The following is a 122916-nucleotide window of genomic DNA, read 5'->3' as shown; positions in this document are numbered from 1 at the left end:
AGGAAAAAAAGGTATCGACCCCTTTTCCTGCTCCACTCTCTCTCATTAGACTATCTCTGGCACCTTTCAGACTCTGGTCTCCAGACTTCTTTGGTGAGGGTACACCTGAGTGCCATCTCAGCATACCACAAGGGAGTTGGAGATGCCCCGGTAACAGCGCAACCCCTTGTGAGTAGGTTTATGAGGGGTCTATTACAACTTAAGCCCCCTCTACGGCCACCAGTCATTGATTGGGATCTAAATGTAGTACTTAACAAGGCTCATGCACTCCCTGTTGCAGCCTTTGCACTCCTGCAATGTTAAATTTCTTACATGGAAAGTTCTCTTTCTAGTAGCCATTACATCCGCTCGAAGGGTTAGTAAGTTACAAGCACTTGTCACATACTCACCCTATACCAGGTTCCTATATGACAGAGTGGTCCTCCGTACTCACCCAAAATTCCTTCCCAAGGTGGTTACTGATTTCCACTTGAATCAATCTATAGTCTTGCCCACCTTTTTCCCAAGGCCTCACTCTCACCAAGGCGAGAGGGTTTTACACATCTTGGACTGTAAACGTGCACTTGCATTTTACCTAGACCGCACTGCAGTCCATAAGAAATCTACCAAATTCTTTTGTTTCTTTTGATAAAAACAAACCGGGAGTTGCAGTGGGCAAACAAACTCTCTCCAACTGGTTAGCAGATTGTATCGAATTCTGCTATGAAAAAGCAGGTCTTCCTCTCCCGGGACGAGTGAAGGCGCACTCAGTAAGAGCCATGGCAACCTCAGTAGCACACTATCGTTCAGTACCGATTGCTGAGATCTGTAAAGCTGCAACATGGAGCTCTCTTCACACATTTGCAGCACATTACTGCCTGGACAAGGAAGGACACCAAGACTCTGCCTTTGACCAATCCGTCTTGAAGAACTTAGTTCCAGTATAATCACAACTCCTTCCACATCCACCTGCTGTGATATTCAGACTGCCTCATTTTTCACAACAGTACACCAGTTGTTGTGCCTGTTGCACAAGTTGTACTCTGTCGGTCCAAAACAAATATGAGTCAGCCTGTAGCTTACTAATCACCCACATGTGAGGACTACCATCCTGATTGTCCTGGGAGAAAGCAGAGTTGCTTACCTGTAACAGGTGTTCTCCCAGGACAGCAGGATATAGTCCTCACGAAACCCACCCGCCACCCTGAAGATTTGGGTCCAAAACGTTTTGGGTTTTTTTTCGCTCGCACCTTTTGCTACAAACGAGACTGAAGGGAGACCCCTGTGGCTACAGGGATTATGGCATGCTGGGCATGCTCAGTGTGCCAGTCAAAAGTTCTAGAAACTTTGACAGAAAAGTTTTCCATAATAGAGCTCCGTCCAGTGATGTCACCCACATGTGAGGACTACAGCCTGCTGTCCTGGGAGAACACCTGTTACAGGTAAGCAACTCTGCTTTGGGAAATCTTGTAACAAAGCAGCAGAGAGAACTATGGGGAAAAGCACACTAGGCAAATGAACTCATTATGGCACAATGTTTTGAACAAGGAATGAATAGTATTGAAGAATGAGAGGACCTGGAATCTTTGGGTATTTGATATAGTACAATCCACACACAAAAAATAAGTACAGTGAACCCATCTCTAAGCCAGCAAATCAAATTTGAAAGACAGAAGCAAGCACTGTTCTCTAAACAGTGCATACACACAAGAAATCACGATATTTGCATTATACTGGCTCGTAGTGTACATATTTCAACTTGGCTTATAAAAAGTTGCACAAAAAGAAAATGTTTTGGATGCGGTCTTTAAAAATTTGAGGGAATATTGGAAGCAAGTGGCTTTCTTATCTTCTACCAGAGAATGTAGAATGCCCAACAGCTGCAACTAGTCAGAGAATATTCACTGTTTGTGCACCCTTGTAGGAGATCTTGTAGGGTGCCGGTCTCCCGTGCGGGCACGCTGACAGCTCCGGAGCAGGAAGGAAGGACCTGTTTCCAAGCATAACCTAAACTCTTGCCTGCCCAACCTAAAAGCCAACGCACCAGGAAAGCCACTCTTCAGATGGCGACTAATCCCATCACTGGAAGGATGAAAGATTTTTTTTAAGCGTCCCAGTTCCTCTCTCCGCTATATCAATGCATTTTCCTTTCCACTGCAATGCGAACAGTATTCTGAAAAATAACTTTCAAACCCAGGGTGGTGGAGCATTGTTGTGCTTGATAAAACCTGCACTCAACAGGATCGGGCAAACTTTCCCCCAGCCCCCACTCACCTGCCCTGGCCGTGTCCATGGGTGCCGGTCTCCGGAGCAGCCCCAGTCCTCTCTCCCCTCCTCCCGGGGGCAGCCGGTGGCGAGAGCGAGAGCGGCTTCAGCAGCCCGGGGCGGATCGGGCGCTCCCCATACGAGGCAGCTTCCAGCAGCCCCCGCCGGCGAGGGTGCATGAACGCTCGCCGTGATATGAGCGCCCGGCTGGACGTCAGAGGTCCTGTCATTTGAAATGACATTTGAAATGACAGGTACCAGCACACCCAGGATACTGTATAGGCGCTGTATAGCGCGCTATACAGTAAAATGGATTGCGCTTCATGGACGCTTCTTGGACGCTCTTTGGACGCAGCTTGCATTTGCATGCAATTTAAATACTGTATCGAGCAGTATGTGATCTGAACTGTGCGCGCGGCAAACGAGCGGGCGCCCGGCACTGCTGCACTCTTTCTTCCACGTCCTTACTGTATCGGCCTGTATGACCATTTAGAAAACATCCCCTTGACTGGCTTTGCATCCTCTCTTTCTGGTGATGTTCTATTTTCTACAGTTTTGGATGCCCTTTACTATGGCCCCCTTTCCTTTTCATAGCCTCCTGCCTCCCCACCCCGATTCATTGCTTCAGTTGTTCATACTGTAGTCATCCTTCACAGAGCGATGATGATCAGCACAGCGGTGACCTAATTTACTGAAATTTATCCTACCATTTAGGGGTGAAGCTCTCAACAACTTTAAATGCCAGTGCATCCTCAGAGACTAATTTAACAATCAAAATATTATTAGCACAGAGCCTATGACTAGGATTACCAGAAGGCTCCAGGTCAGCAGTTTTACCTCTAGTGCATACATCTTTAAGGGCTTCTAATGTTGGGGTTACCATGTTCCTAACTATTTTCCTATTAAACAATGCAAAGGGATAAACAGACAGCATAACCCCATTGTTGTGGGTTCTCTCACCATGAATCCCCCAATAGCACAGAACTGCCTTGGGGTCTCATTTCTTTCTAGTGCTTAACTCCTGATGCAGCTTAACACCGTAGCGCAGATTATAATGGCCGTAGCATGCAAGAGTGCTTGACTCAGTTAAAAAAAATAAAATAAAATTCCCATTTTGTGTCAGTGGGTATTTGGTTGAATAAGGCCCTAAGCATGTTTTGCCTGCAACACAGCCTAAATCTAAATACAAAACCCAACATAATTCGCCATGATATCAAGAGAATGAAAAAGAAGGGACCCAGATTACCTCAGTCCAATCATTACCCCAGGTATTCTATGCAGTTCACCTCATATCTGGCACAGGTTCAGTAGAGGAACTCCCTCTCTCTCACTAGGGGCTGTGATTCAAAGGTGAGCCAAAACAATTATGTACAGCTGTAAGTCTCTGCCTGACAAAGCCAAACATCCGCCCCTCAAACTGGCCTGAGTATCTCTCCGAGGTGTGAGGAAAAAAAAAAGAATTTGGAATCAAATATTCGGCCATTTCCGTGGCTCAGAAATATATGAACTTCAAACGGTGAAAGCTTTTCCTGGAAAAGAAAAAAAAGACTGACAATGGCGGGCAGCTACAACCCTAAACAAAAAGGCAAGGGGGTTAACCTGCACAGAGAGGTAGTCACAATCCTGAACAGCTTGCTGGGCAGACTGGATGGACCATTTGGTATTTCCTTGTCCTACTCCACCAGTCAAGAACATGTGGGTTTAGTCCCCTCATCCAGCAGTTGGAGGCAGAGCAGTTTTTGGGGGTTGTTTTTTTTAATGATATCACTTGCATGTATTTTATGCACAGAACCAAACTTTTTTTTTTAATTAAAGAGAATTTTTATGGCTATTTCATGGTTCTGATACAGCCCTTACACTATTTTTGCGTTAAAATTATCTTAATGGGCCAAATTCCTGCAAATTGTTCTCTGCAATGATCTGAGCCAGGACAGCAAAGTGGTTCACTACCCATCTTGATGGGGTTTGTTTTCTGTTGAAGAGCACTGCATATGTAGTTTGAGTTTTTCTAAAAATGACCATATGCTTACTGTCTGAGGTGAAATAATTGTGGAGGCCAAGCTCTTGCAATTGATAAGCCTTGAAGCAAAGCATGCCATTGGCAATTTGAAAGCTCACCACCTCTTGTCAGGACTCAAACAGGCTGATGCAATATTGGCGCGTAGAAACCAGGCGTTCAATGCTGAGTGCATGCTTTCCTAACGCGTGCCCAACCACTTTTTTTGGGCGCCCGAAATAATATTTAAATGATTTGCCATGCTAAAAAGGACGTGCTAGGGAAAATTGTGTGTCCCCAGCGCGTCCTTGGCAATGGACACACAGGAGACATGGCTAAGCATCCAGCAGCTGACCTGACCCTAAACTCCCTCCCCCCAAGGTCTGAATATTAAGTGCCCAACACTTAATATTTATTTACTCCTTCACTTACTGCTTTGTCCATTCACTGTCACATGTCAGTGAAAGGACTAATCACCTTTCAGAAGGCTGACCTAAAAGGGGATTTGTCTTTTCACTGATAAATGTCAGTGAAAAGGACCAATCAGGAACAACCCTGTCGGAGGAGGGTCTCTAGCAGGATTTCTTGGCTGGGAGGGAGGAGATTTGTAGTCTGGCAAGGGTGGCTTTATCATACGGACCTTGGATTCCCGATTTCAGGTATAGGACTCCCCAGACTCCCCTGAAATGAAGTTGCCGTAGAAGCAAAAACTCATAAAAATGTTTTCAAATATATCTGAAGCAAGAAACCTGTGAGCGAGTTGGTTGGACCATTAGATGACCAAGGAGTTAAAGGGCCTCTTAGGGAAGATAAGGCCATTGCAGAAGACTTCTTTGCTTCTGTGTTACTAATGAGGATGTTGGGGAGATACTGGTTCCAGAGATGGTTTTCAAGGGTGATGATTCAGATGAATTGAACAAAATCACTGTGAACCTGGAAGATGTAGTAGGCCAGATTGACAAGCTAAAGAGTAGCAAATCACCTGGACCGGATGGTATGACTATGCACCCCAGAGTTCTGAAGGAACTGAAAAATGAAATTTCAGATCTATTAGTTAAAAATTGTAACCTATCATTAAAAACATCCATTGCACCTGAAGACTAGAGGGTGGCCAATGTAATCCCAATATTTAAAAAGGGCTCCAGGGGCAATCCAGGAAACTATACACCAGTGATCCTGACTTCACTGCCGGGAAAAATAGTGGAAACTATTTTAAAGATCAAAATCACAGAGCATATAGAAAGACATGGTTTAATGGGACACAGTCAACATGGATTTACCCAAGACACATCTTGCCTCACATATCTGCTTCATTTTTTTGAAGGGGTTAATAAACATATGGATAAAGGTGAACCGGTAGATGTAGTGTATTTGGATTTTCAGAAGGTGTTTGACAAAGTCCCTCATGAGAGGCTTCTAAGGAAACTAAAAAATCATGAGGTAGGAGGCAATGTCCTTTCATGGATTAGAAACTGGTTAAAAGACAGGAAGTAGGATTAAATGGTCAATGTTCTCAGTGGAAAAAGGTAAACAGTTGGAGTGTCTCAGAGATCTGTACTTGGACCGGTGCTTTTCAATATATTTATAAATGATCTGGAAAGGAATACAATGAGTGAGGTAATCAAATTTGCAGATGATAGAAAATTATTCAGAGTAGTTAAATCACAGGTGGATTGTGAGAAATTGCAGGAGGACCTTGCAAGACTGGAAGACTGGGCATCCAAATGGCAGATGAAATTTAATGTGGACAAGTGAAGGTGTTGCATATAGGGAAAAATAACCCATGCTGTAGTTACACGATGTTAGGTTCCATTTTAGGAGCTACCACCCAGGAAAAAGATCTAGGCATCATAGTGATAATACATTGAAATTGTCAGCTTAGTGTGCTGCAGCAATCAAAAAAGCAAACAGAATGTTAGGAATTATTAGGAAGGAAATGGTTAATAAAACGGAAAATGTCATAATGCCTCTGTATCACTCCATGGTGAGACTGCACCTTGAGTACTATGTACAATTCTGGTCGCCGCATCTCAAAAAAGATGCAGTTGAGATGGAGAAGGTACAGAGAAGGGTGACCGAAATGATAAAGAGGATGGAACAGCTCCCATATGAGGAAAGACTAAAGAGGTTAGGACTGTTGTTCAGCTTGGAGAAGAGATGGCTGAAGGGGGATATGACAGATGTCTTTAAAATCATGAGAGGTCTAGAATGGGTAAATGTGAATTGGTTATTTACTCTTTTGGATAATAGAAGGACTAGAGGGCACTCCATGAAGTTAGCAAGTAGCACATTTAAAACTAATCAGAGAAAATTATTTCACTCAATGCACAATCAAGCTCTGGAATTTGTTGCCAGAGGATGTGGTTAGTGCAGTTAGTGTAGCTGGGTTTAGAAAAGATTTGGATAAGTTCATAGAGGAGAAGTCCATTACCTGCTATTAATCAAGTTGTCTTATAGATTAGTCCACTGCTATTACTGGCATCAGTAGCATGGGATCTACTTAGTGTTTGGGTATTTACCAGGTACTTGTAGCCTGGATTGGCCACTGTTGGAAACAGGATGCTGGGCTTGATGGACCCTTGGTCTGACCCAGTATGGCAATTTCTTATGTTCACTTTTTCAGGGTAAACATGTGCACGTCGTGCGCACGTTTTTGCATCGGGGGAAATAACTAATAGCCTCATCATGAATTTTGGGTGTGCTAACCCCCATTTTGCATCAGAGGGTTCTGGTTATGCGTCCAATCACATGTTGAGCTGTGAGCTGCAGCCAGCGCATGGTATTGCATCGGCCCCAAAGTAAGTCAAGGGATTCCATCCCAGCTCCCTTCCCTTGAATGTGGTAATAAGTTAAGCAGTAAAAGATAGTTGACAAGAGAAAAGTAACACTATTATTCAAATTGCCTTTAATCTTTTTCAAGGCAGAAAAAGAGCCAGAGCTTTCAGCTGGCTAAGCTAAGTCATACAGGTTATGATGTTTAAAAAGGAAAAGATACTTTCAGTTTGTATTGAGAATGGTTTTCTAAGGCTAGGAGAGTTTTTCTGAGGATTGCCATGTTCCAGTTCATATGTCTGAGTGCTGTGCTCTCTGTGCCCATTAAAATGAAGCAGTGTCTGACAGCATGTAGTGTTCAGCTTGCAAGTGCAATGATAAAACAACAGATTAAATCAAACAGAGCAAGTTTACAATCTGGGGTCTTACTACCCTGAACCTAGTGCACAAGTATATTTTAAATTCAGAGACATTCCCAGAGAGATTGCAGCTAAGGATTTCTCCTGTTGTGTCTGGAATGCTGTCATCTTGAGCAGTTACAGGCTCTGCACAGCCGCCTAAGATTAAAAACAAGGACCCTCTGCTGTTTAATTCTCCTAGTGCCGGGACAACGTGATTACTGCTAGCATCCCTGCCTCTGGGGTTTTTCCTCCTCCAAATCTTTAAGAATCCTAAACAAAGCTTTTCAGCCTTTAAAGAAAAAAGATAAATATATAATTAAATGGCATGTAATCTTCATGTCCTGTAGCACAAATATAGGAATCTAATAACAGGACATACTGAGAGGGTATAGTTATTTCCCTCAAACAATAGTCTCTCCCTCTCTGTAGATGAGGAAGTAGTTTAAAAAAAATATTAATTCTGAACAACAGGTGGTCTCAGTAATCAGTCTTTTTCACTAAGTTGAAATTTAGGTATAAAAAATTCTGCCGTCAGATTCAGTTCTGAGAAGGCCACAGAAGGCATCCAGAGCCATTCCACTTTATGTAGAACTGGAGAGGAAACTCCTTTCAGAATGGACCTTCCCCACAGGTAAAGTAACATCTTTTAAAAGAGACAGGTTGCTGCCAGATCTTCACCACTGAGTAGGAAATCTGATCCTTGTGGAAGGAGGTACTGCACATAAGGAATTATGCTTCACTTTTTTGTCCATCAACTATCTGTGAGGATGGCAACTGCATTAGTAGGGTGGAAAGGGCTCTAGTAAGCAGAAATCTGCAGCTTTTTGATGGAGAACAGACTGCACAGCTTGAATCCACAGCTGTCTATCATTTGTCAAGGTTAATGAATTGGTTAGTTCTTCAAGATCACTAGCGTGTTGGGAGCTAGAAGACCTTCTATGATGGTGCTTGCTCCAAACTGCATCTCTACAAATGCCTTGCAAAGAGACATAATTTGGTGAGATACTTGGAAGACTAATCTTGAGTCAAGATGAATCAAAACCACAGAGATTTCCTGAGGATAGGTCGAATATTCGATTTTACCAAATGTTTTTACAAAAAGTGGATCCACATTACCAGATATGCCTTAGAATTGTTTCCCCAACACATTCATGGTTTTTTTTCCTTGTATATCACCAAAGACAACTGCTATACTGGCAACACTAATCAAATTAATAAAGCGAATACTGTTTATGTCCTGCTCCATTTAAAAAGCAAGAGCAAGGATGTCAATCATTATACTTTGAAATTCCAAAAGAAATAAAATAAATAAATAAAGGGGATTGGCCCTTACAGACCAGTTCTGGATTTCATATGTATCTGAATTTGCTAGACCTCTCTGAGCAATAAATTAAAATATATTATAATATTGAATTTCCATTAAAAAATATGGGGTCAGCAATCTTATTTCACACTCCTAAATTCAGAATTGTGTTAGCATGTTTTGCCTTTGGTTGGAGTCACAAAGAAAACTGTTAAAGGCTAGTGGCTTGATGCTCAAAAGCATTTACATGTTTAATGCTGAGCTTTACGCATGTAAAAGCATTTTACTCATGGACTTTTGAAAATTGCTATAAATTATACCTTTGATTTGTCAGTAGTTTTTTGGCCGCATTAGTGGCGGAAAACTATTATGAAAGTATGCTATATTTGCATGCATAATTAAAAAAAAAATTCACCTGAAAATAATGGTAAGGTTTTTGTTGGTGGACATACTTCCTGAATGTTGCAGAGGAGAACTAGAGTACTTAGATTTGATATTAGGACAATAGATGCCTGTTTTAAAAGATTGGGTTGCCTTTTGCCAGGACTGTTTCGCTCAAGGTTGAGCAAACGTGATAAGAGTACAAAGATCAGTTAGAGTCAAGAGTTATACAGCTATCATTACTCCATTTTCAGTCATTAATTAGTTGAGGAGCAATAAGTGTACTATGCAACTAGGCAACAGCAGTAGCATACATAAATAAACAGAGAGTCAAAGAGTTTCAGAGGAAATGGAGCAACTATTTGCAAGGTAGGAGAAAAATCTGCTACAGCTCTCAGCTTTACACATTGCAGGTCAGGAGAATTGGCAAGCAGATTTTCTGAGCCAAAATACAAAGATCCAGGTGCCAAGCCACTGGGCACACAAGCAGAAAATTACAAAAATGGGGTGAACCATAGATGGTTGTAATAGCAACCCACCAGAACACAAAGGTAAGAAGGTTATTCAGCCAATGAAAGGATTATGAATGCACTCATACAAGAGTAGCCAAGGAGTGCTTTTTTCCCCACCTTGGCTGATAATAGGCCATGTAAGAAAGATGCTCAGGAAGAATTAGGTATAGGAGGTCTTAGTGGCACCAGACTGGCCACAAAGACTATAGTATGCTGATCTAAGCAAACCAATAGTGCATTGATCATTGCATTTTCCAGCGATCAGTAATAATAGGAAACCATCTCGTTCTCACTTATGGCATAGCTATTGAGAGGGCGAGATTAGCCAAGAAGGGATACAAGCAATCAGTTATTAGAACAAGGTTATGATTTAAAAAGAACTCCACAAAGAATGTTTATGTGAGGGTATGGGGAGTTTTTGCAATATATTGTAGACAGATTTAACTGTTTGCCATGATGTTACAAATAGGAGATATTCTGAATTCTTACAGAAAAGTTTCAACAAGGTCTTGGCCATGAATTCTTTAAAGGTATAGGTTGCAGTGATTTTTTGCATTAAGGGGAAAATTTAATGGGATAACTATATTGTTCACAAGGAGGTGTCATTTTTTCTTCTAGGACAAGCAGGTTAGAAGTCCTCAAACATGGGTGACATCATCAGAAACTTTGACTGGCACACTGAGCATGCCCAGCATGCCACTATCCACGCGTCCATGCAGGGTCCCTCTTCAGTCTCAAAACATAGAATTACAAAAAAATAAAAAATAAACTGTGGGGCAGATTTTAAAAGATTTACGTGCGTAGGGGGGTTACGCACGCCGGGCCTATATTCAAAAGGGCCCAGCGGCGCACATAAAGCCCCGGGACACGTGTAAGTCCTGGGGCTTGAAAAAATGGGTGGGGGCGTGGCCAGAGGCCTCTGAAGGGCCGCTGGGCCGGGAGATTGCGCGCGGCAGTTGGCCGGCAGGGGTAATTTCTGCAACAAAGGTACTGGGGGGGGGGGTTCTTTAGGGCTGGGGTGGTGGGACAGGTAGGGGAAGGGAGGGAAAGGTGGTGTGGGGGGGAGGGAATGGGGAAGCGCATGTTATACAATCGGGCGTACATTTGTGCGCGCCAGGTAGCGCACACAAATGTAGGCTGCGCGGGTAGGTTTTTAAATCTGCCCGTGCTCCCAGCACAGCAGCCATTTGCCGCTGTGCCGGGGATCACGCGCCAGCAGTTGGCCAGCGCTCGCAACTTACTTCAGCCCAGGGCTGAACTAAGTTTGGAAATAGAAGTAGAAAAAGGTAGGGGGGAAAGGGTGGGGGGAGGTAGGGGAAGGGAAGGTAGAGTGGGGGATAGGGAAGTTCCCTCTGAGGCCGCTCCGATTTCAGAGTGGCCTGGGAGGGTACGGGGGAAAGGCAGCACGGCCTGGTGCGGGCTCGGTGCGCGCAAGGTGCACCCCCCTTGTGTGCGCCGACCCCGATTTTATAACATGCGCACGCTTGCGCACGCATGTTATAAAATTGCATGTCTATGTGTATGCACCGGGTAGCGCACGCACATGGATGCGCTCGCGCAGGTTTAAAAATCTACCCCAGTGTGTGCATATTTACTACAGGGGCTGCAAATGCCGGAAGGCATGAGGGTCCATTTGACAAGAGCACAGCCTTCATCGTGGGAGTAAATCTGATTGATATGGGTAAAGCGGCACCTTGGACAACTCTAGGTCCATTTGCCAAGAATTATAGATTGGAAGTTCTTTTGAGATAAGATGCTAATTTTGGGACAGCTGTCTTAAAAGCAAGTTTGCAATTCACCCACCCAATGTAATGGGGCTTTGATACATCCCCCTCAGGTTCTTAACTGGTAGAGCAGAAGGACAAGGAAGGAGAAATTAAGACTTACCTGATAATTTCCTTTCCTTTCCCTTCTGCTACACCAGTCAAGAAGCCCTCCCTGGGATGTGCAAATTGGGTCACTTCTATGAGAGATAGATCTGATTGTTATAAATTGTAAAAAGAAAAAGATTAATAAAAAAGGAAAATGGTTTGAGGACATTTTTCATTCCTCCAAGGATTTTTAAGACTAGATTTCTTAGTTAAAGTGCTTCTCATAGTGTAAAAGTTGATAATTTATCACAAAGAGTATAGATTTGTGTGTTTTTTGTTGAGATTAGGTCAAAATTTTAGATTTCATGATTACATTTTTGTGTTGTTTGCTAGTTGCTATAATTTAAATTTAGCTTTGACAGACGTACATTGGCTTTATCTGTTCCATGCATGACATGCATACAGGTGATGATAAAAACAAAACCAAAAAACTCTGCCTCCAACTGCTGGATGAGGGGACTAAACCCACGTTCTTGACTGCTATAGCAGAAGTAAAGGAAAGGAAATTATCAGGTAAATCTTAATTTCTCCTTATCTGTCATTTACAGTTCTCGATGCTGGGCAGGTCAGTCACATTTGGATACGTAGCCTTCACTTCTCAAGTCTTCGTTTACATGGAAAAGTAACAAATAGCCACAAAGCATCTCTTCAAATCTGTGTTTAAAAAAAACCAAGATACAAATTGTAGATTTTGCATTTTATACCAAGTAGAGCAAAACTAATATAAGAACTTTTCCCTCATTAAAAAAATTTCTCTTTATGGTCCGAGACAATTTGAAATTAGAATATAGTCCTGGTTTCTTTTTTAAAAATTTGTCCCAGGCAATAGATTTTAAAAAACAAGAATTGAAAAATTCTGGAAGGGGTATGTGTGGGAGTTGGGGTGGCGGTCAGCGGAGGATTCTGGCTGGTGCTTGGTTGTGGCTAATAGGGGACGTGCTATCATTTTTACATGAGAGGGAAATCACATTTATTGTTTCATTTTGTCTCATTTCCCATCCAAAATAATACATGAAAAACAACAAAATGCTGTTTCATTTCTGTGTTGAGACTAGTGGCCCGTATGATTCCCTCCTGCTGACTGTTGGATTCCTGAGAGAAGGGGTCGAAGAACAGTAGAGGGAATGGCCTATATGGGTTCTGCCTGTAGCAGAGTGGTTGGGGGGCAATGGCAGAGGAAAAAGCGGTGCAGATGGGGAGTGAGGGGGAAAGAGGAGAAGCCTAGAAGTCATTGCTTCCTTACTCCAGTACCAGGAGAGAGCAGCTCAAGAGCACAAGGAGAGCAAGCCACAGAGCCATCCAGGCTGCCAACATGTCATAAGGAACAGATGAAAACCATCCCTAGCTTTTCCTGTATGCACAGATTGAGGAACTCAGTGGTTCAATCGAAATTACCAATCCCTGCATGCAGTGGGGCAAAACATCTTCCTTATAACATGGAGCCAGGAGGAAAACCTAGAGCCTTCAAACCCCTTAAATGTATGCTTGATTTTCTGGAAATGGTTTGAACAACTCTGTGCTGTAAAATATAAGGCAGTTTAACAATAGACAACGTGCAGAATCATTCCATAAAAAGTCTAAATATCCATAACTGATATGAATGACCTCACTGAATTTCCTCCAAATCATTTTTTTTTTTTTTTTTTTTTACAAATATGCAATAAAGAATCTATTTTATTCTTTTTCATTCTAATTGTATTTACCATAACTTCTTACTCACTCATTTGTCAAATATAACTTTCAAGATTCAGTAGCTATTAGCGCAATTGAATCCAGTTCACAAACTGAAGAACAACTAGCTGTGTTGTCAAATGGAGTAAAAAATCTGGAACCTAATCAGGCAAATACAATGAGTGTAATACCCCTCTGAATATAATACAATACAACAGCCCACTAAAGAGAGGTACAGCAGATAATCAACATAGAATTCTAACTGTTTTCAAGTATTTCAAATATACATATATTAAATTTACACAAAAGCAATAAAATCTACAATGGTCTATGTGACCAAACAACAACATATGTAATATATGAGGTGCACCCCAATTTTCTATATTCCTTGTTTTCTAAAATATCACAGATCTTAAACACAACATCCAATCATCCATACATCAATCACTCAATCATCCCACCTATCATACAATATGGTCATACTCCAACATTCATTAAAATCACTCTGTGCGGGAGCAAAGATGGCGGCGAAATAGCAGCACTGCTCTGAACGCTGTCCGTGTATCGCTTGTTTCTACTGATTTTTACCTCTTCTTCTTGCGAAATGCCTCCGAAGCGAAAAGGGAGAGTAAGGGTGTACCCCGCAGCCCCTTCTCTCCCCTCAGGACAGCGGACTATAACGGAACTGGCTGCAGGCTTTTCAAGGCAGGGGGAGCAGTTCTCCGCTGAAACGCTCGCGGGAGGAGCCATGAACGATCCTGGAGAGACCAGCTTAAGCCCCCCGGACTCTCGGATGCCTCCAGTGCCGATTCCCCAGAACTTCTCAAGCCTGGTGAGTGCAGAAGCGGCCCTGACGGGATTAGACGATGCAGCTGTGGGTGCCACCGTGGGAAGTGGGAGAAACGAACAAGGCCTGGAAGGGGAAAACTTGATGGATTTGCAGGCGACAAGCCTCATACCTGAGGCTGTGTTTTCATTAAATGCCTTAAATGGTGAAGCTGTGCAGTCTGAAGCTGCAAAAACCATGTTTCCCAAACCCTCGGTAGTTACCATGGACTCCTTATGGGGACTGATGGCCCAGATGGGGGTAGCATTACAAACAGTTTCCTTGCAGCAAAAACGTGTTTCATTACAACTAGAAACCGCTACCCAAGACTTTAACTCAAGGAGTGTGAATCAAATACAGAGGATCCCACAGTTGGAGGAACAAACTAAGAAGTTTCAAGATATCCAGGTGGCTTTAGTTTAAGACAGAGTTATCTTGAATAGGAAAATGGAGCAATTGGAAAATAAGACCAGAAACTTGAACCTTAGGTTTATTAATTTTCCTAAGGTTCTGGGAGAACAACCCAGGATAACCCTAAAGAAATATATGACTGAGATATTGAAAATTGCACCTGAAAATATACCAGTTTTCAACAAAGTATATTTCCTACCTCATGTAAAAACAAGAGAAGAAGAAGCGGCACCTACAATTGATATGGCAAATTTAACTGCCTTTCTAGAGACTTCTACGACTGAGATAATAGAGAGGGCTACCCTCCTAGTGTCTTTTATATACTCACAGGACCTCAGTTTAATTATGAGAAATTATTTCCAAAATATGAGAGTGGAATTTATGGGTAAGGTTGTACAAGTGTTCCCCGATCTGGCCAACGTTACCCAAGATAGGAGGAGAGGGTTCCTTGCCATGAGGCAAGAAGCTCGATCCATGGGAGCTGTATTTATGCTTAGATACCCGTGCCGTTGTATACTAAAAATGGATAATGTTACCTATGTTTTTTTTGTTCCTGAGCAACTGAAGGCACTATTGGATAATAAGAAAAAAGTGTTACCTAATCCCATAGTCCAGGAATTTACTACCAGTGAGTCATACAGAAAAGAAAACCCAAAACGCTAAGCTTGTACGTGCAGATAATTCATTATTTGTTTAATCTCCTCATTTATGGCATAAGCCCCCTTTGTTAGTTTTACTAGAGGTCAGATAAGAGAAATGTTTTCTTTATTATTGTTAAGCAGTATTTTACTGTGTTTTTGCATAAATATGTTTCTTTGTTTCTCTGCAAAGAGGATATTCTTTGTACAAATTGAATAAATCAATAAACAGAAAATTAAAAAAAAAAAAAAATCACTCTGTGCAAATAAATCTTCCCAAATTCAAACCTTCCCGATTCCGTCCTTGTTCCCAAATACAAAAAACATGGACTATTCAGCTTGCATTATGCACCAAGATCCCAATTCCTGATTGTGTCCCTTCCCAACAAGGTCCCTTGTTTCACCCGTTAGGGCTTCTTCAGGGGATACAGTCATAAAATAAGCTAATCAGAAAACGTTTTAATCTTCAAACGTTCCGGCTCCAATAGATATCATTCAAATGAGTAGGTGACCTAATGATTTATATCCTTTATCTAACTCAGAAATCGGTGGACATCTCATAATGCTTGGGTTTATCCATTATCCGCAGACCTTTTCATTAATCTCATTCACAGGAAGTCTTTTTAAATGTCCACCGATTTCTGAGTTAGATAAAGGATATAAATCGCTAGGTCACCTACTCATTTTAATGATATCTATTGGAGCCAGAACGTTTGAAGATTAAAAAGTTTTCTGATTAGCTTATTTTATGACTATATCCCCTGAAGAAGCCCTAATGGGTGAAACAAGGGACCTTGTTGGGAAGGGACAGAATCAGGAATTGGGAACTTGGTGCATAATGCAAGCCGAATAGTCCATGTTTTTTGTATTTGGGAACAAGGACGGAATCGGGAAGGTTTGAATTTGGGAAGATTTATTTGCACAGAGTGATTTTAATGAATGTTGGAGTATGACTGTATTGTATGATAGGTGGGATGAATGAGTGATTGATGTATGGATGATTGGATGTTGTGTTTAAGATCTGTGATATTTTAGAAAACAAGGAATATAGAAAATTAGGGTGCACCTCATGTATTACATATATTGTTGTTTGGTCACAGACCATTGTTGATTTTTATTGCTTTTGTGTAAATTGAATAAATGTATATTTAAAATACTTGAAAACAATTTGAATTATATATTGATTATGTGATGTACCTCTGTTTAGTGGATTGTTGTAAAACATCTGGAGACATTGGTGAAGTCGGGTCTTACAGCCTTGAGCAAGGAACTGGTTCAGAAATTAAGATGATTTTCTTAATCTGGCATGAATGATTAGTGACAGATAAGTGTCTTAACTTTTGTTAACGCAAGTGTCTGAGTGTTCACTTGTCCTGGCTTAAAAGCTCTGAGAGAATCCCCTGAGGAAGCCATTACTACATGGTCTCAATCAACATTGGATTTTAGAGCATAAAGGGTTCATACATTAAGGCAATTTTAGTGAGCAATATCTTTAAGCTGGGCTGTTTATGACATTTATTTTTTTAATTAATGAAGATAAAGTTTGGTTTAGGAGTGTTTTTTTGTTTGTTTTTTTTACTTAGTATCACTACAATTGAAAGTATCACTACAATTTGAACTTGCAATTCAAATGAAGTTTTTTTTTCACTCCAAAATTTTTATTTGACAAATGAGGTTGTACGAAGCTCAGGTAAATAAAATTTAAATAAAAATATAAAATAAAGATTTTTTTATATGCATCTTTGTTTAAGAAAAAAAGATTTCGGTGGAAATTCAGCAAGATCATTCATATCAATTGTGGACAGTTGGCCAATCTATTTCAGTTCAGATACAAATGGATGCCGCAACTACATTCAGCTGAACATAATAGGGTTCACGCTTCCCCCCTGCCTGTGGAAAATGAGGGCAAGATGAATTCCCTCAATTACTAACCCACAAGGTCTAAAACCCTTCCACAATCACTGCTGCTTCCACCTTCTGAATAAAGGGTCTGCAAATCGCCTTTATAGTGGAGAAGATAAATCAGCGACATGAAAAGTCTAGAAAAATAGTGCCATAGCTGAAGGACTATACAGTCTTTAAAAAATATATATATATACATTCAATTATTTTTATTTTAGTTTTATTTAGAAATTGCTTGCAGTTCAGCTCCTTCTCTCCTCCTGCTTTCTCAGCTTCATCTTGAAGTTCAGCATGGCTAAGTCTTCAGGCTGCCATTGAGTGCACAGCAGCAATTTCAGGCTCCCTCTGAATAGATATGGCAGACCCAATCACAAAACCATCACAGCAGGGGAGCAGAGGCTGAATGGGCCTCTAGTCTGCCCTCGCCATCTCATCTTATATTCTAGGTAAGGCATCTATTCCACAGGTAGGAAGCCACTGATCACCTTTTGGAATTTATCAACCATCTCCTTCCCAATTCTTGGTCTTCTACTTCTTCTTTACACTTCTGCTTTCTTCCTTTGCCAGTGAAGGGACTCGTTGAAAGAAAAATAACCCATGCACTTCCCTCCTTCCTTGATGGTGTCGGAAGTTTTCCTTCCAGAATTAACTTCTCCTCTGCCAGATTGCCATAGCAAACATCTTTGCTCTTATGCATGCAAAGATCGCCACAAGAGACATTTGGAAGAAAATCGGTTTATAAAACAAACAAGTGAATGTGCACATCACCTAAACAGTTCAGAGTATGCACGTCAAAGTCTGTCAGTTTCTTTGCTGCAACCGTGCATTTGGACATGAACCTCATACACAGATCCTGTAACATCACAGTCCTTACAATGCTATTACACTGGAAATAGGGACATACACTAGAAACTGTCCCCAAAAGAGACTGCAAGAAATGGAAGAGACTGCTTTGATCCTTTCTGTGGCTGCTGTACAGGTTTGATGGATCCCATGTTCACACATCCTTTTCTACAATTTTGTTATACATGAGATAAATGACTGTTTATTTGCTCTTTAGATACCTGTCTGGAGATGAATCTTTTTCTCTGGAAGACTAATCTAATCCTTTAGTCCCATAGATTACTAGGACATGAATTCTCAATTCTTGCACAATGCTGAGTCTAGGAAGATGAACTCTTTGTTCTTCGAGATGAATGTTGAGCTCACAGAAATGAGTCTTATGTCCAGGGGATGGGGGGCTCTTGGGAGATGGTAGTAATCTTGTCACTTGTTCAATTGCCACTGCCTGGTTACTAGAACAAACCGCAACCCCCTCTCCCCCCAACATCTATCACTCTATTCCTGCTGCTCGTTCATTTCCATGTCCGACACCAGGATGTTCTTTTCAGCCACCTCGCCAGGGCTGGAAGTGGTCCTGCTGTACCGTGCACCCTCAAAAGCACCCTGCCGCGAGATCTGCCGCCGCCTGTACAAGTAGATGGCAACTGCTATGAGCACACACAGTGCTACTGTGGAGAGGACCACCACAGCTATGGCCGTCGTGTTGTCCGGGAGAGCTGTGAAGGAAGGATAATGCAGGAGAGGTGAAGCAGAGACAGATATAATTGGGACAGCCATTTATTCCTTCAGCTCAATCACCACTCAAAAACCTATGCTTACAAGTATGCAGTTAACAACAAACACAGCAAGGTTCATTTTTAGCTTCTAGCCTGCTAGCAAAGTGTGTCAGATAAACTTATCCGGCTGACTTAGCCAGGATATACAGCACACGTGTGCACCATGGAATATATCCACATTTATCCACCTCACTTAGCCAGATAACTGGCCTCATCCTTGAACACCCCAGCCCCACCCCTATCTTATCCAGATACATTTTTAGCCAGATAAAAAGTCCGTCATCTAAATCTGTAGTGGTCAAATTGGTGGGATTGTAAGTCTGAGACCTAGCTGGACAACCTGTTTTCAATACTGACCTCATCATGCATCTCTCTACTTAAGTGGGTTGATTGTACAACACCCTCTCTCTCCTGGTCTGGAGGACCACAATCCCTTCCCACTAGTGATTGGTAATCACTTTGCTGCCCCTCAAACATTGGGACAACTGATTGACTTTGCCAGCAGAAATATGCCCTCTGCTCACCTGATCGGGAAAGGCTGCTTTCCTCAGCTGAAAAGAAAGACAGACGGATATATCAGGAGCCAGTAAATAGGTTTTCTGCTTTGTCACTTACATAAAAACACAGAAAAATGTTAGCAGAAAGAGAACACTTGGTCCCCCCCAATTGTACCTGCCTGCTGTGCTGCCACAAGTCTGCCTTGATCTGTGATCTTCTCCCTGCCTCCACCACTAGGTCCCCATTCATGTTTTTCTCCAGTCACCACCAGTGGAAGACCAGTCTTTTCTCACTTCAGTTTCATATGATAGCTCCTTGGCCTTTCCATTCTGTGCTTCATTGAAGCCTGCTAGATATTTGAATGTTTGTATCATCTCTCCCCTTTCCCTACACCTTTATTTATTTAAAGAAAAATTTAGCCCACATATAACACTTCAGGTAAGCTAAGCGGGTTACAATACAATCAAATATTCACATTAAAACCATGGACATCTTTATAAACTAACACATGACAAAACCTGAATCATGTTTACAATATAATGCTCTCAGCACTGGCAGTTAATTACCTTTTACATCCCAAAGGCTTCCTGAAACAGTCAAGCCGTTACCTTCTCTCTAAAAACTTTTATATCAGAAACAGCATGCAAGGGTGCAGGCAAATTGTTCCAAATCAAAGGCCTAGTTACAGAAAACACGCTACTCCTAGTTTCCTTTAATAGACGGGGCCTCTGAGTAACCCAGGGTTTGGGAGCAGAGGGTCCTACCAGGTACATAAGGTCATGAAAGCTTAGACCAATAATGAGGAACCCCTATTTGTACTGATTTAAATATTAACACCAACACACCTTGAACTGGATGCGCTGAAGAGGAGGCAGCCAATGCAACTCAGGTAACATTGGTTTGATATGATCCCAAGAGGTCTCACACAATATTAATCTGGCAGCAGGATTCTGTAACACCCTAAGGGCTTGAATACTAGAAATTGGGAGACCCTTCAGTTCCTCTGTGTGTAACTTCCAGTGCAGTCCATGCACCATTCTGCTGGCCCTCCTTTCAACTGCACCTACCTTGTTCACTACCAGCTTTAACAGAAAACCTGTACGGAGAGGCAGTCACTGCCAAAAGCTATTTGCTGGGCAGACTGGATGGAGCTTTGCTCTTTAACATAGTAACATAGTAAATGACGGCAGATAAAGAAGGCTTTTTCTGTTATGGGTCCTGAGGTAAGGAATGCAGTACCAATCGAAATTTGAGCAAGTCTGATTATTTCTGTTTTTGTAACTTGACAACTGAATTTATGTGATTTTATTCTCTGCTTTATTTTAAGTTTTATTTGTATGTTTTATTCTGTGCTTTTGAATGATTATGAATGGATGGTGCCCTCCGCAGTGAGTATTGCTGAGCTGAGAACTACAAGAACTATTAAATAAAATGTACATGTAAAATAACAGGTGATGTACCATTTTGGTGGCCCTTCTTTGAAAAGCCTCTGCCTTGTCAATGTGGGCTCCGGAACTGACTCCACTTTGAGTATTTGTGTAGCTCTGGAGACCATATCTACAAAAGGACATTCTTCTGTATAAACCATATACAGATACGTCTGCTGACATTTGCTTGCCCCAGATCCATGCACAGCACATATAAAATTTAACAAGTGCTGTGGGAACTGCCTCTTAATGTAAACAGATGGCAGCCTAAGAGCAGCAGCTAATCAAAGGCCTTCAGTGTCCGATGTGGAAGATCCTCACTTCCATGTCAATGCAGCAACACCGTGGAGAGGGCGACCATCTCTCTGAAATTCTCCAAAAGAGAAACCTTTTTATCTCCGTTTAATTTGCTACCACCTGATTAAGTACACCTTTGGGAGGGGTTAGCCTTTTTAAATGAAAACAAGAAAGATTTTCAATCACATTTTAAGGTGACTGTTGGTTTACAGTAGTGGGTGCAGTGGCAAAGACTTAAATCATATCATTCCTGCTGTACCAGGGCTGTAAGCCTATAGAACCAAATTCCAAATTCTCATATTACCAGCCTTAGAAGGACCCCTTTGATGTGCATTCATGGCACTCACATAATAATATGCTCTGCTCTAGCAGTAAGAGAAGAAAGATGTCAGCCTTTCTAGGAGGATTTCAATTTTAAACCAATGAAAGCTGACAGCCTGGCTGACTGTCGTCATCATGCCGGTCCCAGAACCACCTGGATTCTTTGTGAGTTGTGAACGCTCTCTACAAGAGCATCTACAAGTAAGCCTTAGATCAGTGCAATAAAAAGATGTCACTGCCCTACAAATGACACCACTCCCTAACATTTTAGTAGCAGGAGAAAGCCCCAGACACCTCACCTCGTGGAAGTTTGCAAATGACTCCCATTGTGATATTGGTGCAGGAGCCAAGCTGCCACACTCCGTTGATGCCCTGGATCCAATAACAGGAGTTGGGGCTGAGCATGCTCGGCCCTGTGTCATGCTGACCCCAGTTGGAGTAGTTCACCGCCGTGTTGTCATGCCAAACCAGCATGCTACCTGCAGCACAAGCAAACAAAGAGGGCCATTACCAATGTGCCATGCTGCAGAGTCATGCAATTAGCATCCTTCCATGTGGAGGACACTGGGAGCAACACACCTGACTGCACCCTCCTTTTCATTACCTTTAGGGTTGAAGCTCATTCCCAGCCAGGCCCCTTTGGATTGGCTTTCGTAAGCTTGCAAATGCTCCCACACAAATATGTTCTCAGTCTCGTCCACGATGGATAAAACCATGGCACCAGCTGACAAGACACACAGACATTAACAGAACGGTTAGAGCAGGGGTCAGGAACCTTTTTGGCTGAGAGAGCCATAAACGCCACATATTTTAAAATGTAATTCCATGAGAGCCATACAATATGTTTAAAACTAAATACAAGTAAATGTGTGCATTTTATGTAAGATCACACTTTTAAAGTACAATAAGTCTCTGAAAATATTACACCAGGCCTTAAGACACCAATACATCTCCTATTAGGAAAATGGACCAAGTCAGGCTGCTATAGAGTCCTACACAGAAACTACACGCCAGCAGAAAACCTCACCTGAATCACGTGCTGTCCCTCACCTAACATAGAGTAAAGAGACCAAAACGCATAACAAGAAGCATGCAGAAAAAACTGAATTGGAAACTGCAACAAGCCAGAGTCTCTGTATGCAGTGTAACAAAGGAAAAAAGAAACATCACCCATCCTTATAAAACAAATCAAGAAATATAAAATCATCAGCAGTAAAACTGTACTAACAAAAGAACATTTCGAAACAGCTGATGAGTGGAATATCCAATAATTAAAAACTCATATAAAACATTTCCAGATACCAACAAAATATTTCAAAATAGCAGACACAAAGACTCAGTAATGAAAAATAATAAGGATACAAAAATGTTTTTGCTCTGCATACCTGGGAACGTTTGATATCCAGGTGTTCTGAGATTGTTCTGAATTAGCAGGAGGTGGGGTGGTTTGCTTGGAACTTTCTCCTCTCTCAGTCACATACCAGCGCTCTCTCTCACACTGGCTCTCAATGACACACCTATACACACATGCTCTCAGTACTCACATATACACATGTTTTTTCTCTCTCACTTATATAGGCTCTTAATTACACATTTACACACATGCTGTCTATCTTTTCACGCTTACACACACTTACAGGCTTTCAATCACATAAATACATCTGTCTTTTTCTCTCATACACAGACTCTCATTCACATGCTTACAAACATGTCCTCTCTTTCGCTCATTTACACACAGGCTCTCAATCACATACTCACATGCTCCCTCACCTAAATCAGCTCTCAATCACACACAGACACACATGGTCTCTCTCTCTCATTTAAACACAGGCTCTCAATCACATACTCACATGCTCCATCACCTAAACCAGCTCTCAATCACACACAGACACACATGATCTCTCTCTTACTTATACACACAGGCTCTTAATCATACATACACATGATTTCTCTCACACACAAAGGATCTCAATCATACACACATACTCTTTCACACAAACAGGTTTTCAATCACAAACTTACACATACAGGTTCCCAATGGTAAACTTACATTCATGCTCTCTCTCTCACAGGCAGGCTCTCAATCACAGACATACTCTCTTTCACATATACAGGCTCTCAATCATTCACATACATGCAATCTCTCACTCACACACACAGGATCTCAAACACACATGCTTGCTTGCTCATTCACTCTCTCTCTCTCCCACCCCGGGAACTCGCGGCAGCAGCAGCCTCCTCCCAACGCTAACCTCCTTCATTTTCAGCCCTCGCGGAGACTGAGTCCCATCGGCCGCGGTTGAAGCTCTTCATTTTTCTCCGAGCCGCGCTGCAGTCTTCTTTTCGTCGGACACTAGCGTGGCCTCTTCTTGCCGCGCACGCTCCCGATACTCTCCACTTCCTCTTCCAGGCCGCGGGGGGGGGGGGGGGGGCGGGAAGAAGAGAGCACGCCGGTGCCGCTGACTCCAGCTGTCCTGCCGCGTTCCGCCCGGGCTGACAGCATTTTAAGCCCGGGCGGAGGAGGACCAGGGGGCAGCTGGGTCAGCGGGGGACTGGAAAGTGTGGCGACACTTGTCTGCGAGCCAGATGCAGCCCTCAAAAGAGCCATATCTGGCTCGCGAGCCATGGGTTCCCGACCCCTGGGTTAGAGGAAGGAGCCCAAACAGAAGCAGGTACCAGCTTAGCACAGATGTCATGTGAATGTCCTTAACTAGTTTGGCATTGTTAATATTTGGTAGACCAGCCTGGTAGGTGTAAGATTCCAGGACAAATCTACTATCATCCATCAAGGTTAATTTAATTTATTCATTTCTATTCTACATTCATCAAAAAATCCCAACATATCTTGTTTGTAGTTGGGTTCACAATGCACCAAAGTCTCAAAGGGATAAAATGGGGAATGGGGTTGTTCTATTGAAGGGGTGACCTCCAACAAGTCAAGGAGGAATACTGATGGGTTCATCCTAGGAGGAGGCTCCAGCCAACAAAGGAACCTGAACCCTGAGGTAGCATGGAGGTAGAAAGAGCAAGAATTAAAAAAAAAAACAAAAAAAAAGAAAAGGGAAACCATTGCCATTCAAAAGATGAAATACTTCACACCTTTCTGACATCTCTTGGCAGCATCCTTCTGGCTGACAGTGACCTCCATGTGGAAGGTGTAACAGAACTCCCGGAAGGGGATCCAGGTAGAGTCCTCCAACGACTTGGGACAGCTTCCAGCTGAGCTCCACTTGTGTGGCCGCACTGACACTGGAAAGAGAGAGAAGAGGGAAGTGGGACAGGTTCAGGGCAAGACAGAGAAACAGGAGATGATAAAGCAAGGGTGGAAAAGAGCATTTTCAGAGTCTGGGGTTTCCAGCTTTCATGCCAGGTGATAGCCTGCTTTGGACGCACCTGTCTTGGCTTTGCAGATGGCACCTGAGAGCTTGCTGTTGCAACTTGCAGTCCTCCACAAGCCATCCACATCCACGTAGGCACAGCCACTGAGCTGCTGGGGCTCGCCGTCTTGCCAGCTGACGTAACTGAGGCTATCCTCTGTAAGCCACGAGTAGCTTCGGGCTCCCTGGAAAGCAACAGAAAGAGAGACCTGAGCTCTCTTCCACCAGACACATTTGAGTGTGCCACCCAAGAAAAATGCCAAGAGGCACTGGCTCTACCTCTTCATTGGTGAGGCCGATCCAGAGCGGTGCTCGCAGACTGCTGATGGCCAGGGTGAGGTAGGCCTGCTGATAGGGATCGGGCACACTGGTAAGGACTGCATCGCGGGTCTCGCACAGCAGCATGGCCTCTTGCCAGGTCAATGGTTTCTGCAGCAAGAAGTAGCTGATGTTGCGATAAGTCAGTGGCGAGTTGGGGGCCAGAGGGAAGACATCCAGAGGAGGGTTCAGCGATGCCACTGAGGGGGCGAAAGCAGCAAAAACTAAGAGCTCCTGGATCTCTTGAGCTCACACATCAAGCAAGAACCACACATGGTATCAGCAGGAAAGTAACTAGAACGGCACACAAATCACCATCAGAGGAATGAGAATCCAGTGACCTAGGTACACCTTATTTATAAGCACAATAAATAAACAATTCACCCATTAATGTTTGCTCTAACAATCTAACCCTTCCACAAGGGTCCAGGTCAATTATGATATGATAGAGATGTTTAAAATTATGAGCGGTCTAGAACGGGTAGATGTGAATCGGTTATTTACTCTTTCGGATAATAGAAAGACTAGGGGGCACTCCATGAAGTTAGCATGGGGCACATTTAAAACTAATCGGAGAAAGTTCTTTTTTACCCAACGCACAATAAAGCTCTGGAATTTGTTGCCAGAGGATGTGGTTAGTGCCGTTAGTATAGCTGTGTTTAAAAAAGGATTGGATAAATTCTTGGAGGAGAAGTCCATTACCTGCTATTAAGTTCACTTAGAGAATAGCCACTGCCATTAGCAATGGTAACATGGAATAGACTTAGTTTTTGGGTACTTGCCAGGTACTTGTAGCCTGAATTGGCCACTGTTGGAAACAGAATGCTGGGCTTGGTGGACCCTTGGTCTGACCCAGTATGGCATTTTCTTATGTTCTTAAAATACAGGTGGGTGAGTTGTTAATTTATAAACAGAAAATTATTTTTACACCTAGTCTGATTTATTCTTCTTTAATTATGAGGATTTTTCCACTGTGAAATATTTGGTTACATTGCATTGTTTTGGGTTTTTTTTATTTTTTTAGGAGTGCTATCCATAATTATGACCTATAATTGTGTTCACATTAAAGGATTGTATAAAATCTTGAGAACAGATAATACTTTCAGTTGCTTAGCTGCACTGCTTTTGCCTTCCACAACCCACATGATCAATTGGTGCGATCCTTTTAAAAGAGAAATGCAACATGGATGAGGATCAGCAGCATGCCTGAAGAATGAGGTCCCAGCAAGGTGCAGACATCCTTGCCACAGATGAGTCAGGAATCCCCTTTCTAGGGATTCTGCCAGCAGAGGCTGGTTATTGCTTCATTGTGGTATGTCACACACCGGGTGGTGATGCAGAGCTGGACATGAGCAGCAGCCTGCAATGCTCCTACCTTTGCTGATCTGGCAGATAAAGCCATGTTTCTCCTCCTGGCAGTTCCTGTCATCCCAGCGGCCCGTGAAGTGTGGCGGGGAGCCATGCCAGAGCACTGCGCAGTTGATCTGTAGAGGACAATGCATGAGTCATACATAAAGTACAGAGCTGTTTGCAGGAGAGGAGCATGATACTTCAAGCTTGTGGTATACGATCTGCCTAACAGACAGGGATTTGCCAAGCAGTGCCCTAAAAACAAGGTGCTAATTATGGCCTTACTGAACAGGCCTGAGGTGCAGATTCTGACTGGGTTGCTGGCATGGCAGTGGGTGTTTGATGAAAAAGACCATATAGCTATATACCTGCCCTAATTACATACTCATCTGGAAACTGCACAGTTTCTATCATCTTCTATCTGTTCACAGACATTGGCCCAGGTACCCATTTAGACTATAAACTGCCTGGGGCAGGTGCTCATTGTCCCTCTGTGTAATTTACTGTAATATAAATGTCCTAAGAATGACATTCTCTCAGACACCTACTGTGTTGCCCAGAGATGAACTGGAGTACAGCACACCATATACAGAATAGCGCGCAGCACTCACCGGCTTCTCACTGCTGCTGGTGGTGCCATAGCCAGAAGGCTCCCCCGGAGCCCAATTCACGTATTTCAGAGGCTCGTTCCCCACCCACTGAAATTCTCGCTGGGCATCATGGAGACCGATCCACAGGTCCAGAGTTACGTTGGGGAGAATGGATGTTATAAAAGCTGAGAAGAAACAAAAGTTGAGAGGGGAGGGCAGGAGAGAAAATCTGAGTCCACGGCACTCATTAAACTCTGGTGCTGCCCACCATAACCTGCAGCGGTACAGTAATAACCTGCCTTAGATGGCTGATGGAATGTAAGTAGCACTTTCTGGATGCATCACTAGGGGGAGCCATACTGTTCCCCTGCAGCGCAACTGATGCTGCATTGGCCCACAATTGCTTTTTTTTTTTCACCCTTCCAGAGCTACATGCGCCATCTCCTCCCTCACTATCAGGCCGATACAGTAAAAAGTCGCGAAGAGCAGGCGAACGCCCGCTCTCCCGGTGCGTGCACAGGTCACTCTCCTGTGTGCGCGATTCAGTAAAAAAATAAATATTCAAATTGGGGCCCACGGTAAAAAGAGGCACTAGGGACACTAGCGCGTCCCTAGTGCCTCTTTTTTGACAAGAAGCGGCGGCTGTCAGCAAATTTGACAGCCGCTATTCAATTTTGCTGGTGTCGGTTCTCAAACCCGCTGACAGCCACGGGTTCGGAAACTGGACGCCGGAAAAATTGAGTGTCCGGTTTTCAACCAGCAAGCTGCGGGCCAATTTAAACTTTTTTTTTAAATTTTTAATTATTTTTAACTTTTGGGACCTCCGACTTAATATCACCATGATATTAAGTCGGAGGGTGCACAGAAAAGCACTTTCCCGGTGCCTGCAGAAATTAACGCCAGCCTTTGGGCAGTTGATAATTTCTGAAAGTAAAATGTGCGGCTTGGCTGCACATTTTGCTTTCTGAATCGCGTGGGAATAACTAATCGGGCCATCAACATGCATTTGCATGTTGCGGGCGCTATTAGGTTCGGGGGGGGGGGGGGGTTGTCGTGCGTTTTCGACGCGCTATTACCCCTTACTGAATAAGGGATAGAGCCTAGTGCGTCGAAAACGCGCGTCCAAACGCGGGGTAACAGTGCTCTCCACCGGAGCGCACTGTACTGTATCGGCCTGAAAGGGGGGGCAGCGCCTCAATGGGAACAGTGTTGTTCTCCTCGCTGCATCCTGTATACAGACTCAAATATCAGACGGCCACAATGCCTGCTCCTCTTTGGAAGCTCACTAGATTGAGAATCAGGAATCCCTACAGTTTCTTCCCCAGCATATGTTGGGGGTGGGGGGTGAATCCCCTCTGCAGTCCATGCTACGGAGCTCGGATGTTTCACTCTTCCTTAGAGTAGCCCCTTCCTATAAATAAACTCTGTACACCGACAGCCTGATTCACTCAGCTGTTTCCCCGCAGAGAGAAAAGCCTTAGTAAATCAGGACCTTAGCGAGTTAAAGTCATTTGTAGTGACTAGAAGGCTGGTAGGGTGGGGTGGGGAAGGAACATTAGAAAAGATATTCAGAGCCTTCCCCCACATTTTTAAATAGCATCAGGAAAGCATAAAAACATTCCCTCCAAGTACAACAGTTCTTACTGTGGCTGGTCCTGAGCCAGGTTCCCAGCTGGAAGCTGCTTCAGTCTCCTGCTGCTGCAAACCCGATCTCTCTCACAAACAGAGCTAGCAGCACTGAGATTTCATAAATCAAACGGACCCATTAAGCCCCACAATCCTTCTCACATGCCCAAGGATTTAGGGAATGCCCTCCTATTTGGCTCTTGCCAGCTTTATGAGTCTTCATGTGGGATGCAACTGCCTAGGCACATGTTACCCTGCTCCAAGTGGTTGCCGAGTGTAGCCAGGTCGCCCCCGAGGAGCCTGCATGCGTTTTGTGCTTCCTGCCAGCTCTTCTGCTCTGCTTTAAAGTCAGCTCGCACCCCGAAGCACTGCAAGAAGAGAAGAATCAGACAACGCTTTCAGGATCGGGAGCCAGCTTTGCACACTGGGAGCAATCTGTGAAGTGCATGATGATACCTTGTATGAGAAGATATCATCACTTTTAGAAAAAAATCCGCCAGAGGATTATTTGGATCATTGGAAGAAATCTTTGCCACACTTGTTAAAGGATTCTCTGAGGTCCTTATTGAAAGGCTGTGGCCAGGGAACTTTTGGAGTTGGCTGGACAAATACCAAAATATGAAAAGCTCCCCCGCCCCCCCCCCCCCCTCCCCTTCCTGCTGACTGGCTACATTTTATCTAACTCATTACCTGCATGACGTTAGTCAGATTAAGAGGTGGCTCGGGAGGTTTTCTGGAGGTGTGATTACATTTTAGCCAGTTAGCACAGATATTCTGCACGACTCAGCTAAAGTCAGCCAGGTAGGTCTGGTTGAAAAACAGCAATGCTAAACTTAAACGGATTATTTCACCTGGGTAACTAACTGGGTATATTCAGCAGAACACTTACACAGCTACATTTTGCTGAATATCTTGGTTAAGGTACCTTGGTAATTCTCCATATCAGTCTGTCTGTGTTTTTGGCAGCATACAGTTAAAGTTACTACTCATTGAATGTCTTGAAATGAACACAAGGTGTGCAGGTCACACAGTGGGATAAACACCATACAAATCCATATTAGAATGAATATGGCAATGTAATTGTATTTGTTCACATCTTTTGTTAAGTTTACATAAAGGGTGGTTGCCTTTTGTTAAATTTCAAATTGTACTGCAGTTTTGTCTGCTATGCATGTTAATAAAAGACTTGCCCCTAACCCTTGTCCACTTTCAGGATGCATTACAAGAGATGTACTGCATGAATGGGAGAAATCAGGAGAGCGTTATGGTGGAATTTTGCTAGGCATGGATATATATATTTTTCATCTTATAACTTTTTATTGAAGACGCTTTACAATTTTATATGAAAAACAGTAAAATTGGCAGACTAAATACAAAACTAAAACAATATATAGGTTTAACCAAGAAAAAGAACTAAGCAGAGTTGCTTACCTGCAACAGGTGTTCTCCCAGGACAGCAGGATGGTAATCCTCACATATGGGTGACATCATCGATGGAGCCCTATCACGGAACACTTTTGTCAAAGTTTCTAGAACTTTGACTGGCACACTGAGCATGCCTAGCATGCCACTAACACTGCATCCAGCAGGGGTCCCCCTTCAGTCTCATTTGTAGCAAAACGTACGAGCGAAAAATAAAATAATAAAATGTAAGCGAACCCAACTCCGCGGGGTGGCAGGCGGGTTTTGTGAGGACTAACATCCTGCTGTCCTGGGAGAACACCTGTTACAGGTAAGCAACTCTGCTTTCTCCCAGGACAAGCAGGATGGTAGTCCTCACATATGGGTGAATAGCGAGCTACAGGATACCCGAATAGAGTGAACCAAAAGGAGCCAACGATGAGCAACAGGCACAACAACAGGGGTGCGGTTGGTTGTGAGGGCAGCCTGAATTTCACAGTGGGTCACAGGAAGGAAGTTGGGTTATTAAACTGGAAACAAGTTACGTAGGACAGATTGTCCAAAGATGGAATCTTGCCTGCCAGCCTTGTTGAGACAATAATGAGCTGCGAAGGTATGGAGAGAGCTCCATGTGGCAGCCCTGCATATGTCTGCATGAGGCAGAGAAAGGAGGTGTGCTACTGACGTTGCCATGGCTCTTACTGAATGCGCTTTCATGCGTCCCTGTAGAGGAAGGCCTGCTTGTTAGTAGCAGAAGGTAAAACAGTCCCGCCAGCCAGGTGGAAAGGTTCTGCTTGCCCACCGGAACTCCCAATTTGGTCTTATCAAAGGAGATAAAAAGTTGAGTGGACTTCCTATGGGCTGTAGTGCGGTCCAAATAAAAAGCTAGCACACGTTTACAGTCCAAGGAATGCAGGGTGTGAGTGAGGTTTTGGAAAAAATGTGGGTAGTATTATGGATTGATTTAAGTGGAAATCAGACACTACCTTTGGCAAAATTTTAGGGTGAATGCAGAGTTCCACACGATCGTTGAGAAATTTTGTATAAGGTGGGTATGTTACCAGCACCTGTAGCTCACTGACTCTGCGAGCCGATGTCAAAGCAAGTAGAAAGAGCACTTTCCAAGTGAGATGACGTAGCTCGCAGGAGTGCAGGAGCTCGAATGGAGGTCGCATGAGCCATGCTAGCACAACATTGAGGTCCCTTGCTGGAATCGGAGGACGCAGTGGAGGTTTCAGTTGTAATAAACCTTTCATAAATCGCCCTACAAGGGGTTGCGCCGAGATTGGGGCATCTCCTATACCTTTGTGGTAAGTGGCTATGGTGCTGACATACACTCGGATGGAGGAAGTTTGTAGGCCAGACTCAGAGAGGTACCAGAGGCAGTCCAGGAACCTTGTTGTGGGGCAGGGAAAGGGATCTATTTCCTTTGTCGTGCACCACAAGGAGAATCTTTTCCATTTGGAATGATAAGATTTTCTAGTAGAAGGCTTTCGTGAAGCTACGAGGACCTGGGACATATTGTCAGAAAGGTTAAGGGATTGTAGTATCAACCTTTCTGCTGTCAGAGACAGGGAGTGGAGGTTCAGATGACGCAACAGTCCGTTGTTCTGCGTTATTAGAGTTGGACCTGTGCCCAGGCGAACTGGTTGCTGTACTGAGAGGTCGCGCAGGATGGGAAACCAAACCTGCCGCAGCCAGTGAGGGGCTATGAGGATCATTGTGCCCCGGACATGCCGCAACTTCACGAGAGTCTTGCTGATGAGTGGAAGTGCAGGGTAGGCATATAGAAGACCCGTTATCCATGAGTGGGCGAAGGCATCCCTTGGTGGTGTCTTGTGGCTGTGGTGTAGAGAGTAGAAATTGTCCACTTTGCGATTGTGAATTGACCAAAGAGTTAAGTGTGGGTGGCCCCACTGGTGGAAAATTCGATTCTCTACAGTGGGATCTAGGGACCTTTTGTGGGGATGAAAGGCCCGGCTGAGATTGTCCGCCATCACATTGTCCACGCCAGCCAAGTAGGTTGCTCTCAGTAACTTGGAATGGGAGAGAGCCCAGGCCCAGATCTGCGCCGCCTACTGGCAGAGCCTGTGCCCCCTTGCTTGTTGAGGTACCACATGGCCACCTGGCTGTCTGTTTGTATTAGGATTACCTTGTTGGACAGGCAATCCTGAAAAGTGAATAGGGCATATCGTATCGCCCGGAGCTCCAGAAAATGTATCTGGTGCTCTGCTTCCGCTGTGGTCCAGGTTCCTTGGGTTTGCAGGTTGTTGACATGGACTCCCCAACCCAGAATGGAGGCATCTGTGGTTAATGTAATTTGAGGATACGGGGCTTGAAAAGGTAATCCTGTTTGTAGATTGGACTGCTGTATCCACCAAGCTAGTGAGAGATGTAGTTGGTTGGTGTCGGTAACGTGGACAATGTGGGAGAAAGGTTGGTGTGTTTGGGACCAATGGGACTTTAAAGTCCATTGTGTTACTCTCATGGCTAACCGAGCCATTGGGGTCACATAAACTGTGGATGCCATGTGATCTAGTAAGGTTAGCAGGTGACAGGCTGTGGTGGTTCGGCGAGTCTGTACTGCTTTGGCCAAGGTTGCCAATGTGCGTGCTTGGTCCTTTAGGAGGGACGCTTTGGCATGGATGGTATTTAGATCTGCTCTGATGAACGAGAGGGTGCAAGGAGGAGTCAGATTTGACTTGGGATAGTTGATGAGAAACCCCAAGGATTGTAGTAGGCTGATGGTAAAATGGAGGAATTGAAGTACTACCTCCTTGGATGGACCTCTGAGTAGCCAATCGTCTAGATACGTGGATACTGCATTGTCACAAGTAAGCTGCTACTACTGCCAGGCATTTGGTAAACACATGGGTTGCTGACGCTAGGCCGAACGGCAGCACTCGGTATTGGAAATGACTGTGGCCTACTATGAATCTGAAGTATGTACGATGAGGAGGGTATATGGCTATGTGGGCATATGGCTATGTGGGCATACACCTCCTGAAGATCTAGAGAGCAGAGCCAATCTCCGTTTTGTAGGAGAGGGAGCATGGTGCCCAAGGTAACCATCCTAAACTTTTCCTTACGGAGATGTTTGTTTAGGGCACGGAGGTCCAGAATAGGATGTATGCCGCCTGACCTTTTTGGAATCAGAAAATATCGAGAGTAGAACCCTTTGCCTCTTTGCAGTTGGGGAACCGGTTCCACGGCATTGGAGCGCAGGAGGATCGAGAGTTCTGCCTTGAGAAGTGGAGTATGGTCGGCTAGACTCCATCCTGGACGTGGTGGAGAGTCCGGTGGTAGTGCAAGGAAGTTTAGATGGTAACCATGGGCAACCCCAAAAGGACCCATTGGTCGGTGGTGATTGTGTGCCATGTGCTGGCAAAGCGGCACAGCCGGCCCCCCACAGGAAAGGGTGTTGGAGGCGGGGGTTGACTGCTGCTCTCTAGAAGGGAGTCAAAACCCAGACACCAGACCAGTCTGTGAAGCTGGTTGGGCTTGGGATGGAGGAGGGTAATACCTACGTGGTTTATAGGATAGCCTCCTGTAAGTTGGCTTACTTTAAAGTCCCATTGGTCCCAACCAAGCTACACTTATTGAAAAAGCTAAAACCTCTCCTCCACTTTCAGGACTTTAGAACAGTCCTCCAAACTATTCTATTTTCAAAAATTGACTATTGCAACTCTCTGCTAATTGGCCTCCCAGCTATCACCACTAAACCATTACAAATGCTGCAGAACTCGGCTGCCAGGATCCTAACCAACTCTAGTAGAGGAGAACACGTCACACCTATTCTAAAGAACCTTCACTGGCTCCCTATTAAATTTAGAATCATATTCAAAGTACTAACCATAACCCACAAGACCATTCATTCCCAAACTTCGCTAAATCTAAGTGACCCACTTCGTCCCCACGCATCATCGAGACCAATCAGATCCAGCTACTTAGGCACCTTATATGCACCTCCAGCCAAGTCATCGCTCAAGAAACGTGCATTCTCGACCGCCAGTCCCTCTCACTGGAATGCCCTTCCAACAGACCTTCGGCTAGAAACTTGTAGTCGGACGTTCAGAAAGAAGCTCAAAACTTGGCTTTTCACAAAAGCCTTCACTTAAAGGTCTCTCCCTCAGGGTCAGATTCACGATGATGCGAGATGTCCGACGCCGTAACCATTTAATCTCATTTCCCCGCAAGCTGTATGTTATAATGCATTCATGCTTTTCATGTCTGCTGTAAATCCAAGTTTGTTGAATGTTTATGTTTATTTATATTTTGTATTTTTATACTTATATTTATAATAATTTTATTTTATTTTAAGTCGTTCGCTGCTTTATCTATAAGTTCATACAAAGTTAGCCCTGTTATCTGTACCCTCTTGTTTGATGTAATTTCCAACTTTGGTTCTATGTAAACCGACGTGATATGTACTAGTACAGGAACATCGGTATATAAAAGCCTTAAATAAATAAAATAAATAAATAAATCACACCATCCTTTGTCCCACATTGTCCACATCACCGACACCAACTACATCTCTCACTAGCTTGGTGGATACAGCAGTCCAATGGTTCTGTGAGGGTCTTTTGCTAGGTTCCCATCTAAATGACCTCTTGGCAGTAGATGAGAAGTCCGAGGGAATAGTGGACAGCTGGCGCAAGGTCTCAAGGTGATCTTTGATTTGCGCCACTGTCTCTTGAAACTTCTCGCCAAACAAGTTGTCCCCTGTGCATGGAAGGTCTGCCAACCTTTCCTGGACTTCCTGGCGTAGGTTAGAAGATTTGAGCCATGCCCAGCGTCTGGCGCTTATTCCCATCGCTGAGACTCTGGAGGCAGTCTCAAAGATATCGTACGCTGCCTTGACCTCTTGCTTTCCAGCATCAAGTCCTTTTTGGAGGATTGTAGAGAGTCCACCCTGAAATTCTTCTGGCAGGGTCTCTGAGAAGTCCTGGACTTGTTTCCAGAGATTCCTTATGGCACGTATAGCTGGTAGGCTGCTATACGTGCCATAAGCATAGATCCCTGGAACACTCTTCGGCCAAAGGCATCCAAGGTCTTTTGCTCTTTACCTGGAGGGGCAGAAGAATGAGGCCGGGATCTCTTTGCCTTCTTCTGGGCAGACTCAACCACCACAGAGTGGTGGGGCAGCTGGCTTTTCTTAAACCCTGGAGCTGACTGAACCAGGTACGTGGCATCAGTTTTCTTGTTAACTGGTGGAACTGTACCAGGGTGTTCCCAGGTACGATGTAACAAGTCGAGGAGCACTTCGTGTACTGAAACTGCCATCACTTCTTTGGGGGCATCCACAAACTGAAGTACCTCCAGCATTTTATGCCTGGCATTCTCCTCCGTTAGTAGTTTAAAAGGGATGGTTTCAGACATCTATTTTATGAAGTTGGCAAATGTGAGGTCTTCAGGAGGGGAGCAGCAGCATTCTTCTGGGGGTGAAGGCTCTGATAGAAGAGAGTCAGAGGAATCATCATCCCAGGGATAGTATGGTGGATCCCCTTCACCCTGAGGGCCTTCAGATGGAGGCAGAGATCCAAATCCATCCGGATCTGGAGGTGGCACCGATGGGAAGGCTGGAGGCACCGAAAGAGGATGATGTGGCATTGAGGATGGAGGTGGCACCGATGGCATCTGCGTTTTCGATGGTCATCAGGGTGGTAGTAGACCTGATGGTCCTGGAATCTGCTCCGGCATCAGTAAATTCTCTTCCTCATCCGAAGACAGGGGAATAGGGATCAGTGTCGGTGGAGGAACCAGTGGCTTCGGAGGTGCTGCTGGTCCCGAAGGAACGGGCACCGATGGAAGTACACCGATCAGGGTATCCAATCGCTCGAGGAGTGAAGCCAGCATGGTAAGCACCGGATCAGGTGTCAGCATGGGAGTTGGCACCAGTGGTGATTGGAATCCACGAAGTGCCTGAAGTACTGCCTTTTGGACCATCCGGTCCAATTCCTCTCGGAAGGCTGGTGTTGGTAACACAGCAGCCAGGGTTGGAGGCTCAGTGGGCGTTGCCGGAGGGTCCATATGAATCTGTGGAGTCTCGGTTCCCGGCACCGGTGCAGGTGGGGAACGCCTCAGTGTCCTGGGTCCAGAGGAGGATGGGGCTCATCTCCCCAGGACTTTTTGGCCGGTGGTTCAGTTGATGTCGATGCCAAAGGTTTGTCGGTGCCAGCATCGGAAGGCGGCTCACGTCGATGTTTTTCTTGATGCTTGGTCCGGTCCTTCTCCGGCACAGAGGACGAAGATGTCGATGCCTTTGAGCGTGAAGATGCCGGTGACTGCCGGTCACCGGTGTCTCGATGGTGTTGAGACGTCGATGGTGACGGAGGCAATGAAGAAGAGGGTTTTTGACTTGGTGTACTCTTGGCCGGAGTAGACTGAGACACGTGCTTAGATTTGAATAGGTGTTCCATCTTATCTAAGCGGGCCCGGTGGCCTTTTGGAGTCATCTGGGCACAGCTAGTGCACCGTTGGACGTCGTGGGAAGGCCCCAAGCATAAGACGCAAATGTCATGAGGGTCCGTTATGAACATAGTCCTCAGGGCACTTTCGAAAACCGGTTGCCATTTTTCAAAAAATAAGGGCAGTGCACAGTCGGTGGTCTTCGGGCACCAATGGATGCACTGCCGGGAACAGACCACAAAGAACGAGGTAAAAACTTAACGGCGTCAGCAGAGATTGGTAGTTGATAGGGAACCCTGAGCTGGGGAAAAAAGTTTGAAAGTTTAAGAAAACATTCTGTGAGGAAATTGTGAGGAATTCTCACAGAGCTTCTGAGAACCGCGAGGCAACTGCTGCGCAGAAAAAAAAAGAGACTGAAGAGGGACCCCTGCTAGATGCAGGGTTAGTGGCATGCTGGGCATCTCAGTGTGCCAGTCAAAGTTCTAGAAACTTTGACAAAAGTGTTCCATGATAGGGCTCCATCGATGATGTCACCCATATGTGAGGACTACCATCCTGTTTGTCCTGGGAGAACAAATTTTAATGCAGTCTAAGTCTCAATGTAGAGATGAGCTCCAGAATGTGGAATTTAAAAGCAGATACTTTATACAATACCTTATCCTAGCCCAATTATTCCACTGTTATTAATAGTTGAGTTATTTTGGAGTGAAATGGCTTCCATTTCTTGGGCACATTAAGATATAGATCCCATAACTGATAGGTTATGAACTCCATTGTATATCCCTGCCAAGGCAGGCGTAAGCACGAGGAAAGGTGTCCAGACATCTTCCTTAGCTTCTTTCAGAAAGTATCTATTTCCTGAATTGTCCACACTCTTTAAATTTCCTCAAAGAAGATGGACCAAGGTCTTTTCATCTAGCAAGAATGGTACATTACCCTGCTCTACCAGACCAATATGATCTTGTTTACTCTCTGCATCCGCACGGATATTTTATTTGCACACAGGACAGGTAAACGGTACCAGAACACCAGGCATCACACGCCATGAGTCACGCACCGAAGGGGCACAACAAAGGGGCCACTCCCCTTTGTGCACCCCTTCATGCAACCCGTAGTGTTAACCATCTCCAAGTTCTTTTTATACCCCTTGTTAACAATTTCCATATTATAAATGTTCAATGTATTAGACAAAGGAATCGCCTGGTTTCCTGCATTTTTGTTTGAATGTAAACCGATGTGATATGTAAAATCGAACACGGTATATAAAAATAAATAAATAAATAAAATGTGCTTGTACAGACCTTGCTGCTGAATGGCAGCCAGCCACGTGGGCAGCCCCCCTTGGCAGGCAAAGGTGGTGGGGGCAGGGAGGGCTTCACAGCGGTGCTGTTGCTCCGTTTACAGATGTAGGGTAGAGCGGTGAGGCACTTCTGGTCCCCCCAATCCTCTGTGGAGAGGAGAGAGGAAGAGAGCAAGAGAATGAGAGGCGACTGCACCACGCCAGGGCAGGCACATCATGCAGAAGCTAGAATTCTACTTTCCCCCACCCCACCCCCAAAGACAGACACACCCCTGGCAGGATTAGGGAACTTTAGCACCTACGGCAATGCAAGCACACACAGATGGATTTTGACAACCTGAACCTTGAAGGTTTGAAAAGCAAAGTTCAGTGGAGCTGGTTTTAATCTGGAATTGCGCAAGGGGAGTGCTATTTTTAAAGGAATTCCAGAGTGTACAAAGCATTGTACCCTGGAAATGGGATCTTTGAAAACTACCTGGCATGCATGTGGCCCAAAACAAGCACGGAGTTCCACAACCCAGGCACATTAACCCATATTGCAGTGGAAGTGTTTCTGGCGGTGAGGGGTTAGGTCAGAGTAGAAGGCCATGCACCTAACTTTGGAAAAAGGCACACACAGAAAAAGGATATGAAGTCTCTGTGGCTGCTTTCCCTTTGAAGACTGGAGCAAAGCCCCTGGGTAAAAAAGAGTACCTATGGATTTTACAGCTATGCAGGTAATGTGGAAATTACACATTCCTCCTCTCCCTGTTATAAGTAATTACTGTTGGAATAAACTCACCTAACAGGTTATGAACTCCTTGGACTAAGATCCCACCCTCTGTCCCCGTGCCCCTGCTGACCATCCCCTGCACCCCTTACAGGGACTTCTCTGGGTATCTTATTGCACACACCACCAGCAGCATAGGGAAGGAAATACTACAGAGCAGTAAAGACCCTGCTGTACCTCTGCTTGCTGTCATGTACACACATTTCTTATCTTTGGTGATCGGCCGAGGTTTGCCGGGAGCCCAGGCGACAAAGTTCAGCACTGTCCCATCCGACCACCTGAAGACACACAGACACATTACATGCACACACAAGGAGCCCAGCCAGCATTAAACAGGCCCTCACAAAGCTTACAGATTATAGCATCTTTGCACAATTTTTACATTGGTCAAATTAAAGGTGTTATGACTCTCAAAGACTCCATTTTAATCCTGGACCAATGCGACTGCTAGAACTTGCATTGCACAGTTGTAATTGGCAAATTATTTCGAGTCTGATGGGAGAAACTGAGTGCCACACACTCTGTTTCCACCATTATGATATTGTGGCGCAAGGGGGACAAGAATAGAAATTTTCCCCCAGGTGAAAAGGGGAGGTACAAAAGGAGGTCATCTCTCAGACAAGAGGTACCTGAACCGTCCATCGTTCTCATAGGTATGTAATCCAATCCACCAGTGCTGCTCCTGCCCACGAGAGAACTACAAGGAAAGAAGGAATGGGTCAGAGACAGAGAGCACCCCACTCCCAGCCCAGGACTGCTACAGAGAGAAGGAATGGGTCAGAGGCAGAGACCACCCCCACTCCCAGCCCAGGAATGGGTCAGAGATGCGACCACCCCCACTCCCAGCCCAGGACTGCTAGAGAGAGAGAGAAGGAATGGGTCAGAGACAGAGACCACCCCCACTCCCAGCCCAGGACCGCTAGAGAGAGAGAGAAGGAATGGGTCAGAGACAGAGACCACCCCCACTCCCAGCCCAGACCTGGCTGCAGGCTCTGATGTTTAATCCAAACCTCTATCCATGCAGCGCATCCAATGTGTAAACCATTTGCACATAAACTGGGAAAACATGATTTACTGAACACATCCAAATACAGGATGGAAATCCTAGCTGTCTGCACTAAGAGAATGAGTAACTTAGACCCTGGATATTAAGGCCATAATTAATAAGCCCAGCAATATCCTTCCACATATCATCACCCACTGACTGAGGACACATTTCTTCTGAGTGCCATTTAGCTGGTTCTGTTGGTGCCACCAGTTCATTGCACTGGCCCACCTTCTTACCTTCTGCAGGCTCTGTCCCAGGAAGTCTAGATCAGCTTGGTTGTGGATAGACACTAACTCTGCCTGGAACCAGGTGCAGATGCGCTGGGACTGCATCCAGGTGGAGTGATGTTCAAAAAACCTGTACTCTGCATCACGGTACCGCAGCCATTCCCCACTCCCTGCAAGAAACAGTGAACCTTGTAAGAAAGCAGCAGTGGGAAACATACAAGCTGGAGATCCATCCTTTGCCAAGCAGTATTGCACTCGCAGTATGTGGGGCTCAGCACTGGAACAGTAGGGAGCAGCAAGGGGCGCATTTGTGTGTGTTTGGGGGGTGTCAGCAATGCAATAACAGGGGGGGTGTAGGCATGAGGTGCATTGGCAGAGCTGCATATGTGGATCTCACTACTGGAACAGCAGTAATGTAATGGGGTTGCAAGGCTTTTTTTTTTTTAAATAACCACCGAGAGGGATGTATTCTTCTGAGAGGGAATTATTCTTATTTGCGCCAATATGGTAGGATGCTTTTATTTAATATCCTGCTTTCACTTGCAATTCTGCAGTGGTTTATAAGCCAGCTTCCTCGACCTCCCTAATATGGCATGGCTTCTTTTAATTTGTTATCCCTTAGTGTTAAGGGATTTAATACGTATCATAAAAGGCGGCTATTTTTTTTTTCAGATTTACAATCTCAGCAGGTTGCTACTGCATTAGTGCAGGAAACGCATTTAAAAAGAAGACACGAATACCTACTTCACTCTGCCACATACTCTTGTCAGTACTGGGCAGCCTGAACCAAAGAGGCGAAATATTCAGGGGTGGGTGTTCTTTTTCGTAAGGATTTTTTAAATGTATTATTTCATGTTTAAAAGATCCACTAGGGAGATATATCATCTTGATAATATCAGTGGGAGGAGTGAAGCACAAACTAGTCAATCTTTATGCTCCTAATACTAAACAAGGTTTATCTCTTAAGAACTTGGGAGAGATTTTGGCTAGGAGGGCTGAGGGTTATCTAATAATAGGGAGAGATTTTAATCTGTTAAACCAATTTTAGATAACTCCCCAGGACTTAGTTTGGCTCAAGGGAAAGATCGTAGGCTTCTAAAAGCATTTTTATCTAGATTTGACTTACTAAATGTGTGGAGGTCTCATTATCCTAAGTCCAGAAGCTATACATACTTTACCCATCCACATAATTCATACTCCCGAATACACCTGATCCTGGCTGATAAGGGATATGTCAACAATATTTCCAAGGTGACTACTGAACCCATAACATGGTCTGGACCATGCACCTCTTTGTATGACTCTAGACTTCTCTAATTATGACAGGGGACAATTATTCTGGAAGCTTAATAATAGTCTCCTGGAAGATGAGGAGTTTTTTAGACAACTTCAGGTAGACATCCGGGAGTATTTAAAATGTAATGATATTGGGATTATGTCCCCTGTTGTGCTTTGGGACTGCTTAAAAGCTGTGCTTAGAGGGAAATTGATTGCCAGAGCGTCATATGTTAAACAGTTGAAAGAAGGGACAGGAAGGCACTGATAATACAAATTGCTCTTTTTAGAGAGGCTTCGTCAATTTTAACTTTTGCAGACAAACTGTCTGATTTGGACTTAGCTACCATAGCACATCATCTAGACTGCTGCCTACATCAGGTTTATTTTGAGGGTGGGACTAAGGCAGGCAAATTATTAGCCAATAAAATAAAAACAAAGCAGATTCAAAATAATATGGTTAAAATCAAGGACAAGCAGGGCAATATATTAACTGTGAACAAAGATATCTGGTAGCAGTTTTTGCGTTTTTTTCTGCTCTATATAATGCAGACCCTAATCAGGGAAGTATAATTGATTTTCTTCAAAGTATCTCTTTATACGAATTATCAAATGCACACCAGGAGAGTTTAGATAAAGAAATCACACATATGGAAGTATCGTGGGTGATAAAGCATTTGAAACCCAGAACATCCCCTGGTTTGGATGGTTTCACTGTTAGATTTTATCAGAAATTTTCGAATCTGCTTGTACCTCCTCTGACAAAGATGTTTAATTCTCTTCAAGGGGATTTCTCTTTATTGCAGAATTCCAATATGGCGGATATTGCCAATATAGCTAAGCAAGGTTGCAATACCACGACTTGCTGTTCCTATCGCCCAGTATCACTTATTAATATAGATTTGCAGTTGCTAGCCAAGATCCTGGCTAACAGGCTGAATGGTATCATTGCTGATATTGTTCATCCTGACCAATCAGGATTTATTCCAGGCAAATGGCTTCCGATAATGTTCGTAAGACGATGGATTCTATTTGGTGGGCCCGACAAAGGAATATCCCCTTTTTGTTACTCTCTATTGATGCCGAGAAGACTTTTGATCTTGTTCACTGGCCTTTTCTTTTCCTCACTCTAGAGAAAATGCAATTTGGCAATTTTTTTTCTTTGCTGAGTCCATAAATTAAATTCCACTACCACAGTATGCATAAAGGTAAATGGGAGATTTTCAGATTCTTTTCCTGTAAGCAGGGGTATAAGGCAGGATTGCCCCTTGTCCCCATTGCTCTTCAGTATTTTTCTGGAGCCCTTTGCCATTCATATCCGGAATAACCCTGGGATTTCGGGTATCCTGTTAGGGGATTATTCTTCTAAATTATCACTATTTGCAGATGATATCTTATTTACAGTTTTGGATCCATTTACTTCTCTTCCGAAAATAATTACGAAGATCTCAGCTTTCAGCACTGTTTCTGGATTTAAGATAAACTGGGAAAATCGGAAATACTCAATTTCCCTGTCTCAGGGTCAGTGGAGCAGGAGATGCAGGCGGCGTTCCCATTCAAATGGATGACCAGAAAAATTAAATATCTTGGGGTATATATAGGTAACACAAAGGATATGCTTCAATTGAACTATTTCCCACTTCTAACCCGAATCTATAAAGATATGGAAGAATGGAACAGGTATCGTATCTCATGGTTAGGAAGAATTACAATAGTAAAAATGAATGTTTTACCCAGAATTAGTTACCTCTTTCAAACTATCCCTTTTGCTGTTCCATCTACTTTGCTGGCCCACTGGCAGAGACGTATATTGCAGATCATATGGAAAGGGAGGCCTCCCCAGATGGCTAGAAGGATCCTTTACTTATCTAAATTACAGAGGGGATTCAGTGTCCCTAATTTACATTGGAGGAAACTATCCACAATGCCTGTCTCTTTAGTTCATACTTTGAGTGTTTGGGCCCGTTGGAAGAGGCAATTGGTAGGAGAAAGGGATTTTTGCTTTAGCACTTTGCTATTTCATAATGTATCCTTTACATTTCAAAATGGATTAATTCCCTTTTCCATTTACGATTGAACTCTCACCGGTTCAAGCTCTTTTGAATGTTCCTTTTGCATCAGGGAATAAATACTAACAAAAGCTGGTTAAGCAAATATTACTACCGTAGCTGCTCGATGTGAATGAGCTCAAAAGTGGAGAGATTCAAATGTTCCCTCCATCCAGGCCGTCTATGCTAGAGTGGATGTACTTTATCGGTTGGGAAGGATTATGGCCTACAAGAATAAAACCAGCTCTCAATTCAATAAGGTCTGGTCACCTTATGTTAAGTGGAGGTCACTTTATTGAAATTTCTCTTTGCTTGTTTTCTTTTTCTTTCTTTGTTCTTCTTACAATCCCACAAATTTACATTGTTAGCTATCATTTTGTAAGGTTGCTTACTAGATAATGGTTACTAACTGCCTTGTTGGATTTTATTGAGCACTGGGTTCAGGTTGGGGCGCGGCAGGGTCAGGATTGGAAGGAGGGGTAGGGATGAGGTGTTATGTTAAAAATTATGGAGACCATCTGGAATGAAAGTACATTTTGCAAGTTATCTCTAGCTTGCTTTGGTCACTTTATTCCGTTTTTGTTTTAGGCAGATGTTTATGTCTAGGCCTCTTATTTTGATATAATGTAAAGCTTTTATTTGATACATCATGGCGTAAGTACCTTTAGTAATCTGTTTGTACTTGTATTGATGTGGTTTCCAATAAAACTATTTAAATTAAAAAAAAACAAAACTGAGTGTGGGGGTCTCAGGACTGAGATAGTAGAGGGTGCTGCAGGGCAGGATTGAGGTGCATTGGGAAAGGGGTAGGTATGACAGCGTGTGCACATATGCGTGGTGGATATTTTCATTGTGTTTACAGCTTCATTATGCTTCACTTTCACTGAACACTATTCAGATAAGTTAGCGGAGTAAAGTTATGCATGAAATGTTATCTGGATATTCGGTGGGAATTACCTGGATAAAGTTAGGACTGCTGTTGTTCCAAGCAGACATCTGCATAACTTTAGCCAGAGTGCGCTCAGAATCTATACTGGCTGGCTAAAGTTTAGAGACTCCTCTTTTTGTCCTGATAAATTATGTGTGCAGAAAATGTATCTAGTCGGTTGGGGGAAATATTCAAAAACTGGGCTTTTTGTGCAGTTAACTCCAAAAAATTAACCACTCAAAGCTTTTCAACATCAGCTTCTAAAGTTCTTCCCAATTCACCTAAATGCCTACAGAAGAGTGAAAGTCAGACCCAGAACATCCTTACCCTCAGCAGTAGGTGAAGGAACTTCAAACTAACCTTGCGTGACCTCTGGTTCCTTGACATCGCTTCCTGAAAAAGAGAAATGTTCTGACATAAGCTAGAAGAATAAACTCCCCCTCCCTTGCTGCATGCATGGATGCTGCATTCAAGGGCCACTGGAGCATTTAAACCTGCAGCCATGGCAAGTGAGCACAACAGGTAAGAGGAGAGAATCATTAGCTGACACCAGAGAGGGAAAAAGTGGCTCACTTTTAATGGCTAGGAAAGTCAAAACAATTCTCTGTGGCCAACGTTTAAACATTTGCTCCTTTAAGCTTTTGCTGAGTTCCCACACTTATACCAGGATTTTTTTAAATTCGGAGATAGAGAAGGAGTCCAGGGCAAGCACTGCTCATTTGGAATCGTTGGTAGCCTCGGAGAGTCCCAGTGTCCTGCCCCCACGGGCCCTCTGTGAACACCGCGTTACATGGTATGGGTGAATGACCGCCACTTTACATCCTGACCCATAGAAAGTGGATGCCCAGTTACCACCCCCACTCGTTATGCCAGGCCACTCGGGGGGGGGGGGGGGTCCTCGCTGTGCCAGTAGTCCGATGCCACCTCCCCTCCCTCCCCAGCCTCCTACCTTTGGGCAGCTTGCAAATCCAGTCCAGCTGCGTCTCACACTGCAGCGCCATCCACTGCAGGGACGCCAGGTCCAGCACCACACAGCTGCGGATGTCATCGTCATCATGGCTACTACGGTCAAAGTTGTTGTAGGCATACTGCAAGGAGGGAGGCAGGTGGCATGAAACCGTGAAGGGAGAGGCAAGGAGCAGCAGGGCAATGTCTGGCATGTGTAATCAGACTTATTCTAGTCCTAGCAGCAGCCCCTTGCACAGCAGTCTAGCAACATATCTTGTTAATGACCTCTTGTTAAATGGTTGTTAATGTTAACCCCCAGGTTCCTTGTAAACCGATTTGATATGATCCTTGTCATGAAGGTCGGTATATAAAAGAATTAAATAAATAAATAAATATCATTGAGGACTACCCCTAGCATCTGCTGCCAGGCCTTTTAATAAGTTATTATTGTGTAGCAGGGCAATACCAAGTATTGTCATTAAAAACAGAAAAACACCACACACCTTTGCAGCAGATTTTTAAAAAGTGCTAAAAGTTCTATTGCGCCCAGATGACTCTCAATCCCAGTCGCTGCTTCCCATTTCCCTCTGGCGCTCCTAGGAAAGCCGAGATTGGCAGCCACCCTGGGGACCGTGGAGCTTTAGCTTTAAAGATGTTTTGACAGGATTTATAAGTTATTGTTGGCTTGCTTCTGGTTCTAGAAAGAAGACTCATGAAAGCAGGGTCATGATCTGTTCTGGAGGGTAAGGTTCAGGACTGACCTATCAAATGAAATTATGGAAGCATTTTTTCCATAGAAAGTGTGTTAGGCGCATAGAGCAGCCTCCCAGTGGAATTAGCACGTTGCCTAAGGAAGAGCTCTGTAGTACTCCCAAAAGATTGCAGCTTTAATCATTTGTTAGCTCTACAAGGGCATCATCTCTCCCCAGAGGCTTTGTTGGATTCCTTTTAACTAATTTGATTTGCTATTTTACAGACTCAGCTAGTTAGGAGGAGGAGTGATGGGAGGGAAGGAATATTCCTGTATCTGGGGCACTTCAAAGCAGGCGCTGGTGACATATTTTCTTCTTCCTCCCTTCTCATCAGACTCTCCTATCCTTACAGTGCTGCAAGCCCAGGGTGACAGCCATGTCATTTCCCACAGCAATGACACACCATCACCACTCACCCCAAGGCCATCACTCCACGTCCAGCTTCTGTCTCCTCCAGGGTTTCGTCTGTTCAGGCCAATCCAGAACCAGTGCTGCTCGTGTATCTCGGACTCCGATTCGCTGGTCAAATACAAGTCAAAGGACAGGAAGTCAGCGCCCAGGCTATAGGTAATCCTATCCCTTTTGCCAGCACTGTTCACTACTCTGTGAAGTCACAATGCAGCGCTTGTAACATTGCACAGTTCCCCACCCTAGAAACGGCTGTGACATCACAGCATGAAGAGTTCAAAGGGAACATGTTTATGATACAGGGGAGGATGTGTGACCAACTCCAGTCACCTGTGTGATGGGAATGTATATTACACAGCTCCACACGCATCCAGCACACATGCACATATGGCATTAAATTGACCTTCATGCATGCACATGTGATCCCTTCTCTGCATCTCACCCAAAATTCTTGTTGAGCAGATGGGCTACAAAATGCTCCTCGTTCACACTGCCCACACTGAGGAGTTGGGCCCCCAGTTCCCGGCAGTACAGCTGTGCCTGCATCCACGACTTCTTCTCCTGAAGTTTCTCAGAGTGAAACACCTGATGCGGCAAAGAGGAACAACTCCTATGAACACACACCCAGTCACCAGCATATGCATGCAAACTTATATGCATGCCTAGTCACTACCATACACATACAATCAGCTGCTGATATGCACACCCTCGATGTTCAGTACGCATCCAACAATACATTTACTGTTCTCTGCACCAACAAGCAACTGGTCACTAGCCCAAAAGCACACTTAACTAGTCCCAGGCTGCAGGACCTATAACTGCAGCCACAATGTGAGCCCTGGACAATACTACTTTCTCTTCTGTCTGTTTGCCTGGGACACTGCACACTCTCACCTTGTAACAATGGCGGAGATTTGATCCGGAGCTCCACCCCTGGGGACAGGTCCCTGTCAGGCTGGGAGTAGGGTATGGCACTGGCAGCTCCGGGGCCATTGGAGTGCCTAAAGATTGCCGACAGATGTATCTGGCTCTGAAGCTGGTGCAGTCCTTAACTTCCCATAGTCCCATGGATCGGCCTGTAGCTAGCACCACACAGCCGCCTCTGTCATAACCTGCAAAGAGACAGCACACAGTCACCCATCATTCTCTTGCAAAGAGACGTCACACTGCCATCTGCGACAGTGAGGTCCACAAATAATAAACTGCTGAGCAGATAAGTGACCTGGAGAAAGCTGTTCAGATGTTCAGCAGAACTTACCCAGAGGAGGTTATCCAAGTAAAGTTACCCCGACAACTTTAGACCTGCTATTTGTGTCAACTGACTTGTCCTCAAAAAATTTAGTTGGATATCACCATACATCACTGCACCTGCAGCTCTGCCTCCTTTTTGTCCAAACAAACAATTTTCTGCAGAAAACGTTCCCTGGACAAAGGAGGGATTTTTTAAAGGACTAGATTTATGCAGATAAAAGCTGATTTCACCCTCATAAATCTTTTGAATATGGACCCCAGGCTGTAAAGAGAGCACACTACCACCTTCATAACCTGTAAAGAGAGGGAGGGAATGAGACAAAAAGGACAATGAGAGAAGGAGATGGAGAGCAAGAGACTGAAGGACAAGGAAGGACCATGAAGGAGAAAATAGGGAAAGAGATGATACTGAAGACCTCCCCGTTGCAGTGCCTCCCACCACCCTGCACAATGCACCTGGCTGGTCACGGTTCCAGTGTGTGAACATGACAATGTCACCGCTCAGCCAGCGAAAGATCCCGGTCTGATTTGCATCCTGCAGCGCTGTCCAGAAATAATCGCCATCCGCACCATACAGCAGGCTGCTGATGTACGCCTGCTCAAACCTGCGTGACAGCAAGGAGAGAAAGGTTTAAGAACTACACTGTTCTCAGACAGACATACACAACTCATTAATGCCCAAGACTATTCATAAATCCAAACAAAGTCAAAACGGAACTGAGCAGGCCCAATGACTTGGAAGCACTGCCATGTTGAAGGACCTGGGTTTGATTTCAGTACCAAGGATGCTGCAGAGGTAGTGTTCACAGACCCTAAGGGGAAGGGGAGCATGGGAGCCTCTGCATCACTCAACAGCAACACCTACTGGCCAGACTTGGGGGGCACGCACACTGGGTTCTGGAGAGAGCCACAGTCTGGTGGTCACTGGCTGAGGACTCTCGCTGCAATGGCCGGACTAGGCAGGGGACTGTACAAATAGAGGCTCGTTCTGATTGAGATGGATGGCAAAAGAAGCTGGGCCATAAAAATAATTATAAACAAAAAGAACAAGGAGAAATCTGAAGAATCTTATTTTACTTATCAGTCATCTAATAATTGTATTTGACTAGGCTGCTACGCATTATTATAACATGAACTGATATCTTCTTAAACACTTTGCCCTAATCCCAGCAAGGCCTCAAAGAAACCCCAGTACAACTCACCTCCTTTATGGCACCTCGATCATTAGCCTCTGCTTTGCTTATCTCTTCTCAGCTATAAAAAAGACAATTGCACTCTTCTTCCCTCCCCAAGAAAGCCTGCAGGGCAGATCCTGCACTGGCCAAGCATGATGCCTTCACCTGATGACCAGAAAATGAGTTTGTAGAGCTGTATCAGCTCTCACAGGTGAGCAACAGCAAGAGGGCAAAAAAGGAATTGGGGGGGGGGGGGGGGGGTGTCTTTAAATTGATGGCTCATCTCCATTGGACAAGATTAGCAACAGAACAAGACACCCAAGTACCTCCTATAGAGGCCCCTCTACGGCTAGCAAGTGGGAAATAACAGTCTGAGTTTATATGAAAGAGGCCACTACCAGTCCCAACTAATGTTCTTCCTTAGCCTTAGCAGCAAAGCCAGAGGTGCCCGCAGGGGCCCGTTCCTTTCTGTGTCTATGACATCAGGCCCTAGGGTCTACCTGTTGGTGATGGTGACAAGGCTGGCACCATAGTCCGAGCAGATCTTTCGAGCCTCACTGTAAATCACGCGCTCCTGTCCCAGCCAATAGCATGATGGACTGTGCCACTTCCAACCCTGCACAGAGAGAAGATCAACAAGAGAGATCAATAACTTAAGTACACTGCAGAGCAAAATCTCAACTCCCCCAATGCAGGCTCAGCACCTGCTCAGAGCTTTTGCTTCAGAAGCAAAATAAAGTTGTTCAGCTGCAATCTGAGCAGAGCAGGAGGAGACAGGCAGATGTAGTGAAGGTGGGGCAGGACATGTTGGAGAGGTAAGAAGCTGACTTTTACCATTTATAGATGCTGCTAAGTGAATACGCCTCAGACCTTTAGGAATACAGTGGCACACTCAGTGATAGAGGTAGGACGCCCCCCTACACACCTCTAACATTGTACCTTACGTTTGCCCTGCAGTACCTCCTGCTATTCCAGTACCGAGACCCCCTTTCCTTCCCAAACACAGCTGTCAAATGCACCTCATTCCTACCCTGCTAAACCTGAAAATGCCAATCCCATTAAAATTGTCTAATTATTATTATTATTTATTTAATGGCTTTTATATACCGACGAACGTTGGGAACATCTCATCGGTTTACAGATAACAAAAATTTAGCAACAGGCTTTACAATTATTGCATGATTATATGAGGAACAGTTAAACCATTAGTTTTTACATATAACAAATTAGTCTTTACAAGTAACAAATATCTAATGAGGGCTACTTTTTTTTTTTTTTAATTATTGACTCTTTACTAGGGATTGAATTGACACCAAATGCATCCCTAAAGTTAGATTTGTACCTGGTCCTATGGGGATAAAAGATTGATGCTTTAAACACAAATCCATCAGCTAAAGAAACTCCTAAGCTATCCAGCAGCAGAGACTATGTGAACACTGGCGCACAGCCACGTCTGAGATGAAGAGGTCAGGGCTGATACTATGCAGTCTCCAGGACCTCTGGCCTGCTGCCACTCCTACTGAGCAGATTAGTGCCTGGAGAAGAGCCCAACACCACAACCAGCTGAGAAGCAGCTGGAGATGCCCCTTTGGGACCAAGGGAAATGCCTGTTTGAAAGCTCATTCTGTCATCTTGCCAGAGTTAATTCTCCTCCAAAATTATTTAGATCTTTATTGGTTTCTTCAGTTCAACACACCCGTGCAGCCTGACCTTTGACTCTGCCTGTTTCACAGGACAAGATCTAGCTTGGCCAGATTCAGTGCCTTGTACCACAACAAGGATGGTGAAACAGATTGAGAAATGCTAACAGATTGGACAGGCTCCTAAACTGCGAAAAGCAATAATAATGGGAGATTTCAATGACTAATATTTCCTGGGTGAATAACTCATCAGGGCATGTCAGGGAGGTTAAACTGACTGCCGCATAGAACAAACTGGGGGCACTACTTTAGATCTGGCTTTCACTGGAATCTAGGATCTGCTGCAAGGGGTAATGGTGGTGGAGCTGCTTGGCAACAGCAATCATAACGCAATAAAATCTCAGAAACTCACTAAAAAGAAAATGCAAAAGGACACTGGCAAGATAGGGGAACTGGACATGTAAGTGGCAGACAAAATTTAGTGTGGATTATTTTCCTATGTGCAAAGTGATGCACATAGGGAAAAATAATCCCAACAACAGGTACTGGATGATGGGTTATGTATTAGGAATCACCACCCAGGAAAAGGCTCTTGGAATCATTGTAGACAACATGTTGAAATCTTCAGCTCAGTGGGGGTGGAATCATTCGGAAAGGAATGGAGAATATCATATTGCCTGTGTATAGTCCTACACAGTATTGTGTGCAGGTCTGGTCGTCCCATCTCAAGAAAGGTACAGCGGAACTAGAAAAAGATGACAAGCAAAGCGGCCAGAATGGTAAAGGGGATGGAATGGGTTCCATATGAAGAAAGGCTAAAGAGGTTAGGGTTCTTCAGTTTGAAGAAGTTTATAAAATCATAAGTGGGGTGCAACAGATCAAAAGGGGACAGTTATTTACCCTTTCAAATAGTAGAAGGACTAGGGAACACTCCATGAAACTAGCTTGTAGCATTAAAATCAGAGAAAATATTTTTCACAATGCACAACCAAGCTGTGAAATTTGTTGCCAGAGAGTGTGGTCAAGGCGACTAGAATAAGATGGGTTTAAAAGGGGTTTGGACAAGATGCTGAAAGAAAAGTCCATAAATCTTTATTAAGCCAGGTAAACTTGGGGAAAGCCATTCTTATCCCTGGGAGCGAGCAGCAAAGAATAGGTTACTCTTTGGAATCTGCCAGGTATTTTAAGACGTCTGAAACCTTTGTTAGATTTAATGATTTTAGAACCGTATTACAATCTTTACTCTTTTCCACAGTAGACTTATGCCCTTATGCTAGGTTTGCCAAAAGCCCATATTAGGCTACTGCAACTGCTTCAGAACTCCGCTGCTAGAGTGCTTTGTGGAGAAAAAAAATACGAACACATTACTCCGACACTGACAGACCTCCATTGGCTTCCGATTAAACAAAGGACTGAATATAAAATATTATGTATATTATTTAAATCCATGAATTGCGAACATACTGAATGGCTAAATGCTTCATTACGTTTACATACACCACACAGAAATCTTCGATCTGCGAATAAAGGTCTACTTGTAATTCCATCTATTAAATCTGCCCATCTTTCAGAAGTAAGAGAACGTGCAATTTCCATAGCAGGGGCGAAGTTATGGAATCCCTTGCCTACCGAACTTAGAATACAGAAAGACATAAAAATATTCAAGAAAAGTCTCAAAACAATACTGTTCCAAAAGGCCTATGATTTAAATAACACTCAACCATGATTTAATACCCATGTTACAATAACATATTTTACTCTCAGACTATTAAAAACAGGGTTGCAGTAAAGGCAGATTAAATGTTTGTCTGTTACGTTTATGTTATGTTTATTTTATGTTGTTCATTATATTAAATTTGTAATTTTAAAGTTAATATTTGAATTATACTATAACTGTTTTATATGCCTAATTTTGTTATCTTATTTACGGTCATTTTAATTTTAGCGATGTATTTTATTATAGTTATAGAAACATGTTAAATTTTAAAATGGTTATTAGATTGATTTTTCGATTAACACTATACGACCACAATGTACACCGTCTTGATTGATTGTCAGATAGACGGTATATAAAAATAAACAAATAAATAAAATAAAATACTTGTGACCTGGATTGGCCACTGTCAGAGATAGGACACTGGGCTCAGTGGACCTATGATCTGACCCAGCAAGGCACTTATGTTCTTAGTAGTGTTGTAGAAATTATGAATAGCAGGGAAGATGCAACCAGGGCCTGATTTCAGAGTTACCAGCACATGCAAACCATCATTTCCACAAGCATTTCATGGATATTTCTCTTGGGCAGCCTGAATGTCAGACCTGCTTTTCTCTTTCGAGTTGGCTAGTCCAAACTTAAAATGTTTTATTTCCTCAGGAACCCTCACAGAGTAATAGATCTCCTAGAGTCTACCTGAAACATGATTGTCACAGAGTCTAAATTATGGAATGGGTGAAGGAATTTTGGACAGGGTGTGTAAATTAATTACTGTCACTATCTTGGTTTCATCGCTATCCTCTTGTGCCTCTCTAGGTCATCTAAAGTAGTAATTGTGCTTGCCTGCTGCAGAGAATGGAGAAATTACTTACCTGATAATTTCATTTTCCTTGGTGTAGACAGATGGACTCAGGACCAGTGGGTTATGTGCTCCCTTGCTATCAGATGGAGACGGAGTCAGGTTTCAAAGCCAACGTCACCTTAAATATACCCCTGCCATGACCTTAGCCATTCAGTATTCTCTTGGACATACTAATGAAAAAATTTGATTTAAAATATGATTAAAAACAGATAACTAACTGTATTTAACCAATCATAAACACTGAACCCCAGTAAGAATATAGATACCCTGTTCTAGGGACTGGATGATGGCTTACACGTAATTTCTTGGAATCGATATCCACTCCACGGACGAATCCTTGGCATCATTCTTGGGCAGCCGTCGGTGGGATGCTGAAACCATCTGTCAGTGTCTACACTAAGTAAAATGAAATTATCAGATAAGTAATTTGTCCATTTTGCTAGCATGTAGCCAGAAGGAATAAGGACCAATGGGATTTACAAAAGCTACTCCCGAATGGGGCAGGAGGCTGCCCGCCCTTGCAAAGGCTGAATCCTCTTGGGCCTATATGTCCAGGCAATAGAACTTGGAGAAGGTGTGCAAGCAGCACCACATCGCCACTCGACAGATATCGCCAGGAGACAGCAGTCTAGCTTCCGCCCATGAGAATGCCTGAACCCTAGTTGAATGAGCTTTAACAGAAACCTGAGAAGGTAATGGCTTTCCTGCTTCCACATAGGCTTCCGTGACCACCTCCTTAATCCAGCAAGCTATGGTAGCCCGCGAAGCTGGTTTGCCCTGCTTCCTTCCACCGTAAAGGACAAAAGGCGGATCCTGTCTTTTGGACCGGTTCTGAAACTTCCAGATACTGCACCAAAAGTCTACTGACATTCAAAAGATGGAGGAGGCACTATTCTTCTATATCCTTGTGTTTATCTAGGGTTGGCAATGAAATGGACTGATTCAAATGAAACTCCAAGATTACCTGGGCAAGAAGGATGGAACAGTACGAAACTGTAATGCTTCTGGAATCATTCAGCAGAATGGTTCCCAACATGACAATGCCCATAGTTCAGAGATACAACGTGCCGAGCATATAGCCACCAGGAACACAGTTTTCAAGGTTAATAAATGCAAAGAAAGACTGTGCAGTGGCTTAAAGGAGGGCCCTGCCAAAAACTCCAATACTAGATTAAGATTGCACAAGGGAACCAGCCACCAAAGGGGATAGCCGGAGGTACTTCACCCCTTTCAGAAAACAGGCCACATCCAGATGAGCTGACAGGCAGGTTCTGTTCAGCTCGCCCCAAAACAGGAGAGAGCCACTACCTGGACCTTCAAGGAGCTAATTGTCAAACCTTTATTCAAGCTATCATGCAAAAATTCCAGAATTAGTGGGATTTTGGCCACCTATGGGGGGACACCACGTTCCTCACACCAGGCCTCAAATACTCTCCAGACCTGCATACATGCTAGGGATGCAGAGAACTTCTGAGCGGGGAGTAAGGTGGCAAATACTGCCACAGAATATCCTCACTTCATCAGGCGAGCCCTCTCAAGGACCAGACTGTAAGACAGAATTGAGTCAGATCCTCGTGAAGGACTGGTCCCTGATGTAGCAGGTCCCTGTGCGGTGGGAGGCACAGGGGGGGTCTTCATAAGGAGTCTCCGATTGTCCACATACCATGGATGCCTGGGCCAATCTGGAGCTGCTAGTAGGACTAATCCCCTGTGGTGCTCAATTTTGTGAATGACCCTGCCTAGCAGGGGCCATGGAGGGGAAGGCAACTCTTCTTCTGGCCAGGTCTGAACGAGAGCATTGATCTCCAGGGACCACTGATCTCTTCTGCAACTGAAGAATTGGGGAACCTTCACATTGTCAGATGCGGCCAGCAGGTCGATGAATGGGAGACCCCAGCGATCTATCATCATCTGAAAGGCTTTGGCTGACAATGCCCACTTTCCTGCTTAGAAAGTCTCCTCTGAAGTTGTCTTTTCCTGCGATGGGGAAGGCTGAAATCATCCTTAGATGTATTTCTGCCCATTCCATACGGCTCTTGGTTCCACCCTGGCAGATGATGTAAGTTACTGTCATTGTGCTGTCCGACATTACATGGACCGCTTTGACCCTGGAGTCTGTGGCTGAATTGTAGACATGCCAATCTGACTGCCTGGGCTTCCAGGCAGTTGGTGTTCCAGGGGACCTCTTCTTCGTTCCAAATTCCCTGGGCTATCAGCTCCTGATAGCTCCTGATTCGGCCTCTGTAAATACTGCAAAATTCCGCTGCCAGAGTTTTGACAGGCAAAAAAAAGAGTGACCATATTACAGGAACACTTGCTGAACTCCACTGGCTTCCAATTGAACAAAGATTACAATATAAAGCACTTTGTATAATCCATAAACTAATCCACGATGATAAAGTCGACTGGCTTAACACGGCACTGCGCGTGCATGTACCCCAAAGAAACCTGAGATCTGCAAATAAAGCTCTACTAACTGTCCCCTCTGTCAAATCAGCACATCTCACGCAAGTAAGGGAAAGAGCACTGTCACTGGCTGGTCCTGTACTCTGGAATACCATGCCACTCGAAATAAGACTACAGACAAATATGAAATTATTCAAAACTAATCTGAAAACCTGGCTTTTTAAACAAGCATTTTATAAAGATAAAGAAAAGGAGAAAAATAGTTGAGTGATAAGGATGCACCAAGCTAGAAGTTTTTAGTAACCTACATAAGCATATTAATGTTAAAATCAAACTGCCTAATTTGTTCCTAACAATCAGGTTTAATTTACACAGCTCCCCTATGAGGAAAGGCTGAAGAGGTTAGGGCTGTTCAGCTTGGAGAAGAGACTGCTGAGGGGGGATATGATAGAGGTCTTTAAGATCATGAGAGGTCTTGAACGAGTAGATGTGACTCGGTTATTTACACTTTCGAATAATAGAAGGACTAGGGGGCATTCCATGAAGTTAGCAAGTAACACATTTAAGACTAATCGGAGAAAATTCTTTTTCACTCAACGCACAATAAAGCTCTGGAATTTGTTGCCAGAGAAGGTAGTTAGTGCAGTTAGTGTAGCTGGGTTCAAAAAAGGTTTGGATAAGTTCTTGGAGGAGAAGTCCATTAATGGCTATTAATCAATTATACTTAGGGAATAGCCACTGCTATTAATTGCATCAGTAGCATGGGTTCTTCTTAGTGTTTGGGTAATTGCCAGGTTCTTGTTGCCTGGTTTTTGGCCTCTGTTGGAAACAGGATGCTGGGCTTGATGGACCCTTGGTCTGTCCCAGCATGGCAATTTCTTATGTTCTTATGTTCTTATTATTTTACATTGTTACCATACTATGATGGCACACGAGTAATTTGTAATCTATACCACCCATATTTCTCTTTATCGTGCCCTTCTGTAAACCGTTGTTGTGATGGTATTTAACTTAACGACGGCATAGAACATTTTTTAAATAAATAAATAAATAAATAAATGATATTGAGCTCCCCAGCCCCAGAGGCTTGCATCTGTTGTGAGGTCCAGTCAGTTCAGAGAGGACAGGGGCACACCCCTGCTCAGATGAGCTTCCTATAGTCACCACTGGAACCGAGAGTATATTACCATAAGTAAGTGGAGGCGAATCGAATAGTCTTGAGACTGTGAGTTCCAATGTGACAGTAGTGAGCGTTGAAGTGGTCGCATGTGTGCCCTCGCCCACGGCACTACCTCCAGGGTTGCCACCATCAAACAGAGAACTTGAAGATAGCTCCACACTGTCGAGCGTATCATGCTCATCACACACTTGGGATATAAACTTCTTATCCACATGATCAGAAGGAAGACCTTGCCCTGCTTGGTGTCAAACTGGACTCCCAGATATTCCAAGGCCTGGAAGGACTTGAGACTGCTTTTGTCCAGGTTTAAGACCCAACCGAGTTCCTGAAGCAAGGAGGTCACCCTGCTGGTTAGCCGGAGACTCTCTTCCACGGATTTGGCCTGGATCAACCAGTCATCCAAGTACGGATGCACCAGGATCCCTCTTTTCTCAATGCTGCCACTATGACCATCATAATCTTGGAGTATGTTCTGGGGGTGGGGGCTAGGCCAAAGGGCAGTGTCCGGAACTGATAATGGTTACCCAGTACCGGCAAAGCATAGGAAATGTTGGTGTTCTTGATGGACTGAAATATGTATATAGGCCTCAGATAGGTCCAGGGAGGTTAAGAACGCTCCCAATTGTACGGTTATTATCATGGAACGTAAGGTTTCCATATGGAAATGATTTACTCGTAGATGTCACTTGACATTCTTGAGGTCCAGGATGGGGTTCGAGCCTTCCTTCTTGGGTACGATGAAATAGATGGAATAATGCCCTGTATTTTCCTGGGGCCTTAAAAGAGTAGTCTTCACTGCCAGCTTCTTGTGCTAGGAGTGCCAAGGAGACATCATGAATATGTCTCTAGGTGTACTGTAATATTCCAGCGCATATCTTTCTCGTATGACCTCTAGTACCCATTTGTCCAAAGTGATCTTGACCCACCTCTGGTAGAAGAGGGACAGTCGACCCACTAACTCCTCATTTTGTGGGGAGGGGGGGGCGGCAAATTTTCATTGGGGGGGTTCGGGATGAACCTGAACCCGAGCCTGCCCCTCTCTTGGGCTGTCGACTATGAAAGGACTGATCTCCCAAAGGGCAGAGACCTCTGAAATGTCGAGTCTCTGTAGGAGCGAAAACGTTGGGAGTCCATGGATTGACCCCTCATAGGCAAGGGGCACTGTAACTGCTTTCTCTTATCTTCTGGTAGCCAGGGAACTAGAGATTCGCCCCATTTACTGGCCAACTTTTCCAATTTGCTTCCGAAAAGGAGTGATCCTTTAAAGGGCATCTTTGTAAGATTTGCCTTGGAGGTTGTGTCTGCTGACCAATTCCGCAGCCATGGCTTTCTTCTGGCCACCACCACTGAGGCCACTCCTCTGGCTGAAGTACGGACTAGATCTGAGCCCGTGTCATTTAAAAAGGCGGTGGTGGGTTCCATAACCACTCTGGAATTCACCCCCGAGTCAACCACCTCCTGAGAGAAGAGTAGGCATGAATGCGCTACCAGGGCCCAACAAGAAAGGAAAATTGGTTCTTACCTGCTAATTTTTGTTCCTGTAATACTTCAGATCAGTCCAGACAAGTGGGTTTATTCATCCCTACCAGCAGATGGAGGCAGAGGACAAAATGTTGGGCACTGCTACTTATCCGAGACTGCCACCTGCAGTCCCCTCAGATTTGACCTGTACCCAAGCCAAGATAAGAATATAAGAACATGCCAAACTGGGTCAGACCAAGAGTCCATCAAGCCCAGCATCCTGTTTCCAACAGAGGCCAATTCAGGCCATAAGAACCTGGCAAGAACCCAAAAACTAAGTCTATTCCATGCTACTGTTGCTAGTAATAGCAGTGGCTATTTTATAATTTAATTTAACAACAGTGCAAACTAAATCCCCTGGGATGGATACCCTAAACCGGATAGCCACCAACCAAAGGAAACACCACCTCCAATAAAACTTTGAAACTTTCAGAAAAAAGTGAACAATCTTAACAGATTTTAAAACATTTTCTTATGAGCACACAGGCCCAGCAGCAAAACAAGCAGTCTTTCAGCATAACAGCAAGGGTGGGCTTCTGGACTGATCTGTGGGATTGCAGGAACAAAAATTAGCAGGTAAGAACCAATTTTCCTTTCCTGAACATACCCAGATCAGTCCAGACAAGTGGTATGCATCAAAGCCCCGGGCAGGAACCCGAAAGACACGTTCTCAGCACACTCTCAAAGGATGTCGCCTCTAGTGCTCACATATCCAAACGGAAATGCTTAGTGAAAGTGTGAAGTGAGGACCAAACAGCGGTCCTACATATCTCCTGAGGAGACAACAGCTGACATTCGGCCCACGACGACGCCTGAGTGGAATGAGCTTTAACTGCGCGGCCTTTAGCAACATAGGTCGAGGTAATAGTCTACTTCAACCAGCGAGCCAACGAAGCTTTGGATGCTTTCTCTTCCTTCTTAGCTCCACCGAACAAAACAAACAAATGATCAGATCGTCTGAAAGAATTGGTAACCTTCAAATAGCGCAACAGGGCGTGCCGCACTTCCAAGAGATGGAGATCCCTACCCATAGAGGGATCATGAGACCAGTCCAGAAACCCCGGCAACTCCACTGTCTGAGTCACATGAAAGGCAGAGACCACCTTAGGAAGGAATGAAGGCACTGTACTTAAAGAAACCTTGTTGGCAGAAAGGATCGCGGCAAGAAAGGGCTTGTAATTCTGAGATTCGCCTGGCTGAGCAAATGGCAACCAAAAAGACAGCCTTCGAGGAAAGGACCTTTAAAGATGCGCAACTCAAAGGTTCAAAGGAAGCCTCACAGAGCTCGCAACACCAAATTGAGATTCCACTCTGGGCACACGTTCCGTAGAGGAGGATGCAGATGTTTAACGCCCTTCAGAAAATACACAACATCAGGATGAGGGGCCAAAGGCTTGCCCCACACCTTCCTTCTGAGGCAACCCAGGGCTGAGACTTGGATTCTGAGCGAGCTATAAGCCAACCCCTTAGACAAGCCCTACTGTAAAAAGGACAAAATGTGTGGAACAGAAGCCAGCAGCAGATCCACATTCTGCTGACCATGCCAGGACTCAAAAACCTTCCACACCCTAGAATAAGCAATGGAAGTAGCCGGGCATCAAGCCTGAAGGAGGGTAGCAATAACTGGCTCTGAATACCCCTTCAGATGCATGCGTCGCCTCTCAAAAGCCAGGCCACGAGACAGAAGCGATCTGCCCAATCCGAAAATATGGGACCTTGATGGAGTAGACCCTGCAAATGAGCCAGCCGCAATGGTTCGTCCACTACCAGATGTACCAGATCAGCGAACCACAGATGTCACGGCCACTCCGGTGCTCCCAGAACCATCAAACCTGGATGCGCTTCTATCCATCTGAGCACTCGCGCTATGATTGGCCATGGAGGGAAAGCGTAGAGGAGAAGCCCTGTCGGCCACGGGCATACTAGAGTGTCAAAGCCCACCGCTCTGGCTTCTTGCCTGCGACTTAAAAACCTTTCCGTCTTGGCATTGGCCCACGTCGCCATAAGGTCCAGCTGAGGAGTTCCTCAATGGGCACAAATGTGATTCCAGGCTTCCGTGGTGGAGAATTCTCACTCCCCTGGATCCAACTGTTGCTGGCTGAGATAATCCACTTGAACGTTGTCAACTCCTGCGAAGCGAGGAGCCAAGAAAAGGCCCCAAAGAGAGGGTACTTCCCTGACTCAGCCAAGCAGACAGGAGGGGACTTCGGGTTCCACTGAGTGAATCAGCGCCCTGGTTATCAGTGGACCTGGGGGTCTCGGGCTGCAACTGCCAGGGGTATTCCAGTCTGGCTCGACCCGGGGGCTGGCCCTCAACAGGAACCTGGCACTTCGGGGAGCACTAATCCTCTGATCACTCAAGATTGCAGATTTACACCTTCTGCTGGAAGCAGAGAAATACTGAGGGACTGTAGATGGCACTCTCATAAGTAAGTAATGCCCAAAGTTTTGTCCTCTGCCTCCATCTGCTGGTAGGGATGAATAAACCCATTTGTCTGGACCGATCTGGGTATGCTCAGGAAGCAGTCTGTAAGGTCATTGCTACTGCATCAAAGGCCTGTTTAAGGATGACTCCATCCGTCTATCGTGTGCATTCTTTAAAGTCACTCCTCCTTTCACTGGGATTGTTGTTTGTTTAGAGACGGCACAGACCAGTGCATCCACTTTAGGGAAATGCAAACATACTCTCACTGCCAGATCCAGTGGGTATAGAGCTTCTAACGCTCAACCCCCTTTAAAACTTGCTTCTGGGGCATCCCACTCCAGGTCAGTCAACTCCTGGATGGCTTCCAGTACTGAAAAGTAGCAAGAGGCTTTCAATAGTGAAACCAGAATAGGGTTCTTCTTTGGTTCCGTCAAAGAGTCTGTCCCAGAAACTCCCAGCATCTTAGGGTCTGGGAAACCAGGGCTGGCAATTCATTTCTATGGAAAAACTATAGCATGGTCCGATAGAGTTCTAAACCAGGAGGAATTTCCCCATCTTCCAAGGAATCTGTATTCTCCTCTTCATCCTTGCCCTCTGGATCCCTGCCAGAGATACCCTTGGTGAGGCGAGGATTGCCTCGAGGCCTGCCGATAGGACTGGGAGAGGGAGGGCTTACTGGTTGAGGTTCTGTCCAGACAGGGGCAAGTGAGGTAGTAGACTGCGCCTGTACGAAGGCCCTGGAAAAATTCCACCCAAGAGAAGGCGGCCGGGTCCATGCCTAACCCAGGAGGTAGAGGGGTAGGTGTTTATTTATTTTTATTTATTTATTAGGTTTTATATACCGTCACTAGGACAAGCCATTGTAACGGATCACAACATAGTAAAACACAAAAGGAATAATTGCTGAATTTCCCTCTCCCATGGATGAGCCATTCCGGGGGGGTACTCAGATCCAGGGTATTTCCAGTTAAGGCTGTGGCTGATCCATCCTCTGAATGGGAGGAGCTGGGCTTAGCAAAGTCCGGGGAGGCCAACTCTCCCTGGGCTTCCTCACAGTGCTGACATAAGCAAGAATCCAGGTCAGACCTTGAAGTCCTAATATGACAAGCAGCGCAGAGAGAAAGGTGCTTATGTTTCTTGGCTGCCGGAGCTATTGGCAGCAGTAACTGTGTGTACTGTTGGCTCGCGCTTAAAATTTTATGTGATCAGATTTCGGGCGTCTAGGCAGGATGCAGCGAGGCGCCATATAACCCGTGCGCCCGGCTTCACCTGTATTCTGCACTTAGTAAGGTGTGTATGTACGTGTGCAACGTTATGCGCCCTGCGCATACGGATGTTCTATGAAGGGCAATACTGCATGCACAAGGACGCACAAAATGGCGCCACCGCAGCCTACCACGTGGTGTGCCAACCAAGCCTAAAGCAGGGCCTAGCACACTGGAGGGCCACTCAACCTGCTCGGAAGCTCACTTCTCTGTACCCCAACAGGATCGGGAATGACGTTGGTACAGCACGCCGAGCAAGGAGACTGGAGGATGTCTTACCGAAACCTCTCCAATGTCTGAATTGGAAGGTAAATCTTCTGTCATTTTTTTTTTTTTTTACCTACCTGGACTCAGTGCTTACCGGCTGAGTACAGAGACGGACTCTGGCTGCAGGGGGAAGAGGGCTTTGGCCTTTACTGCTGGGCTCGGCTTCCTGCATAAGCAGCAAAGGCCATGCTGGGAACCAGCTACTGGACCAAGGCAAACCTCCGAGGGATCTCAGAAATCACCTCAGAAATTCTCAACTGGGGGAAGGACCTTTAGGTATCACCGCAGGAGAGCGGGGCTCAATTTTTTCTCCAATTTAATTGTAGAATTTCTCCTTCCAAAAGGTTCAGCAATCCCCGTAGGGAGAGGTGCAGAGACAGAGAAATACTGAAGGGCTGAGGTTACTGCAGGGGTGTATCTAGAGTGATGTCAGCTTTGAAGTCTGACTTTGTCTCCATCTGCTGGCAGGTCCTGATTCCATCTGGCTACACGCTAGGAAACCAGAAATAAGCAAGGAGAGACGAGAGGATATGAGAACAGGGAGCCTCACAGAGAAGGCTGAACAATTCTAAGGATGGAGGTGGGGAATAAAAATGGAAAAAATACTTGGGACATAAAAAGGAGGGTTAACATAGAAAGAAAAACCAAGCAATCCACCTTCAGGAGCACGTTCTATTGTTGACTTGGTGCTGGATGTCACCTGACCTCTCACCTTTCTGCAGCCGTGCTCTTCCTCGTCTGTCTCAAAGACTTTGGCCTGTCCAGACTTCTTACAGATGGATGGCAGTGTCTGGTTGCAGGGACTGTCATTCCACCTCCCATCCTGCAGACCAGCAGAGACAACAGTGTCATCAATGAGAGGAGAGCAGTCCAAGAGAGCAGGGCAGAGAGCAGAGGTAAGGATGAGAAAGGACCTGAGGCTTTGCGGGCATTATATTTCAGCTCCCTTTCATATATACTGGGTCCCAACACACTATACATTCATAGAAATATGCATGCCTCCAATCATGCACGCTTGTTTCTGGATTATGTTTACTTCATGAGTGGAAAAAAAAACATGGTGGTGCTATGTAAAGAACAGAGTATCATCATAATCATCAGCCAGTTATAGCTAGAAGATAACATGATGTGCTTAAGATCATACACAGATGCCAGACCTAGAGTTTTGTCCGTCGGCGCTCAGCACTAGCTAGGCTAATCAGCTGCTCAGAAGTGATGTAGCTACCTCCAAGCTTCTGCTGTGAATGCTTCAAAGTGCTCTCTATCTGCAGGAGTTGCGCTAAAGCTTTTGCTGCCCACAAGAGCTAAAATTGTTGCCTCTCACCGGTCCCCAGATGGTGACACAGTCCTCCAAACTATCCCAGAAGTTGTTGGGCTCAAATGGGTGCCAGTAAGTGAACCTGACTGGGGTCATATCCGACCACTCAAAGTTCATCTGTAGCTTGAGGTCATTCAGGCCGATCCAGAGCTCTTCTACATCTGTCACAAAGAGAGAGAAACAGACAGATGTATCTATTCCCTTTTCCTATTGGTCGTGCCTTTCTCTAAGCATGGCAAGATAATGTGTTTTCTTATCAAATAGCAAGACAATATTCTCTTCTTATGATCCATACTGCATAAGCAGGAAATATTTGACTTATGGCAGGCTATTACATGAATGCTGTTTTTGTTTGAATTATTTTGTCTTGTACTGCTCTGTTATTAAATTTTCAATGTGTGTGTTTAACTGTAATCCCCTATGAACTACTGGAAGTATGCGGAGAAGAAACTGATTTTATATAAATAAATAAAACAAATACCGATTCAGTGTCCTCTCATCAGCACAAACAGGGTGCTGTTCCCTTACTGTCAATATCTGCTCTTCCCTTATTGTCAACACAGGTACAAGGTGTGAGATGGAGTGTGAGGCAGCAAGCAGCCAATGGTCTCTTACCTTGCTTTACCCATTTGGTTACAAACTCCAATTCTGGCAGTGTGTGGATGCTCGCCAGGTCCCCTCCACCTTGCTGGCACATCTTCTTTGCCTCCAGCCAGTTTTTTTTGTCACCGGTAAGCCGGTAGCAGTTGTACTGGAATCCCTGCCAGCCAGGCTCACAGTCCACTTTCACGTTCGCCCAGGATTCTGCAGGGCAACACAGAAAGGCAAGTTACAGGGTCACAGTCCCGCCTCAAGACTGGTTACAGAGCTCCTGGCCCCCTCAAAAGCAGTCACTATCTTTGTAGCACTATATCTTATGCATTTGCTGGCTCCCATTTTAATGGAAAGATCACTCAACTTACTAAATGGAGGAATGGCCTAATAGGTAAGCATTGACTACAATTCCAAAGAAAACCTCAGAGGAGCGGTCTAATGCTACCAGATCATCCACTCAAGAGATGGTGGCACAGGGGCGGTTCTATGAGGCAGGGTGAGGCGGCCGCGTCAGGTGGCAGAATTTTGAGGCGGCAAAAAAATGGCCTTCTCAGAACGCTGCTGTGGTGTCTGCCTCACCCTGCCTCAGTGGCATACCATGGGGGGGGGGGGGGCAGCGCACAGCAGGAAGATCAGCAGGACTCTGGTGCCATCACGGCCCGAAGAAAAATTTACCTCCAGCTGGCTCCTCCTCCCTCTTGCCTGCGCGGCCCCAGAAAAAAAAAACTTTGCTGGAGCCACACAGGCAGGAAGGAGGAGGAACATCCACCACATCCAGAAGAGGAGCTGTATGCTGCATTTGTGGCACGGCCGCTGCAGATCCCATCTTGCGGCGGCTGGTAGTAGGACTATTGCGCATGCAGGCTCGTAGTGGCCTGAGAGGAGGAGGCCCGGAAGCAGGGCTGCTGCGTATCCCACCTTGCGGCGGCCTGAGAAGATCAGGGCCGCCGCGGAGCCCATCCCGTGGCAACCCACAAAGAGGAGGCCCAGAGGTGAGAAAGAGGCTGAGGCCCTGTAGAGTGTGTGTGTGTGTATGTGAGTTAGACCCTGTATGTTCGGTGAGACAGCATATGAGAGCCTGTGCCTGTGTGTATGTGTAAGAAAGAGAGCCAGAGAGTGAGTGTGTGTGTGTAAGAGAGAGAGACAGCATGTTAGAATGAGAGCCTGAGTGTGTGTGAGCGAGTGAGACAGCATGTGAGAATGAGAGCCTGAGTGTGTGTGAGCGAGTGAGACAGCATGTGAGAATGAGAGCCTGAGTGTGTGTTTGAGGGAAGGAGGGAAGATGACAGGTGGGGAGAAAAAAAACAGAAAAAAAAAGAGTCTCTGTAAAAGGAATTGTCAAAAGACCAAGAAAGGGAAGATGGGGAAAAAAAGCCTATGACCAACCGATTAGACAGCAAAGGTTAAAAAATAATAATAATGTTTGAATTTTTAGTGATTGGCTTGTTATCTTTGGGAATGTGCAAGAGTAGCACTTTCTCTATGCCGATCTTGCAATGTACGAGATCAGCATGGAGGAACTGGAAGCCCCACAAATTTTTATACTGCGGGGCCTGCACAGAGGAGGCAGCAGAATGGGCTTCAGTGTCAGTAGCAGCGATTGCCGCCTCCCCAATAGCCATGCGGCAGCAGTGACAGCGGCAGCAGAGGAATGAGAGAGGCTCCGAAGTTGCTGAATAAAGAGAGAGAGGGGGTCTGTCTTTGGGTGTGTGTGTGTGAATGAATGGGTGCCTGCCTGGGGTCTGTGTGTATGTGAGAATGAATTGGTGCCTTCCTGGGGTGTGTGTGTGTGTGTGTTTGTGAGAGAGAGAATGAATGTGTGCATGCCTGGGGGGTGGGGGGGAGCAGTGTGAGAATAAATGGGAGCTTGCATGGGGGTGTGTGTATGTGAGGGAGCCAGTGAGAGTGAAGGCGTGTGTGTGTATGAGAGAATCCGGGGGAGTAAGAGCTTGTGTGTGTGTGTGGGGGGGGGGGGGGAGGGTCTTAGAGCCTGAGTGTGTCAATGTCTGTGAGACACAGAGGTTGTGAGTGTGTATAAGAGTATGTATGTGTGTGTATGTGACAGTGTATGTGTAAGAGAGAATGGACATGCGTGTATGTTTGTGAGAGAGAGGATAAAGTTTGTACGCCCGCCCACCCAATCCACAAGAATTTTAGGGTGACTGGAAATCAAAAAAGATATCAGGTATGGAGAGCGGGGAATTTTGATGTGTCTTGTTTTGAAATTTTTATTTTTTTTTGAGAACATTTAAACAAATTTTTTATGTCCTATTCATCAGCCATTTTGAAATATTTATTTTATTGATATAGTTTTACTATTATAATTAATGTTATATTTCTTGATTTATTAGTTTTATGAGGAATGAAGGTGTTTCTATTTTTCCATTGTTGCACTGCATACAGGTCTGGCTTCATGCAGTTTCCAGTTCAGTTTTTGTCTGCACATTTCTGTTTATATTTTATTCTATATTTGGTGTCGATCTGTCTGTGTTCTACATGTGTGATCAAAGGGACATAAAACTGCAAATAAATAAAATAATAAATGTAGTTTCTGTGTAGGGATATAGCAGCCTGACTTATTTTGCTTTCCTAATAGGAGGTGTATTGGTGTTTTAGAACCTGGTGTCATATTTGTAGTGTTGTCTTTTCAAAGGTAGGGTTATTACTGCTTGAGTGCTAGCATTTAGTGCTGTTTTGGTATGGGAGGTTTATTTATTTAAAATATTTATAGGCCGCTTATAGCAAACATATTGTACTAAGCAGATTACAATGTAAACATAAAATGCATCATAACAGGTTTACTATATTATCATTGTTATTCAGTTTACTCATGGCTTTCTGAGGGCTAAGCCCACATCAAATGCATTTTACAATAGGCCTAACAACAAATGTCTATTTTGCAGAGTTTTCTGGTTGGCACCAATGCAGTGCATGTGAAAATAATATACATGTTGCTGTGATAGTTTTACCTTGGAAGACTATGAATATCTTTTCTGTTATTATAAATGCAGAGCTTTTAATTGTGTGTGGTGAGAGTTAGTGTGTCAAGTTTGCCTAGTGCACCTGATATCCTTGCACTGACCTGAAGAGAGTGTGCTACATACTGACCCCCCCCCCCCCCCCCCACACACACACACACTATTCGCCCATTTCCCACTTCTCCAGGAGGCAAATGCTGCAGAAATGTGGGAGGCAGGTTGTAGTGTTCCTGCGCGTGTAGCAGGGCTGCCAGCTTCCAAGAAATATCACCAGCGATACACGGACTGCCATTTCTTTGGGAATTTCTTTGGCACCATCTCAATCCTCGCCTCAGGCAGCAGATTGCCTTGAGCCGCCCCTGGGTGGCAGCATGTTTGAAGCACAAATAATTGCAAAGCACATTGCTATGCTGTTTGGATGAAAAGCCCTTTATAAGCTATCATTAGGATTATTGGACCTCACCTGTGGAGAATGGGTCATCGGTCCTGGTTTTCTTCTTGCACACATAGGGAAGAGCCATCCCACAATCCCGGGTTTGCCATTTCCCTGAGGACTCAGTCCGGACCACTGCACAGTTTTCTTCGTTGGAATTACTGGGCTGATCTAAAAGGAGAGAGAGGAAAGGTGGGTACAGTGTTCAAACAGGATAACAGCGCAATGGGTGAGATAAATGCAGACTGGGAGCTATAGCACTGTTTCTGTCATCTTTACATGAGGACAGACATTTTATAAAACTTCAAGCCAGGAGATGCATCTGTGAAATCAGAGTATCACCAGGGAATAGTGATCTGCAGTGTGTACACTAGCAGAGTTTTGGGCTTGCTGGAGCTTCAATACTATTTAAACCCACAGAGGTGAATTTTCAAACATTACATGCGTAAAAATTAGCATTTGTGTGCATAAAATAGCACATACTCAAATGCATGCTATTTTCAAAACTACAACTTACCCGCAAAAATCAGAGTCAGTGAGTATCTTTGCACGCGTAAGAAAGGGGCGTGGCAGGGGTATTCTGGGGTGGGGCCAACATTTATGCACCTAATTCACTATTTTACAGCCTATCAAAATGAAGTGTGTATATTTACTTCTGCTCAATATCTGGTGTAAGTGATCATAGACATCATTAAATTGGAAAAAAAAAAAAAAAAGATTGGATAGAGGGTCTGGGTACAATGGAGGAACATTATGCTGAAGAGCCAGGACAGTCTTCATGAGCTGCAGATGGACTGGGTGAAATGGTAAAATGGGTTAGTTCATTGCCGCATGAATGTTATAAAATACCCCTGATTTAGGAGTGTAAAAGCTGGGGGGCTAAAAGCTTCAAATTAACGCAATAAAAGTCTACATGTGTATCCTTGTAAAAATGGAAGTACAAATACACTGGTATGTGAGTTGCACACACTTATCGCCTAATTTCTAACTTATTTGGGTAGGTAGCTCCTTTCCTGCTAGATGGACAATTTTGAACTTATTCAGATAAGTTGTGGCACTTACCCAGTTGTATTCCAATTTATCTGGCTAAGTAGTAGCAGGTTACACAGACGGATAAGTCTGAAAAGCACTACTTGTCCATCTAAGTATTGCTTTTCAGACTTGTCCAGTTACGTGCTGCTACATAGCCGGATAAGTCCGAACTTGTGCAACTTGTGGTTTTTATATATGCAAGCATTTGTATGTACATATGTACTCATTTTATAATCTTTCCACGCTGGTTATAAAATACAGTAGCAACTTTGTGTGCACCCACATACACAAATAAATGGGCGGACGCAAGCGGTTTTAAAAGTAATCCTCACAGTTTGCCTAAGATTGATCTAGAACAGGCGCATAGATCCCAGAGTCAGTCTCGAGGAAACACACCAAGAGATACTGTGGCGTGTTTTCATAAATGTGCCATTAAATAAAGGTCCTCATCCAGGCCAGGAAAATGGATCAGATAGTGTGGAGGGGATGCCACCTTGAAATTTTTCAGGATCTCTTGCCTACAATGATACGGAAGAGGAGAGAATTCAGAGAGAGAATATTTTGAGAAAACAAAATCCAGGTGGCTTTTCCCTTTTAGACTATGCTTTACTATCAACGGGGTATCCTGTTGGATCAAAACAGTGGAACAGGAAGTAAAGCTATTGAGAGCTGCGGGACTATCGACTTTGCAGCTGGGTCAAGGCTGTGAATCCTGTGCTACAATATCTAAAGACAGCCCCCCTAAGTGGCAACAGATCCCTAGTGGAGGCAGGAAACTGCAAAGGCAAGCGGGTGGCTCCTCATTGCTAAGGAGTTTATCTAAGGGATTACCAGGTTGTTGAGATGGGCAAACATTTCTCAGAAGTCCAGCCTCTCTAAGGTGTTGATGATCCCATGGTTCTGCAGAGTATAAACATAGTAGGATGTTCAGTAGAGGATTATTATATTGACTCTTAGCTATATAACTGTAATATGGAGTTCTGTTCAACTTAACTGAAGGAATTTGGTATGATGACGTCATTCCTCAAGAAGAAGTGTTGTGCCAATTGGCGAGAAGGATGATAGATGATGAAGGGGGGAGGGGGAGGGGCAGGGGCAGGAAGAGTGTTGCTTACTCAACAGTAATAGGGGATACTGGAAGGATTATATCATGTTATTGGAAATAACTGACAATCTGGGGGAGATGTAGGGGGAGGTGGTTATATTATGATTCTCCAACAATCATATAGTATATAATTGTTGAATGAGTGGACCCTTGGACCGAGACAAGGTTGACGTTACCTGCAGAGAGGAACCCTGCAGGTCCTCGGCGGCGGCGGCAGGCAGTATTGGTTGGTGCGGAAACCCAATAGGACCTTCACCACTACCATCCCATGTTCCCCACAGGCTGAGCCCTTGGGTGCCGGGGCCAGCTGGACTTAGGTGCAGGTCTCCGGCGACGAAGATTCCCACAACGGAAGGCCGACAAAAGGAGAGTCAAGACGTTCCAAGGGTCACGGAAGGCAGCTAGCAACTGAATTCAGCAGGTGGCTCAAGGGTTGAGACAGGCGGCAATCAAGCAAGTCCAGGAAACGTACCAAGATCGGGGCAGGTAGCGATCAAGCAAGTCCAGGAGAAGTCTGAGGTCAGAATCAAGAGTCAATCCAAGGATAGACAAGACAAAGGGTCAGAGTACAAGGTCAGGAGCACGGAGTCACACAACCAGCTACTCACATAGAGTTCGACCTGTTGCAGAGACCAGGAGCAAGGGCAGGGCCTGGCCTTAAGTAGCTGGCGTCATCAGGGAGGACAGAGGAGGTTTTCCCGCCGCGGACCCTTTAAGAGGGGGAGAAAGGCATTTGCGCACACCTAAGGGAATGCCGACGGGTGCAGGAAGTTGCCGGTGGCAGCTCCAAGTCGTGAAGAAGAGGTGGAGTGGCAGCAACAGTTGAGGGGCCGGCTGAATGTGCTGTAGGTTGGTGGCAGCTCCCGAGTTGTGCGGGGGGAACACGGTGTTGAAAGGTGAGTGTGGCCGCTGCAGAGTCCCATGGCCGGCACGCGCAACAGTACACCCTCCTCTATAATCCCCCCCCCCCCCCCCCACCCAGGGCTTAGTTTTCTTGGGATGAGAGGTGTGGAACCATTTGAGCAGGCTCTTGTCTAGAATGATGGTAGCAGGTTCCCAAGTATTTTCTTCGGGACCATATCCCTCCCAGGATATCAAGTATTCCCACTTCTTGTTACACTGGTGAACATCCAAATCCTCTCTTGAATTAATTGGTCTTCTTCTGAGGTGATTTCTGGGAGTTCCGGGATCATTTGGGTAGCTCACACAGTGCTAAGGGCTTGAGAAGGGAGCCATGGAACACATTATGGATCCTTAGGGCCCTAGGTAGGCGTAATTGATATGTGACTGGCTCTATCTGCTGGATAACAGAGAAGGGTCCTATGTAGCGAGGTGTTAGCCGCATGGAGGGTATGCTAAGATGAATATGACAGGTAGTTAACCAGACCTTGTCTCCGGGCTTGAATTGTGGGGCTATATGTTGGAACGCATTCGTTGTTTCTTTGGCTTTGAGGGCAGCTTTCTGTAACATAGCCTTGGTCCGGGGTCCATAGCTCCTGGAATTTGCGGGCAGTCAGTTGAGCTGCTGGTGAAGCAACTGATAACGGGATAGGTAATGGGGGAACCGGTTGACATTCATAGACAATCAGGAACAGAGAGGCCCTGGTAGAGGTGCTGGTGTGAAAGTTGTGGGAGAATTCAGTCCACAGTACAAGGATAACCCAGTTGTCCTGATGCTCGTTGATACAGGACCTCAGGAAAGTCTTGAGTGTACAGTTCATGCATTCTGTCTGTCCATTAGCTTGGGGGTGATAAGCCGAAGTGAAGTCAAAATTGATATTGAACTTCTGGCAAAGAAAGCGCCAATACTTCACTATGAACTGGGCACCTCAATCCGAAAGAATGTGCTGGGGTAATCCATGTAGCCAGAAGATGTGAGTGGTAAGCAATTTTGCCAGTTCTGGTGCAGAAGGGAGACCAGGGAGAGCCACAAAATGGAAAACGGTCGAAAGAAAAATGGTCGATAACGACTCAGATAACACAGCAGCCGTTAGAGGGGGAGGTCCACCACAAAATCGGTGGATGTGGGTCCAAGGTGCCTCAGGGGCTGGCAATGGCTGTAACAGTCCCCAAGGTCATCCCACCATAGGCTTTTGTTGGGCGTAGGTAGGACAGGAGTCCACATAGGCCTTGATGATGCTCCGCATCAGCAGTTACCAGTAAAACTGCTGGAGTAGTGCAAGAGTCCAGGCCCAACCACGATGTCCTGCGACGTGAGAATCATGAGACCATTCCAAATCTTTCTGACAGAGACGAAGGGGTACGACCATCTTTTCTGGGGAGACGGTCATGGAAGCAGCTAGGAGAAACCCTGCTGGGTCAATGATATGACCCAGGGATTCAGGAGTATCTCCTACTTCAAAAGACCGGGAGGAGAGAGTGTCTGCTCGCAGGTTCTTGGCAGCTAGCCTGTATCTTACCTCAAAATACAAAGCGGAAGCCGATCCAATATTGCTGAGTAGCGATCTTTTTTGTTTCTTCGCTACTCAGCTATATCTTACCTCAAAATTGAAGCGGGCGAAGAACAGGAATCATTGGGCTTGACGAGCGTTCAAGCTTTGAGTATGGCGGAGGTGTTCTAGGTTTTTGGGGTCGGTATATACCGTGATACGGTGTTGTGCCCCCTCCAAACATTGTTGCCACTCCTCTAAGGCCAGTTTTATTGCTAGCAATTCTCTCTCTCAGATGCCATAGTTTCGTTCCGCCTGAGAGAACCTCCGGGAGAAGGTCGAAGAACTCCCTTGTCAGAGAGTTGGCTTAAAACCGCCCCTACCCCCACAGAGGAGGTGCTGACCTCTAGAATGAAGGGTCATGTGGGGTCAGGGTGGCTGAGGCATGGTTCCTGGAGGAAAGCTCGCTTGAGTTTAAGAAAGGTGGTGTCTGCCTCTGAGGTCAGTCCTTGGTGTTTGCTCCCTTCCTGGTAAGAGCTGTAAGGGGCACCGCAATCTGCAAGTAGTTGGGAATAAAGTATCTGTAGAAATTTGCGAACCCCAAAAACCTTTGTAAGGGATGGAGACCGGAGGGTTGCAGCCAGTTCAGGATACAATTTACTTTTTCGAGGTCCATGCAGAAGCCACTGCTTGAAATTATGTATCCCAGGAAGGGTAAGTTCTCCTTTTTGAACATGCATTTGTCCAACTTGGCGAACAGCTTATGGGCCCTTTGTCTTTGGAGAACCTGGTGGACATTGCAACGGTGGGAAAGGAGGTCTTTGGAGAAGATGAGAATGTCATCTAGATAGACCACCACATATTTGTATAGCAGGTCCCTGAAGATCTCATTCATCATGCCTTAGAATACGGTGGGAGATTTGCATAAGCCGAAGGACATGACCAGGTATTCGTAGTGTCCTTCTCACTTGTTAAACGTGGTCTTCCATGCGTCACCTTGCTTGATCCGAATGAGGTTGTAGGCCCCACGCAGATCCAGATTTGTGAATATCCTGGCCCCCTTGCAGTTGATCTAGTAGTTCCAGAATAAATGGCAGAGGATATCGGTTCTTCTTGGTGATAGCGTTTAGCCCCCTGTAGTCAATACAGGGGCGTATCGTCCCATCCTTCTTGGTTATGAAGAAGAACCCCGCACCCGCTGGAGATGTGGAGGGCCGGATGAATCCCTTGTCGAGGTTCTCTTGGATGTACTAGGACATGGCTTTGGTCTCCAGAAGGAATAGGGGATACACCCTACCTCTTGGCAGGGTAGTTCCAGGCATCAGATTAGTAGCACAGTCAAAGGGACGGTACTCAGGCAAGATCTCCACAAAGTCAGCAAACTGTGGAGGCAGTCCCAGTGAGGTCAAGGCTAGTGGAACTGAGGGAGGAGGTGTGATAGGAAGAAGGCAAGCAAAGTGGCAATGAGGGCTCCACCTTGTCAGCTGGAAGGATCCCCAGTCAAACTGAGGAAAGGGCAGTTGTAACCAGGGTAGACTCAGCACAATCGGGTGTACAGCCTTTTCGATGATATGGAAAGTTATCTCTTCCCAATGTAATATGCCAGTGAGCAGCAGCGGTGCTGTCATCTCAGTGATCTGCTCAGGCAGAGGTTCTCTAGAAATGGAAGAGATGATGAGCAGAGGGTCCCGGGGGACTGTCCGTAGGTTCAGGTGGTCCACTAGAGCCTTCATGATGAAATTTCCCCCCGCACCAGAAACCAACAGCGCAAGATGGGCCCATGACTCTCACTGCAGGGCACCTGAGAAGAGTCCGTACGTTGGACTTATTACAATACTACTGGTGGCTGCATGTGGTGCGAGACATTAAGGCTTACGTTGATTGCTGCCCAACTTGTGCTAGGCAGAAACCCCTGGCAGGACGTCCTTGGGATCTATTACAGCCTTTACCAGCCCCCAAGGAATCAAGGAACGGACTTTGTGGTAGAGCTGCCTCCTTTGAATGGTCATCCGTCATCTGGGTGGTTGTCAATAGGTTCTCGAAAATGATACACTTTACCTCCCTTCCTAAACTCCCCTTGGCTCCTGAACTAGGAGCCAAGGGGAGTTTAGGAAAATTAGTTTTCATCCGTTGTTATCGTTACAGGAAACATAAGTTGAGGAGCAGGCAGTGTGTAGCCTAGGGTCATTTCCCCACTGACTCCTAGGCTCAGGCATTTCCCTGCCTTTCAGAGCATTGGGCCAGCAGGTATCTCTTTCCGGCACAGTAAAAGCAGAGCCCCTGGGTACGGTGATGTTGCTTCTCTTCTGGCAAGAGGTGGCTCTGCCCGAGCTGCATCGGTTCTGTTGGAAAGGTGGACCCTTGAGCCGAGACAAGGTTGTTGCTACCGCCAGGGGGAGGCCCCTGTTGTTCCTCGTCATCAGGATGCGGTTCAGGGAGAGAAGACCCAACTGGACCTTCACCTATACCAGCCCACGTTCCCCCGAAGGTTGAGCCCTTGGGTACTGGGGCCGGCAGGACTTAGGCATGGGTCTCTTAAGGCAAAGAACCAGAAGACAGAAAGTTGAAGCAAGGATGTACCACGGGTCGAGGCAGGCAGTGGTCAAGCAGAGGCAAAGAACCTGTCAGAATGTCAGGACAGGCAGCGGACAAGCAGAATCGGTCAGCCAGGCAAAAGGTCAAGGCAGGCAGCGGTCAGGCGGCGTCCAGGAACAAGCAGGGTCAGAACCAGGAGAGCAATCAGAGGAAGCAGGGAAGGGACTGGAGAAGAGGATCAGGAGTACTGGAATCAGGAGTCAGGCACTGGAGCTGAAGCTGGAGCAGGAGCAGGAATCAGGATCACAGGAAACAAGGCAGAAATCAGGAACACAAACAACTCACACTCAAGAAGAGCAGGACCCATTGCTGAGGCGAGGAGGAAGTGGCAAGGCAGGGTATTTATACCTGCCTTGCCTGACGTCATCTTCCTGGGCCACAGGAAACTCTAGCCACTGGCCCTTTAAATCCTGGCGAGCGGCATATGCGTGCACATAGAGGGCCCACAGAGAGCTTCAGCATCATCTGCGTCGGGCAGGCCGCAGTGGCGGCAGCCGCCATAAACGGCAGGGAGCAGTGAAGGGGGGAGCAGGAACGGACCAGTTGCGGCCTCACGCAGCCGGGGCACCTAACAGTACCCCCTCCTCTATGCCCCCTCCTAGAAGGCCCGGGTTTTTCAGGATGGGAAATGTGGAATTGCTGGAGTAGTGTCTTATCTAATATGTTGGAGGCAGGCTCCCAAATGTTTTCGTTGGGACCAAAGCCCTCCCAAGCGATTAAGTACTCCCATTTCTTGTGACGGCACCTCACATCCAGAATCTCCTTTCCTTGGTATATTTGTTCTTACTCTGCTGCTTCCTCCTGGGCCAGGATAAAACCAGAGGTTTAAGGAGGGATACATGGAACAAATTGTGTATCTTCAAGGACGAAAGTAGTCTCAGGTGGTAGGTAACTGGTCATATTCGCTCTGTGATTGAAAAGGGACCAACCTCATTGAAGGTACTCTGAGGCGAATGTGACAAGTGCTTAGCCAAACTCGTTCCCCAGGATTGAAGAGGGGTGCAGGTCGCCAGTGCCTCTTTGCTTCCTCAGCTGCCTCCCGGACGTTATTCTGCGTGCGGGTCCAAAGAGCAAGCAGTTGCTGGGCAGTAAGCTGAGCCGCTGGAGAAGGCACCGAGAGGGATGTGGGAAGTGGCTGTACCAGTTGTCTCCTGTACACATCTAAGAGATGGCTGAGGAGGGATATGATAGAGGTCTTTAAAATAATGAGAGGTCTTGAACGAGTAGGTGTGAATCGGTTATTTACACTTTTGGATAATAGAAGGACTAGGGGGCACTCCATGAAGTTAGCAAGTAGCACATTTAAGACTAATCAGAGAAAATTATTTTTCACTCAACACAAAATTAAGCTCTGGAATTTGTTGCCAGAGGATGTGGTTAGTGCAGTTAGTGTAGCTGGGTTTAAAAAAGGTTTGGATAAGTTCTTGGAGGAGAAGTTCATTAACTGCTATTAATCAAGTTGACTTAGGGAATGGCCTCTGCTATTACTGGCATCAGTAGCATGGGATCTTCTTAATGTTTGGGTACTTGCCAGATTCTTGTGGCCTGGTTTGGCCACTGTTGGAAACAGGATGCTGGGCTTGATGGACCCTTGGTCTGACCCAGCATGGCAATTTCTTATGTTCTTATGGGGAAGAACCGGTTGCAGAGAAGGTGTGAGAAAACTTCGCCCAGGGGAGAAAGGAGGCCCAGTCGTCTTGTCTGTCGTTCACGAAAGAACAGAGGAATGCTTTCAGAGCTTGATTGGTGCGCTCAGCCTAGCCGTTGCCCTGAGGGTGGTAGTCCATGGTGAAGTCAAGTTGGATGCCAAACGTTTTTCACAGTGATTGCCAGTAGTTAGCTGTGAATTGGACCCCTTGATCAGAGTCAATGTGCTGTGGGAGCCCATGAAGATGGAAAATATGTTGGGTGAAGAGTTTGGCTAGTTCAGGAGCCAAGGGGAGTTTAGGAAGGGAGGTAAAGTGTATCATTTTCGAGAACCTATTGACGACCACCCAGATGACGGGATGACCATTCAAAGGAGGCAGCTCTACCACAAAGTCTGTTCCTTGATTCCTTGGGGGCTGGTAAAGGCTGTAATAGACTCCAAGGATGTCCTGCCAGGGGTTTCTGCCTAGCACAAATTGGGCAGCAATCAACGTAAGCCTTAATGTCTCGCGCCACATGCAGCCACCAGTAGTATTGTAATAAGTCCAACGTATGGACTCTTCTCAGGTGCCCTGCAGTGAGAGTCATGGGCCCATCTTAGGACCTTCTGCCTGAGCCAGAGGGGAACCACAGTTTTCCCAGGCGGGGAAGTCTGGGTGGCGGCCAGGAGAACCTTTGCTGGGTCAATAATGTAGTTGGGCACCTCAGGAGCATCCTACATCTCAAAGGCCCTGGAAAGTGCATCAGCACACATGCTCTTCATGGCCGGTCTATAGCGAAGAGTAAAGTTGAACCGGCTGAAGAATAGAGACTAGTGAGCCTGGCAAGGATTAAATCGCTGAGTGCAGCTGAGATATTCAAGGTTTTTGTGGTCAGTGAAAATGGTGATAGAGTTCTGCGCACCCTAAAGCCATTGCCGCCATTCCTCGAACGCCATCTTGATGGCAAGGAGTTATATGTCCCCAATGTTTTAATTCCTTTCGGCTGGTGTGACTCTGCATGAGAAGTAGGAGCATGGTAGTAGGGCCCCTTTCTCTGAATGCTGACTCAGTACTGCTCACATGGCCATGTCGGAGGCATCCACCTCCAGGATGAAAGGGAGTGAGAGGTCTGGGTGGCAAAGACAAGTGTCTTGCAGGAAGGCGTGCTTCAACTCGTTGGAGGCTGCAATTGCTTCGGATGGCCAGTGTTTGGGGTTGACCCCCTTCCTCGTGAGTGCAGTAAGCGGCGCTACTATCCGGGAGTATTGTGGAATAAAGTGCCGGTAGAAGTTGGCATACCCTAAAAAACGTTGTAGGGCCTAGAGTCCAGAGGCTTGTGGCCAGTTCTGGATGCTGGCAACCTTTTCAGGGTCCATGTGGAATCCTGTGGTGGAGACAACGAAGCCCAAGAAGAGGAGAGGTTCCTGCTCGAATAGACATTTTTCGAGCTTAGAAAATAACGTATGGTCCCCCATAGGCGCTGAAGCATTCACCTAACCTCCTGGCGATGGGATGAAAGATCCCTGGAGTAGATCAACACATCATCAAGATAGACAATGAAGCTTGAGTAAAGCATGTCGCGAAGGATCTCGTTCATTAAGTGTTGGAAGACCGCTGGGGCATTGCAAAGGCCAAAAGGCATCACTAAATACTGATAGTGGCCATCCCCGGTATTAAAGGCGGTCTTCCACTCATTTCCTGGCCTTATCTGCATGATGTTATAAGCCCCTCGAAGGTCTAATTTTGTAAACTGCTTGGCCCCTTGAGGCCGGTCCAACAATTTCGGGATTAGTGGTAACAGATATCGGTCTCTTCTGGTGATGGCGTTCAATCCACTGTAATAATCAATGCAGGGCTGCAGCGACCCATCCTTCTTTGCTACAAAAAAGAAGCTGGCGAGGTGGAGGGCCGGATAAACCCTCTTTCCAAGTTTTCCTTGATATATTCAGACATGGCCTTGGTTTCGGGTAGTGACAAGGGGTATACTCTCCCTCGAGGAGGCATGGTGCCAGGGAGAAAGTCAATTGCGCAGTCAAATGGGCGATGCTCGGGAAGTGTCTCAGCTTTTTGCTTGGAGAAGACATCCGCACACTCAGCATATTGTGGTGTCAGGGCTAGCGGAGTGGTTGCCACGGTAAGGCTTGGCCGTGGTACATCACGCAGACAAGTGGTGTGGCAATGAGGACCCCAGGATGCTATCTGCAAGGTCTCCCAATCAATGTGAGGAGAGTACTCCTGGAGCCATGGCAGGCCCAGTACTACCAGGTGTATCACCTTCTCAAGGACAAAGAAGGAGAGCTCTTCTTCATGAAGAATTCTGGTGAGCAACTTCATCCGAGTGGTCACCCGGGTAATCCGTCCGGGCATGGGATCCCCATGGATGGAGGAGATCATCAGTGGTGGCTCTCTAGGCAAGGTGGATAAGCCTAGCTGCCTGACCAGATCTGTTAGAATGAAGTTTCCCCCGGCGCCAGAATCGATCAGGGCCAAGGTGGAGAAGGCACCGTGGGGATGATGGATAGTCACGGAAGCTGTGCATTGGGAAGCAGGATTAGCGTAGCCCAGGGTCATCTCCCCACTGGTGCCTAGGCACTGGCGTTTCCTGGCCTCTCAGGACACTGAGCCAACATGTATGGCCCTTACCGGTGCAATAGAGGCATAACCCCAATGTACACCGTCGCTACTTCTCTTCTGGGGTACGTCGACTCTGGCCAAGCTGCATAGGCTCCTCAACCTGAGGCGGCCTGAGTTAGACAGAAGGTGGTGCCAAGGGCCAGGAGAAGGAAGGAGCCAGTACCACTGACCTGCGGGGAGATCTGAGCTCACGGAGGCACTGCTGCAGACACCAGTCAATCCAGCCAAAAGATCAATGAGGACCTCCAGATCCTCTGGTAGTTCTCGAGCAGCCAGCTCATCCTTGATTCTCGAGGATAACACCCCCTGGAAAATACTTCTGAGGCTGTCCTCTCACCATCCTAGCTCTGATACTAGGGTGTGAACTCCACCGCATATTCTGCCAATGAGCGCGAACCCTGGTGTAAGTAGAGGAGATCGGAAGCTCCAGTGGTCTGCCGCCCAGGTTCATCGAAGACTTGCTTGAATGTTTGTACAAAGCATGGGAGGGTCTGAAGCAGGGTTCTCCACACTCCCAAATAGGAGAGGCCCAAGCCAGAGCTTTGCCATCTAGGATCAACAGGATAAAAGTCTTCTTAATACTGTCGTTGGCAAACTGGGCTGGCTGTAAAGAGAAGTGCATAAAGCAGTGGTTTAGGAAACCACAGCACTGTCGGGGGGTTTCCAGCATAGCGAGGTGGTGCTGGTAGATGAAGGACTGCGGTGGATGTGGAAGGCGCTGGAGTCGGGGAAGTATGGGCGCTGGATAATGGGGTGGCATCCAGACGGTTTTACCAGGCATTCCACCATAGTTGCCAGCAAGTCCAGGCATTGCTGCTGTAAACTCTGGGCCAGTCCAGGAATGGCCTGTAGACTGGTCAGGTTCGCCGGGTCCATGGCCTCAGCAAACTGTTGGAAAGGTGGACACTTGAGCCAAGACAAGGTTGTTGATTCCACCAGGGGGAGGCCCCCGTCGGTCCTCGTCGTCGGGAAGCGGTTAAGGGAGAGAAGACCCAACTGGACCTTCACCTATACCAGCCCACGTTCCCTGCAGGTTGAGCCCTTGGATACTGGGGCCAGCAGGACTTAGGCACGGGTCTCTCAAGGTGAAGAACCAGAAGACAGAAGGCTGAAGCAACGTTGGATGTACCCACAGGTCGAGGCAGGCGGTAGTCATGCAGAGGCAGAGAACCGGTCAGAAGGTCAGGATGGGCAGCAAACAAGCAGAATCGGTGAGCCAGGCAGAAGGTCAGGGCAGGCAGCGGTCAGGTGGAGTCCAGGAACAAGCAGAGTCAGAACCAGGAGAGCAATCCGAGAAATCAGAGAAGGGATTGGAGAAGAGGATCAGGAGTACCAGAATCAAGAGTCAGGAACTGGAGCAGGAATCAGGATTGTAGGAGACAAGGCAGGAATCAGGAACGCAGACAACTTGCACTCAAGAACAGCAGGATCTGTTGCTGAGGTGAGGAGGAAGTGGCAAGACAGGGTATTTTTTACCTGCCTTGCCTGACGTAATTTTCCCGGGCCACAGGGAACTTTCCCACCACTGACCTTTTAAATTCTGGCAAGCGGCATGCATACCTAGAGGGCCCGCAGAGAGCCTCAGTGGCGTGAGGGAACGCTGCGAGAGCAGGCAGCAGAGGCAGCAGCTGGCATTGATGGCAGGGAGCAGCGAAATGGGGAGCAGGAATGGGCCTCCTGCCCGCCAAGGTGAGGGGGACCAGTCGCAGTCTCATGTGGCCGGGGCACCTAACAGGTTCTTCTTGACATCCAGAGGCGGGGTTCACCATGGGTAAAAGGAGCGAGGGGACTTGAAAATGACAGCGCAATTTGCATGTCTAAGCAGAACTCTTAATTCACACGCTCTTTGCTGGAGGCGCCCATCGATCCTCCCGGCCAGATCAATGAGGCATCCAGCGATTTCTGGCAGTTTCCGGGCTGCCAGCTCATCTTTCATTCGGAGGAAAGATACTGTGGAGGCTGCCCTCTCTCCAATTTAACTCTGTAGCCAAGGTACGAAATTCGATGGCATAGTCTGTTAGGGTCCTGGTACCCTGTCGTAAATGCAGCAGATCTGACCCCAGTGCATCCAGACGGCTGAGCTTGTTGAAGACCTGCTTAAAAACCTTGACAAACTGAGGCAGGTCTTGAAGCAGTGCATCTCCCCACTCCCATAGGGGGGCGGCCCACACCAACGACTTTCCATCGAGGTGAGAGAGGATGAAGGTCGTTTTGATAGAGTTGCTTGAGAACTGCATGGGTTGCAGCGAGAAATACATAAAGCACTGGTTTAAGAAACCTCAGCACAGCTTGGCGTCCCCTGACTACCTAGGGGGTACCGGGTGATGGATAGTAGGTGCTACCAGTATAGATGCAGGAGCCACTGCCGCCAAGGTGCTTGTCATGGTGGTGGTAGCATCAAGATGGGCGCTGAGGTGCTCCATGGTGCCTGCCAGGGCCTCCAGAAATTGCTGCTGCTACTGGATCTTTTCTGTGCCAGGCCCAGAATGGCCTGGAGGCCTGAGAGATCCACTGGGTCCATGGCCTCTGCAAACCGTTGAATAAGTAGACTCTTGGACTGAAATGACGTTGACACTACCTGCAGAGAAGAGCCCTGCAGGTCCTTGGCGGCAGCAGGCGTTATTGGTTGGTGCGGAGACCCAACAAGACCGTCACCACTACCAGCCCATGTTCCCTGCAGGTTGAGCTTTTGGGTGCCTTGGCCAGCTAGACTTAGCCGCAGGTCTCCGGTGACAAAGGTTCCCATGATGGGCGGCTGACAAAAAGAGAGTCAAGACGCTGCAAGGGTCAGGGCAGGCAGCTAGCAACAGAATTCAGCAGGTGGGTCAAGGGTCGAGGTAGGCGGCAATCAAGCGAGTTCAAAAAACATACCAAGGTTGGGGCAGGTGGCAATCAAGCAAGTCCAGGAAGTCGTCCGAGGTCAGAGCTAAGACTCAATCCAAGGGAAGAGGAGACAAAGGGTCAGAGTACAAGGTCAGGAGCACAGAGTCAGGAACATGGAGTCACGCAACCAGCTACTCACATGGAGTTCAACCTGTTGCAGAGGCCAGGAGCAAGGGCAGCGCCTGGCCTTAAGTAGCTTGGGAGTGCTGGCATCATCAGGGAAGTTCATGGAGGTTTTCCTGCCGCGGCCCCTTTAATAGGGGGAGAGAGGCGTGCACCCGCGCCAAAGGGAATGCTGGCAGGTATAGGAAGTCGGTAGCAGTGGCTCCAAGCCACATAGAAGAGGTGGAACAGCGGTGGCGACTGCATGTGCCGTGGGTCAACGGCGGCAACTCCCAAGTGATGTGGGGGGGGGGAGATCACGGCGTTAAAAGGCGAGCGCAGCTGGCCACAGTGTCCTGTGACCGGCAAATGTAACAATCTTTGATATGATGGATCAACTGAAAATTGTCTCACTGACTGTTAAAGGGCTGAATTTTCCTAGTAAAAGGAAGTTAATATAGAAACATAGAAATGACGGCAGAAGAGGACCAAACGGCCCATCCAGTCTGCCCAGCAAGCTTCACACATTTGAGAATTGGGCTTAGTTGAAGGCAGATGTATTTTTCTGTCAAGAAATTCACTTGTGCAAAAGACATTAGAGGTTGTTATTTTCAAAGCATTTTCCATAACAATGTTATGCTTCTTCTACAATCAAAAATAAAAATTATGTGGCTGGCATTTTATTTTCTAGAAATCTTTTAGTGGATGTTAGGTCTGTCATCAGCGATCAAGAGTGGCATTATATTATAGTTAAAATAAGGTTGAACAGGGACCTATTTACACTGCTAAATATTTATCTGCTGAATGTAGCACAGGGACATTTTTTTGAATTAATTTTCAAATGTCCTTTCGGAATGGGTGGAAAGGCACATTGAGGGTGGGGATTTTAATTTAACGAAATACCCCTAATCTAGATAACGCTAGTGGGTTGAGAGGAGTATCACATCAGCATAGGCTCCGCTTGAAAGCTCTGATGGCAGATTGGGGGGATGGTTGATATTTGGAGATTACGGAATCCAACGCTTCACAACTGCACTTTCTTTTCTAAAGTACATTCTACTTATTACAGAATTGATTACTTTCTGGTTGACAAATCTTTACTACCCCATGTCAGTTATGTAGATATAAGTCAGATAACACAGTCAGACCCCTCTCCTATATGGGTTATATCTTTGTGGGGCAAACAGAAAAGCAGCTCTGGAAATTTAATGAGAGTCTATTGAATGACAGAGCTTTTTGTGACCAGTTGAGACTCGATATCCAAGACTACTTACATATTAATGACACAGGAGAAATTTCCCCTATGATATTTTGGGATTGTTTAAAGGAAGTTGTACAGGAAAAACTTATTTCACAAGCTGCCTATGTTATAAAGGAGAAGGAGAAAACTAAGGTTCATTTACTATCAAAAATAGAGAAGTTAGAACTGAGTCATAAGAGAACGCCGCCCTCATGAGTACTTTTACAATTAGATTCCCTGAAGAAGGAATGGAATTCCCTGGATTTAACAGAGTTTTTTTCAAGATGGATATGGTGAAACAAGAGTATTTTGAGTTAGCAAACAAGGCAATTAGGTTATTGGCTAGAAAGCTGAAGGAGAGATTAAATCAAAACTAAATTCTTAAAATTAAAGATAGATGGGGAAAGCTGATGTGTGATACCCAGGCATGGGGGTGGTTTGCTGGAATGGTGGCTTCTACCTGGTGATTACTACCCTTACTCAATAAGCCTTCACATGGTTAATGCAACTCTAACATTGCTTTCTGCTTCAACGGCAAGGGGAAATGTGGAAAAGAGGATTTGCATTCAGACAACAACCAACAAGGTCTGAACTACACAGTCTGGGTAAACAAATAAGAGTGGGGGTAGCTTACTTATTGCAGTGGTTATTACCCTAAACCAATTAAGCCTGATACTTCACTTTGAATGCATATCCAGCGTTGTTCTCGGCTTCAATGGCAGGGGAAAATGTGGAAAAGAGGATTTACATTCAGACAGCATCCAACAAAACATTGATCTGTGCAGGCTGGGTAAACAAGCATTGGGGTAACTTGCTTGATGCAGCGGTTACCACCCTTAACCATTAAGCCTTATGCTTCACTTTTGATGCAACTCCAACATTACTCTCTGCATCAATGGCAGGAAATTCAAATCAAACAGTTACCAACAAGGGCCCTGAACTTAGTGGTTGGTGAAACAGATAAGTACGGGAAAATGCTGGGCAGACTGGATGGGCCATTTGGTCTTTTTCTGCCGTCATTTCTATGTATTGACAAATGTTTTACTCAGTTCTATAGAGCAGTGGTTCTCAACCTTTTTTTGGCCGGGACACACCTGACAAATGGTTCTCATATGCGTGACACACTGAACATGTGACCATCACGGGGCTAAGTGTAAAAATGCACTCTGCATCCACAGGAATTTCCTCAACCCTCAGCAATGAGTGCAGAGCAGATCTAGGGCATAACCCGTACAACTCACCATACAAAAAAAAGATATTCTGGTTCTGATGACATCTCAGTAAAAGCAAAACAAACTCCCTTTACTACCAGGCACAATAGCCTTCCTTATGAAAAGACAGTAATTTACCACTAATGCATATCCTATTGAGAAAACACATCAAATAAGATTGATACAAATGCCTACATGCTAGTAAAATACCTCACCTCGGTCACACACCCAGAACTGACCTTCACCAAGTACAGAAAAAACACAAATTATAAATATGGAGACAGAAACTGGAACGGAAAACCAAAAAAGCCACTCTGCATACAGTGCGAACCTGGAGAAATGGAAAGAGAAATATAGCACCTAACAGACTCAGGATTTGCAATAATGCACACAAACTAACCTGCACAAAGTTACACCTGTATTACGGAACACACGCAAACAGTAACAACCCTATCTAAGAAATACAACTATTAAACCAGGCCCTAAACACTAAAACATTTCCTATTGGGAAAACAGAATAAGCCAAGCTGCTACAGAGCCCCACACTGAAATCATTGTAAAGTTATACCAAAAATGTTACAAAGCAGCTGCTGAACAAAATAATATTCAATTAAATACTCATAAAAATTATTAAAACATGTCCAAATATCAATAAAATATTTCAAAACAGCAGACATCGCATAATACCCAATAATTAAAATGGCAGTCAATCAAGAAAAATAAATTTAAAAAGCCACCTTTACTTACCTTCTCCAGCCAGGCCAATAGCACTAACCAGAAGCAGCAAGGGCTGCTGAAGCTCTGTCCTCAATCTTCTTCCTTAGCACCCACAACCAGTCACTCACAACACACACACCCCCAATTAGACCCCACGACCAGTCTCGGTCTCTTTCACACCAGTCATCTTCCTGACCAGTTTCTCTCTCTCACACAGAAACACATCACCTCCCTGACCAGTCTCGCTCTCTCAATCACACTCATGTTCTCTTATATACAAGCTCTCAATCACACACAAAAGCTCTTACACCCATTCACACCAGCTCTCACCCAGGCTTCCATTCACACCCCTACACACAAGCTCTCACCCAAGCACCCATTCACACCCAATGACACAAGCTCTCACCCAGGTACCCATTCACACCCACAGACACAAGCTCTCCCCCAGGCACCCATTCACACCCTCAGACACACCAGCTCTCACCCAGGCATCCATTCACACCCTCAGACACAAGCTCTCACCCAGGCATCCATTCACACCCTCAGACACAAGCTCTCACCCAGGCATCCATTCACACCCACAGACACAAGCTCTCACCCAGGCATCCATTCACACCCACAGACACAAGCTCTCACCCAGACATCCATTCACACCCACAGACACAAGCTCTCACCTAGACATCCATTCACACCCACAGACACAAGCTCTCACCCAGACATCCATTCACACCCACAGACACAAGCTCTCACCCAGACATCCATTCACACACAAGCTCTCACCCAGACATCCATTCACACACAAGCTCTCACCCAGGCCCCCATTCACACACAAGCTCTCACCCAGGCCCCCATTCACACACAGACACACAAGCTCTCACCAAAAATAACTTTTTCCTTCATTGCAGGGATGGGCTCCGGTTCCGCCGTTGCTTTAATCCGGCGGGCCTTCTTTTTTCGGCGCCACAGGGATGGGCGCCTCAGTCAGAGGTCGGGTTTTCCTCTTCACCGCTACGGGGATGGGCTCCCGTAGCGGCCTTGCACCGTCGGGGTCGGGTTTTCTCTTCACCGCTACGGGGCTGGGCTCCCGTAGCGGCCTTGCACCGTCGGGGTCGGGTTTTCCTCTTCACCGCTACGGGGCTGGGCTCCCGTAGCGGCCTTGCACCGTCGGGGTCGGGTTTTCTCTTCACCGCTACGGGGCTGGGCTCCCGTAGCGGCCCTTGCACCGTCGGGGTCGGGTTTTCTCTTCACCGCTACGGGTTTGGGCTCCCGTAGCGGCCTTGCACCGTCGGGGTCGGGTTTTTTCTTCACCGCTACGGGGCTGGGCTCCCGTAGCGGCCTTGCACCGTCGGGGTCGGGTTTTCCTCTTCACCGCTACGGGGCTGGGCTCCCGTAGCGGCCTTGCACCGTCGGGGTCGGGTTTTCTCTTCACCGCTACGGGGCTGGGCTCCCGTAGCGGCCTTGCACCGTCGGGGTCGGGTTTTTTCTTCACCGCTACGGGGTTGGGCTCCCGTAGCGGCCTTGCACCGTCTGAGTCGGGTTTTCCTCTTCACCGCTACGGGGTTGGGCTCCCGTAGTGGCCTTGCACCGTCGGGGTCGGGTTTTCTCTTCACCGCTACGGGTTTGGGCTCCCGTAGCGGCCTTGCACCATCGGGGTCGGGTTTTCTCTTCACCGCTACGGGGCTGGGCTCCCGTAGCGGCCTTGCACCGTCGGGGTCGGGTTTTCCTCTTCACCGCTACGGGGCTGGGCTCCCGTAGCGGCCTTGCACCGTCGGGGTCGGGTTTTCTCTTCACCGCTACGGGGCTGGGCTCCCGTAGCGGCCTTGCACCGTCGGGGTCGGGTTTTTTCTTCACCGCTACGGGGTTGGGCTCCCGTAGCGGCCTTGCACCGTCGGAGTCGGGTTTTCCTCTTCACCGCTACGGGGTTGGGCTCCCGTAGCGGCCTTGCACCGTCTGGGTCGGGTTTTCTCTTCACCGCTACGGGTTTGGGCTCCCGTAGCGGCCTTGCACCGTCGGGGTCGGGTTTTCTCTTCACCGCTACGGGGATGGGCTCCCGTAGCGGCCTTGCTTCGTCGGGGTCCTACACTGCTATTCCTCCCACCCCACTCCCGGGCAGTGCCATGCCTGCCTCACCGGCCAAAGGCTTCCTCCCTTCTTCCTACTCCCACTGGCAGGTGGCAGGGAGGAGGCTTCCGATTGGCCTGCGCGGGGGAAGGCAATATGAAGGAGGCTTCCCATTGGGCAGTGGGGGTAGGAAGAAAGGAGGCTTTCAATTGGACCGCGGGGGCTGGAAAAAGGGAGAAGGAAAGTACAATGGGGCAGTGGGACACCGGGAGACGCGACACACCTGCCGGTGTTTGGCGACACACTAGTGTGTCGCGACACACCGGTTGAGAAGCCCTGCTATAGAGAATTGTATGTCTCTGATGAAGTTATTAAGGGTGAAGCTATAGACACTTATCTAATGCTTTTTCAAGCTGCAGGTACTAAGAAAACTTAAACCACTCCTACACTTCCGAGACTTCCGCCTGGTGCATCCAAACTATCAACTCCCTCCTTCTGGGCCTCCCCGCTAACACCATCAAGCCTCTACAGATGGTCCAGAACGCGGTGGCCAGGATCCTCACCAGTGCTAAAAAAAAGAGAACACATCACCCCCATCCTTCAGAACCTCCACTGGTTACCTATCAAATACAGGATTCTCTTTAAAGCTTTCATGTTGATCCACAAGGCCTTGCATAATATCTCCCCCCTCAAGCTAAGCTTCCAACTATGGCCCCATATTTCGAACAGACCTATCAGAAACGCATACAAAGACACTTTGTATACCCCACCCTCTAAAACCTCATTAAGGAAGTGTGCCCTGTCCACAGCTGGTCCTCCCCTGTGGAATTCGCTCTCCCCGGACCTGCGACAAGAACCCTGCCCTCTGGTTTTCAAAAAGAAACTCAAAACATGGCTTTTCAGCCAGGCCTTTTCGGAGAGATAATCACTCTCAGAGGTCCTCTGGTCCCTCCTAAGGATTACACTAAACTTCTCTGCACACCCCTCTAGTCCTATCTCAGCTTCCCCACAATTATTGCGTTCACCAAAAAGGTATCTGAAGTGATATCATGTATAGCCCCATGTTTTTTGATTTACTTTATTATAATTTATTGTATTACATGTTCCTTTATTTGAAGTAATTTCATGTATAGCCCTACGTTTATTATACAATATCATAATGTTTTTGTATTACATGTTCCTTGTACTTGCCCCAAGGTGACAGTTCAGTTCCTATGTAAACCGGTGTGATATGTATCCTATACAGGAACATCGGTATATAAAAGTTAAAAATAAATAAATAAATAAAGGAGGTGAAGACTCTGGTTCTTGATAAGAAGGGACAAGATATGTTGAATAGGGAGATTATAGCCATAGAAGCTGATCAGATGATCAAAGATCTGAAGCAGGGAAAAGCACCGGAGACTGACTGGTTCTTGGCAAAATTTTATAAAGTATTTGGCCCTAACATTATTAAACCATTAGTTTCCATGTTTAACTCACTTTTATCAGATAAACAAATAGCCATGGATTCCAACAGGGCAGGTATAACAGTCCTGGCAAAACGAGGATGAGATGCCACCCTATGCGGCTTATACAGACCAATAAAATTTAAGATACTTACAATAGTATTTAAACTGTTGAATGGTCCAAAATACTTGAAATCTCTTTTGATTCCATATCTTTGGTAAATAAATCTTCGTACTTGTAATAACTTGCTATGTGTTCCTACAGTTAAGACAGCATACCTTAGTAGCATGAGGAGCCGAGCCTTTGCTCTTGCTGGGCCAGTATGCTAGAATGCCCTGCCAAATTATATAAGGGACTTAATGATATGATGGACTTTAGGAAGTAGCTAAAAGCCATTCTTTATAATGAAGCTTTTAAGTAAAGAAGATGATGGTAATAGTATAGGTGTTTTTTTTTATTTACGCTTGTTTTTTTATTTCATTTTGATATTATTTTAACTGCATTTTAGTGATGTTTTAATGATGGTTTTGATTGTTCTGTTTTACATATTGCTATTCGCCTAGCACAATTTTGTTATAGGCAGATGATAAATATTTAAATAAATAAATCTCTTATTATTGTAGATTTGCAAATTTTGGCTAAAGTTTTGGCTTTCAAATTGGGAAGGGTAGTGCCATTTTTGATCCACAATAACCAATCCAAGTTCGTTCCTGGGAGGCTGGCCTCTCAATGTTTGTAGGGTTTTGAATCTAATCTAGTGGGCTCAACATATGACAATACCCTACTTGTGGTGGATGCTGAAAAAGCATTCAACAGGGTACACTGGGCCTTCCTTTTTAAGGTGCTTCAGAAAATGGGTATGGGAGAGACTTTTTGACTTGGATTAAAAAATTGGACGATACATGCTGAGAGACTGGCAAGATAAATGGGGGGCATTCCATTCCTTTTCTAGTAAGCAAAGGCACTTGGCAAGAGTGTCCATTATCACTGCTTCTTTTTGCTCTTTCTTTGGAATCCTTTGCAGAGATAATTAGGGGCCTCTCAGAGATCCAGGAAATAAAAGTGTGAGAGAATGAATATAAGTTGTCCCTTTTTGCTGATGACTTACTCTTTACACCATCAGAACCTGTGGCGTTATTACAATCGCTATTGTCGGAACTGGAGAGGTTTAGCAGGGTTCAAAGATTAATGAAGATAAATTAATTTTGATCATATCCGTGCCAGATGCACAGTTGGATGTAATTAAGAGTAAATTTCCAATTAAGTGGTGAAAGAGGGGGTACGGTATCATGGAGTCCAAACTGGAGCACAATTGGATGAGCTATTTAAACTCAACTATGATGCCCTAGTGAGAGAGGTTTCTCAGAATCTAAATAGATGGGACAAATTTAACTTTACATGGTTAGGAAGGATCGAGATAATTAAGATGAATGCGCTTCCACGCTTCTGTTATCTCTTCCAAACCTTACCAATTCCCATATCGGATGCAACCCTTCATTCTTGGCAGAAAAAAAAATATTTAGTTTCATAAGGAGAAGGAATCCTCTCAGAGTTGCAAGAAGTGTTATGTATCAACCAAAACGTAGGGGGGGTGTTGGTGCTCCCCATCTCCAATGGTATTATCTCACTGCTCAACTACAAGTGGTGATTGAGTGGTGCAAAAGAGTTGAAGTTATAAGATATCTAAACTATGATGCCCTATGATAAAGTTAGAGGGTGCTTTGATGAGGGGTGATCCATTGGAAGTGATGGCCTGGCTGCCTAAAGCAGATAGATATTCTATAAAAATGAAGTTGCCCATCTCTACCTTAACTGTAGAGGTGTAGGACAAATGGGAACATTTTTTCCCAGGGGATAGGTCCTATTGTTTTTGATCCTCTTTTCATTACAACAGGCAGGCCCGGCGACACCAGGTGTGCAAACCGTGCAATTGCACAGGGTGGCACACCGGTGGGACGGCATTGAGAGCAGAAAGAGGCCTGTATTGCTGCTGGTGAACCCGATCCTACTGGCAGCAGAAGAAGTGGAGGCCTGTGGTGGGGCCGGTGGACCCAATTCTACCAGCAGCAGAAGCAGCAGGCAGCCTGTGGTATCGCCAGTGGACCCAATCCCAATGTCAGCAGAAGAAGCAGGAGGCCACAGCAGAAGAGGAAGCCCAGCCGGCAACTCCGCCTCATGTGCTGGCACCATGGTATTCAACACTCGCGGTGCTAGCACTTCCTGTATTCTCATCTCGCGATGCATGGGAGCCTTCCTGGGACAGGCAGAGGGTGTGTGTGAGAATGGGAGCCTGCCTGGGGTGTGTGGGTGTAAATAGGAGCCTGCCAGGGATGTGTGAGAGAGAGAGAATGGGTGCTGCAGGTGGATTCCAACCTGCCAGCAACTGAAATGAAGATGAGGGCCTGACGTTGCTGGTAGATCCCAACCAAAGGAGAGCTGGAGATGTCTGCGGGTTTATCTGATAGGGAGCATATGCGTGTATGAGCTTGTATGTGTGAGTGTATATAAGAAAGAGGAAACGTTTGTGTATCCCTCTCCCACTAATTCATGACAATCTCAGGGTGACTGGAAATCAAATGTTTCCAGGTATGGAGGAGAGCATGAATTTTTAAAAATCCTTTATAGTTATTTGATGTGTCTGCTGTTTTGAAATATTTTATTGGTGTTTGGGACATTTAAAAAAAACTTGTATGAGTTTTTAATTATTTGATCTTTTATTCATCAGCTTTTTTTGAAATATTATATGTTTTTAGTATTATAATTATGTATGTATTTTATTTCTTGATTTTCTTTGATGTTTGAGGAATGGTGATGGTTCTGTTTTTTTCATTGTTGCACTGCATAGTGTGTCTGGCTTCTTGTGGTTTCCAGTTCAGTTTTTGTCTGCGCGTTTGTATTTCTGCTTTATTGTTGCTCTATTCCGTGTTTGGGGAGGGTCTGTTTATGTTCTGCATGTGTGACTGAGGTGAGGCGTTCTCCTAATAGGAAGTGTATTCAGGCTTTCAGAGGGTCAAACCCACACCCAACACACAATAGGCCCAATACATATCGGTTCCAAGTGTCTTTGCAGGGATTTCTGGTTGGCATCACAGCAGTGCATGTAAATATAATGTAAGGGATATTTTTACCTCAGAATACTGTACTTTGATATGTTTCATGTAAAACTAAATGCATAGCTCTTAACTGTGTGTGTGGAAGGGGGGGGGGGCGTTGGGCAAGGCCATAAGGTTCGCCTAGGGCACCTAATACCCTTACACCAGCCATGGGTTCGGGGGGGTGGGGGGTATCAGTTTTTAAATTTTGTATCACTGAAGGGAGCTGGGCTTTTTTTTGTGGGTCCGGGACAGAGAATAAATGAATGCGGGGGGGGTCACCACAGTAATTATTCCCACAGGGCAGCAAAAAACCTAGCCCCGGCCCTGACAACAGGGTCCTCTCCAGGCTGCACCACCAGTGCCCTTCTAAAGTAGAAGTATTAGGGATTCGCTAGGTTGGAGCAGGTGTGGGATGATAAGGAAATGACATCTTTTGTTAATTTACAATGGAAGTTTTTGCTTCTTGATAAGGATATGTATCCATATTTACAGCTTGCACATTTCACGAAACAGAAAGAGATCAAGCATGATCTATTGCAAGGCGAATCATTATTTGAGGACTATCATGAAAGTGTAGATCAGATCACCCACTCCATTTCTACGATTTATGCTTTATTAAGTGAAGAGTTACAAACCAGCACATCTGGTAAGATGGGAAAGAGATCTGGGACATCCGTTGGAAGAGACAATTTGGGATCTTTGCTTCCAAAAGATGGGGAGAAGTTCTGTTTCCTCTATAATAGTTGCAAATAGTTATAAAATATTATATCATTGGTATCTGATGCCTGAACGATTATATAAATTCTTCCCTGTGGCAGATGATAAATGCTGGTGCAGATGGGGAAAGATTGGCTCTTTTTCCCATATATGGTGGGAGTTCCTGGAGGGGGTAGTGTATTGAGATAAGATATTAAATTTGATGTTACAGATCACAGTTACTATCATATCTAGAGATCCTAAATGTTTACTACTGAATATCCCATTACCAAATATTGAATCACATCTGATGTCTCTGCTGGGCCAAATAGCGATTTCAGCCAGATGTGAGTAGGCCTGTTGGTGAAGAAAGACCTCCACCCCCATCTGAGAAGCAGCTGTGTGCTTGAACAGAAAGAGCGTATTATCTGGGAAAGCTCACAGCATACAAACAAGATTCTGTACAAAAAATTGAAAAGATCTGGAACCCTTTTGTAAAACGGAAACAAAAAAAAAAAAACCCCAAGTAATCCTTAAGATATGGTAAATTCATACCTACAGTATTCCTGGTATTTAGTGATACTGAAAGAAGGGGTGGAGCAGAGAGGGTGGAATTGTGTTTAGAAGTGTGCATCAACGTTTGAGAAGAACATTATTCTCTCCGCCACATGCATTCCAATACATAGCTCTGGTTACTGTAACGTGATGTCCTTTACGAGGGTTACAACGTGTTGCTGAGAATTGTGGCTGTAGAATATTCATTGCGTTGTCACAGTTTCTATATTTGAGCGGGGCAGATGGTCCGGGAGGTGTGGCCGAGGACTCCGGCACAGCAGCCGGGGGATCGTGCACCAGCACAGCACTCGGCAGGCATAACTTCTAAAACAAAGGTACAGGTTTGGGTTTTTTTCGGGCTGGGGGAGCGGGACAGGTAGGGGAATGGAGGGGATGGGTGGGGGGGGGGGAAGGTACGGAGAAAGCCAGCTGGTCTCCCCGAGGGCTCAGCGCACTAATGTGCAACCCCCTTGCGCGCGCCAACCCCTGATTTTATAACATGCGTGCGGCTGCGGGGAGGGGGAATGGCTCTCCTGTCTAAGGTTTCCACCAACATCATCTATGTACATTTGAAGTTCAGGGCTTCAGATCCCAGGACTTAGCTACTCAACCTTCCATCTTTCTGAAGTAGAAAAGATGAGGACAGTGAATGTGTAGAATATATGTAAATTTCTCTGAGGTTAACATTGTTGTTTCTAAGATACTTGCATATACAAAAGGTTGAGAGTCTCTAGGGCATCATTATTCCTGATCTCGCACTCACTTTCCAGCTGACTACTGCCTGTATATTGTACAAGACGCCACTACAGACCAAGTGATATCTTTCATTTCACAACTGGTTGGGTCTTGTCCAAACCATGGAGGGAATGAAGTTGATTTACACCTCCCCCCTTCTAACACACAAGATGCCTAGGGTCTGGGTTTGGCTTACTTCTTTCCCAATTCAGGTATTTCAGAGGAGAGCTGTCTGACCACTGCCAACCACCGTTGATGTCCAAGTCATTGAGTCCAATCCAGAGGGTGGAGCTGTATCCGGTCAGCAGTCCTAGGAGGGGTTGAGAGAATATCCCCGATAGACACACAAAGAGTCAGAAGGAGAAAAGCATGGATTAATGGAGAGGAGGACCAAAGCAGAAAGAACACTAAAGCAGTGGTACCCAACCCTGTCTTGGGGGACCCCCAGCAAGTCACATTTTCAGGCTCTCTGCAATTAATATATATGAGATAAATTTGCATGCGATGGAGGCAGTGCATGTAAGTCTGTGCCATGCATATTCATTGTAGATATCTTGAAAACCTGACTGGCTGGGAGGGGGCCCCAGGAAAGTTTTGGAAACTACTGCACTAAAGCATTGTGGACAAGCACTTCCATACCTGAACACCTACATTTATTTATTTATTTACTTATTTATTTATTTTTAAGCATATAGAACATCTAAAAATGTCACATTTGAAAGTAGTTTTGTAAGCTACCTATAAACACTAGGAGTTGTCAAAAAGGAAGAAGCCAGAAAAACCAAGAACAACAAGAAATGCATGCATTATCATGATCAGAGAGCTCCAGGTCATCAGTAAGACTGATCTGGTCCTGGTTTCACTCCCAGTCCATCCATGGACCTGCACAGCAGCGAATTCACGATGTCAGACCGGCCAGGGTATTCGCCGCCCAGGCCGGCCCAGGACACATCACATGGTCTGCCGAGCACGGCTCTGTCACGCCCGCTCATGGCAGACCACGTGACTGGAGCGATCGGCCCACCGGGGGATGCCCGATCCCCCGATAGGCCAATCCGCCCCTGGACCTGCAATTCCACTTTCTCTATAGATGCAGTGGGTCAAATTCAGGACTGGCTCAGCCCGTCTCTTAATGACATGGAGCTCTCTGGTTGCCCCACACCAGTTTATATCTGGAAAGTGCAAAGGAACAGATTTGCACATTCAAGCTGTGGTCCCATCTCTTACCATTTATGTAAGCCTGCTCAGACAGCTCGTTGATGCTCAGCAGGCTGGCTCCCTGCTGGTTGCAGCTCACCCACGCCTCGCTCCAGGACAGGGCAGACTGGAAGTTAAACTGGTAGCAGCTGCCAGTGAGCTGGTCCTTGTCCCAGAAGGTCTCACAGCTGCTGCCTGCAGGCCAGTAGAGAGCAAATGGTTAAAAGAAAGATGGGGAAGAGGGCCCATAAAATCCCATGTCCGGGCTGAAAGATTCCCCGCAGCCTCCAAGCACTCTTGTGCTTTTGAAATGTGGCTCACCAAGATGACTGTCAACCCCCTATTTTTTATTTTTTATTTATTGAATTTTATTTCAATTACAATTGAAACATTTACATAAGAAAAAGGAGAAACAATAAGAAAAAGAGATTTTAGGAAAAAATTTCCAGATATTCATTCTAGATTATTACTAGACATAAATTGTTTCCCTAGTTATAAGCAAATGGGGAGATCCAATATATTAGAGCGGTTTTAAGGAAAAAAAGATTATGGACAATCTTATAAGATAACACCACAAGGTTATTTGCAGATATTTTCATTCAAATCGCCTGCCCTTCTGTTCCTAACCGGAGTGAGAGTCCAGGTATGTGCGTAATTGATCTAACTCAGTAAATATATACCTATTATTATTGTAAACCAATATACATCGACATGGGTATTTCAAATTAAACTTAGCCCCCCTAGATACAGCTTCACTTCTCAAATTCAAAAAAGCTTTTCTTTTTTCCTTGAGTTCTTTTTGTGATATCTGGGAATACTCTTACTTGAAAACCATAAAATAATGCAGAATGATTTTTAAAGGATCTTCTCAGTACTTCGTCTCTGTCAGATATTTGTTGAAAAGACAGAAAGACTGTTGCTCGCTCCTCAATCTTAGCTTCAAATGATTTTTCAATAAAATCTGTCAAATTGTCAGGGGAATTATCTTTATCCATCGACTCTTGTTCCTGTGGTGCTCTATCTACACCTTTCTTTCCTGGGGTATAATAAACCCTCGTCAATATAGGCAATTTTTCCTCCGAATATATCAAGATATTTATAAAGTAGCTCTTAATTAAATCCTTTAAAGGCATCCATTTTGTTTTCGGGAAGTTGAGAATCCTCAAATTATATCTCCGCATCTGGTTTTCTAAGAAGTCCAACTTGCCATTCACTAATGATTCAGACTTTATGAAATTAACCTGAACTTCTTTCATATTACTAATCTCTTTATCCAGGTTCGCAACTTTAGTTTTCATTATCTGGGTTCTCTTATCCAAGCCATTAGATTTCTCTAAGCTCAGTTTTACTGCATTTGTTAAGTCCACGATAGCTTTATTCATTACTGTTAGAGCTTTCCATATTTCTTCGGAGGTTACCTCATCTGGAACACTCAGTGGGTGTTTCAGCGTTACGCAGATCCCTTCTTCTTCACCTCCTTGGTTCAGATGGCCCTCCTCATCTCGCTCCACACACTCCGCTCCAAACTCACTTCCCCCGGAGCCCGTACTTCCCAGGCTTACTGAAGTCGGCATACAATCTGCGCCGCTTCTCTGGGGATCAGTTGTTCCCGTGAGTTGGTCCGGCGAGGTTCCCTGCTGTTGACCCAAAACCCCTTGCATCGGGGGTTTGCAGGAGAGAGAGGGGGTTACAGGCTCGCCGGGACTAAGAGAGATCTCATCAGCCAGGGCGTGTGGCGTCCGCTCCACGCCATCAGCGCCAACGGCTCCCCTCACCGGCTCAAACTGCAAACCAGGGAACGAGTCTTCGATCCGCGTTTGCCGTAGTAATGGTTCTGGCGTCGAGGCCGAAACCTCTCTTATCCTAGCCTTGCGTTTAGTATGCGACATTAGAACGAAGAAAATTATCTCGGGGAGAATTTTTTGCAAGGTAAGAAAATCCAAAACGCGGAGCTAGCTCGTTTCCGTGTTCACCTTGTGGTGGCCATCTTGGATCTCTTTTTTTTTTTTTTTTAGAACAACAGAACTGCAACATGAATTAACCCTTTAATTAGGGCTTAAAATCCCAGCAAAGGGTGCTTTAACTGACAGCTGTACAAAGATGCTTATTGTGAGAGGCAGAGTAAAGAATAACAAAACGTCATAGCAGAGCTTTTACCCATCATTAAATCTCAGGTATGACCTCATAAAAGGCAACTGCTACAGCCAATCAGACTCTGGCAGAATCAGTACCAGTGTTGCCAGTTGGACGGTTTTCTCGCCCAATTGGGCTACTTTTTGTGATCGGCTGCCAGAAATCTTTTTCATTTTTGGATTGTGGATTTTTGGGCTAGTTTAAGGGCGTGTGTGATTTATTGGGGGGGCATCTTCCACCTGGTCTCCAGAAGCGCTTTTGCTGCTGCGTCACCTGCTACTGTCCATCTTTATAGCTGGCTCTAGAGAACAAGAAAGGTTTGCATCTTGAAACAATGTTGTACTCAGATGAAATCATTTTGAGGTGGTAATTTTCAAGCGTCTTTATTGCTGATACTATTAGTATTTTGTATTTCAGGACTATGCTGTGCCATGCTGACTGAATGCTACTGGGAAGAAATGGGGCAGTTAAGAGGCTGGTAGATGGTGGTGAAACTCCGTTTGCCGTTGATGATGGAATGAAGGCATTTATGTAACTAATGGGAGTGTGAAGCACCAGCCTGCCATTGTGCCTGTAGTCACTGAAGGTTAGGTGTAAGTGGGAGGTGGGAGTGCCCCTACCACCAAATGCTCTAGAAGCTGAATCAGCTTTCCCCCCCCCCCCATGCTCTCCCTACCCGGTGGGCCCCCTCCCCCAGCTAAGCAATCAGAGTACACTTATGCATCTAAACTTACTCAGATCTTGTGCACTGTCAGTGACGCTGCTTTTACTTGCTAAAATTCAATAATATTTTAGTTTGTGTAATATTACAAAAGGTCCATAGGTCACAAGGTGTGGAGATAGGCCCATGCATTTGAAAGGCAGAATAATAATGGTATTGGAGATTTGAAGCAAAGAAAACGTTTTTAAAGTGCAGTTATAGCTTGATTATTGGACGTATGGAGAGATTGCTTTGTGTGTAAGATGATATCTTCCCACCAGTGGCATAGCCACGGGTGAGCCTGGGTGAGCAGTTGCCCATCCAATTTGGACCCAGGCCCACCCAACTGGAACCGGAAGTGGAGTACCGGAACTGCAAGGCCATCGCAGGATCCCATCCCCGCGACAGTGAAGAGGAGGACCCAGGCCCTGTGCAATCGGAAATGCCATTCCATGCATTTGCACGGCCATGGAGCGGCACACATGGGGAAGTAGCAGGCGTGGTCTCTCCTGTGGCCAAATGGCCCACCGATCTTCCTGTTTGGGGGGGAGGGAGCAGAAGTGCTGCACACAGCTTCCGCTTCCCCCCCCCCCCACCCCAAGCAGGAAGATCGGTCGGCTGTATGGCCCAAAGATAACAGGAGGCCGGTGGCAGTAGGAGAAGACAACTGATCTTCCTGCTTTGGGGGAGGAGCAGAAGCTGTGTGCGGGCTTGAATGTGTATGTGTGGCAGTGTGGGTGAGAACAGAAGCCTGGGTTTGTGTGTGAGTGAGAATGGAAGCTTGAATATGTGGGTGAGAATGGGAGCCTGGGTTTGTGTCTGGGTGTGAATGGGAGCTTGAATATGTGTATGTGTGGGTGAGAATGGGAGCCTGGGTTTGTGTCTGGGTGTGAATGGGAGCTTGAATATGTGTATGTGTGGGTGAGAATGGGTGCCTGGATGTGCATCTGTGTGTGCATAAGAATGTAAGCCTGGGGAGGGGTGAGAAAGTGAGAGCTTGTGTGTGTGTCATGTGGGCCTGTGTATTGGGGGGAGAGAGCATATGAGAGTGAGAGTTTGAGTGTGTGTGGGAGTCTGTGAGAGAAAGCATGTATGTGTGTGTGTGGAAGGGAAGACGACAGTGGTAGAAGAAAGACACTGAAAAGGAATTAGGAAATGAGCGACAAGAGAAAAAATAGGAAAAAGAGACCAGGACCAACTGATTAGAGAAATACAAAGATCAGACAACAAAGGAAAAAAAAAAATATATATATATATATATATATTTTGAGATATTAGCAATTTAAATATTCTTCCAAAAAGGAAAACCTCAGAAACAACTTCTTGGTCTCTTATCAACACTCACAATATTTGCTATAATGATTATTATCAGTTTTGTATGTGCCGCATCATCAAGCCTGGCGATGTGCCTACCCGATATTCAAAAGGAGGCCATCCGGTCTTTTAATCATCTGCAGTTAAGGTCTTTAAACATGCACATATTATACGTATTGTGATGGAATTTCAAAAGATAATATAAACTCTCATTGAACCAATCACGATGTAGTCGATAATGTGTAATGTTTGAATAAATTTCAATTTTTAAAATCTCTGTAATCCCAGTATATTAAACTCATGTAATGTGGCATCAGCTCGACACCCGGCCGATGTTTCGCAAAATACCTTCGTCAGGAGCTGCTGATATTAATCCATTGCCGCCATTTTTATAGGGATCACCGCTTTTGTTCACATACATATTCAAGTTCCTTTTGTCTGTTCAAAATCCTATACTGCCGTTCTCCTTTTAAGTTGACAGCTTACGCTTAGATGGTCTCTGTTCCTGTTGGGTTCTAATCTGTTGAAACGATGTACGTCCTCTGTTAGAAGGTTGGAGTGTTCTCTACCAACACCAGATAAGTGAAATTATAGTTATTTGATAGTAGCTTACAAAAATATCTTTATTTGTATAGGATTTTGAACAGACATAAGGAACTTGAATATGTATGTGAACGAAGCGGTGATCCCTTTAAAAATGGCGGCAATGGATTAATATCAGCAGCTCCTGACGAAGCTGTTTTGCGAAACATCGGCCGGGTGTCGAGCTGATGCCACATTACATGAGTTTAATATACTGGGATTGAAGAGTGTTAAAAAATTTTAAAAATTGAAATTTATTCAAACAATACACATTATCGACTTCATCGTAATTGGTTCAATGAGAGTTTATATTATCTTTTGAAATTCCATCACAATATGTATAATATGTGCATGTTTAAGGACCTTAACCGGAGATGATTAAAAGACCGGATGGCCTCCTTTTGAATATCGGGTAGGCCCGTCGCCAGGCTTGATGATGCAGCACATACAAAATTAATAATAACCATTATAGCAAATATTGTGAGTGTTGATAAGAGGCCAAGAAGTTGTTTCTGAGGTTTGTCTTTTTGGAAGTATATTTTTTCAGATGGAAAACATATTAAGCTCTTTCTTTTTTCTGTAGCAATTTAAATATGCCATCTTTGGGAATGTGTATTTCTTATATTTTTGTATTTTGCTCTTCAGTATTCCACTGTTCAGAGACTTTAGTTTCTCAGGCTTTCTATTTTGGTTTTATCTGCAAGTTTCTGATTCTAATTTGTAATCTCTTATTTCTATATTAGGTAAAGATCGGTCTCTGTTTTGCCTGTGTGTGTGACTGAAATGCAGTATTTCTGGTAGCATGTCGTTTCTCTGTAGTAGTAGTCCAGCTTGTTCTGTTATTCCCATAGGTGACGTATTAATGTTCTAGGGCCTGGTGTAGTATTTACATTGCTGCTTTTTCATAAGGTTGCTGTTGTTTGAATCCTGAGAGTCAGTGCTGTGACTGTGTGGCAAGGTTCTAGATGCCTCTTTCTTTGCAAGAGTTTGTGTTACTTCACAAAATAGCAGCGGAGGGTTATTTTTTGCTGCGGTGACACCAGAATTTGAATTTTTTTTTTCATGTTAGTTGTAATGTGAATAGCTCTAGCTCTGCGTTGCACCTGTTCTGATAATTAATTATATTTTATTATATTTATGAAGATTTCTGGTTTTCTGCAAAGATGGTTCATGAAAGAATACAATTTTTGTTTTATTACATGATTGGATCTGATTGTTTTCTATACTTGTGCATTTATAAACTGCAATAAATATAAAATAAATTCTGATTAATAAGGAAATTTTAATGCTGGTAAGTGCTTAAAATAATTGAGGTAAATTATTTTAAAGTTTCATACATGATGCATAATGGGTGTTGCAAATTACTTAGAAAGCCATTCTAGGGTGCAGTATATGGCATTATTTATCAATAAGAAAATAACTAGTAGGTCTCAGACCTGCATGCCTACAGCCCACCCATGTTAACCTTGTGCCCACCCAGAAAATCAATTCTGGCTACGCCACTGCTTCCCACTGACTTAAAGCTGGTCACAGATGTATTTAGTCCATGAAAAAGATATTGCTCAACACTTGTTTGCTTATCTTTTTTTCTATTTTACAACTGAAAATATTTCTCCGTTTTATGCTGATTTCTGCATCTCTCACTTCCCTTTTAATTTTTAGGAGCAAAAGAGAAACTAACTAGGGTGCTGGCACAGGAGTTCTCTATTTTCTGTCTGGATTTAGTGGTTGCTATGTACAGATGATATGGCAACACTGAACACGACAACCTAAATTTCTAGGCTTTTCTAGTCCTGTTTTTAAACTTTTTTATATCCATAGTTATTTTTGTCAATTTGTCCACATGCAATGCTGGACTTTGTATAGAATCTTGCATTATTAAAAATTTTTGTGCAAATTTTTTTTTTTTTTTTTTAGTTTTTGGGCTACTTTGAGGCTAGATTTTGAGATTACATAAGAACATAAGATATGCCATACTAGGTCAGACCAAGGATCCATCAAGCCCAGTATCCTGTTTCCAACAGTTGCCAAACCAAGTCACAAGTACCTGGCAAGTACCCAAACATTAGATAAATCACAAGCTACTATTGCTTATTAATTACAGTAATAGCAGTTTATGGATTTTTCCTCTAGGAACTTATCCAAGCCTTTTTTAAACCCAGTTACTCTAACTGCTGTAACCACATCCTCTGGCAATGAATTCCAGAGCTTAACTATGCAGAGTGAAAAAGAATTTTCTTTGATATTTTTTAAATGAGCTATTTGCTAACTTCATGGCATGGCCCCTTGGTTCTTCTATTATCTGAGAGAGTAAATATATCAATTTACATTAACCTGTTCAAGTCCTTTCATGATTTTGTAGACTTCTATCATATTCCCCCCCTCAGTCGTCTCTTCACCAAACTGAACAGCCCCAAATTCTTTAGCCTTTCCTCACAGAGCAGCCGTTCCACACCCCTTATCATTTTGGTCGCCCTTCTCTGCACTTTCTCCAGTGCAGCTATATCCTTTTTGAGATGCGGTGTACAGAACTGCAAACAGTATTCAAGGTGCGGTCTAACCTTTGAGCGATACAGAGGCATTATGACATCCTCTGTTTTATTTGCCATTCCCTTCCTAATAATTCCTAACATTCAGTTTGCTTTTTTGATCACCCCAGCATACTGGGCCGACGATTTCAATGTACTATCCAGTATCCACTATGACACCTAGATCTCTTTCCTGGATGGTTACTCCTAAGATAGAACCTAACATTGTGTAACTGCAGCAAGGATTATTTTTCCCTATATGCATCACTTTGCACTTGTTCACGTTAAATTTCATCTGCCAGCCTCGCAAGGTCCTCCTGCAATTCATCACAATCCACTTGAGATTTATTTACTGTGCATAATTTTGTGTCATCCACAAATTTGATCACCTCACTCATCGTACTCCTCTCAGAATCATTTATAAATATCTTAAAAGCACCGGTCCAAGTACAGATCCTTGAGGCACTCCACTATTTATCTTTTTCCACTGTGAAAACTATTTAATCCTACTCTCTGTTTCCTGTCTTTTAACCAGCTTGCAATCCACAAAAGGACACTGCCACCTTTCCCATTACTTTTTAGTTTTCTTAGAAGCCTCTCATGCGAGACTTTGTCGAATGCCTTTTGAAAATCTAAATACACCTCATCTACTAGTTCACCTTTGTCCACATGTTTATTCACCCCTTCAAAAAAAATGTAGGAGATTTGTGAGGCAAGACTACACTTGGGTAAATTCATGTTGGCTGTGTCCCATCAAACCATCTCTATATAAATGTTTGGTGATTTTATTCTTTATAAAAGTTTCCATGATTTTCCTGACACTGAAGTCAGGTTCACTGGTCTATAGTTTCCTGGATCACCCCTGGATCCCTTTTTAAACATAGGGGTTACACATTGGCCATCTTCCAATCTTCAGGTACATTGGATGATTTTAATGATAGGTTACAAATTAATTGGAAAAAGGTCTGAAATTTCATTTTTCAGTTCTTTCAGAACCCTGGGGTGTATACCATCTGGTTCAGGTGATTTACTACTCTTCAGGCATACCACATCTTCCGGGTTCACCATGATTTGGTTCAGTTGATCTGAATCATCACCCATGAAAACCTTCTCCGGAACAGGTATCTCTCCAACATTCTCTTCAGTAAACACCGAAGCATAGAAATCGTTTAATCTTTCCACGATGGCCTTATCTGCTCTAAGTGTCCCTTTAACACCTTGATCATCCAATGGTCCAACCGACTCACTTGCATGCTTTCTGCTTTGGATATATTTTTTAAAGTTTTGTGAGTTTTTGCCTCTACGGCCAACTTGTTTCAAATTCTCTCTTAGCCTGTATTATCAACGTCTTACATTTAACTTGCTAATGCTTATGCTTTATCCTATTTTCTTCTGATGGATTCTTCTTCCAATTCTGAATGAAGATCTTTTGGCTATAATAGCCTCTTTCACCTCAGCTTTTAACCACACCGGTCATCGTTTTGCCTTACTTCCACCTATCTTAATGCGTGGAATACATCTGGACTGTGCTTCTAGAATGTTTTGGGGGGTTTTTTTGCTTTTTTAAACTAATGTCCATGCCTGTTGCACCCTTTTTAGCTTTATAGATGACCTTTCAGTTTTTTTCGAACTATTTTTTCTCAGTTTATCAAAGTTGCCCTTTTGAAAGCTTAGTTCTAGAGCCATGGATTTACTTACTGTTCCCCTTCCAGTCATTAATTCAAATGTGATCATATTATGATCACTATTGCAAAGTGGTCACACCACCGTTACCTCTCACCAAATCCTGCGCTCTACTGGGAATTAGATCTAAAATTGATCCCTCTCTCATTGGTTCCTGAACAAATTGCTCCTTAAAACTGTCATTTATTCCATCCAAGAACTTTATCTCTCTAGCATGCCCTGATATTTCACTTACCCAGTCAATATTGGGGTAATTGAAATCTCAACAAAGTGGAAACCAAAAATATACTTAAGTCTAGCCTTAGAAGGTGTCAGCAAGCCTGACGTTGTGTAGCTTGAAAAAGAAACCAACCGGTCTTATAATCATTCACCTTCTAAAAATCTTTTTAATTCTGTTTATGGAAGATATAAAGAGTCTATTTTTTGACACATTCTGAGGACAGAGGACAATTTTATACTAATATATAAATATACAAAAAAAGAAGTTTTTTGAATTAAAAAGATTTTTAGAAAGTGAATGATTATAAGACCAGTTGGTTTCTTTTTTAAGTTACACAACAACAGGCTTGCTGACACCTTCTAAGGCTAGACAAATATATTTTTGGTTTCCACTTTGTTTGTTGCGATTCAATTGGTGTGGTTAACCAATGACTCCCTTTGATTAAGCTGGGTAATTAAAATCTCCCATATTACTACACTACCAGTTTGGTTAGCTTCTCTAATTTCTCTTAGCATTTCACTGTCCATCTCATCATCTTGGCCATGTGGATGGTAGTATACTCCTATCACTATACTCTTTCCCAACACACAAGGGATTTCTACCCATAAAGATTCATTTGTGCATTTAGTCTCATGCAGGATCTTTATCCTGTTGGACTCTATGCCATCCTGGACATAAAGTGCCACCAAGATGCTCCTCTCTGTCATTGTGATATAATTTGTATCCCGGTATAGCACTATCCCATTGGTTATCCTCTTTCCATCATGTCTCTGAGATGCCAATTAAGTCTATGTCATCATTCACTGCTATACACTCTAATTCTCCCATCTTACTTCTTAGACTTCTGGCATTAGCATACAAACATTTCAAAGTGTGTTTTTTGTTTGTATTTACATTCTGGTTTTCAATTGACAAGGATAAATTGAAATCTTTTAGCTCAGGTGAGTTTTTAATTATAGGCACTTGGACTAGTTTTCTTATTATTGGAACCTCACTGTTGGGATGCCCTAATTCTAATGCATCATTAGTATCCTTTGAAGATACCTCCCTCCAAACCATGTGCTGCTGAGTGACTGTCAGCTTTCCCATTTGCTCTAGTTTAAAAGCTGCTCTATCTCCTTTTTAAAGGTTAGCGCCAGCAGTCTGGTTCCACCCTGGTTAAGGTGGAGCCCATCCCTTTGGAAAAGACTCCCCTTTCCCAAAAAGTTCTCCAGTTCCTTATAAAATGAATCCCTCTTCCTTGCACCATCGACACATTGAGACTCCGGAGCTCTGCCTGCCTCTGGGGACCTGCACGTGGAACAGAGAGCATTTCAGAGAATGCTACCCTGGAGGTTCTGGATTTCAGCTTTCTACCTAAGAGCCTAAATTTGGCTTCCAGAACCTCCCTCCCACATATTCCTATGTCAAAAGTGCTTGATTGTACCATGACAGCCGGCTCCTCCCCAGCACTGTCTAAAATCCTATCTAGGTGACACCTGAGGTCCGCCACCTTCGCACCAGGTAGGCATGTTACCAGGCGATCCTTATGCCCACCAGCCACCCAGCTGACTACATTCCTAATAATTGAATCACCAACTATGACGGCTGACCTAACTCTTCCCTCCTGAGCAGTAGCCCTGAGAGACACATCCTCGGTGCGAGATTGGTTAGGCTATAAAAGTTTTTGGCATCTAGCAACACTGATCAGTACCCAGATCCATGTTATAATGGGAATTAACACTTCAGGAAACAGAACTTGGGAGTCTTTCCAGCATGCACAGCCCTGTCACCACCTGTGAGGGAATGGGGTAAAGTTCATGAGAGATGCTGCTTACTCTTCACAGGACAGAATCCCCATTTCTCCTCCTTGCTGTAGTCCACGGTGGTGGAACACCACAGATGTCCGTCTTCGCGTCCCATGCTGGTGCAGTCATAGAACCATTGGTTGTCATATTTAAAAGGGATGGCACATGGTCTTCCGTGAGAGTTTCCTTGAATAGTATATATATCTGCATGGAGAGAAGAGAGAGAGAACCCAATCAGTGAACTGTTGCTGCAGGAGATTGTCCAATCGGCTGCTGAGCCTACAGATTCTTGAAATTGGACAATACTTAATTCAAAGTGCAGCAGGAAGGAGATCTCTTATAAAGCCTTGTGTGTTTTTATGTAGTCTCCAGTGGCACTTTACAAACTTGGATTTTCCCACTGGCCAACTCCTTCCTCTCAGGCCATACAAAATGATGGATTGAGGCGGATTTAGCTATGGAGTGATGATTAATTCTTGATATGCCATAGTAATGTAACGCTTGAAAAAACAGTCTGGGTCCAAATGAGACAAAGTGCTCTCTATTGAAACATAAATTAGAGTTTAGGCCACGGCTTGCATGTATCATGTTCTTACCCATGAAAACCCTGGAACACACGCTTTGGTTGGTACCGTAGATCCACCACTGGGAGCCCTTCTTGGGTGGTGTCTGCAGTTGGGAGGCATTGTCCATCTTGGTGAGCAGGTACTGGGAGAGCTGATCCATCAGCGTCTCACAGCGTCTGGTCGCATTGAAGGACTCATGATCACACTCATGGGTTAAGAGCACTGGTGCACTGGAGTTGCTGCTCCTGCCAAGTGACGAGATGCACTGCAAAGTGCCGATGTTGAAGAGCCGCCTGCGGGAAACCCAGAGCCACTTTTGGGCTGGGTCGCTGCTGTTGCAGGTTTTAGAGACTTGGATTTTGGTGTCCCGGCTCTCCAAGCAACCTTGCAGCTCACTGCTGAAAATCAGGAACGGGTCAGAATCTGGAAGAGACATAAGAAGTGAAATGTTTAGCATAGTGATGCAAACTAAAGCCTGTTACCCCTAGGGCTGGAAAGCTCAGGAGGTAGGCACATGGATACAGAGCCTGTCACCTCTAGGACTGGAGGGGTCAGGGAAGGGTACAGGGATACCAAGCCTGTCTCCTCTCAAGGGCTTGATGCCTATCACATGTAAGAATCTTAAAAAAAAAAAAAAAAAAGACACAAAACAAAGCAAAAAATCCCTAAATAAATCAATGTCACTCTGGATGAGATAGTTCCATGATTTCTAAGTCACAGGATCAAATGATTTCTGATTAGAGCGAGGCATTGCCAATTGTCTACATTTCTACTGGTCATGCTGATCCAGTCCTGGTCCTCCCCATCTCCCCAGAGGACACGTGGCCTTGTAGTCCTGCTTTTACAGGAGTTTGGCTTGTGGAGTGCGTGGTTGGGTAACTTGGGCTGTGAACTCAGATGCAGAATAAAAGGCTGTGATGAGATCCCTTGGAGCGAGAATCATCAAGTGCCCTATGTTTGGAGGAACAATCCCAAAAAGGGAATGAATTAGCACAAGCATGTAACTTGTGAGCAGTAGCTATTATAGCCCGGGGAATTATGCACCAAGAATTTTAAAATTATGCAAATACTTTATTTTTTTTACACAGTATATTAAACAGAACAGTATAACTTAACGACGGTATAGAAGAGTTTTTAAATAAATAAAAATAAATAAATATAAGCAGGTATTTTTGTATTAAAGAAATTTATGTGAATATATATTTCTGAAAAAAGACTTCTCTGGCCTTCACCTCTCGCTGTCACGCGTATGCAAAAAACTGTTGCACACATTCATATCCAACATGGTGGCAACTGGGGCAGGCAAGCAGACGGCAGAGCAGAAGTGGCTTCCCAATATAATCAAATTAAAAAACAAAGCATAGCTACTTAAAAATAATTTAAAACCCTGCACATTTACAATAAATACTACACTAAATTACTATCAAAACCCATGCACAATTAATCCAGCAAAATCCTCACCCTCCAAGAAAACTCAGGCTGGCTGTCTATATACACACACACAATTTTAAAAAACACATTAAAAATTAAGATTATAGGGGAGGAAATGACATCACCGGGACTATCGGCTGCTTAATTTGATAGCTCCCATACCCGGCAAGCAAATCGCCCTAAAATCTCAGGCATCCGTGATTATTTTTGCCTCCAAACTCAATATTTCTTATTGGTGATGCTCTTGATGTCCGCCAAGAAAAATCTATAGATTTCCAGCAGTTTTCATACCAGAAAATCAAATCTAATCAGGAAGCTGATTCATCCAACATGGCAGAGGCGGCCTGTATAAATGAGGAACGTGGCCAGGCAGTTACATTGGGAATGTTGGATTCTGATTTTCCTACCCGCTCCGAACTTCACAATTGGTTCAGTGAACTTTGCCAAGATCTTAAAGGGGCGGATTTTAAAAGGAGCGCGAATAGCCTACTTTTGTTTGCGCTCCAGGCGCAAACAAAAGTACGCTGGATTTTAGTAGATACGCGCGGAGCCGCGCGTATCTACTAAAAACCTGGATCGGCGCGCGCAAGGCTATGGATTTTGTATAGCCGGCGCGCGCCAAGCCGCGCAGCCTACCCCCATTCCCTCCAAGGCCGCTCCGAAATCGGAGCGGCCTTGGAGGGAATCCTCTAACGCCCTCCCCTCACCTTCCCCTCCCTTCCTCTACCTAACCCACCCGCCCGGCCCTGTCTACACCTCCCCCTTACCTTTCTCCGGGGATTTACGCCTCCCGGAGGGAGGCGTAAATCCCCGCGCGTGAGCGGGCCTCCTGTGCGCCGGGCAGCAACCTGGGGGCGGGTACGGAGGGCACGGCCACGCCCCCGGACCGCCCTGGGCCGTAGCCATGCCCCCGTACCCGCCCCCAAAACGCTGCCGACACGCCCCCTAAACGCCGCGACGACCGGGCCCGCCCCCCCGACACGCCCCCCTCGGAGAACCCCGGGACTTACGCGAGTCCCGGGGCTCTGCGCGCGCCGGTAGGCCTATGTAAAATAGGCTTCCCAGCGCCTAAATCCGCCCGGTTTTGGGCGGATTTAGGCGAGCAGGGCTCTTAAAATCCGCCCCAAAATGTATAAGCAGGAAATGCTAGAAATTGTGGATGAAATGAAAGAGGACATAGCAGATTTGGGTACTTGGGTAGATGAAACAGAAACCCGTGTGGACTCTCACAGTGAGGATTTATCTTGCCTGCGTATGGAACATCAGACATTGCAGAAAGACTTCACTGTGCTAGCTGAAAAGCTAGAAGATATTGAAAATCGGACCCGGCGCAATAATTTGCGGTTTCGTGTGGTGCCAGAGACCCTGGCTTACCAAGATTGCGAATAGGTGGTAACACAGATTTGTAGAAGCATTCTTGACTCAGCCATGTCCTAGGAGGCCGCATCCATGATCCCCATTAAACTGGACCAGGCCCATCATTCTCTTGGTGTACGGTCAGATAATAAACCCAGAGACATTATAGTTTGCTTTCACAGTTTTACTGTGAAGGATAAGATTTATAATCTTGCCCATAAGCAATTTACCTGTAGTTGGAATGGGCATGAAGTCTAGAGTGTTTGCTGATCTTTCTCCAACAACAATAAAGAAAAGATTGGAGTTTCGTACGGTTACCACTCAATTATGTAAAGAGAACATTAAATATCGGTTTTCCTTTAAGGGAGTTTCTCATTGCATCAATAATTTAAGCAAAGCCAATGTGGCCTTTCTGGAGATGGGTCTACCTCCACTAACCCGCCATCAGCGCGGAACAGGGAGAAGTCTCACCGATGGCAATGAGCTGGGAAAGGAGGAAGGAGATTGCGGAGAATCTCTACTAGTTCATTAACGTTGAATAGGGTGACTTGAGGATTAAGACTATTTTTATTTGCATCTTTCCCTTTCCTCAACTTAGCCCTCAGAGACGGTCTTAATCTACGGGTGGACTGAAAGGGGGGTGAGAAGAGTTGTTTACTACCCAAGATTCTATGTACCATTAGCATTCTTACTTTTCATCTTTTTAATATTTGATGTGTTAATAGTCAATATTTCATTTATCTGTTGCTGCTGGGGGGAATCTGATAGAAACATAGAAATGACGGCAGAAAAAGACCAATCAGCCCATCCAGTCTGCCCAGCAAGCTCCCACACTTATTTTCCCATACTTAGCTGTTTCATCGACCACCAAGTTCAGGGCCCTTGTTGGTAACTGATTCAAATTTCCTGCCACCCCCTGCCATTGATGCAGAGAGTAATGTTGGAGTTGCATCAAAGGTGAGCATAAGGCTTAATGGTTAAGGGTAGTAACCGCCGCATCAAGCAAGTTACCCTGATGCTTGTTTGCCCAGACTGCACAGATCAATGCCTTGTTGGATGTTGTCTGAATATAAATCCTCTTTTCCACATTTCAGACAACATCCAACAAGGCATTGATCTGTGCAGTCTGGGCAAACAGCATCGGGGTAATTTGCTTGATGCGGCGGTTACTATCCTTAACCATTAAGCATTATGCTCACCTTTGATGCAACTCCAACATTACTCTCTGCATCAATGTCTCATTGATGCCTCCTCCTGCATTGTGCAGTGATCTGTTTGTTTTTTTCGAGCAGATTCTATAAGGGGTGGGATGGGGGAATGGGTGTTTCTGATATACTTACTGAGGTTGAAGATTCATGTGTAGGGAGGGCGGGCTGATGGTGTATATGTACGCTGCTCACAGGTTTTCTATGTGATTCCAGAGAGTGTTTTGTTTTTGAGGTACTTGCACCTGGTTTTCTTCAGCCATATTTATTATATTGCTTTTCTTATCATGGCAGAGTTTAAAGTATTTTTTTTAAATGCAAAAGGTTTAAATATGGACCAGAAACAGAGCCTTTCTTCTAATGACCTTGGACGGTTACAAGTCAAAATAGTTTTGGTGCAAGAAATGCATCTCTGCGTTATTAATGCGTTCTTTTGAATTCCCATTACAATACTGGGCAGCGCGTTCTAAAACTGCTAAATATACAGGAGCAGGTATCCTCTTTCAGAAGGACTTTATTTTTGAATTTCAAAGTTGTTATAAAGATCAGGGGGGCAGGTTTATTTTGGTAGTGATTAAAGTGGAAAAAGAGTTTTGTACGCTAGTTTCTGTTTATGCACTGCAGGTACAACAAAATCTCTTTTACCACACTTTATCTGACATCTTAAGGGATAAATCTATTGGATCGGTTATAGTAGAGGGTGACTAATGTTACCTTAAACTCCAATGTTGACTCTTCTCAAGCGAATCTGATTGATATGTGGTGCTCATGTTACCCAAAGTCCAGAAATTACACTTTTTATTTCTGTCCACATCAATCATATTCTAGTGGGGAAGTCAGAAATTCTTAATTTTACTACCCCAGTTTTTCCTGTACAATTATACAGGAACAATTTCCATTTAAATGGTGCTCTGGTTCTATAAAATATTTGGGGATACATACTAGGGATCTTCAGGATCTTTTTCAGTTGAATTTTCTGCCACTATTAGCATGGATTTATAAGGATCTTGAGAGTGGAATTGGTATCACATCTCTTGCCTAGGGAGGATAGCGATCATTAAAATGAATGTATTGCCCAGACTGAATTATTTATTTCAAAGTCTCCCACTAGTAGTATATACATCAATGCTTAAGCGGTGGCAGAAGAGAATCATGCAATTTATTTAGAAAGGGAAATCTCCTAGGGTTACTAGTCATTATCTTTATCAATATAAACTCCAGGGGGGTCTGAGAGTCCCTAATTTAATCTGGTATCATGCAGCTTCTCATCTCAAAGTCATTTTAGAGTGGCATAAAAGTCAGCTGCCTAAGATGTGGGTTACCCCAGAACAGATGATTCTGGATAGTATGCCATCGTGGGCGACAGTATGGCAACCTAGAAAGACGTGGCGACCGTTGAAGTCTGGTTCCTCCATCGGTGTCTCAGATTCATGGGCTTTGGAAAATTTGGAAGCCTGTTTTAACAGAGGACCAAGATGATTCCCTTAGTATTTCGCTGTTTGATAACATTGAATTTTTTCCTGGTTTGCCTTATTCCTTGTTTTACTTATGGAAACTAAAAGTGATTCAGAAGATCCGATTGAGCATGTTTGAGAGGCACAGGGTATTTTAAATTTTGCGGAGCTTCAGCAGGCCTACGACCGTCCGGATATGGAGATGTTCTCATATCTCCAGCTCCGGAATTTTCTATGTGGGAAAGGGATTAAGCTATGATCAAGGGAGTCTCTATGTTTGAATCCTTTTGTGGAACTGCAGATAAGTAACAAAAGGTATTGTCTAAATGTTATACCCTGTTAAATGAGGACCTTCCCTCTAAGCCCGGACATATTAAGGCTTGGGGAGGATATTATCTGAGGAGGAATGGAGATGTACTTTGAAATCTATTGGTCGGGATCTCATTGCAGTTAGTTTCGTTGAAAACAGTTAGAAGGTGCTTTTACGTTGGTACTTCACCCCAGTCCAGTTGTATCATTTCTCTTTATGTTCCTCTGATAAGTGCTGGAAGGGATGTGGGAGCAGGCGGTCATTTTTTCATTTGTGATGGGAATGCCCTTTTATTCAATCATATTGGCAAGAGGTAACTACTTGGTTACAAACGCTGCTGGATTTGCAATTTACCTTGCTTCCCACTCATGCTCTGTTGCAGGTCCCAATTGATGAATGTATCAACAGAAATCTGTACAAAAGATTTTGGTAGTAGCTCGCTGCTGGAGATCTTCTGCCCCATTGCTTTAAACTTTGTTTGCTCCGGTGAATTTGGCATACCATGTATCCAAGTTTACCGCTTATAAACATTCTTCACAAAAGTTTGATAAAACACGGTCTGTTTATGTAAAATGGCTTGAGACAAACACTTCAGTAGGAGGTACAGGGATCTGATGGTAGCTTGTCCTCATCTTCTTCTGCTCTTTCTGGAGTTGGGGAGCATCGTGTATTCTTATTCTCTGGATCTGGAGAAATCTTTGACCATGGATATTGATCATTTTATATTTTATGTTCTACATAATGTTTCTGATTCGGTTCGCAAGAGACACAAGGAGGGGGAGGGGTTGGGAATTTTTGTATTTTATAATATACTGAAGACATTGTAGGCTTAAAAATGTGATCTTTGTATTGTACTTTTGATTTGGTACACAGGTTATACTTGTGTGAAGTTTTGTGCGTGAAGACAGATCACCAGTTTTGTGTTATATTTTGTCTATAATAAATTGTAAAAAAAAAAAGATTATAAAAAAGTCATCCTTCTCTCCCATCCATTCTGCCTGCTCTGACCACCATCCCTCTCTCCCATCAGGTTCTCATCTCCCCCCCCCACCCCACTTTGAACATCCTCCTCTCTCCCATCTTCCCCCTTACACCTTTCCCAGGCACCTCCTCTCCTATAAGGTTCTCACCTTCTTTCCTTCTCTCCCATCAGGTCCCCTTCTCTGACTACTGTCCTCTCCATCAGCACCCCCACCCCCTCCCTGAGGGGGTGCACAAGCTATAAATCTGGCCCAAATGGTCACCCAGTGGCCTGGCTTCAGTGTAGGAGTTTACCATCTGTTAATACATAAAAAAGTGCTATTTAGTTAGAAATAGCCCTGAAAATAGGTATTTCTGTTCATGGCCTGTGAACAAAAGCAGAGCCAGTACTCTAAGGTCAGTGGGAGGTTAACAAAAATATTCTCTCCTTTAACAGAGGACCAGAGAGATTCCTGTAACAGGAAAAGAGGGGGGCCAAGACAGCCAGACACAGATTCAGGAAATTATAGCTTGGATTTAGATTCACCCCTCTGTGGTTTCAGGGTTGCAAGGAGCTCGGCTGGCTCGTTTCTCAAGGAGGCAGTGGAAAGTTACTTTAAGATGCCGAGGAGTGACGCGAACAATAGCACTGGGAGAGCCAAGTCCCAGTGTGCCTTCTGTACAGGTGCTGTTACACTTCATACAGACAGCAACGAGACAGCCAGCATGGCTAATTCCAATCCTACAAGTGCCAAAGCTGAACTAGGCCTTTTGGCCTGTGGACATTGTTAGAAATTCTCCGAGGGCTCGCAGAGCGAGGAAGGAGACGACATTTCAGGGAAACTGCACATTTGCTGTTGCAGGAGGCTAAAGAGGCCAGAAATACTCAGCATGTACTACTCAGTATCACCTCGTGCAATGTTCTCAAAGATATCTTTTCCCCAATCTACGGGCAGCAGTTAGACCTCATCAACATTTTAGGTTAGGCAGGCTGAAATGCCTCTGACTTTTGTATGCCAATTGGTTTTACTAAAATAAGATTTTTGTTCTACCTTTCTCAGCCTCCTCTACACCACAGAGATTTTAGAAATGCTTTCTGAGGTGCAGAAGTGGGTGAGAAAGCCCAGGGAGCCTGTTCCTCTGAGTTTTGCTCACAGTAGAGCCTCCCTCCCTCTCTACAAGCAGGAATGTGGAAACCACCATGCAAGCCAAAAAAAGGGATGCATTGATTTAAGGTAAAAAAAAAAAAAAAAAAAAGAAAAGATAATTCTAAAGGCCTAAATATTTAAAATGATCATTTTATGGTAGCCTGGAGGCCAAAGGTCAGCCTGATACAGCCCATACAGCATCAAGGATTACAGCTGTTTCCAATAACTCCAGCTCGACACAGACTCTGACTCTTGTGCCAAAACTGCTGAGTCAGAGATTCTTGCCTCAGCTGGAGCTAAGCAGCAAAGAGCTGGGATAATTCATATTGATGGCGACGGGAGAAGGATGTGCTGGAGGGGAGCAGTGGTGATGGTGATAGAATTTCCATCCTTAACAATGGTTCAAAAATGCACTTTTTTCTTTTTTTTTTTTTGTGGGGTGGGGGGAAGTATAAGGCGCAGCCATGGTTGCCTGCACTGGCTCTAAGGGGGCTCTTCCTGGCTGTACACACTGAGAATATGAGTCACTAAGGGCCCAGTGTCTAGCAGCAGGCAGAAAGGGCCTGTAAAGTCATCTCTTGATCTCCTAACTATGCCCTCTGCAAATGTTTCACTCTCTGGCATACTCTCCTCCCTCAACCTCATCAGTGTTTAACTGCTCAAGCCCTGAGTGATTCTGGAATCCAGTCCGTCTTATGCTAATCCAATTGGGACATGCAGATTCCCAGTACAATGCATCCTGGGATTTGTAGCAAGGGCCAGGTTCAACTTGGGAGTGCCCATAGGCAAGACGAGGACCCCTCTCTCACCTCACCGGCACTCTAACAGTCCTCTGTACAAGCTACTGGCCCAACAACAGCATCAACTTCAGGAAAGGAAACTGAGGGATGGACTGAGCCAGCCCTGGCACATTCAGAGGCACTGCGGTGGTCCATCCTCACGCAGCATTGCTGCATTGCTCTGGCCATAGTTTCCTCTGTTGCCTAAGCCTATCTCTCTGGGTCTGCTTGTAATCCCAGAATATCATGAAGGCACATGTGCATAGAATGGGATTTGGAGATCATCGTCCATAAAATTTCTGCTCAGCTGGTTATTAAATAGAAGACACTTTACCTGCTTATGTACATATACCACATACAGTTTGGAGATATTTATTTATAGTCCCCCTTTCATGACTGGTCAGGCACTCCAAAGTGGATTACATTCAGGTACTGGAGGTAGCTCCCTATTTCCAGAAGGCTCACAATCTAAGTTTGCACCTGAGGCAATTGAGGGTGAAGGGACTTGCCCAAGTTCACAAGGAGCGTCAATGGGATTTGAACCCTGGTTTCCCTGGTTCTCAGCCTCCTGCTCTAACTGCTAGGCTGCTCCTCCATACAGGGCCCGTGCATCCCATTAGGCGAACTAGGTGGTCACTTAGGGCACCAACCATTAGGGGGCGCCGAAGAGTGCCCCCTAATGGTTGGCGCTGTAAGTGAAGCCTCTCCCGCTCATTGCAAAGATGTCTGACCCAGTTTGGCAATTCTTATGTTCTTAGGAGTAGAGATTTGGCAGGCTGAGAGCAGCACCCAACCTGCTCGCAGCCCAGAGAAGCACACAATCGGCGGGTGCAAATGAAGTTGAAGTCAGGGCCAAGACCGGGGGAGGGAGCAGCATGACCGGGGGGCAGGTGCAAAGCAGAAGGTTCATCTAGGGCGCCTAATACCCTAGCACCGGCCCTTCCTCTACACACACTACTTTGTGGGTAATTTTCAAAGTCTTTTCTGAGGGTAAAGCAGGGCTTCCCAGGGACACGGTTGGAGAGGGATTTGCATTTACATGCACTCTTGAATGTTCAAACATATGTCCATAATTTTTTCAAGAAAAAACTAGCCACACAGATTATCAGGTGTAAACGTGTGGTGGTAGCTTTTCTGGATTAATTTTCAAAGAGAAAGTGTGTGCATACTTTCCCTTTGAAAATGGTTGCAAAGTCCGAGGATAAAATGTACCTGTAGACCTTGCATCAACGCGAGAATCATAAAATTACTGCCGCCATATAGACTTGAGGGTGAGGAACGAATTTTCCTCATCTCCATGTTAATTTGCGTGTCTGCTGAAGTGACAGAGACTGATCCTTGACTCACAGATAAGACCTGTTGTTGATGGAGTTAGCTGTTCTCCTCATGGTTTTCCTTTGTGCTTGTATTTACTTGGGTTCCAGGCACTGCATGGCCAAGTGACAGAACTGCCTTTATCTGACCTCGTCCAAGGCCAGTCCTCCTAGTAGTTGTAGATTTTGAGGTTGTGCCAAGGATGTCCTTGAATCTTTGATCTGTGCCCACTTTTCAATTGGCCATAGAATACAGCTTTGGGGATTCTAATGTCCTCCATCCTTAGGACATGGCTTATCCATTGAAGTCTAGCCATCACCAACATGCCTTCCATGCTGGAAATCTGGCATCTTTCAAGGACTTCTCAGAGATCCTGTCTTGCCATCTTATCTTGGTTATGGATCTTAGGGAGCTCTGATGGAATTGTATAAGTTGCCCAAGACGTCCTCAGTATAGCTTGAGAATTCACATCCACACAACAGCTTGGACAGTACTACTACTTGGTACACTGTGATTTTAGTAAGCAGTTTCACTCTTCTCAAGGAAGATCTTGTCTTGGCAATACATTGTGTAATCCAGAGACATTGCTAGGTACCTAAAAAATCCAGAGCACAGGCTCATAAACTGTCGTTTTCCCTGTCTCCAATATTTTGATAATTAACTCAATCATGATCAGCAGCTTCCCTTCCCTCCAAGAACAGTCCTTTAAAAACACATAATTGGATATCACTTTTCATATGTGTGCTTGCATGTAGAACACAGAACTTCAAATTCTAAGATATGTTTTCAGCTAATCCATTTTAAAAGTTTTTTCCCCTTATTCACGGGGAATCGTTACAAACCCCAATCCCTATCATGAAACAGGTTCAGTGGGTTACCTGCAGCTGTCGGCAAAAGGTAGACACACGCTGATCCATTTGGTGTAGCGTGTGTGCAGCCCAGAACATCTAAGGGCATCACAGACCTGTTACTGTTCAATCTCGTGTGGCTGAAAGCCACTTGTTCCTCTAAGAAGTTGGGTGCTGACCGCTGGGGGCATGTAACAAGTTAGCACGGAGGAGTCTCATTCGTTATTAGAATTAACTAGACAAATCACTCTACCAACTAAGAATGGCCATGCACCACCACCCACAGAATTGAGAAAGAGCTATCAGTCTGTCAATCCTTTCTGTGTCCGGGCCAGGTGAGTTTTCCCGTGTTGAGTCAAATTAAGCCACAGGCTCAACTCCCGGTGGTGCCCTTCCGGCAATTCCTTTAAGTTTCAGCTTTGCAACCATACTACCCCCGGAACTCAAAGACTTTGGTTTCCTGGAAGCTGCTCGGCTTCCGGGAATAACACCACCAGATCGCTAGTCGGCACTGTTTATGATCGGACCACGATGGTATCGGATAGTCTTCGAACCTCAAACTTTCGTTCTTGATTAATGAAAACATTCTTGGCAAAAGCTTTCGCTTTGGTTCGTCTTGCACCAATCCAAGAATCTCACCTCTAGCAGCACAATACGAATGCCCCTGGTCGTCCCTCAATCATGGCCTCAGTTCCGAAAACCAACAAAATAGAATCAGAGTCCTATTCCATTATTCCTAGCAGACGTATTCAGGCAACTGGCTTGCTTTGAACATGATTTGGACCCTCCCTCCTAGAGTATTCTACGATTTAAAGGTCTGCTTTTACTTATCGAGAGAGAATAGGACTATAAACATCTGAAGGTTTCAAAATAGGTACAATAAAAGCAGATTCTGATCACAAGCAAATGCTCAGGAGTCACTTACACCCTACTCAATGCCGCACCCTACCTGCCACAAGCTCATCATTTCATTTTAAAAGTGAAACTGAAAAATAAATTGGGTTAAACAAGGCCTACAACTGCAAGATGCAAATAAGATGACAGGAATGTAAGAGCAGCACATAACTGAATCAAATCTAATCCTGGCTCTGCCACCAGCACTGTGTTACTGTCTTTGGTCCAGTTGCGAATATGCAATCATTTCAGATCACTTCCACATTATTCCTGCATTAACTAATTCCACGTCCAGTGAGGTCGTTGTACTTCTGGATTAGTTGCTCCAGGAATAGCTGATCCTGCGTTATATTTCTATGAATGGAGTTTTGGGAGAAAAACCAGAATTCAACTTCCACATTTCATCTGGCAGCAGTTCCACAGTGTGAATGCAACAGGGAGTAAAACCAGGTTAATTAATCCAACACTAGCACAGGTACAAAAGGCCTTGGGATGAGTGCCTTTAAACTGTCTTTGCCTCAGCCTCTAATTCCAGCTCGGACTCTCCGCATGAAGGTGAACCACTTAATTCTGTGCCTCAGTTTTAATCCTGGCTCTGCCCTAGACACTGTGTGATGGGTGAATCACTTCATTTCCCAGCTCTGCCCCTGACTTTCCAAGTGTTTGATGGGTAAGTAACTATTACCCCTTGCCTCAATAGCCAATTACACTGGAATACGTTCATAGTACAGCTCTGTTCCATCCCATCTCTTTGCTCATTCAGTTCAAGCACAAGTAAATACCTTACTAATAAAGGGGCTGATGCAGTATTGTGTGTTAGACGCTGTACATGGCTTACAATGCAATTGGACATGTATCCATAACCCCCGATCCAATATGGGATTAGCGCGTCCAAAACGTGCATCCAAATCCCCGTGTGGCTAATAGTGCTCATCACATATAAATTCATGTAGATGAGGCTATTAGCTAATTTCCCTGAACCAATACATTTTCCATGCAGCCAATGTGCCCTTGCAGCATGGCAAGTTTTATGCCAGCCTTGGGCTGGCGAAAAGTCTGCCACACTCAAGAGCGCATTGAAAAAAAAAGAAAATCCTGCTTTGACTCCTCCTAATAGTATCATAGCTTTACTAAGTAGGAGGAACCAAATAAAGCAGCATTTAGTTACCAAAAAAAAAAAAAGATTTTGGAAAAATATATATATATTCTGGACACCCACTACACACACAAGTTACACAGTCCAGACAATGTGTCTTGTGCGTGTCTATGCCAGTAGCAGGAGAAAACAGATGCTCGTATATTGGGCATCCGTTTTCCCAACTCGCTTGACAGCCACTCTCCTGTGCACCCAATGGCAAGAAGGCGCTAGGGACGCACATTTTTCCCTAGCAGCTCCTTTTTAGCATGACCGACTCTCATTTAAATATTGAATCGCACACCTAAGAGAGATGGCTGGGCGTGCTTTTTCTGCACACAATTATTGCATCGGCCCCAATGTTCTTGATGCTACAGCAGACAAGCAGCAACTTTAACCCCTGCAACTTATATATTTTTAAGTCCTTTAGAATAAATTAATTTACTATGCAGGAGGTAATTTTTATCGTCTAAAACTACCATGCAAATTTGAGCTGAAAGAACCGCTCAGAAAACTTTGCTCCAATTTGCTCAAACCTGCACATGGGCAGCAGTCTATCCCAGCCAGAGACCTCAATCTACAAGATACACCAAGGGACGAGAGGTTGCAGAAGCTGCAGCAGAGACAGAGAGAGAGAGAGCACAGCAGCAGTCAGATTCAGTCAGACAGCTGTAAGAAATGTGTGGCTGCTGCTCATCTCTTTGTATCCGGCAGAGTCTCTCAGCAGGAAATGCTTTACCAGGCTGCAGTGGGGGAAGACCTCACATGTCCACCTCTGGGGGAAAAGCCGACAGGCCCAGTGTTATTACCCCACAGACGCACACCTGTGAGGGAGTAGGAGGTTTGACTGTAACTAATTCTCCCACAATGCTGCTAGCCTGAGTGACCTCTTATTTTCAAAGATCCTGAAAAGTGGCTGCCATGGGACTAATCTTTCTCCAGAACCCTTACATTACCCACCTGTTTTGCTGCCACTCATATTCAGGTGGCTTTTTAAAGGCGATTTTATGTTTGGTGATAGTGTTTGTGTTCCCGTCTTCCTTTTAATTATTCTGTTTTGTTTTTAACTGCATACCATGGGAAAAGGAAGGAACAGATGGAGCCACTAATTGGCTGGTTCAGCTTGTGGTCACCCTAAGCGTGGCCGTTCTATGTTATTTCCAGTTCACGTCAAGTGGCACCTTTGCTAAAGCATTCAGCTAACCACTACTCTGACCTCTGGGGGGGAGGGAACTCCTGAGCAGTAAAGCATGGGAACCGCGCTGAGTGATGCTATCCTATGGGCAAAATTGCCACATGACACAGGATTACCAGGGGCAAGAGAGCCCACCATGATTTTGTAATGCTCACCCCAAGGCATTCTAGGACAGTTTTCCACACCTGGGCTAGCTCTTTGGTGGTGAACATCACAGAATCGTTGCCACCTTTGGCCTCTACAGCTATTTATATGCTGAGAAATCAGTGACAGAACCTCATGAGCAGACATTAGTGCCTTGAGCATTAATACTGCAACAGCTGCACACTGCACTGATAACACCAAAAAGGTACAGATTTCCCAGAGCAGTGCACACTGCAGTGATAAAACTGACACTGCAAACAGTTGTCTTATAAGGCCGCACACTGCACCGATAACAACGAAAAGGTACAAATTTCCCAAAGGAGTGTGCACTGCTCCAACAACTCTGGCAAGGTGCTGATTTTCCAAAGGAGCGCCTACTGCAGTGATAATACTAACATTGCAAACAACTGATGTAGTATAGGGCTACACACTGCATCAACACTGACAAGGGGCTGATTTACCAAAGAAAGCACACACAGCACCAACACCATTGACAAGGCATTGATTTACCAACAAAGCACACATAGCACCAATAATACTGACAAGGGAACAGTTTACTAAAGGAAGCACACACAGCACCAACAACACTGACAAGGGCCGATTTACCAACGGAGCGCACAGAGCACCAACAACACTGACAAGGGGCCGATTTACCAACGGAGCGCACACAGCACCAATAACACTGACAAGGCACTGATTCACCAGGGAGATATACATCACACCGAAATAAAATTGTTTGCCCTCTTATGGGGCTTTTATCCAGGTCCTGTGAAAGTATGCAAACCCGTGATTGCATCCACAAGAGGCTGGGAGAACCCAGAACAGGGAAAATTATTTTAGAATTTGCAAATTACTGTCTACATTTCAAGGATGTATTGTAACATTATACTAAGAGCTGACTAGGTCAAAACCTCTTTAATAGATCAGGAATCGCTCAGTAGAGCTGGGGATTAGGTTTTTTTTTTTGTTTTTTTTAACAATTTGGCTCAAAATAATAAAAAAAATTTAAATGTATTTTAGTCTGACTTTAGTGCAACAATTCTGTAAGTAATCAAGACTAGGAAACAAAAAAGCCCCCAGGGTTCAAACTTTTGGGTCCACCCTAAGACTGGCAAAACATCACAAGGTGCTGTTAATATGACGAGCAGGCAGGCCTTAAATCCAGTTGCCTTCCAGTAACTAGGAACCTCTGCCTAGGCACTCTTGGCCCACATCTCTCCTCCTGTAATGCAGCAGTGAAGGAGCAGCCACAGTGCTGAGACATCAACACAGGCAGACACAACAACAAACACCACAGAGAAGACCAAGGCCACACCTGGGAGGGGGAACCCATTGCATCAGGTTAATTAAAGAAACAGAGACGAATTTAAAACTAAGCAGGAACCTAAGGCTTTTGAAGTTAAAATTATCAGAATGGGGGAAAAAAAAAAGACTGAATCCTGGGGTTCTTAACTCATTATGAGCTATAAAATTCTACTGCCTGTCACCTTCTGATCACTCATCACCACCCCTAGCCCTCTCCCCCCTTCCCACTGTCCCTGGAAGGCCTTTTATGATTTGCTTATCTGTTCTGGTAAAACCTCATCTTTCCTTCATTCTGTTCCGACCCCAGGAAGGGCCTGTCAGCTCCTCTCAAGAAATGTATTAAGTTAGTCCAATAAGAAGGGATCACCTTATTTTCCTTTTATTAACCATTATTTCCTCCCCAATGGAATAAAGCCTGAGAGGGTGGAAGGCAGTGCAAGTCCTCTCCTTCCAAGAAGATTTGAAGAAACCTCTTTCTTATTTCTTTGCTAAAATCTCCCCTTTCCCCCTGTTAAATGAACTTAGGAAAACATCTGGTTACATTCAGATCCTTGCTGCTCCTTTTTCCCCTCCCTTTTTTTTTTTTTTTTTCCTATTTCCTTTCCAAAAAAAAGGCAGACTGGAGAACCGACTAACTTTTGTCTCAAACCCCCATGAGATTAGCTGTGTGCATCTGCCTAAGCCCCGGCAGCGCCAAGCCGGACGGTAGTGGCAGAGCCCTCTTACCTGGATGAGCAGAGCAGAGTCCCAGGCCAGCGATGCCCAGGCAGAGGAGGCACCGCAGCAGAAGCAGCCATGGACAGAAGGATGGAGACAGACTGCCAAAGCTCATGGTCACAGCTGCTTTGAAGAGGGGGGGTGGGGGGTGCTAAAGGTTCTTATTCTTTTTTTTCTCCTTTTCCTTTTTGTTAAGAATTCTCCTTGTAAACTTTTGCCCCCCCCTTTTTTTTTCTTCAACTCGGAATGGAAGGATGAAAGAAGTGGGAGAAAGAGAGAGAGAGCGAGAGAGGGAGGGAGGGAGGGAAAGAGGGCGAAGGAGGAGGAGCTGGGAATGAAAAAAAAAAGTGTGTGTGTGTTTGTTAAGGATCCAGAATGTGGATCAGACGTTGTGTCACCAGAGGGCTGGGCGCTTTACTGTGAGGAGGCTGGACCCAAGGAAAGGGGGACGCTGGCGAAGCTTTCGCTCCTTCTCTGCCTCTCCCTCCCTCCTGCTTGGTCATGAAACGCCAACCAACCTTAGGACGTGGGAGAGATCACAGTGCATGTGCGAAAGCAGAGAAGGCTCAGAAATAGAAGAAAACGCATCAGGATCAAGAAGTTAAAACTGCCTGCAAATGTGTCCGAGGAGAAAGTTTGCATTTCTATAGAGGTTATCATATGTATCGCTCACTTCAGGCAAATAGCGCTCTAGGCAAGTTACAAAACTATATTGCAGAATAAATAATAACCCGTAACACAAATATAAATCTGTCTGATCACAGGACTTTATAAATTGCAAACGTAGGTGCTTATTTTTCAGGCAATTAGGCATTTTTGGAGATTAGTGAATTTAAAAAGTGTTCTTTAGTGTTTTCACAGCATTTTTTGGTTGATTCAATTTCATAAAGCGTAATCTAATTTTTCAGTAAGCTTTTAAATGCCTTTTAAAAAAATGTTTCAGCACAGCTGCAGCGCTCACACCCTGCCAGCCATCCTTCTACAGCCC

The 122916-nt window shown here is 45.0% G+C and overlaps 1 protein-coding gene across 1 annotated transcript; it reads right to left on the bottom strand.

Annotated features, from left to right (window-relative positions):
• Window positions 1–17008: 17008 nt before the first annotated feature.
• On the bottom strand, window positions 17009–122234 carry MRC2 (mannose receptor C type 2). The gene is made up of 30 exons (XM_029572991.1): window positions 121938–122234; window positions 105764–106156; window positions 105198–105371; window positions 94251–94415; window positions 93220–93333; window positions 66926–67066; window positions 63506–63694; window positions 62897–63051; window positions 62285–62395; window positions 48793–48908; window positions 47574–47722; window positions 46761–46978; window positions 46309–46451; window positions 45875–45977; window positions 44708–44846; window positions 44119–44151; window positions 39517–39677; window positions 38862–38929; window positions 38410–38510; window positions 37465–37610; window positions 28605–28719; window positions 26747–26910; window positions 26161–26269; window positions 24747–24985; window positions 24484–24652; window positions 24190–24339; window positions 21695–21814; window positions 21390–21569; window positions 19072–19098; window positions 17009–18487 (listed from the first exon to the last, which is right to left on the bottom strand). The coding sequence occupies exons 1-30, from the start codon at window positions 122041–122043 to the stop codon at window positions 18267–18269; spliced, it is 4419 nt and encodes a 1472-aa protein (XP_029428851.1). The 5' UTR covers window positions 122044–122234; the 3' UTR covers window positions 17009–18266.
• Window positions 122235–122916: the final 682 nt, after the last annotated feature.

Source organism: Rhinatrema bivittatum, chromosome 12 (genome assembly GCF_901001135.1).
Source record: "Rhinatrema bivittatum chromosome 12, aRhiBiv1.1, whole genome shotgun sequence".
NCBI classification, from domain to species: Eukaryota; Metazoa; Chordata; class Amphibia; order Gymnophiona; family Rhinatrematidae; genus Rhinatrema; species Rhinatrema bivittatum.
This window is presented reverse-complemented; position numbering and strand designations above follow the sequence as displayed.

Coding starts and splice junctions, on each gene's coding strand:
- MRC2 (XM_029572991.1), bottom strand. CDS start 122,043: ATGAGCTTTGGCAGTCTGTCTCCATCCTTCTGTCCATGGCTGCTTCTG. Junction 47,723..48,792: donor CTTGTCACCATCACCAACAG/GTAGACCCTAGG, acceptor GCTGTCACGCAG/GTTTGAGCAGGCGTACATCA. Junction 38,511..38,861: donor GAGAACGATGGACGGTTCAG/GTACCTCTTGTC, acceptor GTGTGTCTTCAG/GTGGTCGGATGGGACAGTGC.